This window comes from Neoarius graeffei, chromosome 3 (assembly GCF_027579695.1).
Source record: "Neoarius graeffei isolate fNeoGra1 chromosome 3, fNeoGra1.pri, whole genome shotgun sequence".
NCBI lineage: Eukaryota > Metazoa > Chordata > Actinopteri > Siluriformes > Ariidae > Neoarius > Neoarius graeffei.
The window spans coordinates 88,003,543-88,126,411 of NC_083571.1; the positions used below are offsets into that span (position 1 = coordinate 88,003,543).

Genomic DNA, 122,869 nt, shown 5'->3' on the forward strand with positions numbered 1-122,869 from the left:
CGCCCTTAATTAATATGTTGTTGTGGAAAATTTACATAAATAATAAAAACAACACAAGGAATTTCTAGCAGAAAAGTGTGTAACAAAGCAAGGTATAGCGGCATATCCCTATTAACTTGCACTGCCTTATGAGCTATTCTCGCCCCAACTAATATGGCGGACGCGCTGACGCATGAAAGGAGTAAAATGGCGTCTCTGTGGTGGGCAGGCTGATAGACTTTTTTTTTTTGAAGAAGCCGTTTCCAAGTGAGCTCGATTGCTTATGCGTGCTGCATAATTCAGAAATGACAATATAGCTAATATTGGGAAAATATCCGGTTGTTATAATGTTTGATATTTCATGCTGTCACTTAACTAGTCCTTGGTTGTTTGGATTGATGTCGAATCTGCGATTCAGTTAGTCAAGGTGTGTATACTGCAGGAACTTGTTTACCAATGTAAGTATTCTTAGCTTATTTGACTCACATGAGTTTTAATTTTATTCTTGCTATATTACAGATAATGAGGAATAAAGAACGCTAAATAGCTGGGGTAACCTGGAATGGGGGAAAACATGGAAACAGTGGGTATATTTATAAACCTACATGCTACTATTTGACTATTGCATGACCTACAACTCAGAGGGACAGTGTGTGTGTGTGTATGTATATATATATATATATATATATATATATATATATATATGTATGTGTATGTGTGTGTGTGTTGAATCAGAGCTTTAGAGTAAACACAAAATTTGTGTGTTTTTTGAACAGGAAGTATTGGGCTAGGAGGTTTGAAACAGTTTAAAATTAAATTATACAGCCAAAATTATGTGGACACCTGATTAGGGCTGCACGATTCTGGAAAAAAAATGTGAATCACGTTTTTTTTTTTTTTTGCTTAGAATTGAGATCACGATTCTTTGGCACGGTTTTTTATACAAAATGTTTATTGCACTGTTTATAACATTGCATTGCTGAGGTTATTTATCCTGTTTGTTTTATTAATTTCATAGGCCTAGTTATTCTGCTTAATTTATTTTTGTCTACATCCATGTATTTTCTTCATCTGGTATCCTGATTTTTGTGGACTTGTTAGATTGTACCTGTTTTTATATACTCTCATCTCATCTCATTATCTCTAGCCGCTTTATCCTTCTACAGGGTCGCAGGCAAGCTGGAGCCTATCCCAGCTGACTACGGGCGAAAGGCGGGGTACACCCTGGACAAGTCGCCAGGTCATCACAGGGCTGACACATAGACACAGACAACCATTCACACTCACATTCACACCTACGGTCAATTTAGAGTCACCAGTTAACCTAACCTGCATGTCTTTGGACTGTGGGGGAAACCGGAGCACCCGGAGGAAACCCACGCGGACATGGGGAGAACATGCAAACTCCACACAGAAAGGCCCTCGCCGGCCCCGGGGCTCGAACCCAGGACCTTCTTGCTGTGAGGCGACAGCGCTAACCACTACACCACCGTGCCGCCTTATATACTTCAATTAAAAAAAAAAAAAAGTTAGGCTATGATGCATGGCTGAATGTAACATGAGAAGAGAAAATGGAGAATGGATTGCGTCATTCTTATTTACTAGTTTATGAGTTCAGTTTCTGCACTACATTACACACATTCATATTAGTCTTACAGTTACATCGACTTTTTTTTTGTTTAAATAATACATAATGATATTAATGTTTATTGTTAATGATTAATTTAGGCCAGTGCTCGATTTTGGTTGTTTAAAGTACCTAAGGGGTACTGGGTAAACTAGGTCTATGGTGCGAAATATTTATAAATATCTGATAAAAACGGGCGGCACGGTGGTGTAGTGGTTAGCGCTGTCGCCTCACAGCAAGAAGGTCTGGGTTCGAGCCCCGTGGCCGGCGAGGGCCTTTCTGTGTGGAGTTTGCATGTTGTCCCCGTGTCCACGTGGGTTTCCTCCGGGTGCTCCGGTTTCCCCCACAGTCCAAAGACATGCAGGTTAGGTTAACTGGTGACTCTAAATTGACCGTAGGTGTGAATGGTTGTCTGTCTGTGTCAGCCCTGTGATGACCTGGCGACTTGTCCAGGGTGTACCCCGCCTTTCGCCCGTAGTCAGCTGGGATAGGCTCCAGCTTGCCTGTGACCCTGTAGAACAGGATAAAGCAGCTAGAGATAATGAGAGGAGATCTGATAAAAACCCACCGAACTAACATCAAACCCTCCCAAGCCATTTTTTGCCCACAAAGTAGAATTCAAAACCCCCCAATCTGGCAACACTGGTTTCCACACACTCAGCTGCAGGCGGGCTTCTTCCACTGACTGAATCACTTGTTGTAAAGACGCTTTACCATAGGTCGAGGGAGGAGTCAGCGGCAGTGCTGCCTTTAGGGGCGCTTGAAAAAATCCAGGAAGAAATAGGAGCATTTGTTTGCGATGCCGCTCGTGAAATAAAATACTTAAGAATCGTTGTGCTTCGAAATGAGATCACGTGTATGTGTGAATCGAGATCGCGATTTTTGTTTTAACGATTTATCGTGCAGCCCTACATCTGATCATCAGACCCATATATGCTTGTTGAACATCACATTTCAGGTTCTGTCCTTCTCTGCTGTTATAATAACCTCCACTCTTCTGGAAGGCTTTCCATTGGATTTTGGAGCATGGTTGTGGGAAAGTGCTGAGAGATGAGTTATGGTATTGTATGAGAAAGTGTGGAGTGAATAAGTATATTAGAGTGGTGCAAGACATGTATGAGAACAGCGAAACAGCAGTGAGGTGTGCAGTTGGAACGACTGAATGGTTCAAGGTGAAGGTGGGACTCCATCAAGGATCTGCTTTGAGTCCTTTCTTGTTTGCCATAGTGATGGATAGCTTGATGGACGAAGTGAGGCAAGAGTCACCATGGAACGTGATGTTTGTGGATGATATTGTGGGTATGTGGTGAAAGGTGGTTGAGTTGGGTTTGGAGAGATGGAGGTATTGGAACGAAGAGCAGTAGCAAAACAGAATACATGTGCATCAATGAGAATGGGGATGAGAGTGTAGTGAAGATGCAAGGAGCAGACGTAAAGAAAGTTGGTAAATTCAAGTACCTGGGGTCAACTGTGCAGGAAAATGGGGGCTGCAATAGTGAGGTGAGAAAGAGAATGCAGGCAGGGTGGAGCAGTTGGAGAAGGATCCCGGGAGTCATTTGTGATAGGAAAGTCCCAGCAAACGTGAAAGGTAAGATGTATAAGACCAGCTGTGATGTATGGATTGGAGACTGTACCCTTAATGAAAAGACAGGAGGCAAAGTTGGAGGTGGTGGAGTTGAGGATGTTAAGGTTTGCGATGGGAGTGACAAGGTTGGACAGGATAAGGAGCGAGCACATCAGAGGGACAGCACATATGGAGAGCTTGGGAATTAAGCTAAGAGAGATGAGACTGAGATGGTACGGGCACATCCTGAGAAGAGATGCAGAGCATGTTGGAAGGAGAATGTTGAGGATGGAGCTGCCAGGCACACGAAAATGAGGAAGGCCAAAGAGGAGAGACATGGATGTGGTGAGAGAGGACGTGAAAGTGGCAGGTGTAGTAGAGAAGGATGCGGAAGACGGAGCAATGGAGACGAAAGATCCGCTGTGGCGACCCCTAATTGGGAGCAACCAAAAGAAGAAGGTTGTGGGGATTTGTGCTCATTCAGCCACAAGAGCATTAGTAAAGTCAGTCTGGGGCCTAGTCAGTGTTCCAGTTGATTGCGAAGGTGTTCAGGGATCTGTGCAGGACACTCGAGTTCTTCCACTCCAACCTTTGCACACTATGTCTTCCTAGATCTTGCTTTATGCACAGGTGCATTGTCGTACTGGAACAGGTTTGGGCCTTTTAGTTCCATCCGTTATCTGTAGCCGCTTATCCTGTTCTACAGGGTCGCAGGCTAGCTGGAGCCTATCCTAGCTGAGTATGGACGAGAGGCGGGGTACACCCTGGACAAGTCGCCAGGTCATCGCAGAGCTGACACAGAGACAACCAACCATTCACACTCACACCTACGGTCAATTTAGAGCCACCAATTAACCTAACCTGCATGCCTTTGGACGGTGGAGGAAACCCATGCGGACTCAGAGAGAACATGCAAACTCCACACAGAAAGGCCCTCGCCGGCCACTGGGCTTGAACCCAGGACCTTCTTGCTGTGAGGCGACAGTGCTAACCACTACACCACTGTGCCGCCCCTTTTAGTTCCAGCAAAAGGAAATTGTAAGGTTACAGCATACAAAGATCTCTTATTTGCCCCTTTACCATATCCCACAATCCACTGCGTGGTTGGGAACTTCCGGTGGCCGGCCCCAGGCTGCTGATAACGGTGTAAAAACCAAGATTGGCCTATACAATCAGTTTTGATGTTCAAATATCATTTTGTGCAAATATTATTACAGGTTTATGTGGTCTCACAGATGATTGCACATTTACAATTTGTCATCAATGTAAATGTACACTGTTAATGTTGTTGGCCAGAGTTACAGTGCTGAGTAGTTGGAACGTGCAAACCATGCAGAGAGTGAAAGTGACAGGGCTGTATGGGCGATAATATAAGGATGACCAATTAAAAGCTTCTGTGCTGACGAAAAATACTATGGAACCAGTAACTAGACATATAAAAGCAACCTAATAACATCACATTTCAGCTTGCATCCGATATTTGAACATCCAAACTGATGACAAATTGTATTTGAACATAAAAATATTTGAATATCGAAACTGATTGATATGATCCATTATTTTTTTCACGGTGCGGTTTCCATCAAATCCGTCGCTGTGATTGGCTTGTGAGCGGGTCCGTACCTCGTTCGCAACAACAAACATAGTAGATTTTTTTTTTGTCAACAATTATCTTTTTTTTATCAGATTTATTAATAAGATCATCAAAAATCTTATAAATTTTTGCCAGCATTTCTCAGGAGAGTAGCATTAATTTTATAGCATGGATAGTGATAACGACAGTGTTCACAGCAAAAGCGAGTTTTACTACCCTGAGGAAGAAGAAATAAAAGAAAACATTTCAGGAGAAAGCTAAAAACCTCTAACTGCTGCCAAAGCCGAGCAAAAACATGGCTGAATCCTGAATGACTCAATTTTGTATAAATAAGGGACTACATAGGCGGCAAAATGTATTTTTTTCCTGCCATGGAAGTGCACTTGTATACTGAGGAGGAAGCAATTTTCATGACAGCCGTGAATGAGGATTCAAAATGGCGGCTCGGTTTTCCCTTTCAGGCGCTCTTGTTTTCTGTTAGAATTTGGTAAAGAAAAAAATAAATATATTATTTACCAGCTTAAGGTCGGTCCGTATGGTGAAATACCGTGACCTCGGCCTTAAATACTGATCTCGGCCCAGAGAGCCTCAGTCAGTACTTTCAAGACCTTGGTCACGGTATTTCGCGATACGGACCTCCCAGCTGGTAAATAACATGTATGTATTGGTTTTTGTACTATTATCAGCAGCCGGGGGCCGGCCCAACTGCACAGTGGATTGTGGGATATGTGGAAAGGGTGAATACTATTGTGCACTTGCAACTTTGTGGCAAAAGTTTGGGGAAGGAAAATATATAGCTGTGATCATCATGTGTCCACAAACTTTTGACCTTGTATATGTGAGGTGTGGGTATTTTAATGTTCTTCCCTTCTGGAACGGTTACACTGTGCATGAACGGTACATGTATTCAAGCAGGTGACTCACTGTAACATATTTCTGGGATATCTGTGTTTGCTTTAGAGTTCGGTGTGATTTTTGGAGCGCTGATGATTGTGCAGAGGTTGGTGTGCAAGGCTGTGACCCTTCATCACTGCGCCAGAGCCAAATTCCCTTGGTGGACGCTTAAGATGACCAGACCAAGCTCAAGTAGCGCGCACACACACACACACACACACACACACACACACACACACACACACACACACACACACACACAGAGGAGGAGTGTTGGCAACTGTTTTCAAAGCACTGTAGCTAATCCATGCTGAAAATTATGCTATAGACCTAATATGCATATTTATTGCATCATGATAATTTGTATATCAAAAGATGTTGCATGAAGTAAAAAGACTTTCTGATGAGACTAGCATAGAACACAATAGAATAGTTTTAGCAGAATTGAAAATAAATGGTGGGTTAGTGTCATGTCACCTGACCTGATGCGAGGCAGAGTTACTGTTACCACCCTGAAGTGGATTATTTTCCCATAACCACATGCCCTGAAGGTTTATTTTATTATTATTATTATTTTAAATTGCTCTTATCACAGCAATTTGCCAGTGATTTAAGGTTTTTCATTCATGTAGTGATCAACATGCCATGCTTTTCCACTCTATAGCTACATTTAATGTTGTAGAACATCTGTGAGACAAGTTATTTCTTATTACTTATGTTACAAGTAATCAATTCATTATATAATTCATAGGACTCATCAGCGCTCCATACTTATGAGAATATGATAATGCATTGACCTGATTTTTGATGACATTTGCGAACATACGACATACATATATGTACATGCAGGGGCGTATCAAGCTTTCCAAAAGTGGGGATGTTCTGGAATGGGGAAGCCATATCATTAGAAATCGGTTTATGGCTATATACACGCCCGGCGTGTACACTGTGATGTACTGTCAATGACCGATATGGAACTTTTTCATACCCATGGTCCAGGGATGCAAATGAAAGGGAGGACAGCAGAAAGCCTATAAATCCAGTTGACTCCAGCCAAGTTCTGTATTTCATGCAGAGATCTATCATGTTGGGTTTTGGTGTTGTTACTGCCAGGGCTATGTAATTATTCAGTAAGTGAAGGCAAAAAGTATTGAGTGATAATTCTAGGTAACAGGATACTGTTCTATAACAGAGATGTCAGTATTGCTGCCTACACTGGTATACACTCAGTACGTTTACATGCACATCCAACTCGAGCTACTGTCGGTAATCGAGCTAAGGGTCCCAGCAGGGGTGCCAGAGAAATCCAATCCTACATGCACACAAGGAATTTGAGCTGTGTGAGGTACATTGTGCACCCGAGCCACAGGTGGCGCTACACGCCCCATCGTGTTGGTACACTTCCGGTTGTCGTCATGAAGAAGAGCTATTCAAGAGTATAAACAAAGTTATCAGCAGTGTTGCCAGATACTGCTGACGTTTTCCAGCCCAAAACATGTTCAAATCCGCCAAAATGCACTTAAAACCGCCCAATCTGGCAACACTGGCAGTTCCGTGTTCGCAAGTTCCGTGCTCAAGCTGTTAGGCTTGCTCTAACAGACTGTATGGCTACAAACTGTCCTGCGCAGACCACTGTTTTGCAAGACAACTTATTTTGCACAATTGTATATTTTTCTAAAGTCCATCTTTTGCTTACAAAAAAATTTTTTTTTGCTTACAATTTAACTTATGTCTTAATAAACACACAAAAAGTTCAATTGTTTTGTTTTTATTGACATTCTTCAGATGTTGGACACACACATATATATATATATATATATATATATATATATATATATATATATATATATATATATATATATACACACACACACACACACACACACACACACACACACACACACAAATACAATGACTTGTTTATGTACACAATTCACAGCTATGCAACAGCTGTACAGATGTATTTGGTGATACAGTAAGTGAGCTAAATTTTAACAGTGCAAACAATGCCACAAAAAGAAAAGATTCATGCCGTTGTCATGATTCGTTGTCATGCTGACCAAGGCTGTTGTGTTTCCCGCTTGTGGTCTCGTCACTTCCGGAAGGGGCAGTGCTGAAATAAGTAGCTCGACTACGTAGCTCGATAGGGTTTACATGCACTAAGTAGCTCGGCTACAATCGCATAATCTAGGTCGTGTAGCTCGATTACGAGAAATCAAGGTCGGTTCGATTTTAGCCGAGCTAAGGTGTTTCCATGGCATTTAGAACTTCAATTTCAGTCGAGCAACGGCAGAAATTCGATTTTCTCTATGTGCATGTAAACGCACTGACCTGATGTAAACAAAACCAAAAACTTCACATAGCCCAAGAAGTCATACACAGTGTATAGATCATGTACCATCATGCATAACAGTTTGGACTGGGATCGCTTTGTGTGAGCAGGAGGCATGGCTAATCAGTTCATGTTGGAGAAGCGCAGCATCCTGGAAGGACCTCTTTAGTATAGCATTCAAATAAGACGGGGCAGTTCCTGCTTTTAATGTCTTTAATTATTCAAACTCGTGTACAAAACTTGTTTGCATCATGCATTACATCAGGTTTAATGCATGAAATTTGAAAATGATGCAATAGACTACACATACAACAAACACTTAATGGCCAAATAACATTACTGTACAACAATTATTGAACATTCATTCGATTTTAAATGCCTTTAAATCTCAATTGAAAAACACTTCTAAAAAGTGATAAGCAGTTATAATGCATGAAAAGTAGACTTGGTACAAACACACACACTCGTAATAAAAAACTTGCCTCAACTGACTTTACAACTAGTAACTACTACTATTTAACATCACTGTCAACAAATCCTGACAACCTTACTTTACCCTGACACACTATTTGTGTTTGAAACAACCAAATATGTTTTTTCTTTGCGCCTTATAAGAAACAAATTGTTGAGCAATCATTTGTCTGTCCAACAGGTCAAATTTGTTCTTCTGAACATGACGCACAGCTACACTATTAAGATGCGTTTGTGTCATGCTACTTCGCAGCCACGTTTTCAGCCTTCGGAGGCTACTGAAACCCCTTTCAGCTTCTGCTGATGTTACAGGAACAACAAGAAGCAGTCTAAGGAGTGTCTCGACCTGGTCAAAAAGGCCACAGACCTCTAGTCTGGCTAACGCAACTTCAAAGCTCTGCGAGCATTGGTCTGGCAAAGATATTAAGCCCAACCGTTTCCCAAAGCACGTGGTTGACCCGCCTCCCTGAAATGCCTCAGTTTGCTGCTGGTCGAAGCCAGAAAAGGCTGTGACGAAGTTTGAACCAATCACATCACTCTTTCCTCTGACTTATGTGACGCGACGGAAACTGCTACCAGCGGGGCTAACTGGTAGATTAAACTCTTACCGAAGCCGGTCGGGAGCAAGGCGAAAACGTCCTTCCTTTCAATAAATACCTCCAGGGCTGCTCTTTGCTCTGTTTTCAATGAGAACTTCCCGTTGAATGCTTTCAATACAGCATCTACCGCTGTGTCAAAGGCTTGCCGCTGCTCCATGTTCGTAATGTTTCTAGTGAATGAAGCGCTTCCGGCATAGATTCTGTAAACAATCTATGGCTTCCAGTCGCAGTTCTACTACGTCACTGCCTTGAACACGCCTCTACCCAGGGCCGTTGGAGATTTTTCGGGATTTTTCGGGAGCTTGGAAGAGCTGGAGATAGCTTGCCTTGCCAGACTAAGTTCGCAACAGGCCCCCGTGTTGCGTCACACTTAGGATGGGCGGGCCCAGGCTAACGGACCTCAGGACTCATCCCTTGAAAAATGAGCGCTACCTCACTACTGGACTGGAAAGTGTACTTCGCCTTAAACATTGCCAACTGAATTCTCAGGAAGTCGGAGTTTAGTTCGGGGTACTGACTGACAACATCTGTTACCTCTCCAGTCAAGAGGACTTGTTCCACATCTCTGACTGTTTGCATACCTTCCTGCAAAAATCGTTCTTTAAATTGGACATCCACAGCATCAAGAACTTTGAAATATTCTGTTCTGTAATAATCAATTGGGGATGCATGTTTATGTGCAGAAGCAGGACCAGTGAAACGGTGAGGTGGCTTGTGGGCCTGTGGAGAGGTAATGGGAGATAGATTAAGCGTTTCACACATCTTTGTGGCATTGGTGTAAACAGTGTTAAAACTCTCTGCGTTTCTCTTACGGGCATAGGCATTTCTAACACATTCAACAGCCGAAAGCACACCATCAACTGTCTGTGTTCTGGCCTGGAGGGAAACATTCAGCATCTCCAGTTCCTCAGTTGTCTCCAGTGCACACAACAGACCCAAGACAACATTTCCCTGAAGAAATTTTTCATGCAAACCTTGTGCCTTTACAGCTGCATCGGTCTGACATTCTCCCATCTCAGCCAGTGAATGCAAAATGCACTCATACTGATTGAGTACAGCACGGATTGCACCAGTGCGAACTGTCCACCTTGTTGGACAAAGAGGTCTTAGCTCAGAGGTGTGACAAGGACCCTCCTCAGTTGGACAAAGAGGTCTTAGCTCAGAGGTGTGACAAGGACCCTCCTCAGACTTGGCTATCCCCTTGAAAATCTCTTTCAACTTCACCGACTGACCAAACAAATTCCCCAATTCATTTACCCACTCCAGTGAGTAGTGGACAAAACGTGTGGCAGTACAGGCCTGCTGTGTGATTAGATTGACACAGTGAGCTGTGCAATGTACGTAATGGGCCAGAGGTTGTTGCTGTTTGATAATGGCTTGGGCCCCATTATACCTCCCTGCCATGTTGGCAGCCCCGTCATAGGCTTGACCCCGCAACCCACTGATCGGCAAATTTAGACGCTGTAGTACATCCAACACAATCCTGGCCAAATTTTTTTCCAGTCGTTGAGGAAACTTCATACAGACCGATGAATTCCTCATGAACTACAAGGGCATGATCGACATACCTCAGGCAAAATGCCTCTTGCTCTTTTCCCGACACATTTCGTGTGCCATCCATCATTACTGCATACTGCAGATGTGGAAGAGCTCTGATGTCATCGGCTATTCCCCTGAGGATTGAGCAGCTGAACAACTGGAGTAGTTCGTTCTGGATAAGGGGAGATGTATAGACATTCTTTCTACCCCTCAACCACTTGGCAAGGCAGGGATCATCCTCTGCCTTGTACTTGAGGAGCTGGTCAAAATTCCCTTCACCACCATCATGTCCTCGAAGAGCCAGACCCTGTCTTGCTAACATCTGTAACTCTCCAATGATTTTCAGGAGACATGCCCTTGCTTCCTCCTGCTGTTGAGCAGCCACACTGCATAACTGAGACTTAACTAAAGCTGCTTTTCCACTACCAACGCGGCTGAGTTGGGCTGAGCCGTGCCATGCTGAGTCGAGCTGAGTGGGGCTGTTGGAGTTGCATTTCGACTACAACCGCGCTGAACCCTGCCGGCTGGAAGTGGGTGGACACATTGGGTGGAGTTAGCGAAAGTGGGTGGACGTCACGTGATGTCGTTAGGCGGCGCAAACAGTGACATCAGTGACCTTTTAAGCGGTAGTCTCACGACCCGGATAGTAAACAATAAACATGGAGGACATGGAGTCGTTAGTGTTGCTGGTCTTGGTGCTGTGGCTTGTTGTCACTGACAACGCCAACAGATACTGGGAAGAGCGTATAGATGAGGCGAGGCGCATAAGGCTTCAGAAATTCTTGTAATTCGTAATTCTTCTTCTTCCGGGTTTACGGTGTTTACAGATCCCAGCGTGCTCGCGGGGCGTGTGTGGGCATGTGAGGACACTCCTCCTCACCAATCAGTGCACAGGGGAGTGTCTCCTCACGCCCCTAGCCCCACTCGGCTCGGTTTGGCTCGCTTCAGCCCCACTCCAAAACCGTGCGAGTTTTGGGTGCTGAGTAGGGCTGAAGCGAGCTGAGTCGTGCTGCTCTGAGGTAGTCGAAACGCGAGCCGTGTCGGGCTGAAAAAGGGTAGTGGAAAAGGGCCATAAGTTGTCTTCATACAAATGAGATGTCATTGCTGTTCTGTGACATTCCGATGTTTCGTGTAACTGGAATCTTTCAAGGGCTTTTCTCCAGTTTTTGAAGCCAGTCATGATAAAGGCTGGCTCTGAGCTCTTGGCCAGTGGTGACGTGTCTGAATTAAATGCTTTATTGCAATAAAAGCAGAGTACCCCTTCAACACAAGGATTTACATGAAGCCATGGAAATTTTTTGTACCAATTTATTTGGAAGGTAAGTGTGAATTTAGGAAGGGACTGCTTGACAATGAATTTCGGATCTGGTTGGTTAGGTTTATTGAACACTTGGGTAATTTGTATAGCAGCAGCACAGTTATTTGCACCCTGATTTTCATGAGCATCCTCATCCTGGCGTTCTCCTTCCATTCGTCTGCCTTCTCCTTCCTCTCGTCTGCCTTCTCCTTCTGCCTCCTCCATACTGCTGTCCTCACTCCTGGCCCCATCTTTCTCATATTTATCCTCCTAATTAAAACATCTTAAATTAAAATGTGGAATTTTAATTTTTACTCCCTGTCCACTGTAGCCTGGCCTTAGCCATCCTTAACCTTCCACTCAATTATCATTTGCCTGCACATCTTGATATTTTTGAGCAAGGCCTCATTGGTTTTGTGAAAACCTGATACCCATTACACATGACATATCAATCAAGCACAACAGAAATATGCTGTTGGTGTAGATTTGAGTGCGTTGTCAACGTTTGATAATCACACGAGTCACATTAGCATAGCTAATATTGCCTCTCTCTCTCTAGCCGGCTAGTATGCTACTAACATTAAGCATTTCAATCAATACTGCCTTAAATAAAACTGGTGCACCACGGATCCTCGATCTTGAAATGAGTGCAGTGGTTGAGTGATTGAGCAGTAGGCTACTCAAAGTAGTGGCACGTTTGCAAGCCTGTAGGTGCAGGGGTAATATAGTCAACTTACTTGGGTCTTCTTGAAAAAGGAGTCAATCGTCCCCTGCCTTTTCCTTTTCTGCATCCTTGTCAATATTGCAGGACAAAAGAGGACAGCATTAATAGTCCTATGGAAATTAACACAATCTTTTAGGGCATGGCACCTGGGACAACTGTTTGAACGACGGCATCGCAAGCGCTTTGAGAAGGGTCTGTCTGCAGAGCCAGGCAAAGTAAGCACCGCATGCGACGTCAAACCTGGAACGGTGAATCAGGAGCGGTAAAACTGGTGTTGGCTCTGCAGCTCTGCAGACAGATACTGTATTATTGAGCGCTTTCGGCACGCTACGCAAACTGGCTATTATATTCACGCAACTGCTGATTGGTCGGGTGAGAGAAACTGTTTTGAGTCCGTTGCGTGGCTGTTTTTTGTCTAACGTTATGGCAATAGTTTACTTCCTTGTTACACATTTTATAGTAGCTGTATAATTTTCATAATGATGTCATTTTAATCTGACAAAAGTGCGGGGGATGAAATTGTGTTTCAACAAAAGTGGGGGGGATGAAACGTACGCATCCCCCGCGGGTGATACGCCCGTGTACATGTACCACCATAGGGAACCCGATTGTAAGTGCAAGGCAGCGTATCTCAAACGCTTGACCACCAGACAATGAAATTTCTATCTTTATTTTCCATAAGTTAGATGGGTTTTTATCCAGTGCTCATTTTAATTTGCTTTTTAAAGAATAATGTGGTATTTACTAGCACTATAGCACCCCTTGGCATTAAAGCTAGACTGCCTTTCAGATTTTTCAAGTGTAAAATAATTTTCCCTGACAGAGTTATTTTTGTTTAGTGGACCGAGAGCTACTGAATTGGAATCACAGACTTCCAATTTTATTAGTTTTTTTTTAAATAGAACAATTAATTAATTTAGGGCCATGTGGCCCTAAATTCTCCGCTATTTTTTCCTGCTTCACCATGACCCAATTCAAGATACTATGTCATGCATCACAGGGTGGGCTTTCCCTGTTCACGCAAGGCATTGTGGGATACAAATTTGAAACAGAAGAGGAAAATGGAGGACGTGAGTGTGCGAATGAAACGTGAAAGACTGACTATAGTAACGGAAAGCGAGAAGAAAAGACGTTATGTTGCGAAGGAAAGGAAACGCAGAACCAAACTAATAAATATCGGCGGTCAACGAGCACCTCGGTGTGATCAGCTGTTCGTTTAGCGACAGAATGTTGTAACTGTCAGTGCACGGTCAAAGGTAAACCTGCGCATGCGCACACAGACTTCCTCTGTCTGCTTGACTGCGCAAAGCGAGCGATTTCATATACATTATTTGCTCGGGAATCCCCTCAAATTAAATAACTTCCCAGCCACAGAATGACCTGATATTTTGTGAGATATTACAAAGATGTATGTTTATCACAATGACCACATTTCAGAGGGAACTAAATTTCACTGATTTTATGAAATCGAAAGGCCGTCTCACTTTAAGAATAACAGCAGAGAGTCTCAGACGAGTTCGTATGCATTTTATTCCTCTTGAACAGGAGTGTAGTATCGAACGCCGTCACGTACACAGAGCATTGTGAAGACTAAAGAAAACAAAATTGAATTAATGTAACATGGTTATAAACAAATGTTTACAGACTATGCTCTGAATGTTACACGCCTATCCAAACATAGACCGTTAGCCTCTGTGCTGAAAGTCCCGTACTAAACCACAGTTCAACCAATGCACCAAACACAAACAAAACATACTCAAACAGCGCACACAAACATTTTACACTGTATATGAATGACGTCAGGATGACAGACAGCAAACCTTTGACATATCGTGCTAAACTTCTAACAGATGCACGTGGTGAATATAAACACAGCAGCGAGTGACTGTAGCATAACAAATACAGCTTCCTGGGCTGACAGCTCTGCATGGAAGATGAGTAATGAGTGATGGCTCTGACCACCACTTGCACACATTTTACACCCAACGGGATCTCTGCTTTTAGGAGATATATAAAAAATTAAAGTAAATTGTAACATTTAGTACAGAAATAATTTCTTTGTGCAACCAGTGAACTGTTTACACATTAGATTAAAACTAATAAGTTAAGCATTTACAAAATACTAGCATTTCGGTCAAGAAGACCGACAAAAAGTAGTAGTGATGGTGCTTTAGTTGGGAAATTAACACAAAATAAATGGTTATGGATAGAGTAAGTCACTTTTATTACTAAATAAAGCCAAGAAGAGTTTAAAACATGAACAAAGAAGTGCCTACTTGGGAGTCGGGACAAACAATGATAAGTGGTTGCTCATTGGAAACGCACAAAGGCAACTCAGTTGGGCTTTACACTCTGGTGGTAAGTCAATCAAACTTGTTCTCTTAACTCATATAACCAGCAGCTGTAATGTAAACTGGAGGGGTGTGCCGAATTTCTCATCTCATTACCTCTAGCCGCTTTATCCTTCTACAGGGTCGCAGGCAAGCTGGAGCCTATCCCAGCTGACTACGGGCGAAAGGCGGGGTACACCCTGGACAAGTCGCCAGGTCATCACAGGGCTGACACATAGACACAGACAACCATTCATACCTACGGTCAATTTAGAGTCACCAGTTAACCTAACCTGCATGTCTTTGGACTGTGGGGGAAACCGGAGCACCTGGAGGAAACCCACGCGGACACGGGGAGAACATGCAAACTCCACACAGAAAGGCCCTCGCTGGCCCCGGGGCTCAAACCCAGGACCTTCTTGCTGTGAGGCGACAGCGCTAACCACTGCACCACCGTGCCGCCTGTGCCGAATTTAACAGTTGTAAACATCTGCTCAAAAAGTCTCCCAATTTGTCACTAGACTCTGGTTTTGAAAGTCAATCAATCTAGTGGCAGTCGCTCAAATTGACAGCGCTGCACAAACACACACCCTCTCGCACAATAATTACCGACCATATGTTGTGGCATTGGCATGGAAAAAGCTTGACCAGAAAGCATCAACAAAGTAATGTCCTTGCTCTTTTATTGGCAAACAAACACAACACCGAACTGAAATAGAACAGTGGGGAAACTGGCAGGGAGTAACAAAACCCACTCAACTTGCAGTGGATGGCAGATCTGAGCAAACGTAAAGCAGAATGCTGGTAACATGTCCTGGCATGAACACCCCCCCCCCCCCCCCCCCCCTTTTTTTTTTTTTTTTTAAATCCCCACGCTGGTCAAAAGGCCCGAAGGGGGATTATGTCGTGGCGATATCCGTCCCGGGAAGGGTGCTCACCTTCTGAAATTGGCTCGTCTCACAATTTTTGGAGGAATTTCATGAAACTTGGCAGGATTCTTTATGTGTCGGTAATACGCATATTGTAATTTCGTTAAATTGGGTCACATTTTACCAGAGTTACAGCCCTTGATTAACAACCTTGTACTTTCAGAATTTCATGAAGGTGTGCTCGCCTTCTGACATCAACTCCTCTGACAATGTGTGGAGGAATTTCACCAAACTTGGCCAAAGGCTTTGTTATATAACAGTTATATACGTGTATTGAAATTTCATTTAATTTGGGCAAATTTTACCAGAGTTCTGCCCTTGATTATTAGCAAACTTGTACTTTGGCAATTTCATCAAGGTGTGCTTGCTTTCTGAAATCAACTTCCCTCAGAATTATTATTATCCCCCGCTGGCCGAAAGGCCCGAAGGGCAATTATGTCGTGGCGATGTCCGTCTGTCTGTCCCAGGAAGGGTACTCACCTTCTGAAATCAACTCCTCTCACAATTTTTGGAGGAATTTCACAAAACTTGACAGGATTCTTTGTTATATGTTGCTAATACGTCTATTGCAATTTCGTTCAATTCAGTCGCATTTTACCAGAGTTATGGCACAGTTGCCAGCGGGGGATATTGTGCTCTCAGAGCACTCTTGTTCTTAAAAGAACAAGGACATTAAACATCACATTAACAGATCGTCACGGGGTCATGGGCATAGAAACTAGTTCCTGCTTTTCCAAGGAGCACTGATGCAATATTCCTGTCAGGAGATAAATAACTTTCATATATACACACACTATATTTCACTATTAAACATGGGTGAGAGTTCTTCTGTCTTTTTTTTTTTTTTTAACACCAAGTGTTGAAGTGATCTCTGATCATTATCAGTCAAGATTTTTTTTTCTTTCCGACCACATTTCTTCCGTGAAGTTGATGCTTCACCGCTATCCTTCCAAGTTTTAATAATTAATTGGACAGTTCTTTATCCAAATCCAGTAATCTCAGTAATCTCCTTAGTTGTTTTCTTTGCTTGATGCAGGCCAATAATTTGACCCTTCTGAAACACAGTAACGTCTTTTCCTTGATTACGGGATACAGCTTCGGACATAGCGGTTAAAGAAATGAGAAGCTACTCACTGCATCAGTTAGGGTTAAAAGAATTGTTGCCAGCTGAAACACAATCACTGCAGTAACTATCCAGTCGAAGGCTCTTAAGTGTTTGCTTATTTAAATCCAAATGGTGACTTTTTTTTTTGGCCAGGCAGTGTACATAATCTTATTGTGGTGTGTGTGTGTGTTCGCAGATTTAGCAGCTTTTCGTAAAGAATTCGCTAAGGCCAAGCATATAGTGATACTTACTGGAGCTGGAGTCAGTGCAGAGAGTGGAGTGCCAACCTTCAGAGGAGCTGGTGGCTACTGGAGAAAGTGGCAGGCTCAGGTAATGCTTTAGACACAATATACACACAGTGGCCATTTTATTAGGAACACAATTCAACTTTGTCATATGTACTCGAGACAGTGTCACACAGTACAGGGTGTTTTTAAAAAATTTGATGATATTTGAGATGTAAATATCCCAGAAACTACATAGTCTCAGCCAATGAAACTGAACAGGCTTAATATTGAGCAATATAAGATTTATTCCTCAATTTGAATGAGAAATTCAAAGGTATGTGGATTCCATGAACGATTTCACAAATGTTCGATATGCGTGCCGCCTGAGAGAGAGACACACACGGGGACACACACACACACACACACACACACACACACACACACACACACACACACACACACACACAGCCTTCCTCTTTGAACTTTTTGTGCCATGTCCAAATCTGCATTGCAGTTGGTGCATTTTTAGAGAATTCTCTCACAAATGCACGCTGCACAGTCTTGTTCAAGAGTCCTCTAACACACAAAATGCCTTTTCTTTTCCAGTCAATGGCATTTCTATACCTAAAAAGATAAAAACAAAAAACAATTTTGACCTGTTTCCACACACGCTGTTAAAATTTGAGGTCAGTTGAAAAAGAATTTAAAACGGTCTACAGAGACGGCAAACCTGAGATGAATAGGTAGGGCATTCCACACTTTAGGAGCAACTGTCTCAAACGCACGGTCACCATGGGTTTTTAGACGAGTACGTGGGACAGACAGAAGGTTTTGATTGTCAGACCTGAGAGAGCGTGCCAGTATATGGGGGTGAATTAAGTCTGCTAAATAGGCAGGGGCCTGGCCATGTAGTGTTCTATAAGTGATAGTGAGAATTTTAAACTGAATCCTGTACTGTACAGGAAGCCAGTGAAGGGAGCTGAGAATGGGAGTAATGTGGGAGTATCTGCTTGACTTAGACTACGTTCAGACTGCACCCTGAAACGACCCATATCCGATTTTTTTTGCCCATATGCGACCTGTATCCGATTTGTTATTGACTATCTGAACGACCCATATCCGATTTTTTTGCCCATATGCGACCTGTATCCGATGTGTTATTGACTATCTGAAAGACACAGATCCGATTTTTTTCCACATGCGACCCAGGCCGCTTGGATATGTGGTCCTAATTCCGATGTATATCCGTTATTTTCACATGCGACTGCAGTCTGACCAGACAGGTCACATTCATGCGACCTACACGTCATCAACAAGAGACAAACGTCACTATTCTGCGTTGGCTAATCCCGTCTCTTTGGTGGGAAACAACAACATTTGTACAGTTTTCAGAATTTAAATAGACTTTTATAGAATTGATCAAGCTAATGGTGGATTTGGTAGGGACCTGGATGTTTATCTGTTAGCCTGATTAAATAAAAGTGTTTCTATAACTGATTTATAACTTAAACCATCCTGTATTACAAGATTATAAGATTGTTCTGGAATTTTCCAGTAATTTGACATCTTTGGTCTCATTAGTCTGCTGCCCACATTAATCAGATTATTGTGTGAGTTCCGCCGCCGCCACAAAAACCACATCGCCAGGTCTCGCCTCATCTCCATGCTTTACTTGCAAACTTGAAGAGTGTGCTTTTTTTTGTTTACGTATTACGTAGATGTGCTTATTACGTGTCAATTTGTGCATGCGGGACACTTTTTGGGTCGTTTTCCGTTCATGTTGGAGATCGCATACAAGTCTCATATAATTGGTAATGTGAACGGCCTAACAAAAAAATCGGATTTCACAACAAATCGGATATGGGTCATTTCAGGTTGCAGTCTGAACGTAGTGTTAGTAAGTAGCCTAGCAGCAGCATTTTGAATGGACTGTAAGCGAGAGAGGACAGATTTGTTAAGGGAAGAGAAAAGAGCGTTACAATCATCAATGTGGGAAGAGATGAAAGCAGGAAGAAGCATCTCTAATTCTGTGTAAGACACCATAGATCTCAGTTTACTAATGTTATGCAGATGAAAAAAACATGATTCGGTTAACTGTTTGATATGTGTTTCGAAAGACAAGGACTTATCAAAAGTCACCCCTAGATTTCTCAGACTGGACTGAACAAAAGGTGAATAAGGCCCAATATTCTGTATAATCTCAGGTGTACTGTTATCAGGAGCAAATATTAACACCTCTGTTTTACCAGTGTTCAGCTGCAAAAAATTTCCTGCCATCCACTCCTTGATGGCATCTAGGCAGCCTAGAGAGCCTTGATGCCTCCTTGGGTTTAAAATTAAAATGAAGTTGTAAATCATCTGCGTACATATGATAAGTTATATTAAAACTATTTACAGTACCTTGAAAAAGTATTCATACCCCTTGAAATTTTTCACATTTTTCCACCTTACAACCACGAACTTTAAAGTTTTTTTTTTTTTTGAGGTTTTATGTGATAGACCAACACAGAGTAGCACATAATTGTGAAGTGAAACGAAAATGATAAATGGTCTTCAAAATTTTAAACAAATAAAAGTCTGAAAAATGTGGTGTGCATTAGTATTCAGCCTCCCTGCGTCAATACTTTGTAGAGCCACCTTTTGCTGCAATTACAGCTGCAAGTCTTTTGTGGTATGTCTCTACCAGCTTTGCACATCTGGACACTGAAATTTTTGCCCATTCTTCTTTGCAAAATAGCTCAAGCTCAGCCAGATTGGATGGAGAGCGTCTGTGAACAGCAATTTTCAAGTCTTGCCACAGATGCTCAATGGGATTTAGGTCTGGACTTTGACTGGGCCATTCAAACACATGAATAATATTTGATCTAAACCATTCCATTGTAGCTCTGGCTGTATGTTTAGGGTCATTGTCTTGCTGGAAGATGAATCTCCTTCCCAGTCTCAAGTCTTTTGCAGCCTCCAACAGGTTTTCTTCCAGGATTGCCCTGTATTTAGCTCCATCCATCTTCCCATCAACTCTGACCAGCTTCCCTGTCCCTGCTGAAGAAAAGCATCCCCATAGCACGATGCTGCCACCACCATGTTTCACAGTGGGGATGGTGTGTGCAGGGTGATGAGCAGTGTTAGTTTTCCACCACACATAGCGCGTTGCATTTAGGCCAAAAAGTTCAACTTTGGTCTCATCTGACCAAAGCACCTTCTTCCACATGTTTGCTGTGTCCCCTACATGGCTTCTGGCAAACTGCAAATAGGACTTCTTATGCCTGTCTTTCAACAATGGCTTTCTTCTTGCCACTCTTCCAAAAAGGCCAGATTTGTGGAGTGTACGACTTATAGACCCTTTTCAGTCACGTGACCTTCGTAAACGCAACCGCCATTTTGGACATGTAGTGGACTTCGGCTCGAATCAGTTTGAATGCGAGGAAGGCAACAAACGAAAAACAAAAGAAAAAGGAGAGAGATGCAGAAAACACCTTCACTATCCAGCGACGTAGGGCATTTACAGGGCGAGCAGAGGGAGAGATATTTGCAAAAATTGAGGTTAGCAGGCTTGGAGAACGACGTTTACCTGCTTCCACCAGGATTGTTCACTGACGTACGGAAGTACACGAAGCCCTCGTCTTTACCTGACTTCGGCCCACATGATCTGTATACCTATGTCATTAAAAACCCATCGCCATACATGTACACGCCAACGTCCGAGGTTCCGGAGCGCGCTCCGGCTTGCTCCAGGAGTGCTCCGGCCGAGGTTCCGGGGCGCGCTCCGGCTTGCTCCAGGAGCGCTCCGGCCGAGGTTACGGAGCGCGCTCCGGCTTGCTCCAGGAGTGCTCCGGCCGAGGTTACGGAGCGCGCTCCGGCTTGCTCCGGAGCAAGCCCGAGCGCGCTGCTTAATTTGAGGGCAACCTCGGCCGGAGTGTGCTCCAGAACCTCGGCCGGAGCACTCTGGGAGCAAGCCAGCGCGCGCTGCTTAATTTGAGGGGAACCTCGGCTGGAGCACTCCGGGAGCAAGCCGGCGCGCGCTGCTTAATTTGAGGGGAACCTCGGCCGGAGCACTCCGGGAGCAAGCCGGCGCGCGCTGCTTAATTTGAGGGAGAGCAAGCCGGAGCGCGCTCCGGAACCTCAGACGTTGGCTCCGGCAGCTATTTATACTGGATCCGGTGTAAATAGCTGCCGGATCATAATTACAGTAAACTAGTAAATACAGTAAAGGAAAAACTTGAGACTGAAAGGTTTTAACAGTCATCCAAATGACTGAACGTAAACATTGCTACAGTAACATACCAGCTACTTGTTGACATTAGCTAGTCAACAATAGCTACTACAGAAGAACAAAGAGGTTACAATGGGTTATTTTAACCTATTTGGTTACACACTCGCCGCCACAGAATGTTAACAGCAATGTAATGCCTTTTCTGGCTAATTTTATTCGTCTTACCTCCAACAAAGTGGTCACTACACAAGTGTTGGTATGCCGAGGGCTGCCAATCTGTTTATGGCCGCTATCCATCTTCTCTGTCAGGATCCGATAAAATGATAACCCTTGCCTTGTGTGTTGATGGTTACTACATCCAGGTGCACAACAATATAGTGGCATGATGGAAGTCTTGCTGAAAGTAAAAACTTTCTTTGCTGCCGTTCCTCAATGTTGGCTGTGGTAAACTACTGATAGTACACGTCCAAAATGGCGGCCACGTTTGTCGTGACGTCACGTGATAAGGGTCCATAGTTGTCCTGTGCACAGATTCTCCCACCTGAGCTGTGGATTTCTGTAGCTCCTCCAGAGTGATCATGGGCCTCTTGGCTGCTTCTCTGACCAGTGCTCTCCTTGCTTGCTCTGTCAGTTTAGGTGGATGGCCATGTCTTGGTAGGTTTGCAGTTGTGCCATACTTTTTCCCTTTTTGAATGATGGATTGAACAGTGCTTCTTGAGATGTTCAGAGCTTGGGATATTTTTTTTTATAACCTAACCCTGCTTTAAACTTCTCCAGAACTTTATCCCTGACCTGTCTGGTGAGTTCTTTGGTCTTCATGATGCTGTTTGTTCTTCAGTGTTCTCTAACAAACCGCTGAGGCCTTCACAGAACAAGTGTATTTATGTTGAGAGTAAATTACACACAGTAGGACCCTAACTAATTAGATGACTTCTGAAGGCAATTGATTGCACTGGATTGTATTTAGAGGTATCAGAAGACAGGGGGCTGAATACTAATGCACACCACATTTTTCAGATTTTTATTTTGTTTAAAATTTTGAAGACCATTTATCATTTTCGTTTCACTTCACAATTATGTGCTACTCTGTGTTGGTCTATCACATAAAATCTCAATAAAAAACTTTTAAGTTTGTGGTTGTAAGGTGGAAAAATGTGAAAAAGTTCAAGGGGTATGAATACTTTTTCAAGGCACTGTATAATATGACCCAGCGGTAACATGTACAGTGTAAAAAGGAGTGGGCCCAGAACTGACCCTTGCGGGACACCACAAGAGAGAGGAGAGAAAGTCCCCTATGGAAACATTTAAAACTCCTACCAGTAAGATAAGAGGTAAACCAGTCTAATGCAATCCCTGAGATGCTCACCCAGTCACGTAGCCTCTTAATCAGAATGTGATGGTCTACAGTGTCAAAAGCAGAGCTAAGGTCAAGGAGCGCAAGTACAGAGCATTCACCTGCATCTGCAGCCATTTGAATGTCATTAGTGTCCCTTAAAAGGGCAGTTTCAGTTGAATGACGTTTCTGAAAACCAGATTGAAATTTATCATAAAGACTGTGACTGTCCAGTAAGGCTGTAAGTTGGTTGGCTACAACCTTTTCCAGAATTTTGGATAAAAACGGTAATTTAGATATGGGCCTATAATTCTTGAGCTCAGCAGGGTCCAAATTGGGCTTTTTTTACAATGGGCAATTCCCAACTTTGGGCAGACTATCCATTGAAGTGTCAGTGCAAATAAATGGGTAGTTCAGTTCAGTGAAACCCAACAGGACTGGGGGGCAGTGGCTGCGTTTTATTCACGAACCTGATGGCATATGGGGGGAACTGTCTTTCAGCCTAGTTGTTTTGGCTGCAGTGCTCCTGTAGCGTCTCCCTGATGGTAGCAGCATGAACAGTTCATGTTGTGGATGGGTAGTGTACTTGATAATGTTAAGGGCCCTTCAGAAACCATTCTGATACTGGTTAGGACCCTGTAGGTACCGCCTGTCTCACCTTTTTGAACTACAAATCCCATCAACTAACTTCCGCGATGACCTACGTCACGCCTGAGCGGGATCACCTATGTCACATCCTCCATGACCCTATAAGTGACTCAGTAAACTTCTGTTCTATCTCTTTTGGTGCTGCGTGAGCTCATCACACAGACACAGAGACATCTGCTCATCAGAACATCCGAGATAGAGACGTCTTTCTTGCAAGTAAAAGAGATTTAGCGTGCTTTTGTGTTTTCCGCTGGCCACGGTAAAGATACTATTTAAGCGTGCCGTTTCACTCATTTTGAGTTATAACTGTTTTTTTTTATTTGTTCATTATAAGTAACGTTACGACCGCAGCCCAAAGCAGTTTAATTAAAAGTTAGAAGCTACCGGATTCCTTCTGACTTGATCGCTGTGCACATTGTTTGATCAGAGACTCTTCACGAACGACGAAGCGTCGGACCAAGAATTCTCTGCGTTTTCACGGAAACGACCCACGTGCTCCTGTGAACTCCAAAAGTTTTGGAACACTTCTGCATTCCTACATAGGAGCAAAATTACTGGAAGCAAGACTGGCATTTGGGGCAAAACTAGTCTTAAGAATTGGCTTTATGAAGTAGTGTGAATTTAAACTCAGGAACTGTTTGTGTACACTGATTTTGTGTTCTACATTGTTCTCTCAGTTGTTTTTAATAGATAGGTTGTTGCATGTTCTATCCCTATCCTTCCTAACACCTTTAATTTCATTATTACACATATTTTGACCTCATCAAGATTTCAGTGAATTTAGTAATGTTATAAGCTAGTGGAATTAGCAATCAGGGCTAGTCCTTTTGTCTCCACCATGAGGTTGGGTGTCACCCTCCCCCAACACACACACACACACGCACACACCTTAGATAACATTCCAAGGCCTGATTTATTCCAAACTTTACGGCATTTTCCCGCGCTCACATTCAAACCCTCTTTGTCTCCTCCTTCCCATACTGCGCAGTCGCGCACAGGACACCCCCCCCCTTTGTTCTCCTTAACACCACGAGGTAGAATTCTTTTTTCCTAGCTGGCCACCAAGGCTAATCCTTTGTTTGGCCACGAGGCGACACACACGCGCGCTCCCATATACACACACACCTTACTGTTTGCTGCTGACTTATTGAATGTATTCTAAACCACTATTACTCATTTTATCATTGTTATAATAAATTCAATTATTCTGTTAAACTGTGTTTGTTGTACCAATATTTTTGAAGTCACACAATTTCAAAGAACTCCGAAGTGTACATGAGTGCTATTGGCTGTCTATGTAATACAGTAAGTGATACATATTGCTGCATTGGTAGTGATCATAATAATTTGGAACATACCATAATTTAGCTGTTTGTAATTTATTATTAAACGCCAAAATTAATGGTATTATTAATGAGTGATTCAATGAGACTGATTCAATGAGATTAATCACTTAAGACCAATTGCACCTACAACCCCCACTTAGCTCTCAGAACAATTTTTTTTTTTAAATGTTCTGCCATATGATGGCTGATTGGATAATTGTTTGACTGAGCAGGCATGCATTAATTTAACCATGACTGTGTACACTGTACATGTGTATTTGCTTGGTTATTGTCTTATGCAAGGTGTCTGACAAGTCAGAAGAACAACAAATATATTTATTCGTCACATACACACTTCAAGCATGGTGAGATTCATCCTCTGCATTTAACCCATCTGAAGCAGTGAACACATGCGCGCGCGCACGCACACACCCAGAGCAGTGGGCAGCCATACTACAGCGCCTGGGGAGCAGTCAGGGGTTTGGTACCTTGCTCAAGGGCACTTCAGCCCAAGGCCACCCCATGTTAACCTAACTGCATGCCTTTGGACTGTGGGGGAACCCGGAGCACCCGGAGGAAACCCACGCTGACATGGGGAGAACATGCAAACTCCACACAGAAAGGCCCCTGCTGGTCACGAACCCAGAACCTTCTTGCTGTGAGGTGACAGTGCTAGCCACTGCACCACCGTGCCACCCAAACAAATGAGAGTATAACCACATAGTTAATTTTGTATTTATTGTTTACAGCTTATTCTGTACATGTCCACCCTTGTGCTCTGTGAACCTTCTCAGTCGCTGTATCGTGTTTTTGCAGATTTTGCTTATTTGCTCAGCATATCATCATTGGTTTCTGACTAGGGGTCGACCGATAATCGGCCTGGCTGATATATCGGGCCGATATTCTGCATTTTTAGGGTTATCGGTATCGGCCATAATTTCTACCGATATGCCGATAACATGCCTTTTTGCAGCCATTTCGTTCCTAACGCGACTGTCACTGCATGTCCTTTCCTGCACTCGCCTCTCTGAGTTCAAGAACACGGTCCCGCCCACCACAACATCTGATTTGTTTGGCACAAGAGATATAGCCAATCGACACGCGCAGCTAAACACTCTGAACTGTTTCAAGGCGGCCGTATCAAGGTAAGGACATGCTGCTTTTGCCGCAATAAGTCACAAACAAGTTGCAAAAGCACAACATCATTATATGTTTACATTCTTCATCTACTACTCGTTAAAATTGTCCATTTGCATCTGTGTAGCCAGGCAAACTTAGCTTACGGAAGGAAGCACTTGAATTAGCCTACAACCAACTAGTCTCGCTGAAACAGCATAACGTAGGCTGCAGTCATTTTTAAATCCCCGTCTGGAAACGTTGTGAATGTGTCAGTAGTTCTACTCGAACAGTAGAATGACAGCCATTCAGAGAGGTGGTCAAGGCAACTTTATAAAGCGCCGTTTGAACATTTAAACAAGCCAGGTGTGACTAGTATTTATAATTCTTGCGCAAGTGATTCTCCTCGCTAGCGCTTCTGATTCGGAAAGCGATATACTCTTAAAGGAGCAGCCGCTCCTGATAGGGAGTGATAGCCTACTTTACTGTATGTTTGATTTTACTTTTTAAAAAATGCTGCAGGCAGCTCCCTACACTTGGTTTGTTATTTAAAAACTACTTGAAGTTGGTAAGTCTTACTTAGTTCTTAGTGTAAAAGAATCCAGAGTGTATTTTCATTTATTTTCCACTGAAAATGGTGAGCTGTAATATAGTAGGGAGTGATTTATTTTTTTATTGGTGAATATTTATTTTATTTCTCATTTTATTCTAACTAATGTTTGACTTTATTGTACAAATGCTGCTGGCATCTCCCTGCACAAAATTTCATGTTCAATTTTACAATTAAACATACATTTCATGGATATGAAGGTCTTTGTCAGTGTGTGCTATGTTTAATTTCATGTGAATTATAATGTTGACATTTATCGGTTGCACATATCGGTTATCGGCATCCCAATTCCATAATAATCGGTATCGGCCCTGAAAAAAAACATATCGGTCGATCCCTATTCCTGACTTATCAGACACACTGTCTTGTATTGAATATACACTAGTAAGTATTTATATCTTTTTTTTTTTTTTTCCTCTCTCCTTGCAGGATTTGGCCACTCCAGGCGCATTCTCCCGTGATCCATCTCTGGTTTGGGAGTTTTATCACTACAGGCGTGAGGTATCCTAATAACAGTGCATGCTTATCTTTTAACCATGAGAACCTTTTATCACATGATGCATGTTAGTGATTGCTTATTTGTGGTGTCATTAATATTGTATATTTGTTCAAGTGCGCAATTTTTCTACGTCACTGCTAGTTGGGGGGGCGGCACGGTGGTGTAGTGGTTAGCGCTGTCGCCTCACAGCAAGAAGGTCCGGGTTCGAGCCCTGTGGTCGGCGAGGGCCTTTCTGTGCGAAGTTTGTATGTTCTCCCCGTGTCCGCGTGGGTTTCCTCCGGGTGCTCTGGTTTCCCCCACAGTCCAAAGACATGCAGGTTAGGTTAACTGGTGACTCTAAATTGACCGTAGGTGTGAATGTGAGTGTGACTGGTTGTCTGTGTCTATGTGTCAGCCCTGTGATGACCTGGCGACTTGTCCAGGGTGTACCCCGCCTTTCACCCGTAGTCAGCTGGGATAGGCTTCAGCTTGCCTGCGACCCTGTAGAACAGGATAAAGCGGCTAGAGATAATGAGATGAGACTGCTAGTTGGTCAGTTTTAGCAAGTACACCCGTGCTCTTACTGCGTGTAGCTTATCTACTGCACTCTCCAATATGCATCAGTGGATAGGGACCACCATCGGACCATCGCTCTCAGTTTCTGACCACATGACTCTTTTTGCTAAGACCAGATGTTTGTGGACACCTGACCATTACACCTATGTGTTTGAACATCCCATTCCAAATTTAATTCCCTCTGTACTGTTATAATGACCTCTGCTCTTCTGGGAAGGCTTTCCAGTAGATTTTAGAGCGTGGCTGCGGGGATTTATGATCATTCAGCCACAATGTCAGTCATTGATGTTGGTGAGGAGATTTGGGGTGCACTCTGTGTTCCAGTTCATCACAGAGGTGTTCAGTGGGGTTGAGGTCAGGGCTCTGTGCAGGACACAAGTTCTTCCACTCCAAATTTTGGCAAATCATGTCTTCATGGAGCTCGCTTTGTACACAGAGGCACTGTGAGGCTGGAATGTGTTTGGGCCAGCGAAGGGAGATTGTAATGCGTATAAAGGTATTTATATATAAAATAATTGTGTACTTATAGCTTTGTGGCAACAGTTTGGGGAAGGAACACACATGGGTGTGATGGGCAGGTGTCCACATACCTTTGGCCATACAGTGTGTTCCCACAATGCCTTGCGCGAATGGGGAAAGCCCACCACGTGATGCATGATGTAGTATCTTGAATTGGGTCATGGTGAAGCAGGAAAAAATAGAGAATTTCGGGCCACGTGGCCCTAAATTCATTAATTGTTCTATTTTTAAAAACCTGATAAAATCGGAAGTCTGTGATTCGAATTTAGTATTTTTCGGTCCACTAAACAAAAATAATTCGGTGTTAGGGAAAACTCTATTTATGACCTAAACTTGAAAAATCTGAAAGGCAGTCTACCTTATAGAAGTGTTGTTTCACTAATTACATTTGGTATTTTTTGATCATCGTCCCAAAGTACTGTGGGTGGTAAAAGAGAGCAACTGGACTTGCTTGAAGATTCTTGAAGACGTTTCACCTCTCATCCGAAAGGCTTCTTCAGTTCTGTCTGACTAATAGATAGTTTTCACATGACGTCACAGAGTCGGGGATTCCCTAGTGGCGGCCATCTTGCGGGTCAAGCTTACCGTACGGGTGACTGAGCACACATTGTAACGCGCGAGTACAAAGTCTTCAAAAGAACCCAAGCAGGCTATTTAAAGCTAGCAATGGTGCACACCTGTTGTATTCACGGCTGTCATAATAGGTCAGATGATGAAGTCAAGCGGAGCTTTTATGGAATTCCCACTGTACGGGAGCACGAAGGCGAGCAAACAAAGAAACTCACCATACAAAGGAGAAATCTATGGCTTGCGAGAATCAACCACAAGGATTATCAGCCTTCCAAACACAGCAAAGTCTGCTCCGATCATTTTATAAGTAGTAAGTTGTTTAAATAAACAATCAATTGTGTTTAAGTTTGTTTTTGGAAACCAAAACATCATGTGAACAATCTCTGGAGAATGCCTAACTGGAACCGCTGAGTGTACATTTACATTGTAATGTACACTTAATATCGCTCGTTTGTCACGTTTCTATTTGAAACTTGTCACTTCACTCACGCAAGGGTCATTTTTGAAAAACATTTTAGGTCTATTCTGTATGATTTGATTTGTGTTTGGGATGCAAACAGCGCGCCTTTTACAGTTTAAATCAGAAAGCTGCGCAAATGTGTGCAGCTTTCCGATTTAAACTTTTTTTTCTCATCCTTATACTTCCTGTTTCATGGACTGTAACGGATTTGCTTATTTAGTAATTTTAATACAGAATTTACTTTGAAATTATAATCAGACACTCCAATGCCCCCCCCCCTAAAAAAAAAATCGGATCTGCACGATTCAGCCATGAAAAAGGCGGCATCCGACAAAAGGCGCGCTGTGAATATATAAAGTTGTATATATCAGACAGCCTTTGAAGTTTGATGTCAGTTTCAGGCTTTGGAGCAGGCTTTGGCAGTTTCAGGCTATGGCAGCCTTGCATAGTCACTTGAAAATGCATCTTTGTCCACTGCGTAGGGGTCAATTCCCCCAATCAAGGCCAGTTTGGCTGCATACCGTTGTCGTGAGATGTCGTCTAATGTATCTGTATACTTGTGTTTGCTTGATTTTGCCGACATTGATCTTTATTTTAGAAAACTGACTATATAACTTCATAAATTCGTCCGAGATAACGTAGCCGGTAATGGCGATGGTCCGTTTTGTTTGCCCCACAACATGGCGGCTGGAGGGCGTTCCCCGGAATGCCGTGACATCAGTGAAAACTATCTATTGGGAGTATCAGGTATTTATCCTCTCATGGATGAAAAACAATTCTAAGGTGTCGTTAAGTCATCCTGTTGGTGTGGGGTCACTGGGGGCTGGGTGTGAACGGCCTAGAGAGTCTTTGGAGTGATCAAAGGATCGACAGGATGGACGGAGAGAACCAACGATCCTTTGATCACCCCAACGACTCTCTAGGCCGTTCACACCCAGCCCCCAGTGACCCACACCAACAGGATGACTTAACGACGCCTTAGGATTGCTTTTCATCCATGAGAGGATAAATACCTGATACTTCCCATTAGTCAGACAGAACTGAAGAAGCCTTTCGGATGAGAGGTGAAACGTCTTCAAGAATCTTCAAGCAAGTCCAGTTGCTCTCTTTTTTACCACCCACAGTTCACGATGACCTGGATGACTGAGGCCAAGTTTACATTAGACCGTATCTGTCTCGTTTTCTGCGCGGATGCACTGTCCGTTTACATTGAAACGCCGGGAAACGGGAATCCGCCAGGGTCCATGTATTCAATCTAGATCGTGTCTGGTCCGGTGCTGTGTAAACATTGAGAATACGCGGATACTCGGATACGCTGTGCTGAGCTCTAGCTGGCGTCTCATTGGACAATGTCACTGTGACATCCACCTTCCTGATTCGCTGGCGTTGGTCATGTGACACGACTGCTGAAAAACGGCGCAGACTTCCGCCTTGTATCACCTTTCATTAAAGAGTATAAAAGTATGAAAATACTGCAAATACTGATGCAAATACTGCCCATTGTGTAGTTATGATTGTCTTTAGGCTTGCCATCCTTCCACTTGCAAGTGGTAAGTGACGCGCATGCCCGACATGCACTGAGATCTCACACACAGCGGCTCAGTCCCAAATCACTGCTCGTGCACTCCACTCGTGCGCTCTGTGAGCTGCGCAGGGCCGGAGTGCGCACCCTCCAGAGGGCACTCGCTGTTCAGGGCGGAGTGATTTGGAGCACAGGATGCCTGCGGAGCCGAACGTATCCGTGTATTGGTGTTGCTGTGTGCACGCGAATCGTGTATTGGTGTTGCTGTGTGCACACTAATCGTTTTAAAAACATTAATCTGATGATCCGCTGATACGGTCTAATGTAAACCCCACCTGAGAATCTTCACAGACATGTCAAGTCAACTTTGTCAATATGCTATAGACCCTTTTCACTCACGTGACCTTCGTAAACGCGACCGCCATTTTGGACATGAAGAAATAACGGTTTATGGCACAGACCCTTTCGGTTCTCGCTCATCTAGCTGCTACAATGACTGCTTAGACTGCAACAATAATACCTAACACACATTTAAGTATCCGTCGTAAAGACGTGAAACTCGTGGAGTGACGAGTGTGTTCATTGATAAGCTAACACAATCTAAAAGTAGACATACCATCACACTGCCCTGGCGCTGTGCACAGTTTACCTTCTATGGTTTGTGCACTCACTATTTGCCATTACTTTCTCCAACCCAGTGTTCGAACTATGCTGATATTTTCGGGGGGGTCCCTTTTTTTCCCTTGAGGGGGGGTGCGCTTGCGCTTGTCTCAGAGCGCGGATCTCCAAACACATGAGAAGCCTATCTTGCGCACATATCACGCGGACTCCACACCTCCACACACGCATCGCGTCTGAAGTCATAACAACTCATCAGGGGAAATCGTGTCCGCATTGGCATGTTCAAAAAACAACCTCGCGTCAATGATATCACACGCAAGAAAAAAAAACAGTCAGGCTACTCAACACATCTGATCCACAGCAGCACCAAAGCATCACTGGAAATCATGTCAACAACCAATCTTCCATTTCAACACGCGTCAACAAACAAATGGCACCACAAACATGAACGAATCGGTCAGGCTACCGATTCCAAACCCACAGCAGACGAATAATTAAATGCATCTTACCTTAAAGCAGAATCGACCACAAAGGAAGTCTGTTGGCACACTTCCTTTCTACTAGTTTGTGTCCCCAACCTGGCAGCAGCAGTCGTTGTCATATCGGTTTATTTTATCTTTGATGTAAACACAACACTTCGGATATGCAAATGCTTCCCGTTACACACGATTGCTATGTCAATAAACATCATTTTGCCAATATTTTAGAGACCATCCATCTTCTCTGTCGGTCAGCATCTGTCGGGATCCGATAAAATGATAAATCTTGCCTTGTGTGTTGATGGTTACTACATCCAGGTGCACAACAATATAATGGCATGATGGAAGTCTTGCTGAAAGTAAAAACTTTCTTTGATGGCTATATTCCTTTCGATGCTTTGCCGTCGTTCCTCGTTGTTGGCTGTGGTAGACTACTGGTAGTTCATGTCCAAAATGGCGGCCGCGTTTGTCGTGACGTCACGTGAAAAGGGTCTATACATGCTCGACATACAGCACAGATTAAATTTCAGTCCTGTCTGACCCACGGTGCAAACAGGCAATGCAGTAAATAAAAATAGAATAACTGAAACAATGTAAACAGTATAAACACTCTGGATAAGAAATAGACATAGACTAAACACTCACAGGTGTATACACACACACATACGCATACATATAAATTGGAGCAAAAGGACATAAACAGTCAAGGGCACTTGAGGTATAGCAAGTAAACATGAAATCAGCAGTATAAACAATAAACTAATAGCTGTTAAGGTGAGGTAGTGCGGAATAGTGCAAATGAGCGATGTCCCAAAGTACTTTATATTCTATTGATGCCTTTCCCTATAAACAGTGAGTAGTATAATTACCAGTATCATTATGATAGTCCTGTACTATACTGACTCACACAGACTTCATCTGCCTGATTTGTTTTCGTAAACTGTATTCATCATTACGTTGTTTGTTTTTTCTTTTTGATGCAGGTTATGAGCAGTAAGGAGCCGAATCCAGCCCACCTGGCTATAGCCGAATGCGAGTCCCGCCTCAGCCAGCAGGGGCGCTCTGTAGCTGTCGTTACTCAAAATATTGACGAACTGCACCATCGAGCAGGTTCCAAAAATGTGCTGGAGCTCCATGGTGAGTACAGCCCACCTGATTGACACACAGTATGTCCAGTTTCACTACTCCAGTCCTTCTCAAATAGTGGGGGGCGCCCCCTGGGGGGGGGACCCTGGGGAACATGCTTTTGCCGTACTAGAATAAAGTGTAATTGCACATCCATTACAGTAGGTGGCAGTGGCGCTCTCATTGTCAGGGTGTGCGCGGGGAGTATTAGCGCTATAGGGTAGGGTTTTTTGCGTACACACAGCACAGAGCAGGAGATATGAAGTGCAGTGAACAAACTGTCAAGAGACACCATGGAAAAATATTTAAAGGTCCCATGGCATGGTGGTTTGTTGATGCTTTAAACGGGCTCGTGGAGGCTTCCGGATGTTATATCCGCAGCCTTTCTCGAAATGAACCCTCGGCACGTAAAAATAGCCTCCTGGGAGAAAGCCCCATTTCAGCCCTTTTCCCAGTGCGTCGTTTTGCTAATGAGAAGCAGGAGGCGGGGAAGGGTAGAGGGTGGGGGCGGGCCATGGGGGGAGGGGCAGGGGCTTGACCAAGCTGCGCGCACACATACTCGCTGCTATCAGCGCCTGTAGCCACGCTGCTAAGACAAAACCCCGTTCTCCCTCGGACTCCTTTCGTAAACTCAACGTGACACAGAGAACAGAGAGTGAGAGTGTTCGGAGTGGTAGTTTACGAACGTATAATACCCTAGGCTTGAACACGCACTCCATAACCAAAGAGGATAGAAGCAGCAACTACAGCAACATATCGCTTATCCAACAGAAGACATGCATTGCGGAGCAATAGTCAAACATAAGCTCATAAGTTACAGTCAATTTCCAGACTAAACTCAGTTTAACAGAGCATGCTGCATGCTCTTTAGTTTTGTAGCGCAGATTACCTGGCTAACTGCAGGAAGCGGTTAGCTGCACAGCTAATGTAGCCATTGCTAGGCTAACGCACCGATTTTAAAACACGGCAAAACGACCAGTTATACAGTTACTTGTTCGGTGTTTGTTGCTGATGCGGCAGGGATGCTTGGTACGGACCCAGGCTTCAGTGACAGTTGATGTGCAAAACCTGCCCTGTACTGTCCCAAGCTGTGGAAACATTCCTCAGGAAAATGCTTCCGACAAACATACACCGTCTTAGGTAGACTCAACGGCGTATTATTGAAGTAAATAAAATTAAGCCACTGCGTCTTCAGAGGCTCTCCCGTCGGCAGTAAAAACAGACTCTTTTCTGTGTTGTCACATCCATGTACAGCACAATTTCCATGTTTCGCTCGCTTAGGTGATGCCATGTTGTGTCCTCCCTCTATGGTCTCCTCACTACAACTGGGTGGGCAATGCATACAGTGGGTGGGAATCCAGAGGGGGGGCGTGGGGATCATCTCCCTTGCTGACGTAGTAAAGGGAAGAGTTTATCAACGCGCCGTTTTGATGCGCCATTCTCAAATGTTGGGCATAGTTTGGTTTACACATTATGAAATTTCTAGCCACTGGGGTGACTTAAGAAGGTCAGAGGAACTCATTTTAACGTTAAAAAACCTCAGAAAGTGAAAATTTCATGCCATGGGACCTTTAACAGGGATGAAAAGAAAGGCGGAGAGAGACGGAGGTAATGAGACAAACAACAGTCTCCCGAAAGCTAAGACGAGGAAATATGACGAAGAAGAATATGATTCGTCTTCCCTTTGCAACATCTTATCTTTGTGAGACTGGCTTCTCTGCTGTTGCTGCACTGAAAACCAAGTCCAGGTCCCAGCTAAACATTGAGCAGGAGCTGAGAGTTGCAGTATCATGCTTCAAACCCCGCTTTGAAAAGTTGTGCACTGCAAAACGTGCTCATTGTAGCCATTAATCCTGACTTCCTCATTTTGATTAAAAAATGTATATATATCAGCACAAACAGTTTTATTAACCCCACCGACAGTAGTCGGAGGGGTTATTATTTTCACCTGCGTCAGTCTGTGTGTGTGTATCTCTGTCTGTCTGTCTGTCTGTCTGCAAGATATCTCAAGAACCAATGGATCGATTTGGACCAAATTTTGTACATGTGTTGCCAATCACCCAGGAAGGAAACCATTAAATTTTGGAGGTCAAAGGTCAAGGTCATGGCAGAACTTCGAAATTTTCGCCCAATGTATTTTAATAGGGAAAAGGCGGGGTTTGCACTCGTTAGAGTGTCCCTGTCTAGTTAATTTTAGTTTTATAGGTTAAAATGTTTTATATATTGTGCTCCTGAGTTAATGTTGCTGATCAATTTGAATTTATTATTATTTATTGATTTTATTTAATTTTACTTTTCAGTATCAAATGGGGCACGCCCCACTATTTTTGAAAAGGACCGAATTAGTCGGTTAAAAAATGTTTATAGTTTAAATAAGGTTTTTTTTTTTTTCAAATTGCAAGCACTTTGATGGACTTTAAATCTTTTCTGTTACAGACTAAAAAACAATGTTAATAAAGTTATTCTTTGTTGTAAGTTGATCTATATTTCTTTTTTATTTTTTGTTTTCTTTAATGTTAATAAGGATACAATGTTATGCAGAGGTGTACTTGTATTATAAGTACACCTAACACCATTATTAGTCTTATAACAATTTTATAGACAAATTATACTATTTATAGTCGCGGTGGAGAGTGGAGGGGCGCGAAATGTTTTCTTCTTCCTGGGGGCGTAACAGAAAATAATTGAGAAGCACTGCACTACTCCGTTATCCTCCTGATGATATGAAACCTTGTGTAGAGAAAACATGCACTCCTTCTGCAAGGTAAAAGTAACTCTGATCTTTAACTGCTGGTTCTTGCAGCTGGCTAAAGTAAAATATTAACGCAGCTGAGTCGTCCATTATATTGTGTACAGATGAATGCTGTATTGTGTTTAATATTAATGGTGAATTATCATCACCTGAATAACCTTCATCTCCTTGTGTAGGTAGTCTGTTTAAAACTCGCTGCATGAGCTGTGGTGAAGTCAAGGCCAACTACAAGAGCCCTATATGCCCTGCTTTGAAGGGGAAAGGGTAAATACAGACACATGCTAAAGTGCACACACAAATAAAACATATTTCGACCTTTTCTATTTTTTTTATTTTATTTGCTTCCTTAGAGCACCTGATCCCAAAGCTAAAGATGCCAGAATACCAGAAGAAGATCTGCCCAGGTGGGTGGATGAGTGAAAGAAACGAGTACCAGAAGTATAAAGAGAAATTAAGTACAACTCCAGATCAGAAAATTTTGGAGTGGTATGTTGAAATTGAAGTAAAACTGAAAACAATGATTTGTAAATGGTCTTTGATCTCCTGTTGCACTCAACAATACGACAGCACATTTAAATAATGTTTTACCTCATGAATTAAAAAAAATGCATTTCAGTTTTGATTCTTGCAACACATTTAAAAAAAAAAAGTTGGAATGGTAAAGCATTTACCACTTTATAATATTACTATTCCTTCTCACAACACTTAAAAGATGTTCAGGGACTGAAGACACCAAGTGATGTGTTTCAGGTGTTATTTTGTTCCGTTCTTCCTGCAAACAGGTCTTAAGGTGTGCAAAAGTACGGGGTCATCGTTGTTGTATTTTTTTTTCGTCTCTATTCACCACACATTCTCTATTGAGGACAGAGGCGACAGGCACCCTCTTCTTCCACAGCCATGCCTTTGTAATGTGTGTAGAATGCGGTTTTGCATTGTCTTGTCGAAATATCCCTGGAAATTATGTCGTCTTGAAGACAGAATATGTTGCTTCAAAATCTCACTGTACTTTTCTGCATTAATGCTGCCATCACAGCAGTGTAAGTTACCTTTACCAAGGGCACTGACATAATCTCATACCATGACAGACCCTGATTTTTGGACTTGTTGCGGGTAACAGCCTGGATGGTCCTTTTAGTCTTTGGCCCAGAGCACACAGTGTCCATTACTTTAAAAAAAAAAAAAAAAACCTGGAATGCTGATTTGTCTGACCACAATACATGTTTCCACTGTACGATGGTGCATCGCAGATGCCTCCAAGCCCAGAGAAGTCGACAGCGCTTCAGGACACAGTTAACATAAGGCTTCCTTTTTGCACAGTAAAGTTTTAACTGGTATTTGTGGATGTAACTCTGTATTGTAGCTTGACGAAGGTTTGCCAAAGTAATCCTGAGCCCATGTGGTTATGTCAGCTATAGGTGGGTGACGGTTCTTGATGCAGTGCCGTCTGAGGAATCAGAGCTCACGGGTGTTCAGCTTAAGCCTCGGTCACAACCGGCCGTACGTGCTCCTACGGCCGGTCTACGTGCAAAAAACGCAAGAAACGCACGGAGGGCGCGCGTGTGACGTGCTGATTTTCGAGCCATAGACTGGCCGCAGAGGTTCTTTGTCATGTCAAACAAACTCTACAGGCGCTTACGTTTTTTTCAGGTTGCAAGACAAACTTACGGCCAATGTGCGTCTTTCTCCACGAACAAAAAAAACGCAGCGATTTGGGAAACGCCAAAAAATCGTATGTCAGGTTGTGACCTAGGCTTTAGGCTTGTGCCCTTGTCCTTTATGCACTGAAATTCCTCCAGATTCCTTGAATTGTTTAATGATCTTATGCACCATAGCGGGTGAAATATCCAAATCCCTTCCTATCTTTCTTTGCGGAACATTGTTTTTAAACATTTCAATAATTTTCCCATGCATTTGTTGACCAACTGGAGATCTTTGGCCCATCTTTGCTCCTCAAAGACTAGGCCTTTCCTGGATACTGATTTTGTACCAGATCGTGATTGCAGTCACCCTGTTTCAATTCACATAATTAATAGTTTTATCTCCTTTCTAGTCCTAAATTACCCCCGTCCCAACTTTTCTGGAATGTGTTGCAGGCTTAAAATGCAGGAATGGATGTATATTAACAAATGAAATGAAGTTAAGCAGACAAAACATGAAATGTTTTGAGTTCATACTCTCTGCAATGAAATACAAGTCAAAGTAAGTTTCGAAATCGCTGCTTTTTTTAATTTGCATTTTCTATACCATCCCAAATTCTTCTGATTTGAGGTTGAACCTTGCAGCATGCAATGCTTTTCTCAACATTGGCTTACACGCTGGAGTGTGGGTGGGGGAACCCAATGATTTGGACCGGGATCTTCAATCTTATCCACAAAGGGCCAGTGTGGCCGGAGGCTTTCGTTCCAACCAGTCAGGAGCTGCACAGGATTCCTCTTGTTAAATCAGTTCATCTTTTCCAGTCAACTAACGTGTGTCTTCTGTTTGGCTGGAATGAAAGCCTACAGCCACTCCAACCCTCTGCGGAATAAGACTGGAAGGCCCTGATTTGGATGATACAAGGAAAACGTATGAGTGATGCTCCACTAGAGGGCAGCAGATACTTAGAAACTATACTTGGAGTGCCCCTGAAATTAAAAATTGGTTTTGTAGAGCTTTTTCATCTCATCTCATTATCTCTAGCCGCTTCATCCTTCTACAGGGTCGCAGGCAAGCTGGAGCCTATCCCAGCTGACTACGGGTGAAAGGCGGGGTACACCCTGGACAAGTCGCCAGGTCATCGCAGGGCTGACACATAGACACAGACAACCATTCACACTCACATTCACACCTACGGTCAATTTAGAGTCACCAGTTAACCTAACCTGCATGTCTTTGGACTGTGGGGGAAACCGGAGCACCCGGAGGAAACCCACGCGGACACGGGGAGAACATGCAAACACCACACAGAAAGGCCCTCGCCGGCCCCGGGGCTCGAACCCAGGACCTTCTTGCTGTGAGGCGACAGCGCTAACCACTACACCACCGTGCCGCCCCCATAGAGCTTTTTGTGTCAGTTATTTAGCATTGGGACATAATGTCACATCTCGAAAGTTACAAAAAAAATGGTTGTAAGAGACTCTTGTTTTAAGTTTTTGCTTCATCACTTCTGGGAAAATGATTATTTTTATTATTATTTTTTTAATAACGCAATCTGTACTGTTCTAATATTTTATATAATTAAATAGAAACTGTATACTTTTTATAGAGTAGCAGCTCATTAGCAGCAAACATAGTTTGTCAGTACATTTTTGGTTGCGTCTCTTGCCACCCATTATTCCCTTTTCCAGCTATCCCTTGGTTAAAAAAGAAGGCAGGGAAAAATTATTCATTTTCTAGATGGCGAAATTCTTGGGTTTCGTCACATCCGCCTCATTAGTTATTCAAAACTTTAGCTACCAAAGCTGTTGACAGTGTTTGTACAGAGAAGGTACAGTGCTCGCATGAAAGATTCCTTACGCTTGCGTTGTTTTAGCAGGGATGAAAGTCTTCCAGATTTACCCGGAAATCCAGATATTTGGCAAAACTCTTGAAAATCTCCAGTTTCCTGAATGGAGAAATTTATTTTTCGGATTTTTCACGTTCCTAGACGCGGCGTAATACTTCGCATCATCCTTGCATGGGCGCGGTCTTAAATAGCCCAAACATAGTTCACTGATTTAAAGACGGGTGTTCTTTGTTAACGGCGTGCACGTCCAAGGTGCGCCTTCAGGTGCATGTGCTAAGGCATGCAGGACTGACACCATTCTGCGCAAGCGCAACACAATCGCACTAGAAAGCATGTTCAAGCTACCTGTGTAGCTGCAGTCTTTTTAGTTGCGAATTACAAGTATTTCCTCATGTTAATAATTCTCCATGTCAAAACAAGCAAAACTTTCCTCCTTCTTTCGACATGGAGAGGTAAGCAATTTTTTTTTCCATCAAAGTTGCATTTTGTGGTTTCGAAGTGAAGTTTTAGTGCCGTTTCTAGAACACAACATCAAGAAAACGTGGAAGAAACAGCAATAATGGAAGAGCCGGTTTCTAAGCTACTTAAAATTAGCAGTGGTAATTATTTTTTGTTACATAATGTACTCAGGCTGTCAGTCAGTGTGTGACCCCCCCCCCCCCCCCCCAAAAAAAAAAAAAAAATCCTAGATACGCCCCTGATTTACATGAGAAATTTGGTATTCATTGGTGTGTTTAAATTTACAGACAATACAAACTAATATAAGCAATTGGCTTCAACTCGCATAAATATGAATTGGAAATGTTTAGTTCACTTTAGCTTCTGCAAACGCACAACTCTACTAAAAGATTGATAAATGAGGCTCAATGTCCCCAACATTGAAACCTGAAAGCTTTAGAAACTCTAACAGACCTTTACTTTTTAACAGTACTGTTTTGGGATTTTGCTGAGTTTACTGTCAACTGTCTGATTTTTTTTCAAAGTAATGAACTGTGTAGCAGGAAAATCACCGCGTTTTCTAAATGCACTCCTGAAAATTACTCATTAACTAGAGGAATTAAATTTGATATATTTGACATGTTAATCATTAATGTACATGAAAGAAAAAAGCTTAAAAGTTATAACTTGTTTTAGTGAAAATAAGTACTAAAATGTACTAGAATGCAGGGTTTTGCGTGTTATGTTATTAAAATATTTTCAGGGGATGGGCCCCCCCAATCTTAGTTTGACTTTCAAAAGTTCAGGGTTTTTTTTCTTTGTTTCACTTTCATCTCTATTTTAGGTTGTTCGACTCAATCAAACCGTGAAACTGATAAGTTTCTTCAGGGTTCCCCGTGAACTAATAAAGGGTGAACAAATGCAGGATTTCACAAAAAGACGTCGAGAAAGGTGGCCTTTGAACCTCTCACTGAAATCGAAGGGAGCCGAGTCGAAGCATGCTCGAGTTTGCGGTGATCACTTGGTGAAAAGTTTGTATATCCCTCTCAGCTACGTCCTTAGTGTTTTCCAAGTACTTTTCTTGCTATGTGTTATTTTATGGTGCTTTTTTTTTTTTTTTTTTTTTTTTAAGTCATGAAGCCATACAGTTACAATGCACCATGATCACTTTTCAGTCTTGTTTAACTAAGGATCCAGGTCTTTCTGATGGTCTTTGGGAATGATTTATCTGAGAGATAAGAGCCAACATAAGTGAGAATCAAGCAAACTGTTTGTTTACACGTCAACTTGCAGCACTTCATTGTAAAGACACGAACGAAAAGCTTAAAAAAAAAACATACTTACACAGGCAAAAACAATACAGAATTCATTTGGCAGCGGCTTGATCCCGAGGTCCTTTACCCAGCCACGTAGAAAAAAGCGGTAAGCCTCCATACTCTTCCACACTTTCATCTGTTTTGCGATGTAGAAGGACGTCTGCAACACCAGATAGTTCGAGATGTCGGGGAACTCGACTGAAGGGTCGTTTTCGAGATCGTATGACAAATCCTTCTTTCCCAGAGTGTAGGGGTCGATTCCATAGCACATACCGTACAGTGCTCAGTGTAAATGAGTACACCCCCTTTGAAAAGTAACATTTTAAACAATATCTCAATGAACACAAACAATTTCCAAAATGTTGAAAAGACAAAGTTTAATATAACATCTGTTTAACTTATAACGGGAAAGTAAGGTTAATAATATAACCTAAATTACACATCTTTTCAGTTTTACTCAAATTAGCGTGGTGCAAAAATGAGTACACCCCACAACAAAAACTACTACATCTAGTACTTTGTATGGCCTCCATGATTTTTAATGACAGCACCAAGTCTTCTAGGCATGGAATGAACAAGTTGGCGACATTTTGCAACATTAATCTTTTTCCATTCCTTAACAATGACCTCTTTTAGTGACTGGATGCTGGATGGAGAGTGATGCTCAACTTGTCTCTTCAGAATTCCCCATAGGTGTTTGATTGGGTTCAGATCAGGAGACATACTTGGCCACTGAATCACTTTCACCCTGTTCTTCTTCAGAAATCCAACAGTGGCCTTAGATGTGTGTTTAGTCATGTTGGAAAAGTGCACAACGACCAAGGGCACGGAGTGATGGTAGCATCTTCTCTTTCAGTATAGAGCAATACATCTGTCAATTCATGATGCCATCAATGAAATGCAGCTCCACATAAGGACACTGCCACCACCATGTTTCACTGTAGACACCATGCAGTTTTCTTTGTATTCCTCACCTTTGCGACGCCATACAGTTTTGAAGCCATCAGTTCCAAAAACATTTATCTTGGTCTCATCACTCCAGAGTATAGAGTCCCAGTAGTCTTCATCTTTATCAGCATGGGCCCTGGCAAACTCTAGGTGGGCTTTTTTGTGCCTGGGCTTTAGGAGAGGCTTCTTTCATGGACGGCATCCATGCATGCCATTCCTCTGCAGCGTACGCCGTATTGTGTCACGAGAAATAGTCACCCCAGTTTGGCTTTCTACTTCTTTAGATAACTGCAGTGGACTTGTATGCCGATTTTCTTCAACCCTTCTCATCAGAAGACGCTCCTGCCGAGGTGTTAACTTCCATGGACGACCTGGACGTCTCTGTGTGATGGTTGCAGTTCCATCTTTCTTAAATTTTTGTACCACTTTTGCTACAGTATTCTGACTGATAAGTAAAGCTTTGCTGATCTTCTTGTAGCCTTCACCTTTGTGGTGTAAAGATATTATTTTCTTTGGGGAATTCTGAAGAGACGAGTTGAGCATCACTCTCCATCCAGCATCCAGTCACTAAAAGAGGTCATTGTTGAAGAATGGAAAAAGATTGATGTTGCAAAATGTCGCCAACTTGTTCATTCCATGCCTAGAAGACTTGGTGCTGTCATTAAAAATCATGGAGGCCATACAAAGTACTAGATGTAGTAGTTTTTGTTGTGGGGTGTACTCGTTTTTGCACCACCCTAATTTGAGTAAAACTGAAAATGTGTAATCCAAGTTTATATTATTAGGGCCCGAGCCCTATAGGGCGAAGGCCCTATTGTTCTTGTAAGAGTTCACTATTTAGGGCCCGAGCCCTATGGGCGAAGGCCCTATTGTTCTTGTAAGAGTTCACTATTATTATTCTTCCGTCTTCTTCTTCTTCTTCTTCCGTCTTCTTCTTCTTCTTTATTTTTCTCCGCTGTTGGGCCATTTTCGGGGCGCTTGCCATGGGCGAAAACGCCCGAAATTTGGCACCAGTTCCGAGAATTGCCACCGCTACTCAGAACCAGAAGCCCAAACTTGGCCGGGGCTCAGGGCCTCCATAGCGCCCCCTAAGTCGTTGTGATTTTGGCCTCCCGCATTAAGGTGCCTGGTTGCCTTATAGTTTGTATTAGTGGCATGCAATTTGGTACGCCTATGTATCTCACTAAGCCAGACAAAAATGTAATGCCAATGCATTAGCCACGCCCAACAGGAAGTGAGGTAATTTCACTTTTGTGCGAAATGCATGGCCACGAAGCCGGCGCAACTCCTCCTAGACCGTTCATAGGAATGTCACCACAATTGATACACATCGTCTACAGACATGGATGACAAAAGTTACTAAATACGTTTCACGTAGGATAAACCGTTCAGAAGTTATACGTCAATCAATTTTCGATGCAAAATTTTACATGCTTAAAAATTCATAACAAATCTTCTGATTGCTCAAAACTGCTCATACTTCACACGCAAATCAATCATTGGGCTTCTGACATGTTGCCCAATTTCTGTGATATTTCGCCACTGGGGGCGCTATTTTTGGGCAAAAATTCCAATCTTTCCTCAATTTTGGTCAAACTTCACGGCCACCCTCTTACTACCTCCCATGTCATGTATACCACATTTTGGGAATTTTCGTCCATGGGGGGCGCTGTTTTTGGCCGACGCAATTGCTCCAAAACGGGTTTTTGGTGAATAATTCCATTCTGCTTTTCCTTCACACCACTACCTTGTGATAGTATGTTGCTGTTGTAGACACTTATTTTTCCAACTCATTATTGCTCATGTACAGCATAGCGCCACCTACTGACATGGGAAAAACCAAAAAATTTATTCTTCAAAAATCTATATCTCATCTTCTATTTACTCAATTGTCATCAGACTTCATACGCAAACTCTTCATAGCTCACCTGACATATACGCCAAATTTTGTGCACTTTCGCCACTGGGGGCGCTATTTTTGGGCAAAAAATCCAATCTTTCCTCAAATTTGGTCAAACTTCACGGCCACCCTCTTACTACCTCCCCTGTCATGTATACCACATTTTGGGAATTTTCGTCCATGGGGGGCGCTGTTTTTGGCCGACGCAATTGCTCCAAAACGGGTTTTTGGTAAATAATTCCATAATGCTTTTCCTTCACACCACTACCTTGTGATAGTACGTTGCTGTTGTAGACACTTATTTTTCCAACTCATAATCGCTCATGTACAGCATAGCGCCACCTACTGACATGGGACAAACCAAAAAATTTATTTTTCAAAAATCTATATCTCATCTTCTATTTACTCAATTGTCATCAAACTTCATACGCAAACTCTTCATAGCTCACCTGACATATACGCCAAATTTTGTGCACTTTCGCCCCTGGGGGTGCTGGTTATGGCTAAAATGATATTGCAGCTTCTGATTTGTCAAACTTGGCAGGCAAACTCTTTACAAGACCCTTATTGGGGCGCTTGCCATGGTCGACAACGCACGAAATTTGGCTCCTTTTTTTTAGACTGCCACCGCTACTGAGCACCAGAAGCCCAGATCCAGGCGGGCCTCAGGGCCTCTATAGTGCCCCCTGAGCACTGTACAGTGCGAGACCCTATTGTTGCCATGTGTCCAATTCTGTGCTTTGTCGCCATTGTGGGAGTAATGTCTCTTGCCGAGGAAGCTGTGGAAGGTTTTTCGCGGGGACGCATGCCCCCGCCCCCCTTGGCCGCTGGCGCGAGGGCCCGTCGAGGCCGCTTGCGGCTTTAATATTATTCTTCTTCTTTATTTTTCTCCGCTGTTGGGCCATTTTCGGGGCACTTGCCATGGGCGAAAACGCGCGAAATTTGGCGCCACTTCCGAGAATTGCCACCGCTACTCAGAACCAAAAGCCCACACTTGGCCGGGGCTCAGGGCCTCTATAGCGCCCCCTAAGTCGTTGTGATTTTGGCCTCCCGCATTAAGGTGCCTGGTTGCCATATAGTTTGTACTAGTGGCATGCCATTTGGTATGCATATGTATCTCACTAAGCCGGACAAAAATGTAATGCCAATGCATTAGCCACGCCCAACAGGAAGTGAGGTAATTTCACTTTTGTGTGAAATGCATGGCCACGAAGACGGCGCAACTCCTCCTAGACCGTTCATAGGAATGTCACCAAAATTGATACACATCATCTAGAGACATGGCTGACAAAAGTTACTAAATACGTTTCACGTAGGATAAACCGTTCAGAAGTTATACGTCAATCAATTTTCACTTCAAAATTTTACATGCTAAAAAATTCATAACAAATCTTCTCATTGCTCAACACTGCTCATACTTCACACGCTAATCACTCATTGGGCTTCTGACATGTTACCCAATTTCTGTGATATTTCGCCACTGGGGGCGCTATTTTTGGGCAAAAAATCCAATCTTTCCTCAAATTTGGTCAAACTTCACGGCCACCCTCTTACTACCTCCCATGTCATGTATACCACATTTTGGGAATTTTCGTCCATGGGGGGCGCTGTTTTTGGCCGACGCAATTTCTCCAAAACGGGTTTTTGGTAAATTATTCCATAATGCTTTTCCTTTACACCACTACCTTGTGATAGTGCGTTGCTGTTGTGGACACTTATTTTTCCATCTCATAATCACTCATGTACAGCATAGCGCCACCTACTGACATGGGAAAAACCAAAAAATTTATTCTTCAAAAATCTATATCTCATCTTCTGTTTACTCAATTGTCATCAAACTTCATACGCAAACTCTTCATAGCTCACCTGACATGTACGCCAAATTTTGTGCACTTTCGCCCCTGGGGGTGCGGGTTATGGCAGAAATGATATTGCAGCTTCTGATTTGTCAAACTTGGCAAGCAAACTCTTTACAAGACCCTTTTTGGGGCGCTTGCCATAGTCGACATCGCACGAAATTTGGCTCCTTTTTCTTAGACTCCCACCGCTACTGAGAACCAGAAGCCCAGATCCAGGCGGGCCTCAGGGCCTCTATAGCGCCCCCTAACTCATTGTGATTTTGGCCTCCCGCATTAAGGTGCCTGGTTGCCATGTAGTTTGTAGTAGTGGCATGCCATTTGGTATGCATATGTATCTCACTAAGCCGGACAAAAATGTAATGCCAATGCATTAGCCACGCCCAACAGGAAGTAAGGTAATTTCACTTTTGTGCAAAATGCATGGCCACGAAAACGGCGCAACTCCTCCTAGACCGTTCATAGGAATGTCACCAAAATTGATACACATCATCTACAGACATGGCTGACAAAAGTTCCTAAATAAGTTTCACGTAGAATAAACCGTTCAGAAGTTATACGTCAATCAATTTTCAATGCAAAATTTTACATGCTTAAAAATTCATAACATATCTTCAAATTGCTCAAAACTGCTCATACTTCACACGCAAATCACTCATTGGGCATCTGACATGTTACCCAATTTCTGTGATATTTCGCCACTGGGGGCGCTATTTTTGGGCAAAAAATCCAATCTTTCCTCAAATTTGGTCAAACTTCACGGCCACCCTCTTACTACCTCCCATGTCATGTATACCACATTTTGGGAATTTTCGTCCATGGGGGGCGCTGTTTTTGGCCAACGCAATTGCTCCAAAACAGGTTTTTGGTAAATAATTCCATAATGCTTCTCCTTCACACCACTACCTTGTGATAGTACGTTGCTGTTGTAGACACTTATTTTTCCAACTCATAATCGCTCATGTGCAGCATAGCGCCACCTACTGACATGGGAGAAACCAAAAAATTTATTCTTCAAAAATCAATATCTCATCTTCTATTTTCTCAATCTTGATCAAACTTGATACGCACACTCTTAACAGGTCACCTGACATATGTGCCAAATTTTGTGAACTTTTGCCACTGGGGGCGCTGTTTTCAGGCAACAATTTATATCTCGGCTTCTGATTGGTCAAACTTGATCAAACTTTACAAAACAACTCTTCATAGGTCCCTTGACATGTATACCAAATTTGGTGAACTTTCACCACTGGGGGCGCTCATTGCGCTGTAGCAGTTGCAGGAGAGGTGTTTACAATCATGAGGCACCAGGAGTATGTTGTTTTGGTTGCCTTAAACACACATGACTTGTGGACCACTGGGGGCGCTCATTGCACTGTAGCAGTTGCAGGAGAGGTGTTTACAATCATGAGGCACCAGGAGTATGTTGTTTTGGTTGCCTTAAACACACATGACTTGTGGGGAATGGGTAGGCAGTCGGGAGCAAGTGTTGTAGCGTTACATACAGACTAATAGATGTCTAACAGAAGACAATCCTATGTAGCTATAGCTTGGTGACTGATGAGGTAAATACATTAATTTGGTTGGGAAGCCATGGCATAAAATGTTCTGTCCATGACAACATCTCACCGCACCGTGTACTCTGTGTCCAATTCTGTGCTTTGTCACCATTGTGGGAGTAATGTCTCTTGCCAAAGAAGCTGTGGAAGGTATTTCGCGGGGACGCATGCCCACGCCCCCCTTGGCCGCTGGCGCGAGGGCCCGTCGAGGCCGCTTGCGGCTTTAATTAATCTTACTTTCCCATTATAAGTTAATATTATATTAACATTAATTAATATTATAAGATGTTATATTAAATTTTGTCTTTTCAACATTTTGGAAATTGTGTTCATTGAGATATTGTTTAAAATGTTACTTTTCAAAAGGGGTGTACTCATTTACGCTGAGCACTGTAGCAGTCTTCTGAATATATCTAAAGCAAACAGTGGCTTCTAGATTACGAGCGTACTCTGATAAGTTATCGCTAGTTGTTTGCACTATGGCAGCCGTTTTGGTTCGCTTGACCATCAGCAGTTTTACCGGAAGTGAAATCTCTAAGAAAAGTCATGTGACTGAAACCCAAGAATATGAAGTTTACGGTTGTGCAACTGGGACTTTTTTCTCCTTTTATTGTAATCTTGGCCTCTTCCCACTCATCAGTTAGGCCTGCCCTGTCATACGACAGCTACTAATCCGGAAAGGTGAAGGTTATGTGCTTCCTTCGAAGCACAGCTGACTGCATCTTTTCGAACTGCTGCTCATGCTGTGTTCCATGGTGGCGAAACAAACTCTGGGAGAAGCACTAATCTGCCGCGGTTTGCATACATGAGCTACACTATATTGCCAAAAGTATTCGCTCACCTGCCTTGACTCACATATGAGCTTAAGTGACATCCCATTCCTAATCCATAGGGTTCAATATGACGTCGGTCCACCCTTTGCAGCTAGAACAGCTTCAACTCTTCTGGGAAGGCTGTCCACAAGGTTTAGGAGTGTGTTTATGGGAATTTTTGACCATTCTTCCAGAAGCGCATTTGTGAGGTCACACACTGATGTTGGACGAGAAGGCCTGGCTCTCAGTCTCCGCTCTAATTCATCCCAAAGATGTTCTGTCGGGTTGAGGTCAGGACTCTGTGCAGGCCAGTCAAGTTCATCCAAACCAGACTCTGTCATCCATGTCTTTATGGACCTTGCTTTGTGCACTGGTGCACAGTCATGTTGGAAGAGGAAGGGGCCAGCTCCAAACTGTAAAAACAGTCTGCATGCCTAGGTGCTTGATTTTATATACCTGTGGCCATGGAAGTGATTGGAACACCTGATTCCGATAATTTGGATGGGTGAGCAAATACTTTTGGCAATATAGTGTATATAGTTGCCCATGATTAGCTAGTGATTGATGGGGCAGTGAGAGAATATGAAGGAGAGCATGACCAAATTTGCTCTTTTGGACTCCCAGGCACGGACGGCTGTGGCATCATTGGGATTCGATCTCCAGGGCAGATACTTTTCTGTTGCTCTGATCAGGAGCCAGGACTTTTCTAAGGAGTTTTAACTTGGGGTTCTTTCAATGCCAGAATGTCTTGTTACTGCAAACCAATTGAGAACATGATTGTCTTTAGACAGTACCAGGGTTACAGAAGTAATATTTTGTCAAATAGTGTAATATTGTAGATTAATTATAAACCTAGCTCCTATTCTGTGGGTGTCTTTCACTATCGGCACTGCTGAGGGTCAGCCTCAGCTCAAACATGTACAACTTGATTTCTGAAACTTATATCTTGTTATCTAGGATGTCATCCCCATTAAAGGCAAAGGTGCTAGCGAGAAAACCTTCATATTTGGGGAGGGGGGGAGGGGAAGGCTTTTCAGTCAGTGCGTTTACATGCACATAGAGAAAATCGAATTTCTGCCGTAGCTCGACTGAAATCGAAGTTCTAAATGGCATGGAAACACCTTAGCTCGGCTGAAATCAAACCAAACTGGATTTCTCGTAATCGAGCTACGCGACCTAGATTATGCGATTGTAGCCGAGCTACTTTCACTACGTTCACACTGCAGGCTGAAGTGACTCAAATCCGATTTTTTCGCCCATATGTAACCTGTATCCGATCTTTTATTGACAATATGAACGACACAGATCCGATTTTTTCAAATCCGACCCAGGCCGTTTGGATATGTGGTCCTAATTCCGATTCCTATCCGATCTTTTCATATGCGACTTCAGTCTGAACCGCCAGGTCGCATTCATCCGACTTACACGTCATCAACAAGCCACAAACGTCACTATTCTGCGCTGAAGTAGGCGGCGGGTCTCTCAAAAAAAGTTACGACAACATGGCGCATGACATCAATACGACTCCGCACCCACACGTTCCTTTGAACGGAGGTTGCAGTCACTACCCCGCAGAACGCCTGAGCCAAAACCCTTGCCCTCTTCCTTCTCAACCTCCTCCTTAACATCAGGCTATTGTGCATGTTCTGGCTCCATCGCAACAACAACTGCATCATCGCCAGGTACTCCATGCTGGCTACTGTCATACACAGGAAACTTTAGGTTACTTCCGTAAACACTGGCCATGCTCACTGCGTGTGACGTCGTCGTATCCTGCAATGTGCATGCGGAACACTTTTAGGTCGCTTTTCGTTCATACTGAGGATCACATACAAGTCGCATATATTTGTTAATGTGAACGACCTGACAAAAAAATCGGATTTCACAAAAAAATCGGAATTGAGCATTAAGCCTTGCAGTGTGAACGTAGTGTTAGTGCATGTAAACCCTATTGAGCTACGTAGTCGAGCTACTTACTTCAGCACTGCCCCTTCCGGAAGTGACGAGAGCACAAGCGGGAAATACCACAGCCTCAGTCGGCATGACAACAGTAGTAGTAGTGAGCAGCAGAAGAGGTCAGGAGGAACAAGGAGAACGAACGAACACAGAACTGATAACTTTGTTTATACTTTGTTTATGCTCTTCTTCATGACGACAACCGGAAGTGTACCAACACGATGGGGCTCGGGTGCACAATGTACCTCACACAATAGCTTGATTTCCTTGTGTGCATGTAGGATTGGATTTCTCTGGCACCCCTGCTGGGACCCTTAGCTCGATTACCGACAGTAGCTCGATTTGGATGTGCGTGTAAACGCACTGACTGTTCTCTGCATTTAGCTCATTTGCTAAACTAATGTCTCTTTTTTGTTTAGATTCAGCAGGGGTGTAGCGTATCTTGACCAGCTTTTGGTTGTTGTGTAAATCAGTGAAGCACGTTAACACGCCGTCACTCTGACTTGCTGTTTCAAAAGGAGATATGTCAAATCAAATGACGGCTGTCAAGCTGTCTAAAGAAACCAACTGATGCCTGCAGTGTCTAAAGCTATTGGTTCTACTTAGCACACCCAGTTAAGTCCCTGACTAATTTGGGTCCCAGAAGATCACGCTGTTAAAATAAGGTGGCACTCTTATGCCGCTTTTCCACTACCAACGCGGCTGAGTTGGGCTGAGCCGTGCCGTGCTGAGTCGAGCTGAGCGGGGCTGTTGGAGTTGCATTTCGACTACAACCGTGCTGAACCGTGCTGGCTGGAAGTGGGTGGACACATTGGGTGGAGTTAGCGAAAGTGGGTGGACGTCACGTGATGTCGTTAGGCGGCGCAAACAGTGACATCAGTGATCTTTTAAGCGGTAGTCTCACGACCCGGAGAGTAAACAGTAAACATGGAGTCGTTAGTGTTGCTGGTCTTGGTGCTGTGGCTTGTTGTCACCGACAACGCCAACAGATACTGGCAAGAGCGTATAGATGAGGCGAGGCGCATAAGGCTTCAGAAATTCTCGTAATTCGTAATTCTTCTTCTTCTGGGTTTACAGATCCCAGCGTGCTCGCGGGGCGTGTGTGGGCATGTGAGGACACTCCTCCTCACCAATCAGTGCACAGGGGAGTGTCTGCTCATGCCCCTAGCCCCACTCGGCTCGGTTTGGCTCGCTTCAGCCCTACTCCAAAACCGTGCAAGTTTTGGGTGCTAAGCAGGGCTGAAGTGAGCTGAGTCGTGCTGCTCTAAGGTAGTCGAAACGCGAGCCGTGTCGGGCTGAAGCGAGCTGAAGTGAGTTGAAAAAGGGTAGTGGAAAAGGGCCGTTTAAGAGTCACAAGATTGTTGTGCATTATATTTTCATTGTTGGGCAGCACGGTGGTGTAGTGGTTAGCACGGTCGCCTCACAGCAAGAAGGTCCTGGGTTCGAACTCACCGGCCGGCAAGGGCCTTTCTGTGTGGAGTTTTCATGTTCTCCCCGTGTGTGCGTGGGGGTGCTCCAGTTTCCCCCACAGTTCAAAGACATGCGGTTAGGTTAATATGGGACGGCTTTGGGCTGAGGTGCCCTTGAGCGAGGCACCTAACTCCCAACTCATTGCTCACGTCTGTGTTCACTGCTTCAGATGGGTTAAATGCAGAGAGGAAATTTCACAAGTGTGTGATGAATAAAATCTTTCTTTCTTTCTTTCTTTCTTTCTTTCTTTCTTTCTTTCTTTCTTTCTTTCTTTCTTTCTTTCTTTTTTCATTATATGTGCTGGAAGTACGTATGTAATGTGTGTGTGTGTGTGTGTGTGTGTGTGTGTGTGTAGATGTGAGGCGCAGGGCTGTCATGGTCTTCTGAGGCCTCATGTGGTGTGGTTTGGAGAGTCGCTGGATCCTGATGTTCTGTCCAGAGTGGACCAAGTGCTGGATAGATGTGATCTGTGCTTAGTGGTGAGTATATGCAGAGAGCGAGAGCTTTGGAAAAGAATATGTGATGAGTGATAAAGCAGCTGGATTTAATGACACGGTTTCACAATTTCACCCTATTGAGTATGCTGGCACTTTATATTTGGCAAATCAAGATTTAATCTTTTTTTTTTTTTATAAGAGCTTCATTATTCTATTTTTATTAGAAGTATCTAAAATGTCTATTTAAACAACCTCAAACAACTCGGCAACAAAAATCTTACACACTGTCTACAGTAGGTAGAATATGATCACTGGAATATCGAATAGCTCGTTATTGTATGAAAGACGCTCCATGTTAAAAAAAAAAAGCGTAATTGTTATGGTGAAGTTTTCTGAATGGAGATTTTTCAGTTTGTATTTTTGAACTGATGAAGATTTGGCATGGAAAAGTCTTCATAATGGAGGGCTTGGTAACATGAGAAGCTGATGATGATGATTAGCTCATCCAGCTGAGAGGTGATGAGCTTATGCCATCATGTGTTGTCCGTTGTCCATCCATGATCTGTCTAGCGCTGTTCACATTTCATGAAAATCGCTTCTTTTCTCTCAGTTCTTCACCGATTTTTATTCTTTTTGGCAGGAAGGTAGGTCTGCCTGGGGTGTATATAGTTTCCATCCAAATGTGCATAATTGCAATTAATAATGAAGATATGGAGTAATTAAGCCCTAACAAGCAGTTTCCACACATCGCTTCTTCTCCCTCAATTCTTCACCGATTTTTATTCTTTCTGGCATGAAGGTAGGGGTACCTAGGGTGCATATAACTTCTACCCAGATTTGCTTAATTACAATTATTAATGAAGTTATGGACTAATTAAGTCTTAATGAGCAGTTAAAAAAAATCGCTTCTTCTCGGTCAATTCCTTGCTGTTTTGGATTCTTTCTGGCAAATAGGTAGGCATTCTTAGGGTGTATATAGCTTCTACAGTCGTGGTTGAAAGTTTGTGAACCCTTTAGAATTTTCTATATTTCTGCATAAATATGACCTATAACATCAGATTTTCACACAAGTCCTAAAAGTAGATAAAGAGAACCCAGTTAAACAAATGAGACAAAAATATGATACTTGGTCATTTATTTATTGAGGAAAATGATCCAATATTATATATCTGTGAGTGGCAAAAGTATGTGAACCTCTAGGATTAGCAGTTAATTTGAAGGTGAAATTCGAGTCCAGTGTTTTCAATCAATGGGATGACAATCAGGTGTGAGTGGGCACCCTGTTTTATTGAAAGAACAGGGATCTATCAAAGTCTGATCTTCACAACACATGTTTGTGGAAGTGTATCATGGCATGAACAAAATAGATTTCTGAGGACCTCAGAAAAAGTGTTGTTGATGCTCATCAGGCTGGAAAAGGTTACAAAATCTGAGTTTGTACTCCACCAATCCACAGTCAGACAGATTGTGTACAAATGGACAAAATTCAAGACCATTGTTACCCTCCCCAGGAGTGGTCGATCAACAAAGATCACTCCAAGAGCAAGGCATGTAATAGCTGGCAAGGTCACAAAGGACCCCAGGGTAACTTCTAAGCAACTGAAGGCCTCTCTCACATTGGCTAATGTTAATGTTCATGAGTCCACCATCAGGAGAACACTGAATAGCAATGGTGTGCATGGCAGGGTTGCAAGGAGAAAGCCACTGCTCTCCAAAAAGAACATTGCTGCTTGTCTGCAGTTTGCTAAAGATCATGTGGACAAGCCAGAAGGCTATTGGAAAAATGTTTTGTGGACCGATGAGACCAAAATAGAACTTTTTGGTTTAAATGAGAAGCGTTATGTTTGGAGAAAGGAAAACACTGCATTCCAGCATAAGAACCTTATCCCATCTGTGAAAAATGGTGGTGGTAGTATCATGGTTTGAGCTTGTTTTGCTGCATCTGGGCCAGGACGGCTTTCCATCATTGATGGAACAATGAATTCTGAATTATACCAGCGAATTCTAAAGGAAAATGTCAGGACATCTGTCCAGGAACTGAATCTCAAGAGAAGGTGGGTCATGCAGCAAGACAATGACCCTAAGCACACAAGTCATTCTACCAAAGAATGGTTAAAAAAGAATAAAGTTCATGTTTTGTAATGGCCAAATCAAAGTCCTGACCTTAATCCAATCGAAATGTTGTGGAAGGACCTGAAGCGAGCAGTTCATGTGAGGAAACCCACCAACATCCCAGAGTTGAAGGTGTTCTGTATGGAGGAATGGGCTAAAATTCCTCCAAGCCGGTGTGCAGGACTGATCAACAGTTACCGGAAATGTTTAGTTGCAGTTATTACTGTACAAGGGGGTCACACCAGATACTGAAACCAAAGGTTCACATACTTTTGCCACTCACAGATATGTAATATTGAATCATTTTCCTCAATAAATAAATGACCAAGTATATATGTTTTGTCTCATTTGTTTAACTGGGTTCTGTTTATCTACTTTTAGGACTTGTGTGAAAATCTGACAATGTTTTAGGTCATATTTATGCAGAAATATAGAAAATTCTAAAAGGTTCACAAACTTTCAAGCACCACTGTATATAGTGTATATAGCTTGCAACATTTATTGCGCAAGGTGGCCCACTTTAGATCGTTCTTTCTGGACTAGACGGTGCCAGAGTGAGCTACGCCATCATTGATGGTCTCTGGGTTTTTTTTTTTTTCTTTTTTCTTCTTCCCCTTCCCTTCTCCCGAAGAGGGGAAAAGGAGAGGATGGTATAATGTCATACTACCGTGTGTGTATATTGATAAATACCAGTGACTTGTAAACTGTCGGGCACATTCATAGCACTGCTGATTTTACATGAAACAGCAAAATGTTGAACGAGTGCCTCTTAAAGGATTTGGTTGCTAAACCTTTCAGTAATGAAGGTCTACCATCGCAGAATGTCAGCTAACACCGACATAGACTAACTCTCTTCTTCCTGTTATAAGATGCCATTTCTTTTGTTCTAATCGAATATCTCGGCATACTTATCTTGACTTATGGATTTGTTCCGAATTGCATTCTTTCAAGTCATTAATATTTTGCAACTGAGTTTCCCAATATTTCCATTAAATTTGTGCATGCAACTGAAATAAATAAGTGATCTAAACTTGTCAGTGTAATCCCTGAATACATTTGCAGTAACTCCAGTCAGTTATACAACTGGAAGCACATTAGTGTCTCTTTTAGATGTAAATTTATGGATACAAATGTTTTTTTTGAACTAACAGGATTTCACATTGGATGAGTGAAATGCGCTTGCGACTGATTTTTCTGAGTAAAGTCGTTCATATCCAGCAACTATAATCAAATACAAAATATGACACGTCTTTCTTTAATTAATAAAAATGTTGTAATCTTTGGCAGATTGCTGCGGTGTAAGAATTTGTGGCGAATAAGCTTAATGTGTTGATTTGATTTCCTCGTGTTTCTCATTTTGGGGAATTTCAGCACCACACGATCTCAATTGCACTGGGTCACACAGGGATCAGTTGAACTTTCTTGCTTTTGCATCAGATATTTTAGCTGCTTAATTCTCAAGAAGAGGCCAGAAGATATACTTTAGCAATGTAGGTCAGTACCAAAAATACACAGTGGACATTACATAACGGTGACTAGCTTATTGTACTGGATATGAAGTTCTGTGATTCATATCCCAAACTAAGTTGGAGTTTAATTGTTGTGGATCTTTGGGAGATTTACCGATACTCAATGGAAATGATTATATAATTAATCCTGGCAGCTCGGTTGAATCTCCATGAGTAATGAGGCTTTGCGATTGTCCTGGTAGAAGCTTCTGCTTGAGTGCTGCTCATGTTGTACTCTTCTTCTGTGTTTGACCTGAGCATTTCTCATCACTTCCATGCAATGCTTTGGTTAAAGTACTGCATCGTATACTAAAGCAGGGGTTCTCCACCTTTTCTACTCTAAGGCCCACCTACTCGTACTTGTAACGAGTCGGGGCCCATTAAAAAAAGATCCCCAATTATTTTGGCTCATCTGTTCTATTCGAATGTAATAATGTATTGTAAAGTGTATTAATGGGATGCAACATCACTCCCTGTTACAGATGGGAGCGTAGGAATTAAATAAATGCAATAAAAGCAAACTGTTTTTAATTGTAGGTATTGTATTTAAAACCGTATGGATGCGCCAGAAGCCAAACCATGCATGCAGGGCATTCTCAGTCAAAAGGGATTAATGATCCAAAAGTGGAGTCTGGCTGATTAACACAAGAACTTATTGCTATGTTTGTGTACAGCAAACAAGCAAGTTATTAAAACCAAGAAGTGGGTATAAAAAACACTCAGTGGGATAGATCCTTACATGTTCTCAAAGAAGGATCTTTCCTATGAGTTGGAAAATTATGCACCGTTGAGTTCCCTGACGTCTCAAACTACCTGGTGCTGCATACATCGTTCTACACGGACACCCCGATGAAAACCTGGAAGAGCATGGAGGTGTACAATTATTTTTATTTATTTTTTTTTTAATATGTGGCTGGGTTAAAGATCCAAAGATCAGGACAAGATAGACAGCGGTAGATGGATCTGAGTGCAGGAAGAGTGTTTAGCAGGCGTGATCTTTCCAAAAACAAAGCAGAATCATAAAGCAGATTATTTTTTTCGCGGTCCGGTTTCCATCAAATCGTGCGCTCTGATTGGCTTGCAAGTAGTCCGGAATCCTACGATACGGACCTTTTGATGACTTGCTCATTCACAACAACAAACATAGTAGCAATTTTTTGTCAACATTTATTTTCGCATTTCTCAGTATAATAGCATTAATTTTACAGCATGGATAGCGATAATGACAGTGTTCACAGCGAAAGCGAGTTTTACTACCCTGATGAAGGCAAAATAAAAAAACATTTCAGGAGAAAGCTAAAAACCTGTAACTGTTGCTAACACCGAGCAAAAACATGGCTGAATCCTCAATGACTCAATTTTGTATAAATGGGGGACTACATACAGTAGGCGGCAAAAGGTAGGTTTGGGTTTTTTTTTTTCTTTTTTTTTCCCTTTGACATGGAAGTGCACTTGTATACCGAGGAGGAAGCCATTTGCATTACAGCCATGAATAGGGAGGGAAAGTAATCTCATCGCCCCCTACTGGATGCGTTCCAACCTCTATGGCAAAATGAATGGGAATCTCTTTTCAAAAAATTACATTTCAGGTTACGCTTCAAAGTTAAGACAATGGCTTCCATATGTTGTGCATGTCGGGCAGCTCTATCGATCCTGGTGATCATACTTTATTTTTTCCACCGATTTGAATTGTTTTGAATGTTTTTTAATAAGCTGATCAAAGACTACATGGACCCGACATCGCGTATGTGACGTCACCGCAAGTCTAGCGCCTTTCCAAATCTGTAGCAGGTAGCGGCCGGCGAGTAGCCTACATCAACATGCCAATTTGTATAGCGTGGTTGGCAAAGTATTTCTGTACCAATAAGAAATGCATCCCTCGTGGGGATAACCATTACAGATCAGGGCATGTAGTCTCGTCTCATCTCATCTCATTATCTCTAGCTGCTTTATCCTGTTCTACAGGGTCGCAGGCAAGCTGGAGCCTATCCCAGCTGACTACGGGCGAGAGGCGAGGTACACCCTGGACAAGTCGCCAGGTCATCACAGGGCTGACACATAGACACAGACAACCATTCACACTCACACCTACGGTCAATTTAGAGTCACCAGTTAACCTAACCTGCATGTCTTTGGACTGTGGGGGAAACCGGAGCACCCGGAGGAAACCCACGCGGACACGGGGAGAACATGCAAACTCCGCACAGAAAGGCCCTCGCCGGCCACGGGGCTCGAACCCGGACCTTCTTGCTATGAGGTGACAGCGCTAACCACTACACCACCGTGCCGCCCCGGGCATGTAGTCAACTGCCGCTATTCACAGGGAGAGCTGTGAGCACTCGTAAGGGCTAGTATGAAGAACAAAACTTATCAAGCCTACTGCTGACGTAATAGGAGCGACTCTGACTAGACAGTTTGGTTGCAGTCCGTTTCTGACAGGTTAGGCGCAATTTTGATCTTTTAAAAGACAGTGAAATTTCACCTGATACTTTCACAGTTAGTAGATAATCCCAACATATACAACATATTTTTGGGGGTGTACAAGTTCCACGTCATAACTTTGTGGGATTTATTTTTTTTTTAATTGGGTCTATGGGATTTTCAATAGTATGGCTCTCAGCTTAGGAACGTTACCACTAGGTTCGCTGTGTTTCACTTTCCCTCCCTATGAGGATTCAAAATGCTGGCTCGTCTTGGCTTTGTTTTCCCTTTTGGGTGCTCTCATTTTCTGTTAGAATTTGGTAAAGAAAAAAATTAATATATTTACCAGCTTAAGGTCGGTCCATATCGTGAAATGCCGTGACCGAGGTCTTGAAAATACTGAAACACTGAAAATACTGAAACTCGGTCAGTATTTTCAAGACCTCGGTCACGGTATTTCACGATACAGACCGACCTTAAGCTGGTAAATAATATATATGTATTTAAACAGTGTTATAAACATGGCTAGAAACAAACGTGACCATAGTAATGATAATACTTGGCAAAGCCCCTGTGAAAACAGCATCTGTATACGTGTGTGCTGATTGCACTCAAATCAGCGTCATGTGTTTCCCAGAACCAGTGGATCCCAAGAATGTGTACAACCACTCAAGCTGCGCCAGACTTGTCATATCATATCATATATCAAGTTTATTTGTACAGCGCTTTTAACAATAAACATTGTCGCAAAGCAGCTTTACAGAATTTGAACGACTTAAAACATGAGCTAATTTTATCCCTGATCTATCCCCAATGAGCAAGCCTGTGGCGACGGTGGCAAGGAAAAACTCCCTCAGACGACATGAGGAAGAAACCTCGAGAGGAACCAGACTCAAAAGGGAACCCATCCTCATTTGGGCAACAACAGACAGCCTGACTATAATATTAACAGTTTTAACAGGTATAACCCTCAACTGTCCTCATGGGGCCGTCCTTCACAGGAGCGGTGCGATAAAACTCCGACCAGACACAGGGCACCAGGATGGATCAAGCAGGTCCGAGGGGCAGAAGAGGCCAGCATCTCAATCCCAGGATCAACATGTAACTCAGAGGGACAGATGGGGGGGGGAGAAAGAAAACATGTTAGGTATGCCCTAAAAATGACAAGTATTAAATCTGTGTGGTAGGCTCGCAGAGATGAGAGTCTTTACATCAGGCATGACACACAATGGCATGTTAATATGGTAAAAAAAAAATATATCATGACCTGCTCTGGCTGGATGCTTGATTGGGTGATGGGAGCACACTCCTCAGCAATGATGAGATGCAGATGGGACCCTTAGGCCTGGCCAAGACAATTCAGTTACATTTCACCGGGTCTGGGACATGCGACAGAATGTCTGACGGCCGATTCCCTGCAGGCTACAATAGCCAGTCGAGGTCTCCACCGTCTCCACCAAAAGATTTCCTGTTGACTCCCTGTAACTCAGAGGGACAGATTTGGGGGGGGGGAAGAAAACACAGGTGGTTAGGTATGCCCAATGTCACCTGAATAAGTAGGAACAGTATACATATTGCACCGAGTACAAGCAGGGACTCCGGCAACTAACTATGACAGCATAACTAAAAGGAGAGAGCCAGAAGGTAACACAGGCATGAGGGAGCCCCGGGACATAAAGCAGCCAGCCACTACACCGTCAACAAACTCGAGTGAGCAAGCGAGTGGGGACTGACAGCATCCATACATCCCAGTTTACCAAAACACTCTATGTCTGAGGACCCTCCAGATCTACTCCTTTACCTCATAAACACCATTAACAAAAGGCTTGACTAAACAGATATGTTTTCAGCCTAGACTTAAATGCTGAGACTGTGTCTGATTCCCGAACATTACTTGGAAGGCTGTTCCATAACTGTGGGGCTTTGTAAGAAAAGGCTCTGCCCCCTGATGTAGCCTTCACTATACGAGGTACCAGCAGATAGCCTGCACCTTTTGATCTAAGTAGGCGTGGCGGGTCATAGAGGAGCAGAAGTTCACTCAGGTACTGTGGTGCGAGACCATTTAGTGCTTTAAAGGTCAATAGTAGTATTTTATAATCAATACGAAATTTGATTGGGAGCCAATGCAGTGTGGATAAGACAGGCGTGATGTGGTCATATTTTCTAGTTCTAGTAAGGACTCTTGCTGCTGCATTTTGAACTAACTGGAGCTTGTTTATGCACTTATTGGAACATCCAGACAGTAAGGCATTACAATAATCCAACCTGGAGGTAACGAAAGCATGGACTAGTTTTTCTGCATCATGCAATGACATTAAATTTCTTATCTTTGCAATATTTCTGAGATGAAAGAAAGCTATCCGGGTGATGTCTACTCCTTTACCTCATAAACACCATTAACAAAAGGCTTGACTAAACAGACATGTTTTCAGCCTCGACTTAAATGCTGAGACTGTGTCTGATTCCCGAGACTTGTGTGCGCAAAGGCATGACAGTCAAGTGTTCACCTGCTGTGTGACCACAACTTTTAGCTCACGTGTATATAGACCCCTTCGCATGTTTGTAAACAAACCGACCGTTGCCAGGATGCGCGCGCAGCCTGGACCCAGAAACAATGGCGCTGCCCATAGACCGGCATTATGAGCTGTCAGATTATGCCAAACAATTGTTGTTACAAGATCGAGAATGCTACATAAATAAGTTAACTCTAACAAGTGGACATCGCCTACCGGATCCGTATTTAATTAAAGAGTGGACGGACGATGTTAGTAAGTTCCCTGGTATACAATGGCCAGATATATACTCATACCTTATTGACAAGACTTCAGTGTACACCCACGAAAAACTTCGTGCCTACAAGTCATGTGCGGGCATGTACAACTTGATTAACAATGGGACATTCATATTCATTTTGTTTTAATCAAATTATGCCAGTGATGTGATGGCAATGTGGTTTTAGCTACAAGAGCAAATACCAACACTAAACAGCAATTTGCAGGAGGTAATGGCATGAAAGGAATGATAGTGTAAAGAGTGCAGCTAAGAGAAATCAGAGCTGCGTAAAAAGCGAGAGGCAGAGACCAGAAATGAAACTGAACGGGGCGGGAGCTAGGTTAGAGCAGTCAACGTAAGTTGGCATTTAGAGTGAGGGCACACAATTTTACCTTTCCATCCTTGCTTTAAAATTGTGATTTTCGGCATACACAAATAATGATGGCACAAAATCTGGACTGCTTGAGTCAAGCGAGAGCTCTCCTACAAACAAAATCGCATGCAAAGCTAAGTTAACATGCTAACAATATTCATTACATTGTGTAACTATGACCCAGCTAATCAGACAAACGCTACCAAAGTATTTTGCTACATCAATAAACGAAGACTAGAAAGAATAAAAAAGAAAGATTTAATAAATAGCCTGATCTTACCTGTGATGAAGTGGGCGCTGCAAACCCGCGCATTTTTGATAGTGCTTTCATCCCAGTCTACACGTTTGACGGCTTGTAGTCATAGACGTCGGCGATTTTTTTATTTATTTATTTATTTATTTATTTTTTGGAATGGGTGAGATCCTGATGGAATTCTGAACATTTTAACCCCATCACTGCTATGATTCTGAAACCTGAAAACACAACAACTAGGCATTTCTGAGTCTTTTTTGGGTCCAGGCTGCGCGCGCAATTTCCGCTTTTGTATGAGTGACGTTTACTGCGAAGGGGTCTATAGTCATGCATCGATTAACCCATCGCGAGCTGTAGTGTGACCGTAGGCAGATGTGACATCGGATGCAACCCAGCAATTGTACCTTCCTATGAGTAAAAAATTGGCTTCAACTTGGGGGGGAGGATTCGCGGCCCAGTGTACCCAGTCTGTCATCACTTGTGTATTGTCTTGTACTATTCAATGATTGTGTTTCTTATAAGACCAGGCGATATATCGATAAATGATCATTATTGCGATATGACTATTCGGTTAACTGAAATATCGTATTGCGATTGAGCAGAAATATCATCTGCAGTGTTTTTACTCCACAAATACATCAATGAAGGGTCTGTATAATGTGACATGAAACGCAAAAGTAGCTTAATAATAAATTAGGCTTATTATATTACAATCTTGCTGTTGGCAGGAGGTGGAGGAGCAGACACCGGGTCACGGGTGGAAGAAAAAGGGCTTTATTAACCCAAAACTGGAGTAAGGAGCAAAAAAAAAAAAAAACATATGGAAAACCGGGGACAAAAACAAAGCAAATACAGGTAGAGTTCTAGCCTGGCTAACGCGACTTCAAAGCTCTCCGAGCATTTGGTCTGGCCAAGCTATTAAGCCAAACCGTTTCCCAGAGCCCGTGGTTGACCCGCCTCCCTGAAATGCCTCAGTTTGCTACTGGTCGAAGCCAGAAAAGGCTGTGACGAAGCTTAAACCAATCACATCACTCTTTCCTCTGACGTATGTGACGTGACGGGGCTAACTGGTAGATTAAACTCTTACCGAAGCCGGTCGGGAGCAAGGCGAAAGCGTCCTTCCTTTCAATAAATACCTCCACGGCTGCTCTTTGCTCCGTTTTCAATGAGAACTTCCCGTTGAATGCTTTCAATACAGCATCTACCGCTGTGTTAAAGGCTTGCCGCTGCTCCATGTTCGTGATGTGAATGAAGCGCTTCCGGCATAGATTCTGTAAACAATCTATGGCTTCCGGTCGCAGTTCTACTACGTCACTGCCTTGAACACGCCTCTACCCAGGGCCGTTGGAGATGCTCAAAGTTGATTGGTTCCCGATTTTTCGGGAGCTTGGAAATGCTGTAGATAGCCTGCCTGGCCAGACTAAGCTCGGAACAGGCCCTCGTGTTGCGTCACGCTTAGGATGGGCGGGCCCAGGCTAGTAGAGTTCCAGAGCAGAGAGTAAGTACAGTGTGCAAGAGCAGCATTGGAGCTCATGAACAAGAGCCCCATGTTCTGAGCTGCACGAGTTTATGATGGTTGCCCAACAAGCCCAAACTGGGGAAAGTATCCCTTGTTGCAGCCTGTGGGATGGAGCGGCCTGGATGTGGGCGGAGTGAGAAGTTGGATACTTGCCATATATGGAGGCAATGATGTGCAAAGATTATGGTTAGGATTTGGGTAAGGGTGTATCATGTAATCTTCCTTATATGGTAAATGTGTGACATCTCGTCTCGCCCTGTCCTGCAGGCTACAGCAAGGACACTCTCGAACTGGCCACGGAAGTGCACGAGCGCCCTCTGATGTCCCTGCGTCGATATACTTGCAAACAATCTGCATGTGCAGTCATGTTCTTTTGTCTCTGAGCATTATTTTCACAGCATAATATATGATATGCGACACAAATATTGTCAGAAAATATCGTGATATAATTTTTAGGTCACATCACTCAGCCCTAATGTCATAGACTGCAACATGCCTCGATGCTAATTAATTGCAAGATGGTGAATACAGCAGCGTCATCCGACTTTTTTAAAAGTCCTGTAAGATATGATGAAGGTTACAGGTGTGACAGGGTAATCATAATTCATAATCATGAGTACAGTCTATTCTATAAGGAGGAAGCCTTAATAAGGGCAGGAAAGGACTGTCGAAAACAGTCAGCACTATACCCAAGGCTTAAAACAGGGATGTGATTTTTCCGCGAATTCGCGGAATTCCGCTTTTTTCACCTCAAAACTTGAAAAAAAAAATGTTTCCGATTTTTCACTCAAATCCACATTCGTATCCTATTCGTTCCGACTTTGTTTGAAAGATGGCAGCCTCGGATTTGCATCTTTATGCCTCGATCACGGAGGCTGCCATCTTTCAACTGTTTGTTTGAAGCGAGCGCGTTCATTGGTTGTTACAGAGCGATGGGCCAATCACGTACCTCGTTTCATCTCATTGACGTAATTACGTCATTTACGCAATTACGTCATTGAGATGAAACGAGGTACGTGATTGGCCCATCGCTCTGTAACAACCAATGAACGCGCTTGTTAGATAGCTGTATGTAAGCTCGCTTCAAACAAAGAGTTGAAAGATGGCAGCCTCCGTGATCGAACGTAAAGATGCAAATCGAGTTAAAGAAATCGACAGAATAGTGAAAAACAAGTCCCGCTGGGAATGGTTGGAGAAAGAGGTTGCTACAGACGTTGGACATGAGACTGTGAGACATTTGTTCAGCGATTTCGTTCTTTGGGGAGAGGGCAGAGGTCTCTGGCTGTCAAGTTTGGGGATACTGGGACCTCCCCTGCCCGAGCTACGAGCGTCCAAAGTCGGGCTGGAGCCCGGGATAGAAACGAAACCTAAGCGGAGCGCCGCGGCTCGCCTCGGGGCGAATTACGTCCCAAAGCGCGGGGCTAGCTCGCCCTGCCCTCGCTGGTTCTTTGGGGGGGGGTGAGTGAGTGAGAGAGAGTGAGTGTGTGTGTGAGAGAGAGTGAGTGTGTGTGTGAGAGAGAGAGTGAGTGTGTGTGTCAGAGTTGCATGTTGACCATTAAATTGGCTTGAATTTGTTAATCATGACAAGTTTTTTTCTTGTGTGTTTTGCTTGGCATTTTAGTACAATTTTTAAGTCAGAAAACCCCAAAACCCAGGAGCTTCGGGGGGCTTCCCCCCTTGTCCCCCCACCAGGGCGCTGCCCTGGACCAGCTGGGGGCCTGCGGCCCCCAGACCCCCGCCTAAAATTTGCAGATAATTTCACCAGCCCCAAATCACATCCCTGTTAAAAGTTATTGTTAAATATTCAGGGTGGCCACGGGTCCTTAAGTCTTAAATTGTCTTAAATTTCAAACCCCGTGGTCTTAAATTTTCAATCTTAAATTTATGGACATTTTACTCAGTCATATCGGTAAAATGTGGTACACTTTGGATGGGGAAAAGTTTAATCGTTTTTGATGCTCACAATTATACCGCACAGGCTCTGAATCCACCGGTTGCTAGATACACGCGTGCTTGACAACCACTCAGTGCCTGATCTGTTGATGGAGGGTAGTCCGAGCCACAATGGGTAAATGTAAATTTCATGATAACTGGCTGCAAGATGCAAAATACTCATGGTGGCTGAAAGCTGTACCCAAAGATGCCAACGAGGCATACTGTGTAGCATGCTGTAAGACTTTTAAGTTGGCCACAATGGGGATAAGAGCGGTGGACTCTCATATGAAAAGCGCCAAGCATGTTGCTTTTGCTAAAGGCCGCGAGCATCAGCCTCAAATATCCGACTTCAGCGCTGCCACCACTAACGGTCGTGGAGAAGAGGATAGATCTGCGAGATGTAAGAGAATATTGTGTGTGTGTGTGAGAGAATATATTCTATTGCGTGCATGTGAGAGAATAGTATTGTTTGTGTGTGGGTATCGTTCCAAGTGTTTTAAGAAGTGCAAGTGAGCATACCTTTCAAGTGAGTGAGCCGAAGTTTCAGGTGTATGTGCATTCACATTGTGTAACTGTTGTTTTCTGCATTGTTGTTTGACCAAAGATGGAATTGAACAATTCTGCTTACAGTGTGACTCCCCAAGCAGAGAAAATAATAATTAAAAAACCTGTTGCATTGGATTCTGTGTGTGACTTCATTCACATTTTCACATTGTTACATTGGATTCAAACGTTGTGACTGCATTCTGATTGTCACATAGTTACAGGTTTATCCGATCCTTATATTGTGTTCTGAGTGTGTGAATGCCTGTCAAGGAAAAGAAATGAAGTACTTCTACTAGAATAGTGTTTTCTGGTGAATGTTTACAAGGACAATAAGTTACATTAAATTATATAGTTTTTTTTTTTTTCTCAAAAGAGTACGTTTTTGCGTGACTTTTTAGATTTGGTCTTAATTTTTTTTTGGAACATGGTATGAAAAAGTCTTAAGTCTTAAATTTAACTTGGACAAACCTGTAGACACCCTGATATTATATGGACACGAGTGTTTACTGGGAAATACACCACTTGTAGCTCGTATGAAAAATACATCCAGGGCATGGAGAACCAAAACCGTGACCTAACTCTCTATATGTTACTTGTGAGGAAATCAATGAATTGTTTTGATAAATTTGGGTGCTTTCTGTTTCTGAATGTGTCTGGATAATAAAAAGAAAATCACAAGTTGGTTTGAAGATATGAAGTTTATCTTCTCGTTTTGAAAAAAAAAAAATCACATTTTTCATACAAAATACATCACGGATCTGAGTGACCGATTTCACGCCAGTGATGTCACTCCCAGTGTTTCCCCACTGACGAGAAGCGTGTTGTCAAAATGGCGAACCGGTTCAAAAGTAAAATTCTTTTGATTAAACTTGCTTTTTTTTTTTGTGGATGTGTCCATATAATATAAAGAACATTACACGGCGTTTATCTTCTCATGTTAAATATTTTCATTCATTCACTTCACTCACTCGTGAATATGGTCACCACTCGAAGATAAACTTCATATCTTCACACAACCGTGTAATGTTGTCTATGGTGTGTGTTTTTTTTTTTTTTTTCTTTTTCATGGGGCAAACTCCACTGGCTTATTCATAATTTCAAAACAAGGATTCTGCATCTTAAACGTATGTGTGTGTGTGTGTGTGTGTGTGTGTGTTCTCTTGTCTCTAGGTGGGTACGTCCTCAATAGTTTACCCAGCAGCCATGTTTGCTCCTCAGGTGGCAGCTAGAGGAGTGCCTGTGGCTGAATTTAACATGGAATGCACACCTGCCACCAATCGCTTTATGTGAGTCTCTCTCTCTCTCTCTCTCTCTCTCTCTCACTCTCTCTCTCACTCACACACACACACACACAAAGAGAGAGAGCTTTGTTTCCCTCCACATTATTTCAGTATTCTGTATATCATCCAGTCTCTCTTGTATATCTCTCTGAAATACAGACCCCTAGGATTGATTTGTTATATATATATAAAATCATTAAAATTTATTCAAACTGAGTGCCTGTGTGCATCCTGTTTTGAGGAACTTCCTGTTGTTGTTGTTGTTGTTTTTTAAAATATATAAACAGTGTTCTTAGTCTTCTATTAAAAGCAGCTGTGATCTAATAGAGGTGTTGCAATATTTCCACCTTCTCTCCATCAGGTATCATTTTGATGGTCCGTGTGGCAGCACTCTGCCTCCTGCCCTGGCACCCCATGAGAGCGAAGGTGTCTGAGGAATCCCAAAGCACCTGGTCCAGCACTTTAGAACAAACAACACGCCTCCTGTGTGTTGTTGATCATGTTCTTTTACATCCTGTCCCTGTGTTTGTGTTCTATTTGATGTGAAGGCAAAATTAATATTGTTTGACATTAAAAAATTAATAAATTCCATCTATGCCTTTTATTTGCCTGTTTTTTTATTATTATTATTATTATTAGTAGTAGTAGTAGTAGTAAAGGTGCAGCAAGCTATTAACACTTCATTTTTGTCCAGAAAATCTTATTCGTCAAGTTTATTTTTATAGCACTTTTAACAATAGACATTGTCACAAAGCTGCTTGACAGAATTTGTGACTTTAAACATGAGCTAATTTTATCCCTAATTTATCCCCAATGAGCGAGCCTGTGGTGACGGTGGCGAGGAAAAACTCCCTCAGATGACATGAGGAAGAAACTTTGAGAGAAACCAGACTCAAAAGGGAACCCATCCTCATTTGGGTGATAACATTTTAACAGTTTTAACATTATTAATTAGTTGGCTTGAAACCGCTTGCACCCCTCAGCTACATCACTTTGATTGAGAACGCAGATGGTGGAAATGGTGACTAGTTTAGGATTTTTAGTCGAGTGTGAAAACCATTTTCAAACCGAGAAGACTGAACTCTGTGTGAGCTTCGAGTGAACTCTTGTATGAAAGTACAGCTTCCAGTATTTAATAGCGATTGGTTGAATATGTCACTGGGTTCCTACTATCACCTCACTTTTGTTGTGCAAGCTTGCACTGAGAGCATTGCACTAAATGCTCACTAAACTCCTATTTAGCAACAATTGTATGTACAACATGTATGATATAATTGGTAAATTCAAACTGCAGTTTGCATGGGAAGCATTAGACACCTGTGATTACCAAACTTAGAAAATGCATCATGTACGCAGTACATGCTACATACATTCTAGTACATATTAAATGTATATTAATACATACTATGTACATACTAATACATATTACATACATACTGTGGTTATAAAAAGTGTAAGGTTTTTCTGATGTAAAAAAAAAAATGAGACCACAATAAATAATTTCAAAACTTTTCCCACCTTTAATGTGACCTATAACCTGTACAATTCAGTTGAAAAAGAAACAAATCTGTTAGGGGGGAAAATGTCTCCTCTCATCTCATTATCTCTAGCTGCTTTATCCTGTTCTACAGGGTCGCAGGCAAGCTGGAGCCTATCCCAGCTGACTACGGGCGAGAGGCGGGGTACACCCTGGACAAGTCGCCAGGTCATCACAGGGCTGACACACAGACACAGACAACCATTCACACTCACATTCACACCTACGGTCAATTTAGAGCCACCAGTTAACCTAACCTGCATGTCTTTGGACTGTGGGGGAAACCGGAGCACCCGGAGGAAACCCACGCGGACACGGGGAGAACATTCAAACTCCGCACAGAAAGGCCCTCGCCGGCCACGGGGCTCGAACCCGGACCTTCTTGCTGTGAGGCGACAGCGCTAACCACGACACCACCGTGCTGGGGGAAAAACATAAAAAATAAAAAACGTACAATAAGCTGGTTGCATAAGTGTGCACACCCTTAAACTAATACTTTGTTGAAGCACCTTTTGATTTAATTACAGCATTCAGTCTTTTTAGGTTCACACCTGCCATCAGTTAAAATGACTCTGATGAACCCCAAATAAAGTTCAGACATTTACTCAGTTGCATCCTCCAGCAAAAGCCAGCGTTCGCAGAGAGCTTACAAAGCGTCAAAGGGATCTCATTGTTGAAAGGTATCAGTCAGGAGAAGGGTGCAAAAACATTTCCACAGCATTAGATATACCATGGAGCACAGTGAAGACAGTCATCAAGAAGTGGAGAAAATATGGGAGAACAGTGACATTACTGAGAACTGGACGTCCCTCCAAAATTGATGAAAAGACAAGACGAAAACTGTTCAGGGAGGCTGCCAAGAGGCCTACAGCAACACTGAAGGAGCTGCAGGAATTTCTGGCAAGTACTGGTTGTGTACTACACGTGACAACAATCTCCATGTGTCTGGACTATGAGGTAGGGTCAAAGAAAAACATCCAGGCTCGGCTAAATTTTGCAAAAAAAAAATACATCAACTCTCCCAAAAGCATGTGGGGAAAATGTGTTATGGTCTGATGAAACCAAGGTTGAACATTTTGGCCACAATTCCAAAAGGTATGTTTGGTGCAAAAACACCACTGCGCATCACCAAAAGAACCCCATACCCACGGTGAAGCATGGTGGTGGCAGCATCATATTTTGGGGTCGTTTTTCTTCAGCTGGAACAGGGGCTTTAGTCCAGGTGGAGGGAATTATGAACAGTTTTAAATTTTGGCCCAAAACCTTCAGGTGTCTGCTAGAAAGCTGAAGAGGAATTTCATCTTTCAGCATGACAATGACCCCAAAAAAGTTTTGGAATGACCCAGCCAGAGCCCAGACCTAAATCCAATTGAAAATCTGCGGGGTGACCTGAAGAGGGCTGTGCACAAGAGATGCCCTCACAATCTGACAGATTTGGAGCGCTTTTCCAAGGAAGAGACGGCAAATATTGGCAAGTCTAGATGTGGCAGGCTGATAGACTCCGACCCAAAAAGACTGAATGCTGTAATTAAATCAAAAGGTGCTTCAACAAAGTATTAGTTTAAGGGTGTGCACACTTATGCAACCAGGTTATTGTACTTTTTTTATTTTTTATGTTTTCCCCCCTAATGGATTTGTTTGTTTTTCAATTGAATTGTACAGGTTATAGGTCACATTAAAGGTGGGAAAAGTTTTGAATTATTTATCGTGGTCTTTTTTTTTTTTTACATCAGAAAAACCTATCATTTTAACGGGGTGTGTACACTTTTTATATCCACTGCACTAAATGTGTAAAAGGTTGTGCTTCTAGACATGCTGTATCATAATTTCATTTCAGAGACACCTTAGAAACACTGACTCACAAAATGCCTATACAATAGAGGTGTCTAGTTTTTTAGCGTCAGGATTTCATTTACGTTTTTGTGGGCTGGAAATTAGCCCTGTGATGGACTGGCGAGGGTCATTTTCAGATTTGGTTACTGAAAATGAACTCCAACTCTGTCGGGTGAACTGTTTAGCTCCTGTTAAGAAGACACCATTATACCAGCATTGGTTGTTGACACTGACCTAAACAAAACCGGCATAAACCAATCCAGTGTGTCTTTTTAGATAGTATACTGGACTCAGAGGCATGACGGGTAACACAACGGAACTTCAGCATCTAGTGTGGGGTGTAACACATACCAGTCAAAAGTTTGGACACCCCTACTCATTCATAGGATTTTCTGTATTTTGACTATTTTCTACAATGTAGAACAATACTGAAGACATCAAAACTAAGAAATAACATCTGGAACATATATGAAATTATGTGGTAAACAGAAAAAGTATGAAAAAAAGTTTCATATTTTAGATTCTTCAAAGTAGCCACCGTTTACCTTGATGATGCTTTGCACACTATTGGCATTATCTTAACCAGCTTCATGAGGTCGTCACCTGGAATACTTTTCAATTAACAGGCGTGCCTCGTCAAAAGTTAATTAGTGGACGAGTTTCTTGCCTTCTTAATGTGTTTGAGACCAAACAGTAAATAATAAAAATACAGTAAATAGCCCTATTTACTCTAGTAGCTCATGCTGGTTATGTATGCACTTTTATGTCCAGAGCTAAACTCTTCAGAAATCAACTAATTGAAGGTCACTGATCAATGTTTGCTTGGTAACACATTTGCCACTGACGGCGAAATTGGCGAAATGCCCACGCCCCCTTTTTAGCGAAGAACTACCAATTACCACCGCTGTATCTCCGGAACCGTTCGGCCTAGAAGGTCATGTGACCATTCAAAATGTCCGGAATTGCCACATTATGGGGGGTCGGTAATACATTATTATGTCCTAAAACCAATGGTTTTCAAGATATTTGCAAAAGACTAATTTCAACACATTTCGAACCCATGTTCAGTGTAATTTACATGGATGTAATATATATGCCATGCCATGACTCATCCCACCATTGCCCTGACACTGTTTTGCTACTGAGTGTTCATGAAAATACCAAGTGTATCCTATAATATTTGTTTCTTTTTGTTTTAGGAAGTGATCAGCGTTCAAGTTTTAAAGTGTTCTTTGATGGAAAGTAATTATAATTTGAATCACTGCCTGCTGTTATTGTAATATGGTAAGATTTCATGAGACTCCAGAATAAGGAGAAGCATCTACATGATACAATACCTACCAACCGTAAGACTGTTTTTGTACAGCATGCTTCGACTTCATCCATTGGGCAGAAATCGGTGGCAAAAAAAGATGCGGCAGAAACGATAAGGTACATTGACTATGCTAGAGAAAGAGGGTACAGTATGCTGGAGCTTCTGAAGTATAAGTTGACCAGCACATCCCATTTCCTCACCACTGAAGGTAAAGATGGAATACGATTGAAATGCCTGATAAAGCGTCCCTATCAAGAGAACTGGTCAACCAACTTCCACAAGACAAAAGGAATGTAAAATGTGATGCTCAAATGATAACAGTTGATTTCATGGCACTCGTACGTAGACTACCAATAAAAAAGATGGACATTGAAACATTTGGGCAATTGGCTGAGACTTTATCCAAAATCATTCTTGCTACCGCAGTGGAGTCAACAAGAATAGATATTATTTTTGATGTTTATCAAAAATCATCGATCAAGCAAATGGAACGTGCAGAGAGAAGTTCCGAACAAATCACTATCACCATTAGGTCTGACAATCAGAAGGTACCTGTTGATCTAGACATGTTCTGGAGCTCAATGTTGAACAAAGTGAGGTTCCAAGAGTACTTCTTCAAGTGGATGCTACAAAATATTGTGTCAGATAAGGAAATCTTCTTCGGTGGAGTATATGGTGGTGAATGTAGAAAACTGTTTGCGGGCAAAGAAACAACAATCACAAAGCTCTCAAGCAACCAAGAAGAGGCTGATGACAGAATCATGTTCCATATCAATGATGGTGTAAAACATGGTTTTCAATCGATCTTAGTTGACTCACCTGACACAGACGTTTTCGTAAACCTCATCTTCCATTTCAAGAAAACATGGGAACTACAAAAACTCTATGTAAAGCTTGGCAACAGGAAGAACAAGAAGACTGTGCCTGTTCACCTGTTAGTTGATCAACTGAACAGCAATTTGGTGTCGTGTCTACCAGCAATTCACGCATTAAGTGGGTGCGACAGTACCAGCAATTTGGGTTCAAAGCTGGCTGGCCTGAAAGCTTCAATGGATCTCTCTCTATTGGAAGGGTTTGGTGCAGAGGAATTGTCACCGAAGATGATAAGTAATGCTGAAAAATTCCTTGTAACTGGATTAAAGAAAACCGACTGTTCAACATTTGATGAGTATTGATGGGAGCAGTACCATAATTCTAGGAAAGAACTTGACTTTAACCAGCTTGTGTGCTGTTCCTCCACACTACAAGAACACATAAAACGAGCATATCTGCAGTGCAGATTGTGGTTAGAAGCTCCAAATCCTCTAATGATTAAACTAGATCCGCTCAAGTTTGGATATAAAACAACAGACTTCGGCATAACTCCTGTGATACTGCCTGTACCATGCAGACCAGATGACCTACCGCCTCCATGCAAATGCCCAACGTCATGTATGAGTACCAAGAAATGCACTTGCAGAGCAAAGAACTTAAAATGTGTGGTGTTTTGTGGTTGTAGTAAGGGCAAAAAGTGTTGAAATCCACATAACTAAACTGACAAATATGGATAATGTACATACAGTAAGTAATATAAAAAAGGTCAGGACTGTAGTGTATGATGCAGAAATTAGTTTATTGCAAATATATTGAAAACCATTGGTTTTAGGACATAATAATGTATTACCGACCCCCCATAATGTGGCAATTCCGGACATTTTGAATGGTCACATGACCTTCTAGGCCGAACGGTTCCGGAGATACAGTGGTGGTAATTGGTAGTTCTTCGCTAAAAAGGGGGCGTGGCCATTTCGCCAATTTCGCCGTCAGTGGCAAATGTGTTACCAAGCAAACATTGATCAGTGACCTTCAATTAGTTGATTTCTGAAGAGTTTAGCTCTGGACATAAAAGTGCATACATAACCAGCATGAACTACTCTAGTAATTCCACAACTGTAGTAATCCATATTATGTCAAGAACCGTCAACAAAGTAAAGAAAAACAACATCCGTCATTACTTTAAGACATGACGTGTCTTTTAATTCATTAAAATAAAGAAAAAACACTGAATTAGAAGGTGTGTCCTAACTTTTGACTGTATGCTTCTGATAGGACATGGACCTTATTAACTGTCAAGCAGATCTGAAAGAAATTTCCAGATAGTAGTAGTAGAAGAAGAAAAAGACTGTATGTCACATGTACACTCAAGCACACAGTGAAATTTAACCTCAACATTTAACTTATCTGAAACAGTGAACACACACATGCACACATAAGTGAGCAATGAGCACGCACACATACCCAGAGCAGTGGGCAGCTATGCTACAGCACCCAGGGAGCAGTTGGGGGTTAGGTACCTTGCTCAAGGGCACTTGAGCCCAACCTCAGGCCATGGCTGCGCCATGTTAACCTAACCCCATGTCTTTGGACTGTGGGGGAAACCGGAGCACCCTGAGGAAACCCACACAGACACAGGGAGAACATGCAAACTCCACACAGAAAGGCCTCCATCAGCCTCTGGGCTCGAACCCAGAACCTTCTTGCTGTGAGGCACCAGTGCTAACCACTACACCACTGTGCTTGCGAATTTTATTTTTGGGATTTTAATCCATAGCAAAGCTCTCTTTTATGCATCCATGTTGGGACAAATTTATGCAATTAAAACAGCAGTCGAACGGATCATTAAGGCTTGCAGTTAAATGAGACAACATTGGATATTATTTCTCTACAACAGAATCTTTTGTATAATGTCAGTTCTAATTAGTTTCTTGCATAAATGAATCCCAAGCTACCATTTATTTCTGGGCAGTCATTGAACAGTGTAATATAATAAGGTTGTTCCTTTACAATTTGTTAAAATGAGGTATTGAATTGCATGTAATTGTTATGCTACAATGACCTACCTCGATTATGTAACGATTGAATCTGACATGGAAAAGGTGTTCGGCGTCTTTCACACCGAGTAAAACACAATTTCTGAGAGAGATCTGCTTGATGAAAAGGGCATATCTTTCTTTTCTTTTTTTTTAAACAAATGAATTTAACGAGTTGTAGTTTTATGTTTGTCTTAATAAAACAAAAATGTGTCAAAGCTCAATCATGTGAAGAACATCATTTCTATACCTGAGACTTCTAGTGCCTTGAATATCAATCTGATGATATTCATCCCCCTTGAAAGTCATCAGATTAGTCAGGGTTATAAATGACACAAAGAATCTTTTAACATAACCAGTATTCATTCAGTATTCATTCTGAATTTAGTCAGCAGATGTTTACAGAAAACAAAAGCTGAAAAAATGCTGCTTTCATAAGTATTCAACCCCTTCAGACTATTACTTGGTAGTGCCACCTTTCTGTGCCATAGATTCTCAAAATCTGGACTTTGTCTTGGCCACTGTAGACTATCCACCATTCCTTTATTGCTTCGGCCTTGTGTTTGGGCCCATTCTCCTTCTGAAAGGTGATGTTTTTTTTTTCCTGAAGCAGGTTCTTTTGTAAAAGGAACCTCCAATTTTGACAAGAAGCCCAGGTTCTTGAGGATAACAAGTGAAAACAGAGCATGATGCTGCCAACACCATGTTTCACATCCTCACTTTAAATCCAACAGGGCTTACTGGGATGTCCAACCTCTTAGATGTAATTTTACACCCTAATCTTTAGTTATTACATTCCATGACCTTATCTTTAACTTCCTTAGAATGTTCCTTAAGGCCCGGTCCCACAATACTGATAACTATATAACTACAACTATAACAAGAACTATAAATAAATCAGTCCCCTGCAGTTTATGTGGTTGGTGGTCAGACCAGACTGATAACGATACCTATAGCCCAGGCCTGGGTTTATCCGTATCAGTGAGATTGCTTCTGGAGCTATTTTTCCAGGGCTGGACCTGATCCAAAAAAACATCTGACCAATCAGCTAATTGTTTACATGTGATGTTGTCTAAGCATGTGCTATTTTTCCCCAAACATCTTTGTACATCCTTGCTGCATCATGAAGTCACAGAATACGGATTCACGGAAAATAAAAAATATAATACAAAGCACAGATCTTTTATTCACGGATACGTGATTTTCCATGAAATATCTCATCTCATCTCGTTATCTCTAGCCCTGTTCTACAGGGTCGCAGGCAAGCTGGAGCCTATCCCAGCTGACTACGGGCGAAAGGCAGGGTACACCCTGGACAAGTTGCCAGGTCATCACAGGGCTGACACATAGAGACAGACAACCATTCACACCTACGGTCAATTTAGAGTCACCAGTTAGCCTAACCTGCATGTCTTTGGACTGTGGGGGAAACTGGAGCACCCGGAGGAAACCCACGCGGACAACATGCAAACTCCGCATAGAAAGGCCCTCGCCAGCCACGGGGCTTGAACCCAGACCTTCTTGCTGTGAGGCGACAGCGCTAACCACTACACCACCGTGCCGCCCCTCCATGAAATATCAATAATAAATTAAAAAAGTAAACATATAAATGCAGGTCAGATATTTTAGTTATGAACTTTGGCAGTCCAAACATTTCATTGTTTTAGACTTCTTAACTTTTTATCTGTGATGCATTATCTGTATGAAACTGATAACCAATCTATAATATCCTGAAATGTCCATGACCAATCCGTAAATTATTAGCATCGTGATGCATCTGTACTAAAATCCGTAACCACTAGGTATTTTGTATCCTTTTTTATTATATGTCCGTAGTCCGTGACCTATCTTTATCTCTGGTCAACCACCAGAGTATGTACTGTACATGGGTTGTTTTGAAGTCCAAGCTGTACAGTATGACCTGGAATAATGTGCTACTACTTGGAAAAAACTTTCATGACTATTCCTAAGTTGCATGCATTTATTTACCTAAGTGGCAGGACCAAATGATATTATGGTCGGGATTATAGTTGTGGTGTGACTGCTCCAGACTGGAACTAAATTCAGGCAGAGGTACAGTCATAGTTGTAGTTATAGGTATAGTTATAGTTATCGGTGTTGTGGGACCGGGCCCTTAGCCTTCATTTTCACTGATAGTCCCTTCAATGACAGTTCTACTGAGGTGGTTCAGAAAATGGGAGCTGTTTTAATATTTCAAAGGTAAAGGCAAATTATGTCCTTGTTAAAACAATATCTTTAATTTGGACTTTTGAGAATGTGGGGTGCTATTGCAAGCCAATAATTTATTTTACTTTGAAATTTCACTGTAAGAGAACATGAGGTGGCACAGTGGTGCAGTGGTTAGCACTGTTGCCTCACTGCAAGTAGGTTCCAGGTTCGAACCTCATGGTGAACAGAGGCCTTTCTGTGTGGAGTTTGCATGTTCTGCCTGTGGTTTCCTCTGGGTGCTTCACAGTCCAAAGACATGCAGATTATGTAAAATACCCAGCCACTAGGGTTGCACAAGACAGTGCATACTTACAACACCGATTCCAAAAAAGCTGGGACAAAGTACAAATTGTAAATGGAATGCAATAATTTACAAATCTCAAAAACTGATATTGTATTCACAATAGAACATAGACAACATATCAAATGTCGAAAGTGAGATATTTTGAAATTTCATGCCAAATATTGGCTCATTTGAAATTTCATGACAGCAACACATCTCAAAAAAGTTGAGACAGGGGCAATAAGAGGCTGGAAAAGTTAAAGGTACGAAAAAGGAACAGCTGGAGGACCAAATTGCAACTCATTAGGTCAATTGTCAATAGGTCATTAACATGACTGGGTATAAAAAGAGCATCTTGGAGTGGCAGCGGCTCTCAGAAGTAAAGATGGGAAGAGGATCACCAATCCCCCTAATTCTGCGCCGACAAATAGTGGAGCAATATCAGAAAGGAGTTCGACAGTGTAAAATTGCAAAGAGTTTGAACATATCATCATCTACAGTGCATAATATCGTCAAAAGATTCAGAGAATCTGGAAGAATCTCTGTGCGTAAGGGTCAAGGCCGGAAAACCATACTGGGTGCCCGTGATCTTCGGGCCCTTAGACGGCACTGCATCACATACAGGCATGCTTCTGTATTGGAAATCACAAAATGGGCTCAGGAATATTTCCAGAGAACATTTATCTGTGAACACAATTCACCGTGCCATCCGCCGTTGCCAGCTAAGACTCTATAGTTCAAAGAAGAAGCCGTATCTAAACATGATCCAGAAGCGCAGACGTCATCTCTGGGCCAAGGCTCATTTAAAATGGACTGTGGCAAAGTGGAAAACTGTTCTGTGGTCAGACGAATCAAAATTTGAAGTTTTTATGGAAATCAGGGACGCCAAAGAGGAAAAGGACGACCCAAGTTGTTATCAGCGCTCAGTTCAGAAGCCTGCATCTCTGATGGTATGGGGTTGCATTAGTGCGCGTGGCATGGGCAGCTTACACATCTGGAAAGACACCATCAATGCTGAAAGGTATATCCAGGTTCTAGAGCAACATATGCTCCCATCCAGACGACGTCTCTTTCAGGGAAGACCTTGCATTTTCCAACATGACAATGCCAAACCACATACTGCATCAATTACAGCATCATGGCTGCGTAGAAGATGGGTCCGGGTACTGAACTGGCCAGCCTGCAGTCCAGATCTTTCACCCATAGAAAACATTTGGCGCATCATAAAACGGAAGATACGACAAAAAAGACCTAAGACAGTTGAGCAACTAGAATCCTACATTAGACAAGAATGGGTTAACATTCCTATCCCTAAACTTGAGCAACTTGTCTCCTCAGTCTCCAGATGTTTACAGACTGTTGTAAAGAGAAAAGGGGATGTCTCACAGTGGTAAACATGGCCTTGTCCCAACTTTTTTGAGATGTGTTGTTGTCATGAAATTTAAAATCACCTGATTTTTCTCTTTGAATGATACATTTTCTCAGTTTAAACATCTGATATGTCATCTATGTTCTATTCTGAATAAAATATGGAATTTTGAAACTTCCACATCATCTCATCTCATCTCATTATCTCTAGCCGCTTTATCCTGTTCTACAGGGTCGCAGGCAAGCTGGAGCCTATCCCAGCTGACTACGGGCGAAAGGTGGGGTACACCCTAGTCGCCAGGTCATCACAGGGCTGACACATAGACACAGACAACCATTCACACTCACATTCACACCTACGGTCAATTTAGAGTCACCAGTTAACCTAACCTGCATGTCTTTGGACTGTGGGGGAAACCGGAGCACCCAGAGGAAACCCACGCGGACACGGGGAGAACATGCAAACTCCGCACAGAAAGGCCCTCGCCGGCCCCAGGGCTCGAACCCAGGACCTTCTTGCTGTGAGGCGACAGCGCTAACCACTACACCACCGTGCCGCCTTCTTCCACATCATTGCATTCCATTTTTATTTACAATTTGTACTTTGTCCCAACTTTTTTTGGAATCGGGGTTGTAGTGCTGGTTCCAAGCCTGCATAGATTGGGGAGGGTTACATCAGGAAGGGCATCCAGGGTAAAACCTATACATACATCAAATATGTGGAACAGATCCTCTGTGGCAACCCCTAATGGGAACAACCAAAAGAAGAAAAGAACATGAGTTTGCACTAAAACTACTGACAGAAAGAATATGCCTAGTGTGTATGTGTTATTCAGACAAATTTGATCAATTCCAGGGGTTAGGTGGGGTTTGAATACTTTTGCAAGCCACTGTATAGCGTCGTGTAGAACTAGAATGTGTGTGCAAGGGAGCATGGTGTCACCTTGATTTTTGTCTGGTCTGAATTCCATGATCTAGGTGAAATCCCCTCCTGCCCCTCTCTCCATGGAGAACTGTCAGAGTTTATAGAGAGACGCAGGTGAAATGCACTATTGTGTTTGACACTGAGTGGCGTTGCTATGAGTAGACATCTTAGCAGCGTACAAGCAAAATGACTGGGTTATTCCACATTTCTATGTATCTATAAATAAATAAAATGAGTTTTGTTGTATTTAGCACCAGCACTGTGTCCTGAATGCACTGGTTTCAATTTAACTTGGTAAAACATGGTTAAATTCTCCATATAACTAAATAACCTGGCCAGTATAACTGATTTCGTGTGTGTGTGGTCTCCTGGTGACACCATGGCTCATTAGCTTCTGTGGCGATGAGTGAGGTGTTTGCAGAGAAGACTCTCTGTGCTCCAAAAATAACACTATTTCCTGTCCATTAAACCATGATTTCACACCAATCTAGGCTTAATGGCACACTCACGCACACAATGTGAATTTCTAATGACACACAAAGACTCAAATCTATTGAGGCACACAACACCAGTACACACACACACTCTCTTTCATTAAATGTCGATTTCACACCAATCTGAGCACCAGCTCAGCCTGGGCTTGCTGGAGGACAGAGGCAGGAGGGGGAGGAGCGAATGATGCTGATTGGAATCAGACTGTTTCCTGAACGCTGCTTTTCCTCATGACGCGAATATTCAGAAATGACCCTGACTGCGTATGTACGTGGTACATCGAGGAAGAGTAGCAACATGGGCCACCTGTTCTCCTGACAGATGTGTTTTAGGAAAGCCTGTCTCTTCAGGATGAATAAATCTAATTCAGTAGTCACTTTCTCTGGGAATGATGATGTACATGGGCGAATACTTACTCTATTCTCCTTTAATTTTTGGCAAAAGTCTGTGCAAATGGTATCAGTGAAATGGTAGAACAGCATGTCTTACTTTTTATCTCATCTTCTCTCTCTCTCTCTCGTGACAAGAATGCTGAAGATGGACGAATACAGGTCAAGAGCTTCAGCTGAGGTTCCCATCAGACACATCTGAGGCTATCACGAGCACAGACTCACTGAAACTGGGCAGTTGAAGAGAATGCGAGACTGTCCTCATCGGGTGAGAATGTGCTCATGATGACTGTGATGAAGGTTGATGTTTTGTTCATGATGCCATGCTTTTCTGCTCACCACGGTTGTAAAGAGTGACTATTCCTGGATTTCACGTGATGCCATATCTGCCTCATTAGTTATTCAGAACTTTAGCTGGTGGTCTACCAAAGCTCAGTTGACAAAGCGTTTGTATGAAGGTGCATTGCTTGCATGAAAGATGCCTTACGCTTGCGTTATTTTAGGTTGTTCGAATTGATCAAACTGTGAAACTGATAAAAGTTTCTTCAGGGTTTCATGTGAACTAATAAAAAAGGCGAACGAACACAGGGTTTCACAAAACGACATCGAGAAAGGTGGCTTTTGAACCTCTCACTGAAATCGAAGGGAGCCGAGTCGAAGCATGCTCGAGTTTGCGGCGATCACTTGGTGAAAGGTTTGTATATCCCTCTCAGCTACGTCCTTCGTGTTTTCCAAGTACTTTTCTTGCTATATGTCATTATTTTACGGTACTTTTTTTAGTTACGAAGCACTAAAGTCCCAGCTGTTTCTTTGTTTACTCCTCACTCCTCACAAAGTCCATATGCATGAAGGTTGCGATAAAATTCTTCCCCAGCCATACAGTTACAATGCACCATGATCACTTCTCCGTCTTGTTTAACTAAGATCCAGGTCTTTAAAGGGGTTTCTGATGATCTTTGTGAATGATTTCCCTGAGAGATAAGAGCCAACACAAGTGAGAATCAAGTGAACTGTTGTTTGTTTACACTTCAACTTGCAGTGCGTCGTTGTAAAGACGTGAACGAAAAGCTTAAAAAAACATACTTACATGGGCAAAAACAATCCAGGATTCATTCGGCAGCGACTTGATACATACATGTCAACCTTTGGTCAATCAAACCTGTATAACCAACCTCCAAAATCCGTATTTCCCTTATAAAATCCGTATAAGATGCAAATTAAAATAATTCACCTAAAATTTGAATGATAATTAACAATGATATATCCCAGTTACTTTTTATTCAATATTAATAACAATAAACCTTCAGAATGAATACAAAGCTCCAATGTTTGACAAAAACACAAAGTGTTATCAGCATAGTTACCAAGGAAATACTTCGTTGTTTGGAGACAGGTTTCACCAAACGGCTATTATGCATGAGACTTCATATTAGCCACAAAGTCAGGAAAATCTGTTCGTAAAATTACGTTATAATGACCAAATACAATGAAAAGTATTTTTCCAGTCTCACCTGTGAAAGGTAATCCCATGTGATCTCGTTTGGACGGTAAACCTGTTGGTACAGTTAAACGCAGCACATGAATGAGGCATCTTTATTCTCGGCTACTGTCTAGACGCTATACCAGAGACGGTTGAAGAATCTCCACTTTGCCCCATCCAATATGGCAGCGAGGATGACGTATGATTCTACGCAGAAGGCGGCGTCTATGTTTATATGTCTATGACTTCACGGTTGGTGGGATTCTCGCAATGAGGTGTGCACATGATCAAAAGTGGAACGAAGTCTCGCTACCACAAGATAACGCGCGATTTCATAAGACTCTTTACTGGCTGTCTGTGGTGTACAGTACGTTTGTAAATGTTATGCGCTCTTTTATCATCGTGGGAATTGATTATAGCTCTAAATAAATATTGAAGTTTTTTTTAAAGAATCCGTATAACTTTATTTATACGCCCGTATACTACGTTTATTGAATCAAATCTGTATAAAATACGGACATTCCGTATAGGTTGACATGTATGTTGATCCCGAGGTCCTTTATCCAGCCACATACAAAAAAGTTGTAAGCCTCCATACTCTTCCACACTTTCATCTGTTTTGCGGTGTAGAAGGATGTCTGCGACACCAGATAGTTCGAGATGTTGGGGAACTTGGCTGAAGGGTAGTTTTCGAGATCGTATGACAAATTCTTCTTTCCCAGACTGTAGGGGTCGATTCCATTGCACATAGCAATCTTCTGAATATATCTAAAGCGAGCAGTGGCTTCTAGATTACGAGCGTACTCTGATAAGTTATCGCTAGTTGTTTGCACTACAGCAGCCGTTTAGACCACCAGCTATTTCACTTCCGGTAAAACCGCTAAGAAAAGTCACGTGACTGAAACCCAGCAATATTCACTGTCCAGTTTATTAGGAAAACCTATACATTCATGCAGTTATCTAATCAGGCAATCATGTGGCAGCAGCACAATGGATAAAAATCATACAGATACAGATCAAGAGCTTCAGCTAATTTTCACATCAAACATCAGAATGGAGAAAAATGTGATCTCTGTGACTTTAACCATGGCATGGTAACAGATGGGCTGGTTTGAGTTTTACAGAATCTGCTGATCTCCTGGGATTTTCGTGCACAATAGTCTTTAGAGTTTCCACAGAAGAGTCTAAAAATCAAAAAAGTCAAACTAGCCCATCTGGCACGAATAACCATGCCATGGTTAAAATCACAGCGGTCACTTTTTTTCCTTCATTCTGATGTTTGATGTGAAAATTAACTGAAGCTCTTGACCTGTACCTGCATGATTTTATGCACTGTGCTGCTGCCACATGGTTGGCTGATTGGATAACTGCATAAAGCAGCTTTATAGGTGTTCCTAATAAAGTGAACTGTGAGTATACTGTATAGTGCATCACATGTAGGAGATATGGGAGTGTGTCTGTGTTTATCTGTCTATTCAAGCCTTCTGTGCAGAATAAGAGATTTAAAAATAGAAAAGGAAAAAAAAAACCTTTGCTTAGAGACTCAATCTCAGAGGCATGCAGGGATTATTGCATCCATTTGAGATTTCAAGCCAAAACCCAATCTGACTCACACACACACACCTCTTAAGGCAGCTCTGCACAAACAGAACAGAACAGAACAGAAGCCTCTTGGTTCATATTCGCAGTCTACAATTCATCTCTTCATAACATACTCAATAGTTTCTTAAGCCTCTCTCTCTCTCGCTCTCTCTCTCCATTCTGGTCAGGATTAAAGTGGTGCTGTGGCCCGCAGGTTCATTTTTCCTCCGACAGACCCTCATTTAGGTAAGCAGCTAACATTTAGCCAATTATGCTAATACCCCTCATCAGTTCTGCTTGGCCTGCAGGAAATCCATCCACAGGAGTTAGCATGTAATGCCACTAAAGAAAGGGCTGTGTGTCATGGCTGTCAAATGCAAATGTTTATTTGATTGTGGTCCTTTTAACTGTTTTGACCGAGTGTCAAATTGAAAGGTTCTAAAACCCAGCACTGAGAAGCACAAATAAAACCCAGAGTGGTTTTTTTTGTTCCCCACTCACATTAGAGCAGTTTTAATCCCAAATCCCAGGGCAGACAGGTTTTTACTTGCCTCTTAGAAGTGCATTGAATCTTTGAATCAAATTAATTTCAAGTTCTTTAGGGATTACACACACACACACACACACACACACACACACACACTTTTTTCCCCCTCGCTATTGCCTGTACTTGTGACAGAAGAAGTCCAGCAGCATAATTTCTTATATTGAATTTATTTCCAGCCTGTTGAGTGCACCACTGGGTGCTGGGAATTCACATTCACACATGGCAGCAATATAAAGTAGCCAATCCACCTACCAGTATTTTTGGGAGGTGGAAAGAAATGGGAAGAAACCCACAGCGAGAACATGCGCAGAAACTGCACATGGACAGTAACCCAAGCTCAGACTCGAACCAGAGACCCTGGACCAGAGACCCTGGAACTGTAAAGCAGCAATGCTACAGAGCTAAAGGCAATAAAAGCCCATATGTCCTGGAAGGATTTGACTGGTTTTAATTTAATTTAATTTAATTTAATTTAATTTAATTTAATTTAATTTAATTTAATTTTATTGTCCCCCCCATCTTAAACCCCCCTAACTAGATTTTGCTAGCTGCTGCACGATTTTTGGTCATTGGGTCTTTCCTATAGAGGGTAGGCATGTAATGATTCACTCAATTCATGATTCAAGTCGATCCACAATACTGGGTTCACAACTCGATTTTCCCATGATATTTAAAAAAAAATTTAAATGGAGAAAATTTTATGACCAAAGTGCAACATTTATTTTCCTGTTCTTTATCAACTTAAATACTTTTGTTTTATTTTCTTAACAACCAACAATAATTAGTATTTGCCCATGTTTGTAAAGGTTGAAATAAAATATAATAGCTTATTAACTAAAATATTCCTTTTATTATACCAGATCGCAGCAGCAAAATTTACTAGTAAAACCTGTTGTTAAAACAAAGTGTGGTGAAGCAGCTTTTAGCTACTATGCAGTACAGCTATGGAACCAACTCCCAGAGGACATTAAAAATGCTCCTGCTGTTGGCAGCTTCAAATCTAGACTAAAGACCAAGCTGTTCTCAGATGCTTTCTGCTAACTGATTAATACTGTCATCTTTACATGTTTTAAACTTTCTTAACTTTTACAGTCTCTGCATGTTTTAAACTTTACTTAACTTTTATTCTATTTTATTCTGCTGTTTTTTACTGAACTTTTATTTCATTTTATTATTTTATTTCTACTATTGTTTAATTCTTATTATTTTCTTTTCTCTCTTCTTCCCCATTTATTTTATGTAATTTTATTTTCTATGGTTTACTGTTTTGATTTTACTTCTGTAAAGCACATTGAACTGCCACTGTGTATGAAATGTGCTATATAAATAAACTTGCCTTGCCTTTATTAAAAATGGCAAAAGTTAAAAACATATAGGCCTTTTCTTAATAAACATTTATGAACATTTATACTACCTCATTTTGCTTCTCTTTGCTTTAGCTTTCAGTAGTCTGTATAAAGAGAGCTCTGATGTCTGTACAAGACTGAAGTACTTGTACTAGGACCACATACAGCTAGAAGTAAGTTTTCTGATTACACAGTAACTCTGGATGGCTTTTCTGTTTCTTCACGTGCAGCAGTAAAAGACCTCGGAGTGATTATTGACCCCAGTCTTTCATTCGAAACTCACATTGATAACATTACCCGGATAGCTTTCTTTCATCTCAGAAATATTGCAAAGATAAGAAATTTAATGTCATTGCATGATGCAGAAAAACTAGTCCATGCTTTCGTTACCTCCAGGTTGGATTATTGTAATGCCTTACTGTCTGGATGTTCCAATAAGTGCATAAACAAGCTCCAGTTAGTTCAAAATGCAGCAGCAAGAGTCCTTACTAGAACTAGAAAATATGACCACATCACGCCTGTCTTATCCACACTGCATTGGCTCCCAATCAAATTTCGTATTGATTATAAAATACTACTATTGACCTTTAAAGCACTAAATGGTCTCGCACCACAGTACCTGAGTGAACTTCTGCTCCTCTATGACCCGCCACGCCTATTTAGATCAAAAGGTGCAGGCTATCTGCTGGTACCTCGTATAGTGAAGGCTACATCAGGGGGCAGAGCCTTTTCTTACAAAGCCCCACTGTTATGGAACAGCCTTCCAAGTAATGTTCGGGAATCAGACACAGTTTCAGCATTTAAGTCTAGGCTGAAAACATATCTGTTTAGTCAAGCCTTTTGTTAATGGTGTTTATGAGGTAAAGGAGTAGATCTGGAGGGTCCTCAGACATAGAGTGTTTTGGTAAACTGGGATGTATGGATGCTGTCAGTCCCCACTCGCTTGCTCACTCGAGTTTGTTGATGGTGTAGTGGCTGGCTGCTTTATGTCCCGGGGCTCCCTCATGCCTGTGTTACCTTCTGGCTCTCTCCTTTTAGTTATGCTGTCATAGTTAGTTGCCGGAGTCCCTGCTTGTACTCGGTGCAATATGTATACTGTTCCTACTTATTCAGGTGACATTGGGCATACCTAACCACCTGTGTTTTCTTTCCCTCCCCCCCACCCCAAATCTGTCCCTCTGAGTTACATGGAGTCAACAGGAAATCTTTTGGTGGAGAGGGTGGAGACCTCGACTGGCTATCGTAGCCTGCAGGGAATTGGCCGTCAGACATTCTGTCGCATGTCCCAGACCCGGTGAAATGTAACTGAATTGTCTTGGCCAGCCCTAAGGGTCCCATCTGCATCTCATCATTGCTGAGGAGTGTGCTCCCATCACCCAATCAAGCATCTAGCCAGAGCAGACCTGCTTGATCCATCCTGGTGCCCTGTGTCTGGTTGGAGTTTTATCGCACCGCTCCTGTGAAGGACGGCCCCATGAGGACAGTTGAGGGTTATACCTGTTAAAACTGTTAATATTATAGTCAGGCTGTCTGTTGTTGCCCAAATGAGGATGGGTTCCCTTTTGAGTCTGGTTCCTCTCGAGGTTTCTTCCTCATGTCGTCTGAGGGAGTTTTTCCTTGCCACCGTCGCCACAGGCTTGCTCATTGGGGATAGATTAGGGATAAAATTAGCTCATGTTTTAAGTCGTTCAAATTCTGTAAAGCTGCTTTGTGACAATGTTTATTGTTAAAAGTGCTATACAAATAAACTTGATTTGATTTGATTTGATGTCTAGTTAAATCTATTTGTACAGTCAATCACACAACAGCTCTTTCCCATTTTAGGTCTGGTTTGTGTGTGTTTTTTCGAGGCATTAGAGCTGTGTTACTTCCGCCTAGTATGAAGTCACATATATTCTTGCTATTGTATGTTATTGCACTCTCTGCTGTCTAAGTAACAAAATTACAGCTAGGAAAAGCTCAGGGATTATCCATCCATCCATTCATTATCTGTAACTGCTTTTCCTGTTCTACAGGGTCATGGGCAAGCTGGAGTCTATCCCAGCTGACTATGAGGGAGAGGCAGGGTACACCCTGGACAAGTCACCAGATCATCGCAGGGATGACATACAGAGACAAACAACCATTCACACTCACGGTCAATTTAGAGCAGGGGTGTCCAAACTGATCCATAAAGGGCCGTGTGGCTGCAGGTTTTCATTCCAGCCATGCGGCAGCACACCTGATTTGGCTTATTCAATCAACTGACACACCCACCCTTTAATCAAGGGTGGGTGTGGCTGCAAGTATTTGACTGTGTGAAGACAGTTCAGTTGATTAAATGAGCCAAGTCAGGTGTGCTGCTGCATGGCTGAAATGAAAACCTGCAGCCACACGGCCCTTTATGGATCAGTTTGGACACCCCTGATTTAGAGCCACCAATTAGCCTAACCTGCATGTCTTTGGACTGTGGGGGAAACCGAAGCACCCGGAGGAAACCCACACAGACACGGGGAGAACATACAAACTCCACACAGAAAGGCCCTCGCCAGCTGCTGGGCTCGAACCCAGAACCTTCTTGCTGTGAGGCGACAGTGCTAACCACTACACCACCATGCCGCCCAAGGGATTACGCAGCAGCCTGATAATAATCACTATTCTTTTTTTATTTCATTGATTTGAAAAAACGTAAATTTGTATCGTGATTTATTGTCACACAATATATCATTACATACCTAATCGAAGGTATGTGCTGATGTCACTTTCCAACCGGAATTGTATATAGATTGGTTTGTACAAATACAGTGTATTTTTAGTTTAGTACAACTTGTATCTGGAAAACTATAAGCTAGCTAGGGCTACCTTGTTCATAACTAACACTGACACTCATACAGTATATACACTCACCGGCCACTTTATTAGGTACACCTGTCCAACTGCTCGTTAACACTTAATTTCTAATCAGCCAATCACATGGCGGCAACTCAGTGCATTTAGGCATGTAGACATGGTCAAGACAATCTCCTGCAGTTCAAACCGAGCATCAGTATGGGGAAGAAAGGTGATTTGAGTGACTTTGAACGTGGCATGGTTGTTGGTGCCAGAAGGGCTGGTCTGAGTATTTCAGAAACTGCTGATCTACTGGGATTTTCACGCACAACCATCTCTAGGGTTTACAGAGAATGGTCCGAAAAAGAAAAAATATCCAGTGAGCGGCAGTTCTGTGGGCGGAAATGCCTTGTTGATGCCAGAGGTCAGAGGAGAATGGCCAGACTGGTTCGAGCTGATAGAAAGGCAACAGTGACTCAAATAACCACCCGTTACAACCAAGGTAGGCAGAAGAGCATCTCTGAACGCACAGTACGTCGAACTTTGAGGCAGATGGGCTACAGCAGCAGAAGACCACGCCGGGTGCCACTCCTTTCAGCTAAGAACAGGAAACTGAGGCTACAATTTGCACAAGCTCATCGAAATTGGACAATAGAAGATTGGAAAAACGTTGCCTGGTCTGATGAGTCTCGATTTCTGCTGCGACATTCGAATGGTAGGGTCAGAATTTGGCGTCAACAACATGAAAGCATGGATCCATCCTGCCTTGTATCAACGGTTCAGGCTGGTGGTGGTGGTGTAATGGTGTGGGGAATATTTTCTTGGCACTCTTTGGGCCCCTTGGTACCAATTGAGCATCGTTGCAACGCCACAGCCTACCTGAGTATTGTTGCTGACCATGTCCATCCCTTTATGACCACAATGTACCCAACTTCTGATGGCTACTTTCAGCAGGATAATGCGCCATGTCATAAAGCTGGAATCATCTCAGACTGGTTTCTTGAACATGACAATGAGTTCACTGTACTCAAATGGCCTCCACAGTCACCAGATCTCAATCCAATAGAGCATCTTTAGGATGTGGTGGAACGGGAGATTCGCATCATGGATGTGCAGCCGACAAATCTGCGCCAACTGTGTGATGCCATCATGTCAATATGGACCAAACTCTCTGAGGAATGCTTCCAGCACCTTGTTGAATCTATGCCACGAAGAATTGAGGCAGTTCTGAAGGCAAAAGGGGGTCCAACCCATTACTAGCATGGTGTACCTAATAAAGTGGCCGGTGAGTGTAAATGAAAGATGCTAACTATTTTAATTGATGAGTAGTCAACACAATATATAACTTGAGGTATGATTTTACCCCAAAATCCAACATATCTGACACAAAATAGCAAATGCAAATCCATGGTTCAGTGCCTAGTATTCTACTGTTTCCACAAATTGCAGCGATCCATTTACTTCTCTTTTCTTTACCTTTCAGCAGTCTGTAAAAAGATAGCTCTGATTTTGTGTTGAATCTGTTTGTACAGTTAGTTGTACAAGAGCTCTTTCCCATTTTGGATGGTTTTTGTGTGTTTTCCCAGCATTCGAGCTGAACGCTAACACTGCCACTCGGTATGTTAGTCTTTCTGCCACTCAGCAGTGTTAATTTTGACAAGAATTTAAAATATAGTTTTAGTCTGACTCACTTCCTGAAAATTGTACAACATTTTAGTCATATTTTAGTCTTTTTATTTTAGTCAAGATTTAGTCATTGGAACTCCATTTTAATTTTAGTCTCATTTTAGTCCGTTTTTTAGTCATAATTTTCTCAGACAGTTTCATGATACTTGTTGTAAAATGTGCCCTGTAGCTTTAAGATTGGCTATTATGGGAGGGGTATTGCCGGATGTTTTTTCGCTTGTTTGTTTGCACCAGATGTTGTTGTTATGCAGGAGTTATGTGGAGTTAACAACGAGTCTGTCACTGTTTTGTTAGTTATCGATTGAAGCTGGCATCTCGTACCCTGTGATGGTGATGACCACTATTTTCATATAAAGATGTTACTTCATTCAGACCAACACCATGTGTGTCCTGACTCATATATCTGTTAGAATCCAGGAGTATTGTGAAAGGTGTTAGCAAGCCTAGCGAGCCAGATTCCCTTGCTTCCCAACTACAGTCAGGAACACGAAACAGAGAAGATAACACACTGTGATGGATTTTGCTGAAGGATATTTCTCCTGGATGTAAAAATTCCCTTGAGAAGTAAGCTAGGTTTTCTGCCCGAACAGATCCAGCTATTTCCTCTCGCCTTTACTCGTCAGCGCATTGATATCTGAGCTCCGTATCAATGCGCTGCCAAAGCGTGCAGAAGGTGTTAGTACGCCTGTCATTATAGTGCGGACTTTCCATAGCATAGAAAATCGCTACGTTTCAATTTGCGTAACTGAACTTGTTTCATGTCACTGGTCATATAAACCTATGTAAACAGGAAAAACGTGGAAGAGTTTGGTCGCATCTAACTACAGCCCCAAAAAATACCATTGGCCATGCTGAGCCTAGCTACATTGCTAACAGGAGTGACAGCGCGTCTGACTGCGTCTGACTGACTGGGAGGTCGTGCAAAGCTCGGAGAGGTACGGAGCAGCTCGTCTCAATTCAGATAAGAGCATATTTCATTATGGAAGTATGGTGGACTGTTCCTTTAATGAACAGATTTCATTGTAATTTTCATTTTCAATTTTTTTCATCAGTCATGAAATAAAAGTTCATCAACGAATACTTAGTCACAATTTTTGTTGAGAAAATTCACACTGCCACTCAGTGTGTGTAACCGCAGTGACATCTGCCTACTGTGACATCACCTTCTACTATCATATGATGTCTGGGGTGATGTCTCACTCATCCACACCTTTGGTTTTGCTGAATTGATCTGACTCGCTACGGTTAATAACTATTGCAATCTGAGGTGTCTGAATAGGTTGAGGGAATGTTTTTTGAACAGATGGACGTGCTTGGCTCTTGGCAACATGCATGTTGCAGATGCTGTTGACTTCAGCTGTGTGGAGTGGAAGACAGGTCAGGTCACTGCATACTAATGTACCCTCTACTGCACTTCAACACAGGGAGCAAACAATGCTGTGAGTGTGTTCCCCTGGATTTTGGTGTGTCTTTTACTTGAAGAAGAATAAAAACTTTATTTATCACACGTAAAAATTCCTCTCTGAAGCAGTGAACACACACACACACACACACACACAGAGCAGTGGGCAGCCATGCTACAGCACCCAGGGAGCAGTTATAGGTTAGGTGCCTTGCTCAAGGGCACTTCAGCCCCAGGCTGCCCCCATGTTAACCTAACCACATGTTTTTGAACTGTGGGGGAAACCGGAGCAAACCCACACAGACACGGGGAGAACATGCAAACTCCACACAGAAAGGCCCTCGTCAGCCACTGGGCTCGAACCCAGAACCTTCTTGCTGTGAGACAACAGTATTAACCACTACACCACTGTGCTGCCCAGAAGGAAGTGAATGCCTTGTATTTAAGAGCATAAAAAGTCCAAAGGGAACTAAAATAAAATCCTAAAGCTAGTTGCTTTATCATTTTGCTCGTTTTAAGCTGCTCCACTGAGACCCATGTGGAAGAGCAGTGTGTGCGTGTGTGTGTGTGTGTGTGTTAGTTACTGTGTATTAACATAGCTAAAGTGATTATAAGCCTGATGTTTACAGTAGAGATTAGTTGAACGATGCTACAATTGGGTTATAAAAAAAAAAAATCAATATTCAAGGTCTAAAGTGGCTCTCAAATGCAGATACAGCAAGCTACAAAAAAAAAAAAAAAAAAAAAAACAACCCAAAACTTAATCACAAAGCCATTTCCTAAAACATCATAAGGGTTAAAATTATAATAACTACCGGTATGAGAAAACTGTCATCCGTCAGTTAATAAAAATTATGATTTGGGGATTTGTAGTGGAGCTAAAATGACTGTTCATCAGATTTTACTCATAACGGTTGTAGTGATGATAGTGTTGTTATCGTCTCTCCCTGCTAAATCTCTTTCAGGCTGGTTAAAGCATTCATTACTTTCATAACTTAAGAGATTTAATTACTGTTTCAATTACACTTACAGTTTTTAAATGTTAACAGTTCTGTGCAAAAGTCTTAGGCACATGTAAAGAAATGCCGTAGACCAAAAATGGCTTAAAAAATAATGAAATAAAATGTTTCATTATTAAAAAAAAAATACTATAAACAGGAAGCAGCAAGCCATAATGAATTAAACAAAGTCAATATTTGGTGTGAGACGACCCTTTGCTTTAAAAAAATAGTAGTCTCAGGTACAATGAGTGCAGTTTGATAAGGAAATGAGCTGTAGGTTTTACTGAGCATCTTCCAGAACCAGCCACAGTTCTTATGGACACTTTGACTGTCACACTCGCTTCTTAATTTTGCACCAAAACCCAGCAGCCTTCATTGTTTTTTTTTCTTTTTTAGTCTGAAAAGTGGTCTCTTATGTAATATGCTGCTTAGATACAAACATTTTTTTTTTCCTGTAATATTTAATTTTGTGCTGGAAAATGAACTTTTGGACTCTAAAATGTTTTTGGACTGACTCGATAATGTAGAAATCATAAAATAGAAATCTGTAACAAAGTTTGTATGAAAAAAGGGTGTCTAAGACTTTTACACAGTACTGTATATCATGAATGTGTGTGCTTACAGTATGTATATGTGTAATTACTGGGGACAATAATTTTGATGTTTCCCAGCTGACAAAAAAAGCAGAAAAACTCAGCACACTTCAACTCAAATGGAAAGCTATGAGCAGTTGTTTAATTCTGTCCAGAGAAACTATAAAGATTCCATACAATGCCAGTCAAAAGTTTGTACACCCCTACTCATTCATAGTTTTTCTGCATTTTGACTATTTTGTACTTTGTAGAACAATACTGAAGGCATCAAAACTATGAAATAACATATGGAACACGTATGGAATTATGTGGTAAACAAAACAAAATCTGTTTCATATTTTAGATTCTTTAAAGTAGCCAGTGTTTATCTTGATGATGCTTTGCACGCTATTGGTATTATCTTAACCAGCTTCATGAGGTAGTCACCTGGAAAGCTTTTCAATTAACAGCTATGCCTCGTCAAAAGCTAATTAGTGCAATTTTTTGCCTTCTTAATGTGTTTGAGATCAAATAGGAAATAATAAAAATACAGTAAATAGCCCTATTCCACAACTGTAGTAATCCGTATTATGTCAAGAACCGCTCAACTAAGTAACGGGAAACGACATCCATCATTACTTTAAGACATGAGGTGTCTTTTAATTCATAAAAATAAAGAAAAAACGTTGAATTAGAAGGTGTGTCCAAACTTTTGACTGGTACTGTATATTCATTCATTCATTCATTCATTCATTCATCTGAAGTATCAGGGAAGGTTAGCACTGTTGCCTCACAGCAAGAAGGTTCTGGGCTGCCCATAGGTGTGAATATGAGTGTGAATAGTTGTTTGTCTCTATGTGTCAGCCCTGGAATAGATTGTGACCTGTCCAGGGTGTACACCACCTCTCTCTCAGAGTCAGCTGGGGACCCTGACTGAAAAGCAGTATAGACACTGGATGGATGGATGGATGGATCTTAGGTAACTGCTTTATTCTGATCTATATGTAGTCTATAGCTTGATTAAAATGAGAACCGAGCAAAAAGTCTTGAGAAAATGTCTATTAAGCACCCGTTGTTCCTTTGTTTGTCTGTTTGTTCATTCCTTCATTCATCTTCAGTAACTTCTTAACATGGTCAGGTTTGCAGTGACATGATGGAACTCAACAACTCTCCTTGAACATAATAATAATAATTCCATATAAAGTTCTGAGAAAACAGTGTCTATTATTTTCCGTTGTTATTTAACACAGAAATATTTCAAAATTCCTGTTTCTGGTAATCACACATATGCTTCTAATATAGTGTCTTGCAAAAGTATTCATCCCCCTTGGTGTTTGTCCTGTTTTATCTCATTACAAGCTGGAATTAAAATGGATTTTGGGGGGTTTGCCATCATTTGAGGTGAAAATTATTGTTTTGTTGTGACACAAACAATGATTAAGATGAAAAAAAAAATCTGGAGTGTGCATCGGTATTCACCCCCAAAGTCAATACTTTGTAGAGCCACCTTTTGCTGCAATTACAGCTGCAAGTCTCTTGGGGTATGTCTCTATTAGCTTAGCACATCTAGCCACTGGGATTTTTGCCCATTCCTCAAGGCAACACTACTCCAACTCCTTCAAGTTAGATGGGTTGCGTTGGTGTACAGCAATCTTCAAGTTATGCCACAGATTCTCAATTGGATTGAGGTCGGGGCTTTGATTAGGCCATTCCAAGACATTTAAATGTTTCCCTTTAAACCATTTCAGTGTAGCTTTAGCAGTATGTTTAGGGTCATTTTCCTGCTGGAACGTGAACCTTCGTCCCAGTCTCAAACCTCTGGCCGACTTAAACAGGTTTTCCTCCAGAATTGCCCTGTATTTAGTGCCATCCATCTTTCCTTCAGTCCTGACCAGCTTTCCTGTCCCTGCAGATGAAAAACATTCCCACAGCATGATGCTGCCACCACCATGCTTCACTATAGGAATAGTGTTCTCAGGGTGTTGGGTTTGTGCTACACATGGCGTTTCCCAAGATGGCCAAAAAGTTAAATTTTATATTTCATCTGACCAGAGAATCTTCTTCCATGTGTTTGGGGAGTCTGCCACATGCTGTTGGGCAAACTCCAAAGGTGTTTTCTTGAAGCAATGACTTTTTTCTGGCCACTCTTCCATAAAGCCCCACTCTGTGGAGTGTATGGCTTAAAGTGGTTCTCTGGACAGATACTCCCATCGCCGCTGCGGATCTTTGCAGCTCCTTCAGTGTTATCTTTGGTTTCTTTGTTGCATCTCTGATTAATGCCCTCCTTGCCTGGTCTGTGAGTTTTGGTGGGCGGCCTTCTCTTGTCAGGTTTGTAGTGGTGCCGTATTCTTTTCATTTTGCTATAATGGATTTAATGGTGCTCCCTGGGATATTCAAAGTTTGGGGTATTTTTTATAACCCAGCCCTGATCTATACTTCTCCATAACTTTGTCTCTGACCTGTTTGGAGGCTCCTTGGTTTTCATGTTGCTTGCTTAGTAGTGTTGCAGAGTCAGGGTCCTTCCAGAACAGGCTGATTTATCCAGATATCATGTGACAGATCATGTGACACTTTGATTGCACACAGGTGGATCTTAATCAACTAATTATGTGACTGATGAAGTGAATCGGTTGGACCAGCTCTTATTTAGGGATTTCATATGAAAGGGGATGAATACCTATGCACACTCCAGATTTCTATTTTTTCATCTTAATTATTGTTTGTGTCATAATTAAAAAAAAAATGCACCTTTAAAGTGGTCAGCATGTTGTGTAAATCAAATGGTGCTAACCCTCCAAAAATCCATTTTAATTCCAGCTTGTAATGCGACAAAACAGGACAAACACCAAGGGGGATGAATACTTTTGCAAGACACTGTATATTGGAGTAGGTTGAGAATGTTGAAATATGCTGGGTCCTTCTTTAATGAACTAGGTGTCCATTTTGGCCTTTCGACCTCATGCAAGGGTGAAGATTTTCAGAAACTCTGTTTTCAATATTTATGTGTAGACAGCAGGGGCGTCAGAAGCATTTTTCATGTGGGGGGGACACACTGGCGGGGGGTCCTCCCCCAGAAAAATGTTAATTAATTAGATGCCATTTCCTGCATTCTGGTGTATTTTTAACAGGTTGTTAAACACCTAATTTTACCTACAAAAGTCACTTAATTCAATGACTATGATTATTTTAGAGACTCAACAATAAGTCCTCATTCAACTAGTCCATATATTCATCAGCCTGTTTTTAAACCCACTGCTATGACTAAGATAATGAGATGAATGTGACACAATTTATCACCAACAATGACTTTATGGGTGCATTTTACTTTTCATTTTGTTTCTCCTTTTTTATTTAGTTTTAGATGTAACACAACATGCCACTGTGCCAAGCAACAGTGACACATAAAAAATAACTTCACACAATGAACAGGTGCAATTTTGTTAACCACCAACAGTGACTTTAGTGGGTGCATTTTACTTTTTTCCAATTTAGTGATACTCATAACAAAAATGACATGGCATCATGCAGTCTTCATAACACAAAATTACACTGTCAAGCAACGACACATAAAAGAGAACTTCACACAATGAACAAGTGCAGTTTTGTCAACCTACATGCAATGGTGGTACTACAGTAACATTTACAGATTAGTATAACAAATAGATTTATAGACATAACTCCTTACATTGGTGCCACCACAATTTCTACCACTTCATAACTTTTATCCCCCTTTTCTTCACAATCCACCTGGAATAACATCCATCTCTCTCCATTGCTTTCCTTTCTACTGTTCCTTCCCCATACACTGATTTCCCATCTTACTTTCCAGAAAACTGGCAAAGACCAGACAAAACAGGGAATCAGTAAATATCATCAGAGCAGACTTGACCTCATTCTTGGCATTACAGTAAGGCAGGCCTACTGGGTTTGAATTAAATGATAGCTAACATTAAGCTAGCTGATACATCTCCTAACATTGACTAGCCAGCTAACTGCACTAACATTTCCATTGGGACAAAAGAAACCTGTCCTGTGGGGAAATTTTGACTTAAGCCCTATTCGCACGGGATAAGTATTACCTGTGGACCTCTGGTAATTCGGAATAATTGCAGCCCTATTCGCACGGGATAAGTATTACCTGTGGACCTCTGGTAATTCGGAATAATTGCAGAGAATGTCTGAGTTCTTAGTCCCGTGCGAATGCGCCATGTCCGTAATTTGCCAAGTAATAATTCCGCCGCGAATTACCTACTGTGTTTCAGCAAAACACAGATGTCCAGTGGTAATACAAGTCCCGTGTGAATGCGCATGTCTGTGTTTGTAATTATTAAACGCGCGTCTCTTGTACTTTTCTGGAGTGAATAATGGAGGATACGGGCGAAATTTTGATAAACAGCATTTCAGGGGAAAGTGGTAGTAGGCCTATCCCGTATTTGAACCAGATAAGCATTTTGAACTCCTGTCTACTAGTGTTGTGACGTTCACGAACGAACCGATTCTTTTGAACGGCTCCTAGGCATGAACGATGAGAACCGAGTCTCGAGCTGGGGGAGCCGTTCTTTCTGTCGTTCTTTTTCTGTACTGTGTTTCAGATGAAAAAGCTTTTGCCCAAGGACAAGAAGTAGGCTAAACAGCATTTGCCTTTTATTTATTCAAGTTTTATCTGTTTGCCTAATAGTTCAAGTTGTTTTGTATATAGTTTATAACGCTGTTGTGTGATATTAATGATAATATTGTGGGAAAACTACTTTGCACGGATGTTCATTTAATTTATTCTATTGTCCTTTTGTTTGTTCTATTTTTGTGTATTTTATTTATTTATCTGTTTGTCTAGTTGTATCTATTTTTCTAATAATAGTATACTTTTTGCATTAATAGTTTGTTTTTTCCTATTAAAATAATCTTGTGTTCTTGTTATAACTTTATCTATTTATCTGACTGTTTAGTTGTATCTATTTTTGTTACAATTTCAATATTTTTAATATAGAAAGTTTGTTTTTTTCTATTAAAATGTTCTTGTGTGATAACTAGTTCTTGTGTTATATTTATTGTAGTTGTATCTATTTTGTATCTCAGACTTAAATATTTTTGTAAAACAAGTGTTTTTCTATGAAATATTCTTGCGTTCTTGATAACTATGTTCTTGAGTGGGTTCTTTTTTTTTTTTTTTTACAGAAAAGCCGTTCTGCATGGACATTCATTGAAGCCCTCATTGTTTTTTAAGGGTTATATATGAGCGTTTAGGGGTTACAATAATGTAAGTCTAGGTTGCTTTATATAAAAGGTATGTCCAGAAATATTGATGTCACTGTCTAAGCAGAGGGATCTGGCTTCTTTAGACGCTGTCTTCTTAAAACTGAATAAATATTTAAAAAGAGCCAAATGAGCCAGTCTTTTGAACGGCTCTTTTCAAAGAACGGATCACAAAGATGCGGATCCCATCAAAGAGCCATAAATCCCATCTCTACTGTCTACAAGACGAAACAGGATGCTGTGAACTTACGACACATCCGGTCACAATGTCTGTAAATTCAGTGAATTACAGACTTTTGCTTATCCCGTCCGAATGTGCCACACAATAACACAGAGGTGCGGGGGTAATTGCGAATTACCAGAGGTCCATAGGTAATACTTATCCCGTGCGAATCGTACTTTACTTTCCGCTTCTTTGTAAAGAATGTCCTTATGTCCATTGTGTCTGGGGAGGAGCAAATACTGCAAACAATTCATCATCAACCAAGAATGCCCCATTAGGCTAAGCTTATTTCATTGTTTAGTTGAACATTAATTTAACGTGTCCTAGGGTTAATTTTGAGGGCATATAACAAAAGAATAAGGTTTTAGCAAAAGCTAGACATTGTGAGGTGGCAATGGGGCTGACGTTACCTCCTCCACTTTCGAGCAGCTGCACCTTGCGCCAAAATTTCTCTGCTTGCGCTGAGATTCACTTCACTTGCGTGCGGTGAGTTGTTGTAGGTAACGCCTGGAAAACCTGGAGTGGATTTTCAGTGGGATGTGTATTCTCTTATCGATCAAGTGGAATGGATTCTTTCACGAAGCAATAGAAACAGCGCTGGGTGAACTAATATTTTATGTTAAATGTGTGTGGGGGGTCCAAACGAAGAATTATGAAATGTGAAGGGGACAATGGTGGCGACGCCTATGGTAGACAGGGACAATGGAAAGTTTGGCTTGTAATGTCAGCATGTGCAGTGTTATCTCTGTTGTTTACATGAGGAGAGAGTGTGGCTTTTATTTTGCATTTTCATGTAGAGAGAGATTTTTTGAAAACAGTCAGTGCGTTTACATGCACATAGAGAAAATCGAATTTCTGCCGTTGCTCGACTGAAATCGAAGTTCTAAATGGCATGGAAACACCTTAGCTAGGCTGAAATTGAACCGAACTTGATTTCTCATAATCGAGCTACACGACCTAGATTATGCGATTTTTGCCGAGCTACTTAGTGCATGTAAACCCTATCGAGCTACGTAGTCGAGCTACTTACTTCAGCACTGCCCCTTCCGGAAGTGACGAGTGACGAGACCACAAGCGGGAAACACAACAGCCTTGGTCAAAAAAAAAAAAAACAGCCTCGGTCGGCATGACACTTCACCTTAGCCGCCGCTTTATTAGGAACACTTGTGTCTGGGCATGTACGCACCCATTTCCAATTAGTTGGTCAGTTATTAGCATGTTAGCAGGCTAACAGTTAATATGTTCACCATTACAGACAGGGCCGCTGACAGCTTTGGCTGGGCCCGGGACAAAATGCTCTGAATGGGCCCCCCCCCCGGGCCAACACACACACACACACACACACACACACCTCTTTTATCCCAGTCTCTACTCACGCGATTGGGGTGCTCTTGAAGGAGCAGTGATGGACGGGGTATTTCGGGCAGGGCTGGGGGCGAACATAGTATACTGTGCGTGCGTACTGTCCAGTGTGAAAAGCAGAGAAGAACACACCGCTCGAGAAACGGCGGGATATGATTGCGGGCTAATGTGAATATTCTTAGCTTCAATCAGATATATGAAACACAATGTTATTAAGCCGTTGTGGTTATGAAATGATTCAATGCCCTGTGCGTTTGATATGGTGTTCAGTGTGACTTGCTCTCCCCTCGTTTGTAACATGAATTGCGTGCCGCGCGTGCCTTGGTTGGGGTTACTTTACAGGGCTGGAAAAAGTTGGCTGTGTCTTACCTGGCTCAGCTGCCCCACTGCCTTTGCTAGTACCTGCTGCATCATCCCAATCTTTTTTAAAATATTTATGCAGTGAGCCCCTGAGTCTCTTGGTTTCTTCCTCTCTTTTTCTCTTTTCTTTTCTGTGTTCCTGACTTGTACATGTTGGCAAATGGCACGCACGCTGATTGTCGAAGGGCTATGATCGAACGATGTCGTTTTTTTCCCCTTAAAGGTGGAGTATGAGATTTTGGAATAACGGTTCCCGCAAGCCATATTTTGAAAAGAAACACGCCCGCCCTCGCCATGCTCCCCCCCCCCCGCGTCTCCACCCCCTCCCCCTTATAAAGCCTGAGAAAGTCAGACTTTATAATGGGTGTCTATTGCGTTACACACCAGTGGAGGTCGTTAAGTTAGACTCTAACTTATTACACTCTATTAGAGTGTAGAGAGCTTGGAAAAATAGCTCAAACTTTCTCATTTAAACTGTGTTTTCAGCCCCAATTTTCACTCCACACACATAATTTTCTCAAAAGTAGTAGCCACACTTGTCCTGATTCACACAATGTGTCTACCTACATGATAGGACTTACAGTTTTTGAATGAGAAGCCTGAAAGTGAGGAGAGCACAGCCGCCCAGCCCCATAGACTGCCATTATAAACTTGGCAGAAAAGTCACTTGTTTTTAACTCGCTCTAGTGACCTCATTTTTTACACTACAGACAAAAAAATTACATCAGTGTGTTCAGGAGATCCTTGTGGCGCTCACTGTGAAAGAAATTTGTGAACATCTTCCGTTTTCGTGTAAATCCCCATTGTTTGGAGGGAGCGCACTGAGAAAATCCTGTGACACTCTGCTCGCAGCGCGCGGGTTGGGGGAGGGGCTGCTCGCTCTCTCACACACACACAGAAGGGACGGGCTGAAAGAGTCAGACCAAACCATTTTTGCATTAGGGGTGGTAGGGGGTTCTTGACGCCTTTTTCAAAGACAATAAAGGCAAAAGATCTAGAAATGATTTATTGAATGCAAATATAGCACATTTCTCCCCCAAATCAACACATTTTGAAATGAAATAAAATAATCGCAACTTCATGAGAGCCCAGTTCTGGGCCCCCCCATTCCTGGGCCCGGGACAACATACCCGTTTGTCCCCCCCTGTCGGCGGGCCTGATTACAGATCAACTTTAACTTAGTGGCCATTTTATTAGGAACACTTCTGTTCGTACATACAAACTACAAACACTCTTCTTGTGAACACGGAACTGATAACTTTGTTTATACTCTTGAACAGTGTTGCCAGATTGGGCGGTTTCCTGCTCAATTGGGCCTTTTCAAGTATATTTTGGCAGGTTTTGAATGTATTTTGGGCTGGAAAACGTCAGCAATATCTGGCAACACTGCTCTTGAATAGCTCTTCTTCATGACGACAACCGGAAGTGTACCAACACGATGGGGCGTGTAGCGCCACCTGTGGCTCGGGTGCACAATGTACCTCACACAATAGCTCAATTTCCTTGTGTGCATGTAGGATTGGATTTCTCTGGCACCCCTGCTGGGACCCTTTGCTCGATTACCGACAGCAGCTCAATTTGGATGTGCATGTAAACGTACTGAGTGCTTGTGTGTACATGTGGACTAGGCCTAGGTGTAACCTAAAATATCACCACATTAGGCTGGGGGAGAGAGAGAGTGTGTGAGTGTGTGTGTGTCCACCATGTTGTAAAGGGCAGGAGCTGTATGACTCATTCCAGGAGTGGACAGTCTCATTCAGCTTCAAAACAGCAAGTGAGCCAAGGAAAATGAAAGAATAAAAAGAAAGTTTCTGGGCCAGCCAGCTCTTTTAACTGGCCAATCTTAAACCCGACTGACATTTTAGTTACCTGTGTGTGTGTGTGTGTGTGTGTGTGTGTGAGAGAGAGAGAGAGAGAGAGAGAGAGAGAGAGAGTTTCTGAGTATTTTGGCGATGCACACTGCAGGACCCCCAGTACACGATTTGTAATAAATCAGGTGATGGGAGCTTTCTCTTTGTGTTACTATGGAAACACCCCATCAGCCATCCAGGAGGTGGGACAGAGTCTATAAAATGCAAACTGTCATCTTGTGTTTGCTGGATTTTGTGTGTGTGTGTGAGTGAGTGAGAATGTATGAATATGTGTCTCCTTGTCCATTGTTACCATCCAATTATAATGGAAGTAGACTGGTACAAATAAGGTTGTCTGTTCCCATTCCACTGCTGTTTTTCTCTTATGTTGACACACACACACACACACGTTTGTCTTCTTATCGTTGTGAGGGCCTTCTATTGACATAATTACTGTATTTATGCAGCTAATTCATGCAGCGTGAGACCTAAACCTCCAACTTTTATGTATTTTTTAGTTGAGCCTAAAACTAAGTTGAGCCCCTCCCCCCACTAGGGAAGTCTGATGACAACCTGGTTCTTCTACAGCCAAAGTACACCCCCCGGTTCAAAGGCAGCCTGCAACAACTAGCTCCATCAGGAGGTGGTCCCCTGAAATGGAAGATGCCCTCAGAGACTGCTATGACATCACGGACTGGGATGTGCTGCTTAGCCTACACTGTGAGGACATAGAGGGGCTGACACACTGTCTGACAGATTACCTCAACTTCTGTGCAGACTTGGTCTCCCCTGCTAAGACTGTACGGTGTTACCCTAATAACAAGCCATGGGTAACACAGGAAGTCAAAGCTGTCCTCAACAGGAAGAAGGCCGCCTTCAGGAGCAGGGATAGGAAGGCGATGAAAGCAGCACAGTAGGAGGTGAAACGCTGCATGAGGGAAGCTAAGGACAGCTACAGGAGAAAGGTGGAGCAGAAGCTGAAGGAGAACAGCATGAAGGAGGTCTGGGAAGGTATGAAAACCATCACCGGCCACAATACAAAGACCAGAGTCATTGAGGGGACAGTGGAGAAGGCGAACAAGTTGAATGACTTCTTCAATCGGTTCAACCAGCCCACGTCCCCCCCACCCTCTCCCTCACTGCAGCCATCTGTCCTTCTTCCCTTAACACACCTCCCCCCAGTCATCACAGCAGCCCCCTCCCCCCCACCTCAACACAGACTCCTCTATGCATTACTGCAGACCAGGTCAGAGGTCAACTGAGGAAGCTTCACCCCAGGAAAGCAGCAGGCCTGGACAAGGTGTGTCCACGACTACTGAAGACCTGCGCTGCTGAACTGGGTGAACCACTCCAACGCATCTTCAACCTCAGCCTGCAGCTGGGGAGAGTGCCAACCCTCTGGAAGACATCATGTATCGTTCCAGTTCTCAAAAAGAATCGGCCCAGAGAGCTGAACGACTTCCGACCGGTGGCGCTCACTTCACATCTGATGAAGACGTTGGAGCAGCTCTTCCTCAGCCTCCTCAGACCCCAGGTACAACATGCCCAGGACTGTCTACAGTTTGCGTACCGGGCAGGTGTTGGTGTGGAAGACGCCATCCTCTACCTGCTACACCAAGCCCACTCACATCTGGATAAGGGAAATGGCACAGTGAGGATCCTCTTCTTGGACTTCTCAAGTGCCTTCAACACCATCCAGCCCCTACTGCTTCAGGACAAACTGAACAGGATGCGAGTGGACCCCTGCCTGGTCACCTGGATCTCCAGCTACTTCACTGACAGGCCGCAGTACATCAGGCTGAAGGACATCACGTCTGACACTGTAATTAGCAGCACTGGAGCACCCCAGGGCACAGTGCTGGCCCCTCTTCTCTTCACCCTGTACACCGCAGACTTCTGCTACAACTCGGAGCTGTGTCACATTCAGAAGTTTGCCGATGACACAGCCATTGTTGGGTGTATCAGTGATGACAGAGAGGAGGAGTATAGGAGCCTGGTGAGGGACTTTGCTGTGTGGTGCAACGGGAACCATCTGCAGCTTAACACCTTGAAGACCAAGGAGCTGGTCATTGACTTTGGAAGTCCAGACCAAGGTCACAACCAGTTCTGATCGAGGGAGTTGAGTTGGAGGCTGTGGATTCCTACAAGTACCTTGGGCTGTGGCTGGACAGCAAGCTGGACTGGACTTGTAACACCAATCACTTATACAGGAAGGGACAGAGCAGGCTATACTTCCTTAGGAGGCTGCGGTCCTTTAACACCTGCAGGAAACTCCTGTGGATGTTCTATCAGTCTGTGGTCGCCAGTGTCCTGTTTTACACCGTGGTGTGCTGGGGGGGCAGCATATCCAAGGAGGACACATCCAGGCTGGACAAACTGATCAGGCGGGCCGGCTTTGTGGTCGGCGTGAAGCTGGACTTTCTGGTGATGGTGGCAGAGAAGAGGTCTATGGACAAACTATTGAACATCATGGATGACGCCAGTCACCCTCTGCACACTGTCATCAGCAACCAGAGGAGCCTGTTCAGTAACAGAATGCTCCTTCCCAAGTGCAGGACGAACAGACTCAAAAACTCCTTTGTCCCTCACGCCATCAGACTGTACAACTCAAATCAAATCAAATCAAGTTTATTTGTACAGCGCTTTTAACAATAAACATTGTCGCAAAGCAGCTTTACAGAATTTGAATGACTTAAAACATGAGCTAATTTTATCCCTAATCTATCCCCAATGAGCAAGCCTGTGGCGACGGTGGCAAGGAAAAACTCCCTCAGACGACATGAGGAAGAAACCTCGAGAGGAACCAGACTCAAAAGGGAACCCGTCCTCATTTGGGCAACAACAGACAGCCTGACTATAATATTAACAGTTTTAACAGGTATAACCCTCAACTGTCCTCATGGGGCCGTCCTTCACAGGAGTGGGGCGATAAAACTCCGACCAGACACAGGGCACCAGGATGGATCAAGCAGGTCCGAGGGGCAGAAGAGGCCAGCATCTCAATCCCAGGATCAACATGTAACTCAGAGGGACAGATGGGGGGGGGAGAGAGAGAGAGAGAGAGAGAGAAAGAAAACACGTTGTTAGGTATGCCCTAAAAATGACAAGTATTAAATCTGTGTGGTAGGCTCGCAGAGACGAGAGTCTTTACATCAGGCATGACGCACAATGGCATGTTAATATGGTAAAAAATATATCATGACCTGCTCTGGCTGGATGCTTGATTGGGTGATGGGAGCACACTCCTCAGCAATGATGAGATGCAGATGGGACCCTTAGGCCTGGCCAAGACAATTCAGTTACATTTCACCGGGTCTGGGACATGCGACAGAATGTCTGACGGCCGATTCCCTGCAGGCTACGATAGCCAGTCGAGGTCCCCACCGTCTCCACCAAAAGATTTCCTGTTGACTCCATGTAACTCAGAGGGACAGATTTGGGGTGGGGGGGGGAGAGAAAGAAAACACAGGTGGTTAGGTATGCCCAATGTCACCTGAATAAGTAGGAACAGTATACATATTGCACCGAGTACAAGCAGGGACTCCGGCAACTAACTATGACAGCATAACTAAAAGGAGAGAGCCAGAAGGTAACACAGGCATGAGGGAGCCCCGGGACATAAAGCAGCCAGCCACTGCACCGTCAACAAACTCGAGTGAGCAAGCGAGTGGGGACTGACAGCATCCATACATCCCAGTTTACCAAAACACTCTATGTCTGAGGACCCTCCAGATCTACTCCTTTACCTCATAAACACCATTAACAAAAGGCTTGACTAAACAGATATGTTTTCAGCCTAGACTTAAATGCTGAGACTGTGTCTGATTCCCGAACATTACTTGGAAGGCTGTTCCATAACAGTGGGGCTTTGTAAGAAAAGGCTCTGCCCCCTGATGTAGCCTTCACTATACGAGGTACCAGCAGATAGCCTGCACCTTTTGATCTAAGTAGGCGTGGCGGGTCATAGAGGAGCAGAAGTTCACTCAGGTACTGTGGTGCGAGACCATTTAGTGCTTTAAAGGTCAATAGTAGTATTTTATAATCAATACGAAATTTGATTGGGAGCCAATGCAGTGTGGATAAGACAGGCGTGATGTGGTCATATTTTCTAGTTCTAGTAAGGACTCTTGCTGCGGCATTTTGAACTAACTGGAGCTTGTTTATGCACTTATTGGAACATCCAGACAGTAAGGCATTACAATAATCCAACCTGGAGGTAACGAAAGCATGGACTAGTTTTTCTGCATCATGCAATGACATTAAATTTCTTATCTTTGCAATATTTCTGAGATGAAAGAAAGCTATCCGGGTGATGTTATCAATGTGAGTTTCGAATGAAAGACTGGGGTCAATAATCACTCCGAGGTCTTTTACTGCTGCACGTGAAGAAACAGAAAGGCCATCCAGAGTTACTGTGTAATCAGAAAACTTACTTCTAGCTGTATGTGGTCCTAGCACAAGTACTTCAGTCTTGTCAGAGTTAAGCAGAAGGAAATTTATAAGCATCCAGTGTCTAATGTCCTTAACACATTCCTCAATTTTATTAAGCTGGTGTCTCTCATCAGGTTTTGCAGAGACATACAACTGTGTGTCATCAGCATAACAGTGGAAACTAATACAATGTTTATGAATAATATCGCCCAGAGGTAACATATATAGAGAAAAAAGCAGTGGACCCAAGACAGAACCTTGTGGAACACCAAACTTTACCTCGGTACGTCTAGAAATATCACCATTTATATCGACATACTGATAACGATCAGTTAGATAAGACCTGAGCCAGGAGAGGGCCATTCCCTTAACTCCCACAACATTTTCTAGTCTATCCAGAAGAATGGAATGATCAATGGTATCAAATGCTGCACTAAGGTCAAGCAACACAAGTAGCGAGACACAGCCCTGATCAGACGCCAACAGTAGGTCGTTTACTACTTTAACCAGTGCTGTCTCTGTGCTATGATGAGGTCTAAATCCTGACTGATACATTTCATGGATGTTATTCCTATGTAAATATGAGCATAACTGCTGTGCCACAGCTTTTTCAAGGATCTTGGAGATAAAGGGGAGGTTTGATATTGGCCGATAATTGGACAGCTGACAGGGATCAAGGTCAGGTTTTTTAATCAGGGGTTTGATAACTGCTAGTTTAAAGGATTTGGGTACATAGCCAATCATAAGAGAAGAATTTATTATTTTTAGAAGCGGTTCAATTACTCCAGGCATTATCTGTTTGAATAGATGTGTCGGTAAGGGATCTAGTACGCAAGTTGAGGCTTTTGATGTAGAGATTAATGAAAGTAATTCAGTTTCTTTTAGGGGAGTAAAACATTCTAACTGATGATCTGATACAGTTATATTGTTAACTACAAGGTCACTTTCATTGTCTAACCTTAAATTAGTAGTTTGAATTTTTTGTCGGATATTCTCAATTTTGTCATTAAAAAAATTCATGAAGTCGTTGCTACTACATACTGCAGGTGTGCATGTGTTGATAGTGGACTTATTCCTGGTTAATTTTGCTACAGTATTAAATAGGAATCTAGGATTATTTTTGTTATCTTCTATTAGGGAGGAGAGATATGTTGATCTCGCAGCACTAAGAGCGTTTCTATACTTCAGGAAGCTCTCCTTCCACGCCAATTTGAACACTACCAATTTTGTTTGACGCCATTTACGTTCCAATTTTCGAGTGGTCTGTTTTAATGTGCGAGTGTCATCATTATACCAGGGTGCTAATTTTTTGTCTCTGACCATTTTCCTTTTTAGAGGAGCTACATTATCTAAAGTATGGCGGAATGTTGACTCTAAGCATTCAGTTGCCTGATCGAGTTCTGCAGGGGCTGACAGTGACCCAATCAAAGTTGACAGCTCTGGGAGATCATTTATAAAGCTCTGTGCAGTAGTTGACGTGAAAGTACGTTTAATACAGTAGCGTGGTGAGGTGCATATATTATTACTCAGACATATTTTGAATGAGATGAGACAATGATCTGAGATAACTTCAGACTGTGGAAGTATGACTATATTGTCTACGTTTAATCTGAATGTTAGTATTAGATCAAGGGTGTGACCACCATTATGGGTCGGTCCTATGACATTCTGCTTAATCCCGACTGAATCTAAGATGGACACAAACGCTGTTTTTAAAGGGTCTTCTGGGTTATCAAAGTGAATATTAAAATCTCCGACAACTAAAGCTTTGTCTAAGGAAATAACCAGATCTGAGATAAAATCTGCAAATTCAGAAAGAAACTCAGAATATGGCCCCGGGGGCCTGTAAATAATAAGCAATGGAATTAACTGGGTAGACTTATTTTTCGAGGCTACATACATTATATGAGTATGAAGAACTTCAAATGTATTAAATTTATAACCAGGTTTGTGTGTTACACCTAGATAATCGTTATAAATAACCGCGACGCCTCCTCCTCTGCCAGTTAGACGAGGCTGGTGTATATAACTGTATCCAGGAGGACTCGCTTCATTTAATGCTATATATTCATTTGGCTTAATCCATGTTTCTGTTAAACACAGTACATTAAACTCCTGATCAGTAATGAGTTCATTAACCATTAGCGCTTTAGATGTAAGAGATCTAATATTTAATAGCCCCACCTTTAGATCAAAGGTGCTGGCAGCAGCTGTACAGTCAGTCTGATCTAATTTTATATTGATTAGGTTACTGGAACAAACTCTCTGAAAATTTCTACCTTTTTGTTGAGCTCGGGGAACAGACACAGTCTCGATGTAGTGGGCCCTGAGTGACGACTCTGTGCAGCTAGCAGACAGTCGGTTTAGCCTGTTCGTCTGCTCCCTGGCCTTGGCTCTGGATTGTCAGAAATTAACTCCTCTCTGGGGGGGAGGAGGGGTAACAGGAGGACAGAGGACGGGAAGGAGCAGTAGCCTAGCCTAACGATAAGCAATACTGGACAATGTGCAATATAATGTGCAATATAAAGTGCAATATCTTTCCTGCTTCTCCCCCCCACTCACACACACTTACCCTAACCCCACTTTCCCTCCTTCTCCCCTCCCCCTTCCTCTCTTCCCCATATCTTATTCTTTTATATTTGTATATGTAAATACTTAATTTATTTTAATTTATCTAGAAGTTTCTCTCTATTTCTTTTCTCTGTTTATCTGTAATGATGCTGCTGGAATCTTAATTTCCCTGAGGGAACCCTCCCAAAGGGATCAATAAAGTTTTATCTAATCTAATCTAATCTAATCTAATCTAATCTAATCTAATCTAATCTAATCTAATCTAATCTAATCTAATCTAATCTAATCTCCACAATAATACTATATCCATCACCCCTTATCCTGTGCAGGGTCATGGGCAAGTTGGAGCCTATCCCAGCTGACTATGGGCGAGAGGCGGGGTACACCCTGGACAAGTCGCCAGATCATCGCAGGGCTGACACAGAGACAAACAACCATTCACACTCACATTCACACCTATGGTCAATTTAGAGCCACCAATTAGCCTAACCTGCATGTCTTTGGACTGTGAGGGAAACCGGAGCACCCTGAGGAAACCCACGCAGATACGGGGAGAACATGCAAACTCCACACAGAAAGGCTCCCGTTGGCCACTGGGCTCGAACCCAGAACCTTTTGCTGTGAGGTGACAGTGCTAACCACTACATCACCGTGCCACCTGATAATACTATCATGACCCCATATTAATGTTACAGTGACGTCATAATGAAGCCGCAGTTGTATGCCAGTGATGCAACAGTGATGTCAGAGTGATGTCATTTCTGAAATCTATGATCTGTGCTCTGATTGGGTTACTGAGAACATTGTGTGTGTCTGTGTGTGCAGGGAAAAAGGAAGGGTATTTTTTATTGTGTAACTGCACACAGCAATGTGTGGACTAGGCCGAGATCTAACCTAAATATCACATTAGGCTAGAGAGACAGAATGTGTGTGTGTGTGTGTGTGTGTGTGTGTGTGTGTGTGTGTGTGTGTGTGTGAGAGAGAGAGAGAGAGATCATGCAAGAATGTGTGCACTGGTGATAAAAAAAAGAGTATGAGATTGGGAGCAGGTGAGAGATAGATCAATAAAGAGCTAATCTGTGAAAACAGGCTACTGCAGACATAAGGGATCCTCTCTTTCCCTCTGTCCCTGTCTCTGCCTCTCCCCTCCCTTTTCCATTTTGAGCTAAGAATAATCATGATGTACCTATGGCAAATCTCTAACTTGGGTATTTTCACTATGGGACCTTCTTTTCAGACTCAACCAAAATCCTAATATCCCAAGATTTTTTAAAAATAAAACCATACATGGCCCCATACTGGCATAAGGGCCCTAGGTCAGCTCTTATACTACTCATAACAAGAAAAATCCCAGGCAAAGATAACCAAAAATCAACCTACACAAGGTTTGTTTTGGGACTAGATTTGAAAATTGGTCAGCTACCATAGCTACGTCTGACTGGAGCTGGCATTTGATAGTCCTTGATAGGCATAGGCTGCCCTTGACAGCTATTGACCATGCTTGACAGCCCTTGTGCACCACCCTTGACAGCCCTAGGAAGCCCTTGATAGCTCTAAACAGCCGTTGACCACCACTGACAACCCTAGACAGCCCTTGGTAGCCCCTAACAGTCCTTGACATCTCTGCTCACCCTTGAGCTGGGATGTGCTGGGCAGCTCTGGAATGCCTTTGACAGCCATTCCCTGCCAGCATGGCTTGGTAGGGCCCACATGAGTTGGACATGGGCATGAGTTCATACAGTACATGGACTGTTACTTGGGGCCAGTTACTTGGGCTGCCCAGAAAACATACATATGGGCTACAAAAAGGTGGGCAAATCAAAAAGCCTATACATATGGGGCCCACATGGGCACTTGGTAGGCTTGTTTGAGTATACTCTGTCAGAGATCATTTCTTCTCTGCAGTACTTCAGAAACAGGTTAAACTGATTTTAATGTTAAAAGTAGACTGTCTTTCAGATTTTTCAAGTGTAGGTCATAAAAATTTTTTTTATGACATTTTATCACATAAAATCTCAATAAAAAACTTTTAAAGGACCCATGGCATGGTGGTTTGTTGATGCTTTAAACGGGCTCGTGGAGGTTTCCGCATGTTATATCCGCAGCCTTTCTCGAAATGAACCCTCGGCACATAGATATAGCCTCCTGGGAGAAAGCCCCATTTCAGCCCTTTTCCCAGTGCGTCGTTTTGCTAATGAGGAGCATGGAGGCGGGGAAGGGTAGAGGGTGGGGGCGGGCCATGGGGGGAGGGGGAGGGGCTTGACCAAGCTGCGCACACACATACTCGCTGCTATCAGCGCCTGTAGCCACGCTGCTAAGACAAAACCCCGTTCTCCCTCGGACTCCTTTCGTAAACTCAACGTGACACAGAGAACAGAGAGTGAGAGTGTTCGGAGTGGTAGTTTACGAACGTATAATACCCTAGGCTTGAACACGCACTCCATAACCAAAGAGGATAGAAGCAGCAACTACAGCAACATATCGCTTATCCAACAGAAGACATGCATTGCGGAGCAATAGTCAAACATAAGCTCATAAGTTACAGTCAATTTCCAGACTAAACTCAGTTTAACAGAGCATGCTGCATGCTCTTTGGTTTTGTAGCGCAGAGTACCTGGCTAACTGCAGGAAGCGGTTAGCTGCACAGCTAATGTAGCCTTTGCAAGGCTAATGCACCGATTTTAAAACATGGCAAAACGACTTAACAGTTATACACTTACTTATTCGGTGTTTGTGGCTGATGCGGCAGGGATGCTTGGTACGGACCCAGGCTTCAGTGACAGTTGATGTGCAAAACCTGCCCTGTACTGTCCCAAGTTGTGGAAACATTCCTCAGGAAAATGCTTCTGACAAACATACACCGTCTTAGGTAGATTCGACGGCGTATTATTGGAGTAAATAAAATTAAGCCACTGTGTCTTCAGGGGCTCTCCCGTCGGCAGTAAAAAGATACTCCTTTCTGTGTTGTCACATCCATGTACAGCGCAATTTCCATGTTTCGCTCGCTTAGGTGGTGCCATGTTGTTGTGTCCTCTATGGTCTCCTCACTACAAAATTGAAGTGACGTATCTATGGTGGCAACTTTTGAGCTGGGCGGGCAATCCATACAGTGGGTGGGAATCCAGAGGGGGGCGTGGGGATCATCTCCCTTGCTGACGTAGTAAAGGGAAGAGCCTATCAACGCGCCATTTTGACGCGCCATTCTCAAATGTTGACAAAGGGTGGGCATAGTTTGGTTTACACATTATGACATTTCTAGCCACTGGGGTGACTTAAGAAGGTCAGAGGAACTCATTTTAACGTTAAAAAACCTCAGAAAGTGAAAATTTCATGCCATGGAACCTTTAAGTTCGTCGTTGTAAGGTGGAAAATGTGAAAAAGTTCAAGGGGTATGAACACTTTTTCAAGGCACTGTATATACATTTTCACATAGGTGTTAAAATAAGATTTAGCATTTAGTGGGCTGTGACTGGGGCCCAGGTGGCTGCTATGAAAAATTAAATTGACTGCTCTCGGGTTTCTACCTGGAGCTTATGTGGATTAATACAACTTTTGTAATTGTATATATATTAGTTTTAATTGGGTGTCAGAAGATTTCAAAACACTCAATAACTCAATAAATATTTGAATTAATTAATTATTTTTAAATGCCAAAACCGGGATCAGATCTACGTTTTAACTTTAAGAAAAAAAGATACATTTGAACTGAGATAGCGCCTTCGTTAGCCATAGGCAGCTATCACAGGCCCTGAGCACGCTTGGCAGTCCTAGGCAGCTCGAAGGTACCCTAAGTAGGTTACAAAGGCACAGAGCACACTAGACATCTTCCTTTTACTGATTTTTTTTTTACTGCTTTGGATACAAAGTTTGGAACAAACTTAATAAAGACCTACTTATAGCTCGCAAAACAGGCTCGTATGTAGTATACGTCCTGCTTTAAGTGGTTTGTTATCTTAGTTTTTCCACCATTCTGATAGTTGATGGGAATATATTCGCTGAAAACTCTCAACCTTTTGTGTGCATGATTTGATACATTTCTGCCACTGAATTAATTGATTGGATGAGTATATATATATATATATATATATATATATATATAATCTCATTATCTCTAGCCGCTTTATCCTGTTCTACAGGGTCACAGGCAAGCTGGAGCCTATCCCAGCTGACTACGGGCGAAAGGCGGGGTACACCCTGGACAAGTCGCCAGGTCATCACAGGGCTGACACATAGACACAGACAACCATTCACACCTACGGTCAATTTAGAGTCACCAGTTAACCTAACTTGCATGTCTTTGGACTGTAGGGGAAAACGGAGCACCCGGAGGAAACCCACGCGGACACGGGGAGAACATGCAAACTCCGCACAGAAAGGCCCTCGCTGGCCACGGGGCTCGAACCCGGAGCTTCTTGCTGTGAGGCGACAGCGCTAACCACTACACCACCATGCCGCCTGTGTATATATATATTTTTTTGGGGGGGGGGCAGACACAGTACCAGTCAAAAATTTGGACACATCGACTCATTCATAGGTTTTTCTGTATTTTGACTATTCTTTATATTGTAGAACAATACTGAAGACATCAAAATTATGAAATAACATATGGAACATATATGGAATCATGTGGTAAACAAAAAAGTGTTAAAAATATGGTTATATGAAAAATGTTTCATATTTTAGATTTTTCAAAGTAGCCACCGTTTACCTTGATGATGCTTTGCACATTATTGGCATTATCTTAACTCAAAAGTTAAAGTATTCATCCCCCTTGGTGTTTGTCCTGTTTTGTCGCAATCCAAGCTGGAATTAAAATGGATTTTTTTTGGGGGGGGGGGGGTTAGCACCATTTGATTTACACAACATGCCTACCACTTTGAAGGTGCACATTGTTGTTTTATTGTGACACAAACAATAAATAAGATGAAAAAAAAAACAGAAATCTGGAGTGTGCATAAGTATTTACTCCCCAAAGTTAATACTTTATAGAGTCACCTTTTGCTGCAATTACAGCTGCAAGGCTCTTGGGCTATGTCTCTATTAGCTTAGCACATCTAGCCACTGGGATTTTTGCCCATTCCTCAAGGCAAAACTGCTCCAACTCCTTCCAGTTAGATGGGTTGTGTTGGTATACAGCAATCTTCAAGTTATCCCACAGATTCTCAATTGGATTGAGGTTTGGGCTTTGACTAGGCCATTCCAAGACATAAATGTTTCCCTTTAAACCACTCCAGTGTAGCTTTAGCAATACTGTATGTTTAGGGTCATTTTCCTGCTGGAAAGTGAACCTTTGTCCCAGTCTCAAACCTCTGGCTGACTCAAACAGGTTTTCCTCCAGAATTGCCCTGTATTTAGTGCCATCCATCTTTCCTTCAGTCCTGGCCAGCTTTCCTGTCCCTGCAGATAAAAAACATCCCCACAGGATGATACTGCCACCACCATGCTTCACTGTAGGGATGGTGTTCTCAGGGTGTTGGGTTTGCGCCACACATGGCATTTCCCATGATGGCCAAAAAGTTCAATTTTAGTCTCATCTGACCAGAGAATCTTCTTCCATGCATTTGGGGAGTCTGCCACATGCTGTTGGGCAAACTCCAAAAGTGTTTTCTTATTTATTTATTTTTTTTTAGAAGAAGCCTTTATTTGTCACATGCACACTCAGGCACAGTGAAATTCATCCTCTGCATTGAACCCATCTGAAGCAGTGAACACGCACACCCCCCCAGAGCAGTGGGCAGCCATACTACAGCGCCTGGGGAGCAGTTAGGAGTTAGGTACCTTGCTCAAGGGCACTTCAGCCCAAGGCCACCCCATGTTAACCTAACTGCATGTCTTTGAACTGTGGGGGAAACCGGAGCACCCGGAGGAAACCCACGCAGACACAGGGAGAACATGCAAACTCTACACAGAAAGGCCCCCCATCAGCCACTGGGCTTGAACCCAGAACCTTCTTGCTGTGAGGCAACAGTGCTAACCACTACACCACCAGTGTGTAAAAAGCTTGGCTGCTTTTTCTTGAAGCAATGACTTTTTTCTGGCCACTCTTCCATAAAGCCCCACTCTGTGGAGTGTACAGCTTAAAGTGGTCCTATGGACAGAAACTCCCATCTCCGCTGTGGATCTTTGCAACTCCTTCAGTGTTATCTTTGGTGTCTTTGTTGCATCTCTGATTAATGCTCTCCTTGCCCGGTCTGTGAGTTTTGGTGGGTGGCCTTCTCTTGTCAGGTTTGTAGTGGTGCCATGTTCTTTCCATTTTGCTATAATGGATTTAATGGTGCTCCCTGGGATATTCAAAGCTTGGGATATTTTTTATGACCCAACCCTGATCTATACTTCTCCACAATTTTGTGTCTGACCTGTTTGGAAGCTCCTTGGTTTTCATGTTGTTTGCTTAGTAGTGTTGCAGAGTCAGGGTCCTTCCAGAACAGGTTGATTTATCCAGACATCATGTGACAGATCATGTGACACTTTGATTGCACACAGGTGGATCTTAATCAACTAATTATGTGACTGATGAAGTGAATTCGTTGGACCAGCTCTTATTTGGGGGTTTCATATGAAAGGGGGTGAATACCTATGCACACTCCAGATTTCTGTTTTTTCATCTTAATTATTGTTTGTGTCACAATAAAGAAACAATGTGCACCTTTAAAGTTGTTGGCATGTTGTGTAAATCAAATGGTGCTAACCATCCAAAATCCATTTTAATTCCAGCTTGTAATGCGACAAAACAGGACAAACACCAAGGGGGATGAATAATTTTGCAAGACACAGTATTATAAAATACATTAGGACATGTATGGTTATGTAATAACTTTTAAACTTTGCATTAATCCTAGATTGTATTTCTTTTTTCTCCTTTTAGGGTATGGATCCTGTTATAGATTGGCGACCTGTCCAGGGTGTACCCTGCCACTTGCCCGAGGGTTGGCTGGAGTTAGCTCCAGCCTCCCCCTGCGACCCTGATGGATGGTAGGGTTTGGATGAACCTCCCTTGGACAGATTTGCTTAATGTCCATAAGAAATTGATGAATTGTTTTGATAAATTTGGTTACTTTTTGTTTGTGAATGTGTATATATAATAAAAAAAAAAGCCACACGTTGGCTTGAAGATATGAAGTTTATCTTCTTGTGTTGAAAAACCTGCATTTTTCATTAAAAAAAACCCCATTGTGGATCTGAGTGACTTATTTAAAAAATAGGTACCCTATGGGTACATGTGGCTGCTGTTTATAAATAAAATTGTTTTCTGATACCATGTCCATACAGTAAATATAGCATATATACATGTTATCGATTATACTCGCCTCATCTTTTGCAAGCATCACCAAGCTGTGAGCAACATCAGGGCTTTGTTCAAAATACAGTGCTGTGAACTATATCTATTTTCAAAATAATAAGAAAGCACTTGTTAATCAATTGTCTTAGAAGCATTATTTAGTACTAATGAGCACATTTTGTTTCACAAGTGTAGTGTAAAGACTCTAAAATGAAAAATTAAATAAAAAAATTAAAGTGAATAGCAGAAGTTTGATATCGGCTTTTCAATATATCTGCCAAAAAACTAAAAAAAAAACTTACAAAACCTTACATTTGACCTTTCAGAAGGACCAAATAAAAGCTGTGATAATCAAAAGGTGAAATTTCTTAAAATAAACACCACTTACTTGATATTGAATCAGTAGCCTTGGCAAACCACGAGGTGAATTTCATTTATCTTTTCATCTGCCGATTATCTTCCGATACTACGAAGTTATAACGAGGTTTCTCTTATTTCGTTTCTGGTCCCGAAGTTTATCAAGAAGTAGAATGGGTAATTGAACTTGATCAGGATAAATGCTGATTGGTTACGAAGTTTTGCTATCTTTACACTCATTTTTACATTCTTACAACACGATGACATAGTGACTCGTTCTTGTGTATCTTTGATGACGCGAGATCAACTGTTCGTATTGCGAGATCACGATTCACCGTTCTGGTGATTGTAATGCTTATGTGTACGCGCAGTGCACTATTGTTACACTCAGTCTTACATTCTTACAACACGATGACATAGTGGCTCCACCTCTATGAGGCAGTAGCCACAATAATACTGGCTGGCATCGAGTGGTATATCAAATATATTCCATTCAGCTAGCATGATATTGAACGAGTTGAAGATGAGTAAAATATCATGCTAGCTGAAAGGAATATATCTGATATACCATGAAAAAAAGCCATTATTATTATTATCCATCCATCCATCCATCCATCCATTATCTGGAGCCGCTTATCCTGTCCTACAGGGTCGCAGGCAAGCTGCAGCCTATCCCAGCTAACTATGGGCAAGAGGCAGGGTACACCCTGGACAAGTTGCCAGGTCATTGCAGGGCTGACACATAGACACAGACAACCATTCACACTCACATTCACACCTACGGTCAATTTAGAGCCACCAATTAGCCTAACCTGCATGCCTTTGGATTGTGGGGGAAACCGGAGCACCCGGAGGAAACCCACGCGGACACGGGGAGAACATGCAAACTCCGCACAGAAAGGCCCTCGCCGGCCACGGGGCTCGAACCCGGACCTTCTTGCTGTGAGACGACAGTACTAACCACTACACCACCCATTATTATTATTATTATTATTATTATTATTATACTACATACACATTCGATGAAACAATTATATATTTTACAAAAAGTTAAGAACAAGGGGGTTATGGCCCTTTTCCACTACCCTTTTTCAGCTCACTTCAGCCCGACACGGCTCGCATTTCGACTACCAAAAACCAGCACGACTCAGCTCGCTTCAGCCCTGCTTAGCCCCTAAAACTCGCACCGTTTTGGAGTGGGGCTGAAGCGAGCCAAAGCGAGCCGAGTGAGGCTGGGGGCGTGAGCAGACACTCCCCTGTGCACTGATTGGTGAGGAGGAGTGTCCTCACATGCCCACACACGCCCTGCGAGCGCGCTGGGATCTGTAAACACCGCAAACCTGGAAGGAGAAGAATTACGAATTACGAGATTTTCTGAAGCCTTATGCGCCTCGCCTCATCTATACGCTCTTGCCAGTATCTGTTGGCGTTGTCGGTGACAACAAGCCACAGCACCAAGACCAGCAACACTAACGACTCCATGTCCTCCATGTTTATTGTTTACTCTCCGGGTCGTGAGACTACCGCTTAAAAGCTCACTGATGTCACTGTTTGCGCTGCCTAACGACATCACCTGACGTCCACCCACTTTCGCTAACTCCACCCAATGTGTCCACCCACTTCCAGCCAGCACGGTTCAGCGCGGTTGTAGTCGAAATGCAACTCCAACAGCCCCACTCAGCTCAACTCAGCACGGCACGGCTCAGCCCGACTCAGCCGCGTTTGTAGTGGAAAAGCGGCATTACTTACCAATATCAAATGCTTATTCTGATCCAATGTAATTCAATGTTTTGTTAATCCAATGTACATGTAAATCTGTATTTAATGAAGCAAGCCTGGTGGCCATGCTTGTTTACAAACTGTCACAGTTGCTCACTAGCGTGGAAGTTTTACGTGTCATATGTATCTTATGGCATTTTCAATTCACTGCGACAGTTTACTGCAGGCACTGCCGGAGAACAAGGAAATGCTTCTTCGCATGCACAGCGGAAAACTTTCTCATTGAATATTGGCATCATCTCCAACGTGTGACATCATGTTGTCAACCATGCAATATCATAAGCCATATTCAACACCCATTCTCCATTGGGTAGAGTGACATAATACATGTAGGATAAGTGAAATGGTAACAATATTGCATGCTATCAAACCAAATGAATGAAACCTGCTAGAAGGGAACAGAATACATGTTTTTATTCCATCGAAAAAGTGTCCTGTATGTATAAAAACTCCTGATATTTCACTCCGATGACATCACTCCCACTGTTTTCCCACTGACTAGATGCACATTGTCAAAATGGCAAACTGGTTCTCATTCATCTCATTATCTCTAGCTGCTTTATCCTGTTCTAAAGGGTCGCAGGCAAGCTGGAGCCTATCCCAGCTGACTATGGGCGAAAGGCGGGGTACACCCTGGACAAGTCGCCAGGTCATCACAGGGCTGACACATAGACAACCATTCACACCTGCGGTCAATTTAGAGTCACCAGTTAACCTAACCTGCATGTCTTTGGGGGAAACCGGAGCACCTGGAGGAAACCCACGCAGACAACATGCAAACTCCACACAGAAAGGCCCTCGCCGGCCACAGGGCTCGAACCCAGACCTTCTTGCTGTGAGGCGACAGCGCTAACCACTACACCACCATGCCGCCTTTTGATTAACTTGCATTTTTTTGTGGATGTGTCTATATAATATAAAGAACATTATACAGTGGCATGAAGATATGAAGTTCATCTTCTCATGCTGAAATATTTTCACTCATTCGCTTAGGTCAGTCATGAATATGTTCAGCACTCGAAGATAAGATCCTATGACACAGTATAATCTACCAGGACTGGGAATATTTTCCTACAACACTGGACAGGTCACTGTATCAAACTACAGTGGTGCTTGAAAGTTTGTGAACCCTTTAGAATTTTTTATATTTCTGCATAAATATGACCTAAAACATCATCAGATTTTCACACAAGTCCTAAAAGTAGATAAAGAGAACCCATTTAAACAAACGAGACAAAAATATTATACTTGGTTATTTATTTATTGAGGAAAATGATCCAATATTGCATATCTGTGAGTGGCAAAAGTATGTGAACCTTTGCTTTCAGTATCTGGTGTGACCCCCTTGTGCAGCAATAACTGCAACTAAATGTTTCCGGTAACTGTTGATCAGTCCTGCACACCGGCTTGGAGGAATTTCAGCCCATTCCTCCGTACAGAACAGCTTCAACTCTGGGTTGTTGGTGGGTTTCCTCACATGAACTGCTCGCTTCAGGTCCTTCCACAACATTTCGATTGGATTGGGGTCAGGACTTTGACTTGGCCATTCCAAAACATTAACTTTATTCTTTTTTAACCATTCTTTGGTAGAACGACTTGTGTGCTTAGGGTCGTTGTCTTTCAGCATGACTCACCTTCTCTTGAGATTCAGTTCATGGACAGATGTCCTGACATTTTCCTTTAGAATTTGCTGGTATAATTCAGAATTAATTGTTCCATCAATGATGGCAAGCCATCCTGGCCCAGATGCATCAAAACAGGCCCAAACCATGATACTACCACCACCATGTTTCACCAATGGGATAAGGTTCTTATGCTGGAATGCAGTGTTTTCCTTTCTCCAAACATAGCACTTCTCATTTAAACCAAAAAGTTCTATTTTGGTCTCATCCATCCACAAAACATTTTTCCAATAGCCTTCTGGCTTGTCCACATGATCTTTAGCAAACTGCAGATGAGCAGCAATGTTCTTTTTGGAGAAGAGTGGCTTTCTCCTTGCAACCCTGCCATGCACACCATTGTTGTTCAGTGTTCTCCTGATGGTGGACTCGTGAACATTAACATTAGTCAATGTGAGAGAGGCCTTCAGTTGCTTAGAAGTTACCCTGGGGTCCTTTGTGACCTCGCCGACTATGACACGCCTTGTTCTTGGAGTGATCTTTGTTGGTTGACCACTCCTGGGGAGGGTAACAATGGTCTTGAATTTCCTCCATTTGTACACAATCTGTCTGACTGTGGATTGGTGGAGTCCAAACTCTTTAGAGGTGGTTTTGTAACCTTTTTCCAGCCTGATGAGCATCAACAATGCTTTTTCTGAGGTCCTCAGAAATCTCCTTTGTTCGTGCCATGATACACTTCCACAAACGTGTTGTGAAGATCAGACTTTGATAGATCCCTGTTCTTTAAATAAAACAGGGTGCCCACTCACACCTGATTGTCATCCCATTGAGTGAAAACACCTGACTCTAATTTCACCTTCAAATTAACTGCTAATCCTAGAGGTTCACATACTTTTGCCACTCACAGATATGTAATATTGGATCATTTTCCTCAATTAATAAATGACCAAATATAATATTTTTGTCTTGTTTGTTTAACTGGGTTCTCTTTATCTACTTTTAGGACTTGTGTGAAAATCTGATGATGTTTTAGGTCATATTTATGCAGAAATATAGAAAATTCTAAAGGGTTCACAAACTTTCAAGCACCACTGTAATCACAATGTCCTTGTACACAAAGTGAGGTACATGAAGACATGGTTTGTCAAGGTGAATGTGGAAGAACTAAAGTGCCTCAATCCCTGACCTTAACCCCAATGAACACCTTTGGAATGAATTGGGATGCCGACTGTGAACCAGGCCTTTGCACTTTAACAATGCTTGACCTCACTAATGCTTGTGTGGCAGAATCAGCCCAAATCCCCAAAAACGAGTGGAAAGCCTTCGCAGAAGAGTGGAGGATACACTGTCAGAAATAGGGGTATTGTAGGAGTCCATTTCTTTCAATTTCTGTAGTCTACACTCATTTCCTAGGGCTCATTATTGGACCTTAAGGTAACTATGTGTACCTTTTTAGGTCCAAAAAAAGTACATATACAGTACTGTGCAAAAGTCTTAGGCACCCTATTTTTTTCATACAAACTTTGTTATAGCTTTCTATTTTATAACTTCTACATTATTGAGTCAGTACAAAAACATTTTAGAGCTCCAAGCCTTCATTTTCCAGCACAAAATTAAATGTTACAGGAAAAAAAAAACGGTTGTACCTGAGCAGCATATTACATAAGAGAGCACTTTTCAGATTAAAAAAGAAAACATAATGAAGGCTACTGGGGTTTTGCTGCAAAATGAAGATGCAAATGTGACAGCCAAAGTGTCCAGAAGAACTGTGGCTGGTTCTGCAAGGTGCTCAGTCAGACCTACAGCTCATTTCCTTATAAAACTTATAAAACTGAGACTACTATTTTTTTTAAAGCAAAGGGTCGTCTCATACCAAATATTGACTTTGTTTAGTTTATTAAGGCTTACTCCTGTTTATCGTAGTTTTTAGTGTTGAAACATTTCATTTCATTATTTTTTAAGCCATTTTGGTCTCCAGCATTTCTTTACATGTGCTTAAGACTTTTGCACAGTACTGTATATTCCCAAGCGGTATATAAAGGGTACAAAATAGTACCTTAGAAGGTACTGCCCCAGTGACAAGCCACTGTACCCCTAAAGGTACAATAACGTACTTTATTTTCTGAAAGTGTATTATAAAAGCAAACAGGGAACCAGCTCCAATTTAATGCCCATGGTTTCGTAACGGGCAAATGTGGGTGTGATGGCCAGGTGTCTACATACACTATATGGCTAAAAGTTTGTGGTCATTCTGACCATCACACTCACATGTGCTTTTAGAACATCCCATTCCAGATTTATTCCCCCTCTGCTGTTATAATAACCCCCATTTCTGGGAAGGGTTTCTACTAGATTTTTGAGTACAGCTGTGGGACAAGAGTATTAGTGAGATCAGGTATTGATATTGGTGAGGAGGTCTGGGGTGCAGTCAGTGTTCCAGTTCATCCCAAAGGTGTCCAGTGGAGTTGACGTCAGGGCTCTGAATACTTGATTTCTTCTACTCCAACCTCGACAAACCATATCTTCATGGAGTTTGCTTTGTGCACAGGGGCATTGTCATGCTGGGACAGGTTTGGGCCTCTTATTTCCATCCATCATCTGTAGCCGCTTATCCTGTTCTACAGGGTCGCAGGCAAGCTGGAGCCTATCCCAGCTGACTATGGCCGAGAGGCGGGGTACACCCTGGACAAGTCGCCAGGTCATTGCAGGGCTGACACAGAGACAAACAACCATTCACACTCTTGGTCAATTTAGAGCCACGAATTAGCTTAACCTGCATGTCTTTGGACTGTGGGGGAAACCGGAGGAAACCCACACAGACACAGGGAGAACATGCAAACCTCCACACAGAAAGGCCCTCGCCGGCTGCTGGGCTCAAACCCAGGACCTTCTTGCTGTGAGGTGACAGTGCTAACCACTACACCACCGTGCCGCCCCTTTTATTTCCAGTGATGAGAAATTGTAATGATAGAACATACAGAGACACCCTATACAATTGTGTGCTTCCAACAGTTTGAGGAAGAACCGCATATGGATGTGATGATCAGGTGCCGACTTTTTGGTGTTTACGGTGAAAACTCCAAGCCAGTTTTCGAGCAGTCCTGACTGTGACTCTTTCTGCTTTTCCTGCACCGAGCATACAAATATATCTTGACCTGACCATAAAAAGTCAAGTCCACATATGATTTTTTTTGGGTGGCACAGCGGTGTAGTGGTTACCATGGTCGCCTCACAACAAGAAGGTTCCGGGTTCGAACCCAGTGGCCGGCAAGGGTCTTTCTGTGTGGAGTTTGCATGTTGTCTGCGTGGGTTTCCTCCACAATCCAAAGACATGCGGTTAGGTCAATATGGGACGGCTTTGGGCTGAGGTGCGCTTGAGCGAGGCACCTAACTCCCAACTGCTCCCCGGGCGCTGTTAGCATGGCTGCCCACTGCTCTGGGTATGTACAGTATGTGTGTGTGCTCATTGCTCACATCTGTGTTCACTGCTTCAGATGGGTTAAATGCAGAGAGGAAATTTCACAAGTGTGTGATGAATGAAGTTGTGCTTTCTTTCTTTTCTTTTGACACTGAAAGGAACAGGAAAGTGTGTCGAGTTAACAGAAGAAACTTACAAATCGATGATACTTTAATACAGTTTTGAGACCTGAAACTTGCCATAAAGGACGGGATGGCTCTTGATACCTCCCCTC

At 42.5% G+C, this 122,869-nt stretch overlaps 1 protein-coding gene across 4 annotated transcripts; it reads left to right on the plus strand.

The window, feature by feature from the left end:
• Positions 1–227: 227 nt before the first annotated feature.
• Positions 228–67,054, plus strand: sirt5 (sirtuin 5). Of its 4 annotated transcripts, none has more exons than XM_060917608.1 (11): positions 228–406; positions 499–562; positions 5,725–5,850; positions 17,181–17,314; positions 26,883–26,954; positions 32,662–32,815; positions 35,732–35,819; positions 35,906–35,959; positions 51,650–51,773; positions 66,341–66,456; positions 66,812–67,054. In XM_060917608.1, exons 3-11 carry the CDS (start codon positions 5,751–5,753, stop codon positions 66,882–66,884), a joined length of 915 nt encoding a protein of 304 aa, XP_060773591.1. In that variant the 5' UTR covers positions 228–406; positions 499–562; positions 5,725–5,750; the 3' UTR covers positions 66,885–67,054. The 4 variants fall into 4 exon arrangements, with proteins under 4 accessions (XP_060773591.1, XP_060773592.1, XP_060773590.1 ...); XM_060917609.1 differs by having other exon boundaries at positions 499–531; XM_060917607.1 differs by lacking the exon at positions 499–562 and having other exon boundaries at positions 228–437.
• The last annotated feature ends 55,815 nt before the right edge of the window (positions 67,055–122,869 follow it).

Excerpts from the sequence above, each read along its gene's own strand:
- sirt5 (XM_060917607.1), top strand. The coding sequence starts at position 5,751 with ATGATTGTGCAGAGGTTGGTGTGCAAGGCTGTGACCCTTCATCACTGC. Across the intron at positions 35,820-35,905 it reads CCTGCTTTGAAGGGGAAAGG|AGCACCTGATCCCAAAGCTA; the intron begins GTAAATACAGAC and ends TTGCTTCCTTAG. Across the intron at positions 51,774-66,340 it reads GATGTGATCTGTGCTTAGTG|GTGGGTACGTCCTCAATAGT; the intron begins GTGAGTATATGC and ends TCTTGTCTCTAG.